Source organism: Triticum urartu, chromosome 3A (genome assembly GCF_056163025.1).
Source record: "Triticum urartu cultivar PI428250 chromosome 3A, HENAU_Tu73, whole genome shotgun sequence".
In the NCBI taxonomy this organism is placed as follows: Eukaryota; Viridiplantae; Streptophyta; class Magnoliopsida; order Poales; family Poaceae; genus Triticum; species Triticum urartu.
In genome coordinates this window covers 250,032,492-250,176,670 of record NC_141875.1, presented here as the reverse complement: position 1 = coordinate 250,176,670, position 144,179 = coordinate 250,032,492, and positions in this window count along the sequence as shown.

Sequence of the window (144,179 nt, the reverse complement as noted above, 5' to 3'; positions counted from 1 at the left end):
AATGCTTAGTGATATTGCTCCAAAACCCTCAGCCACTTTCTCCATCCAAATATGTCAAAACCCTAAACTCCAACTCGGCCCCACCGATATTTCATACTCGGAGCCACCAAGTTCATACGACATAGCCACAACCGGAAACCCTAACAGCTCGGTCTCACCGATATGGGTCTCGGACTCAATGAGATGGCCTTTCTAACTCTCTGTTATCTATTGCAATTATTTTGGTCTCACCGAGATGGCTTGACCAACTCTCCGTTGCCTTATTATGTCACTTCAGTCTCACCGATTTGATGCAGTCGGTGCCATCGAGATACGGTTTCCCCTAAGTGCTACCACATCGGTCCCACTGAGTTGTTCCAGTCGACCACACCAAGATTCCTAACATTCACATTTTTGAACCAATCGGTGCCACCGAGTTTAACCTTTCAGTCCCACCGAGATGATTCAAATGTACGCAACGGTTGTATTTTGTGTAGGGGCTATATATACCCATCCACCCCCTTCTCCATTTGTGAGAGAGCCATCAGAACGTGCCTACACTTCCACCATACATTTTTTGAGAGAGAACCACCTACTCATGTGTTGAGATCAAGACATTCCAATCCTACCACAAGAATCTTGATTTCTAGCCTTCCCCAAGTTGTTTTCCACTCAAATCATCTTTCCACCATAGCCAAATCTGAGAGATAGAGAGAGAGTTGAGTGTTGGGGAGACTATCATTTGAAGCACAAGAGCAAGGAGTTCATCATCAACACACCATCTATTACCTTTTGGAGAGTTGTGTCTCCTAGAGTGGTTAGGTGTCGCTTGGGAGCCTCCGTCAAGATGTGGAGTTGAACCAAGAAGTTTGTAAGGGGAAGGAGATCACCTACTTCATGAAGATCTACCCGAGTCAGGCAAGTCCTTCATGGGCGATGGGCATGATGGGATAGACAAGGTTGCTTCTTAATGGACCATTTCTGGGTAGAGCCCTCCGTGGACTCGCGTAGCCGTTAACCTTCGTGGGTTGAAGTCTCCATCAACGTGGACGTACGATAGCACCACCTATCGAAACCATGGAAAAATCCATGTGTCTCCATTGTGTTTGCCTTCTCCAAACCCTTCCCTTTACCTTCATATGCAATGTTTTACTTTCCGCTGCTATTCTCTTAGAATTGCATGTGTAGGTTGATTGCTTGATTTGTGCTAATTGCTAAAATTTGCCTATAACAAAAATTGGGAAAAGGATAGATTTTTATTTGGTCAACTAGTCTGATCACGCCCCCCTAGACATACTTTCGATCCTACAACAATTCATCAGATCCCAATAAACACACCACAAAAAGTCATTACGTCAAGTAGATCTCCAAGAATATCAAGGAGAACATTGTATAGTAGATCAAAAAGAGAGAAGAAGCCATCTAGCTACTAAGTACAAACCCGCAGGTCTATGGTATACTACTCACGCATCATCGGAGGGGCAACAAGGATGATGAAGAACCCCCTCCGTGATCGTTTCCCCCTTCGGCAAAGTGCCGGAAAAGGCCTCTAGATTGGATCTCGTGGTTCTAGAACTTGCGGTGGCAAAAAAAGTATTTCATGGACTCCCCTAGTGTTTTGGGGATTTTAGAGTATTTATAAAGGCGGGGGTAGGTCAAGACGGTGCCCATGGGCCCCACTACCCTCCAGAGCGCGCTAGAGGCCCCTGGCATGCTCTGGTGCCTAGTGCGCCCCACATTCATCTTCTCGTGGCCTCCAGAGGCTTCAAGTGTCTCTTATCACCAAAAAAACTCCAAAAAGTTTCGTGCCATTTGGACTTCGTTTGGTATTGATATTCTGCAAAGTAAAAAACAAGCAAAAATGGCTACTGGCACTAGGAACTAAGTTAATAAGTTAGTCCCAAAAAATGATATAAAGTTTCTTTTAAATGTATTTAAAACATCCAAGATTAATAATATAATAGCATGGAACAAAAATTATAGATACGTTGGAGACGTATGAGGTGACCATGTTTTCTAGATTGCATGCTTGATATAGACTCTAGACATTTATGGGAGTAGTTGCTATCAATTTTGTTGAGTTTGGTTAACTTTTATTTTGAGTCATTAAAAATTTCAGAAAAAGAAAATGCTCAAGTGGAGGTTGAGAGGATCTTAGAGGCGGAGTCCAGAGGAGTCTCCGAAGCCCAAATACCATCTTCCTCGCGCAGCTGAGGTTTGCCGTGTGAATGGTCGTGCGACACTTTCTTAAGGGATGTGTGAATTCTCGACGACTTTTATCACTTGGCGAACAATGCCGGCATCATCCGCTTCCTCGAAGATAAGTATGATCAGTACCTTCTCCTCACAAATACTTACATGCAAAGTTTTCCTTTCCACTATAGGGCAGAGCAAACCACTGTTACATTCAACTTATATGATATCCCTAGAGCGATGACAATTGGTGAGTCTTGTGAGGTTTGCTTGACTCCATATGAGGGTAGCCCCATAGAACCACATCCTCATGATGTTGCGGATTTTATATCCGTAGTTACTGTGGGGGATAAAGTGATGGTTATCGACTAGAGGTGGGTGAATAGGCGATTTTATGGAAGTCTTCAAAAACACGTGGTCTTTGAAGACAAACAATATAAATGAACCTATTGATATGCAGTGGAAGGTAGACTAGACTAGACAAGCCATAGTCAAGTTTGCAATGAAGTGAAAGCACGAAGACTATGAGTAACTAGGTAGTAAGGATCAGGACGGGAGACAATATGAAGCCAAATAGTAAACAGTCTTCACACAATGAAGTCAATCAGATCATACAGGCAAACAATGACTTCATGAAGACAAACTTTAAAGTAAAGGAAAGTGAAGGATAGAACCAGTTGCTTGGTGAAGACAGGGATTTGGTAGACCAGCTCCAGTTGCTGTGACAACTATACGTTTGGTAAGGGAGGCTGAGATTCAACTCAAAAGACCGTGTCTTCACCTTATTCCCCTTGAGCTAAGGGCACCCTGTCCTCGCTTAACCACTCTGGTAAGTCTTCAGGTAGACTTCCAAACCTTCACAGACTTCGTTCGCCGGCAATCCACAATGACTCTTGGATGCTCAGAACACGACGCCTAACCGGCTGGAGAATTCATAGTCGTCAAGTGTAACAAGTCTTCAAGTCACGCAGACAGAAAGATTTCAGTGATGCCTAGCACTCTTTGGCTCTGGGTGTTTAGGGCTTTGTCCTCGCAAGGATCTCTCCCAAATGCTTCGGAGGTGGGTTGCTCTCAAACGACAAAAGCCGTGCAGTAACTCTGAGCAGCCACCAATTTATGGTGTAGGGGTGGGCTATTTATAGCCAGGAGGCAACCCGACCTAATTTTTCCGAAATGACCCTGGGTCACTAAGGAACTGACACGTGTCCAACAGTCAGATTTCAAACACATGCAGCGGCTTGACTTGGGCTACAAGTAAAGCTGACTCATCCAGCTCTGGATAAGATTTGCTCTCATTGTCTTCGCTCGAAGACATAGGATTTGGCTGAGCATCACATCAGTCACTCTTACTTTGTTCACTTGGATCCCACTTAACAGTACGATGGTTCCTATGACTCAACAAAGAAGAAACAGAAACTACGAAACAACTATGTCTTCGCACTCCATAGTATTCACGTGAATGTCTTCTCATGTCATAATCTTCATTGTGAATATCTTAACTGACCACCATTGTCTTCAATGTCCTCACGCATTTTAGGGGTCATATCTGGTAGGTAAACCGAATTAATATGGGACTACTACCCATGTTATCCTGCAATTCTCACAAACACATTAGTCCCTCAACCAAGTTTGTCGTCAATACTCCAAAACCAACTAGGGGTGGCACTAGATGCACTTACAATCTCCCCCTTTCTGGTGATTGATGACAAACCTGTTGAATTTCTCAACGGGGATAAAAGTATGTGAAAGTTAATGATTAAGGCTATGTCTTCATAAGCAGTAAAAGGCTCCCCCTGAAGATGTGCATATAAGTAGTTTGCTTTCGAATGCAAATGCACATGGCAGGTTTTACTTTGTGGAGATCCTCTTCAACTTATGAAGACAGTTCATCATGCATATAAAGAGATAACGAAGATAATGCCATGCATAATGAAAAATGGACGTCTGCAGAATGACTTCATGCAGAATTTATCATCACATCACAACGTAGCGGAAAAAGTAGCAGACGACCATCGAGTTTAAGTGTTACAACTCAAAGTACCAAATGTTTCAAAAGACGAGAGTTGTAAAGACTTAGCAAAAATAATGCAACCACCCATAAGGACCCGCTTGAAGACTATCAACTCATAAGCTTCTCCCCCTTTAGTTAGTAATGACCAAAAAGGTTTGAAGACATGGAGTATCTAATCGTTCCCAGATGGAGTAGACGATGGAGCAAGGTCGACGTTGGAGTTAGGTGGTGCAGACGGGCCTGACGCAGTGTCGAGATGAAGTCCAGCCATGGTTGGTGAAGTGGTGTCGTCTTGTTCATCGATGACTCTCGCAACAACAGTTGTAGCCGAAGACAAATGTTCAGAGTCTTCAATAGACAAAGTGCGACGCCAACTTGCATTCTGAGGAGGCCTGGAGTCAAACTTGAAGCGTTCGGTGAAGCCATCTTCGCGAAGATCGTCTTCAGAGCAGAGCATTGTGAGGCTCTTCCAGGACCGCCTACAGGATTCATGGGCAACAAACGAGTTCTTGGTGGCCAAGTTTCGAATGTGATTGACATCCACCAAGATACTATGCATCTGACACTTTAGCCAGTCATGATGCTTATCCTGCTTCTGATGCAAGGCCACAAGAATATCTCAGTCATTGAGTACATGAGAACGCTTCCGAGGCCTTTGGGCAATCATACTTGCAGTGGCTTCGGTGTTGCCACGATGTGGCACTCTCATATTTCCAGCCAGAGGATATGCGGGGGTTGCAGCATTGGGGACTAGAATTCCTTCAACTGGCTGCGAGAAACTATGATGTTCAGCATTGTGAAGATGGAGTGGCTCCTTGGCAGGCTCAGGGTCGATGGCTTCAACTGACATATCAACCTTAGGCAGAAAAATGACATGGTTGTGTGCTGAAGGCTGATAGTCAATGGTAGAGTGGAGCTTAATCAAGCGCATCACCCATGGAGCATAGAACATCAGGCCAAACAGATCAATCCTAGAAGCAACAAGTTGTCTGATGAAGAAATCCTGGGTGTTGAATCTAATGCCATTGATGATATAGAATACCAAAGTCTTCATGGCTCCTTCAAGTTTGGCTTCAGAAGAGTGTCCCTTGATCGGCCATAGAGTACGCCTCAGAATGTGGTATACTGTGGGTGGCAAGTACTCGAGGTCCTTTATGAAAAATTCCTTTGGGTACTCAACATCTTGTGGCAATGGCTTCATCATACTGAGCATCTGACTCGTATTTGGTTTGTTCCTCTGAAAGATACTCTGCTTTTCCTCTCTGTGACACTGACAACCAGGATCGTATAACTCAACTGGAGTGGGCAGGGAAGTAAGCTCGATAATGTCTTGAGCTTTGGCTTCATGATGCACATCGCCTGACATCCACTCAAGGACCCAAGTCTTTGGATCCCTGTTGTAGCCACGAATATGAAGTGTGGCATAGAACTGCAGTAGAAGCTCTTCATTCTAGTGCTCTTTGTCTATCAAAAATGGTAAAAGACCAACATCCCTAAAGCAGTCAAGCGCTTCTTCAAGACAGGGCATCCCAACAATAGCTTCACAATCAAGATACATGTGTGGAAAGATTCGCTCTTGATTGTACAGAATGCAGGAGTAGTAGCTTCGCTGCTGATGGCTCCAAAATCGATCGGAGGAGATTTTTGGCTGCGTGTAGGGATTCTTCGCACTATCAAAGAAGGTGTTATGTGCTCTAAAGTTGTGCACGATGAAAGAACCGGTGTAGTTGCAGCACCTGGAAGCCTTGGCAGTCGTGGCTTGGGCTTCTGAACATGAGGCCTCTGCTCCACATGATAGTCATACTGTGGTCTAGGAGCAGTGGGAGGAACCATAATGGGACATTTTACTATGGCAAGCTGTCCTCGATCAAAGGCCCGTGCCATGATGTGAGGCCTTGGAGGTGGAACGGTGACTTCAGCATCCACATGAGCTTCAGGCTCCACATTGTCTTTAGCCATGACTGTGTCACTAGATTCAATAGTGTTGTTTGTGGCAGCCTCATTGTTTTCAACCTCCGTTTCTTCAATAACAAGAGGGTTGGGCACAATCAAATTCTTCTCGAGAATGACTTGATTAGTAGAAGGGGGTGTGGCAACTCTTTCTTCTTCTCTTTCTTCTTTATCTTCATCGGATGATGTAGCCGAAATGTCTTCAGCGACTTTAGCTTCAGACTCAGAGACATTCACAGTAGGAGTGGCTTCAGGAAACACTTGACGTGCGACCGAGCTTTGTTGCACTTCCCCTTATGGAATGCTCGAGATGGTGAGGGGGTGGTCTGAGCCATGTTGTTGTCGTCATCAAATACCAGAGTGGTGACTTGAGGAGTGGGTGTTCTTGGTGTCCCGTCATGTACTGGGGTGTCTTGCTAAGGGCGCTCAGCCCATGAGTCATCCTGAGCAATTGGCATCAAAGGATGACCAATGCTGATAAGTTCACTATTCATAAGAACAGGTGATGATACCGACTGGGGATGGAGCTGAGGAAGGACTACATCATCATCAACATTGTCTTCACGACCAATGTCTTCAGCTGCGTTGGGGTCAGCAGCTGGAACTTCTTCACTTGCATGAGCCTTTGTGGAAGCAGGCTCATGGATCACAAGACGACACTCTTGGATCACAAGAGATGGGTTCAACATTGAGGGGTTCTTGGGTTGCAACACACTCTTTTTTTGAAGACTTTGAAGCCTTTGTCTTCAATTTCTTCTAGGAGGGAGCATCATCAGATGTATCTTTGTGCTTTCGCTTCCTGGCTTCGACTTCAGCTGCCCTTGTTTTCTTCAGCTTTGAAGCTGCTGAGGTGACCTTAGGCTTTGAGCCTGTCATGCTGGCAGGGAAAACAATGTGAGGTTCTTCCTGCCTTGGTGCTTTAGATTGGGCTTCGGCAGACTTCTTCTTTGGCTTGGCAGCCATTCTAGGATTGATGCCAAGATGCCCAAGAGCATTGCGCTTTTCAGCTTCATTGTGTGCTTGAAGACAATTCTGCACATAGTACTTCATGCACTCTCGAGAGCCTTTGGCTTATTCCCTCTTCTTGTGAAACTCGGCCTTGAGGCATGTAGCATCTTCTTGAAGATCTGCACATCAGCCACACTGAGCTTGGCCATATTCTTCTTGAAATGATCCTTCACATAATCAATCTTGTTCTTGAGTCCAACAATTTTCTAAGCCAGGGCCAGTTCATTGGCAATAGCTCCGTGGAACGTGACACTTATGTCCACTGGTAGCTGTAGGTCATCAATGTTGATGCTCTGGTCGTCGGACCATTCATCGATGAAGTTGTTTAGAATGTCAACATCAAAGAGGGGCAGATCATTGAAGATGTCCGCCTCTTGCTTGCTCTTGATAAGTATCTCTAGAGCATTATCACCAAGATCTTCATCACTTGATAGATCAATGGTGTCTTCCTCGTTGCACAGAACGACAGCAGGAGTCATTTCATGCCCAGAAATTTTCTTGGGCTTCTTGGGCTTCTTGGTCTTCTCAGTCTTCTTGGAGACACGAGACAAATCTTTAGACTACACACTGGGTTCAGGAGGTGCAGTGGTCAACGGCTTCACAGTCGAAGCTTTTGGTGTGCCAGAGGGCTTCAAAGCTTTTGACTTCTTTTTCTTTTGCTTCGATGGAGCATGAGCATCTTCCAAGTTTGCGTCATCAGCTAATTGCTCCACAGTGGACCTCTGAGCAGCAATGTGGGAGAGAAGCCCATCGAAGCTGGTGAAGGGGTTGGTGACATTCAGATTGGCATCACGAGTGCCATCATGTCTTGGAGCAGATGGACCAGGGTTGAAGTTGAGTCCAAGATCTTTCTTGTCATTCACAGCTGACTCCTTTGAAAATTGGTAGTTGCATTTGAACAGATTGTCATCACAACACCATAATAATGATGACGGGTTGGCATTCTGAGGCTTTGGTCCATGGACCATGCATGGGTAGAATCCTTGAGCAATGGCTTCACTTTTCGACTTTAGCTGCAGATTCCTGTACAGAATATCTCCCCATGGGCGCTTGATAACATTCTTCTCTGCATATTCAGGGGTTGCGAAGTTATACTTGAACCACTGTTCAACCCAATATCTTCGAATCCATTGGATTCGGGTCTTGCGCTGACCGTAACTTTCCTCAGGATCTGACTTTTACAATTCATACAGATCCAGAGGTAGATCTAGAGCTGTGTTGCCTCTGTGTTGCCTGCCACCTTTCCTAGCGGACTTTTCTGTGGCCATGATATTCAAGCAGATAGGCTTCACAATAGTGAAAGTCTTCCGTCTACTGGTCAGACAAGAACTAGCTTCAAGGGAGTGAATGTGATGCTGTAAGAACTCTGCAAATGAATGCAGACTATGAGAACCAAGGGATTCTCCCACGGACATGTACCTGTGATAGCATTAGAGGTGCGATGGAAGGGGATGGGGTCATATGCATTCTTAGAAGATTTTGAATATAAATAAGTTTGAAGACATTGACCTCATAGAGCAAAGACATTCACTTATTTGAAGAGAGTTGGTTCCAGATTTGTACGAATCCATGAATATGTACAAGTGAGGAATCTAAATAGATATGAAGCATAAGTGAATACCCTAGGATAATATGAGATGCAGATAAAGACATATCCAGATTTGGAAGTGTAGAAACAACTTTTGGTCAAAGTGGATGGATTTGACGGATCAAAGGACAGTAAAAGGTGAGGTTTATTTACCGCTGACGAACTGCTAGACGAGGCAGAGTTCGAAGCCGAGCAGTTCAATCTCCCATGCCCTAACTTGGCGGCGGAAGACACCTACGGTGGCAGCGGATGGGGTGAGGTCCGCGGTCAGCATGAGGACGGTGTCGAAGAAGTTGCGGCAGCTAAGCGCTTCGTCTCCGGCGTCAACGCGAGCTAGTAGAGGCGCTAGGGTTTGAGCGAGGTGGTGAGGTGGAAGAAGAGATAATGACTGCACGGGGTGTGTATTTATGAGGAAAGGGACTACACAGCGTAATTACGCATGTGCCCCTAATGGTTCACATCTGAAGGACACGTGGCCTGCATGCAACTTATTGGAAGTTGTTCCATGTTCCCATGCACGCCTGGATTGTCGGGTGATCATTCGGGCTTCTCCGGTATTCATGCAAATGGGATATTGCATTAAAACAGATGTAAATGTTTGTCTCTATTTCTTTTGCTGACAAGGACTCAGAGAAGACATTCGACATGTTTCAACAGAGTGCATATGACTTGGATAGATAGAGTTTGAGGTAGAAGCACAAAGGGGGGGGTCAGGGTACGATCACATTCACTTAGATGAGGAAAAATGGCAAGTTTGAAGACATAGCTATAAGTGAATGCTGTAGAGGACAGAACACGCATATATATATATCAGTATAATACCAACTCAACATTGCGAAGATAAATCAAATAAATGTTGAAGAAAAACAAATGCGAAGACCATGCAATCATGACGGTAAATTGAAAAGCTTCAAGAAGGTTTTGGTGGTGGCGTTACCCACTGTATACGAAGTATTAGATCCAGACACAGCACACAATTGTCGTGGCGCTCCAAAGTCAAATTCCGCGTTAATGTATTCACATTTAGAGTGTATGTCTTTATTGATTAAAGATATATGTTACTTCATGTGTTGCACATCTAAGTCATCAACATGCATAAGCGTTAGGATGTGTGTCCAGTTACAGGACATTTGAGGATTCTAGGATATTTAGCTCACACGGCAACTTGCAAAACCTTTTCTCATCCAATGGCTTTGTGAAGATATCTGCGAATTGCTCTTCAGTGTTGATGTGAATGATATCAATATCTTCCTTCATGACATGATCCCTGAGAAAGCGATGACGGATTTGAATGTGCTTTGTCTTTGAGTGCTGAACTGGGTTCTTGGCAATCTTGATGGCGCTTTCATTGTCGCAGTAGAGTGGCACTTGCTTCAGGTGGATGCCATAGTCCTTGAGAGTTTGCTTCATCCATAGAAGCTAAGCGCAGCAACATCCAGCAGCAATGCATTCAAATTCAACAGTGGAGAGGGATACACAGTTCTGCTTCTTTGAAGACTAACAGACAAGAGATCATCCAAGAAAGTGACATGTGCCTGATATGGACTTGTGATAAACCTTTTCACCAGCATAATCACCATCTGAGAGTCCAACTAGATCAAACTCTAAGCCATTTGGATACCATAATCCTAGTGTTGGGGTGTAAGCCAAATATCGAAGAATTCACTTCATAGCTAAGTGATGCGATTCCTTTGGTGGCGCTTGGAATTGGGAACACATGCAAACACTAAGCATTATATCTGGCCTAGATGCACATAAATAGAGTAAAGAACCAATCATGGAGCGGTATACCTTTTGATCAAATTCTTTACCATTGTCGTCGGGGCCCAGATGACTTTTGGTTGGCATTGGCGTCATGTATCCTTTGCAGTCTTGCATTCCAAACTTCTTCAGGCAATCTTTGAGGTATTTTTCTTGTGATATGAAGATGTCGTTGCTTTGCTGACGGATTTGAAGACCGAGGAAGAACTTCATCTCACCCATCATGGACATTTTATATTTCTCTTGCATGATATGTCCAAACTCATCATTGTATTTCTTGTCAGCGCAGCCGAAAATAATATCATCCACATAGATTTGGAACACAAACAGTTCACCATCATATGTCTTCGTGAAGAGTGTGGGATCAAGGGAACCAGGTTTGAAGCCTTTCCTCTTCAGGATGTCTTTGAGTGTGTCATACCAAGCGCGAGGGGCTTGTTTGAGGCCATATAGTGCCTTGTTGAGCTTGTATACCATGTCAGGATGCTTTGGGTGTTCAAAACCAGGTGGTTGTGCAACATATACTTGTTCTTCAGTTTTGCCGTTGAGAAAGGCACTCTTTACATCCATTTGATACATAAGGATGTTGTGATGGTTGGCATAAGCTAGCAGTATGCGAATGGCTTCAAGCCTAGCCACCGGAGCAACTGTTTCATCGAAGTCAATCCCTTGAGTGTAACCTTAGCAACTAGACGAGCCTTGTTTCTGACGACTTGACCATGCTCATCTTGTTTGTTGCGATAGATCCATTTGGTACCTATGATGTTGTGCTTGTGAGGATCAGGACACTTACTAGTCCCAAACATTGTTCAGCTCGAACGGTTGAAGCTCTACTTTCATAGCTTGAATCCATTTAGGTTCCATGAAGGCTTCAACAACTTTCTTGGGTTTAGATATAGAGACAAATGCAAAGTGTCCACAGAAATTTGCTAGCTGTGTTGCTCTTGAACGAGTGAGTGGACCAGGTGCATTGATGCTATCGATTATCTTCTCAATTTGTACTTCATTTGCAACACGAGAATGAACTGGACAAAGATTTTGCTCTTACTGGTCATTGTCTTCATCTTCAGCATTAACTTCAGCCTATGCCTCTGAAGGTATGATCTCTCTAGTACCCACAAGCTTGATAGATTCACTTGGTGAGACTTCATCTAGCACATTTGGCAGGTGCTCTCTTTGCGAGACGTTAGTCTCATTGAACCACACATCCACAGTTTCAACCACTTTATAGTGAAAGAGGTTGAAGACTCTATAGGAGTGCGAATCCTTTTTGTAGCCAAGCATAAAACCTTCATCTGCTTTCGGTGCAAATTCTGAAGTGTGATGTGGATCCTTGATCCAGCACCTAGCACCAAATACTCTGAAGTAACTGACGTTTGGCTTCTTACCAGTTAGTAGCTCATATGATGACTTCTTTAGAATCTTGTGAAGATAAACACAGTTGATGATGTGGCATGCAGTATCAATGGCTTCAGGCCAGAATTTTCACGGAGTCTTGTACTCATCAAGCATGTCCGCGCCATCTCAATGAGGGTTCTGTTCTTGTGCTCAACGATGCCATTCTGCTGAGGTGTGTATGGAGGTGAGAACTCATGAGTGATGCCCATTGTATCAAGATAAATGTCGAGGCTGGTGTTCTTGAATTTTGTGTCGTTGTCACTTCTGATGTGCTTGATCTTGATGCCAAAGTTCGTCATGGCACGATTGGCGAATCATCTGAAGACATCCCACACTTCATTCTTATAGAGGATTATGTGCACCCATGTATATCTTGAGTAATAATCAACAACGACGAAGCCATAGAGGCAAGCAGTGGTTGTAAGTGTAGAGTAGTGAGTAGGGCCAAATAAGTCCATGTGAAGCAGATCGAAGGGACAAGATGTCGTCATGATTGTCTTCGAGGGATGCTTGGCCCTAGTCATCTTTCTAGCTTTACAGGCACCACATAGATGATCCTTCTTGAAATTGACGCCCTCGATTCCTATTACATGCTTCTTCTTCGCGAGAGTGTAAAAGTTCCTCATGCCGGCTTGCCCTAGCCTTCGATGCCATAGCCAGCACTCTGAAGCTTTTGCTAGAAGACATACGGCTAACTGTGATCCTGGTGATAAATCTACCATATATAGATCGTCTTTTCGATACCATTGAAAGACTAGAGATTTGTCAAATTCCATAAGCACAAGGCAACGATATTTTCCAAATATCACAATCAAGTTCAGATCACAAAGCATTGAGACAGACATTAAGTTGAAACCAAGGGATTCAACAAGCATCACTTTATCCATGTGTTGATCCCTTGAGGTTGCAACTCTACCTAGACCCAATACCTTGCTTTTACCAATGTCAGCAAATGTGATGTGAATCTTGTCAGATGGACGTAGGGTTGAATCCATAAGAAGACTTCGATCACCAGTCATGTGGTTTGTGCATCCACTATCAATGACCCATTCAGAAGCCTTCGATGTCGTACCCTACAGTGCAGTTGTGGGGATAGGCTTCACCAAGAGAAGTGTGAAGCATAAACATTTGATGAACAAGCATATTATGAAAGTTCAGATCCTGGTTAGAATAAATAGGATGTTTGTCAAGGAATCCTGGGACGAAATACATAGTAGGACCAATTTGGCATTTTATCTTGCGTCCCACAACATGTTTTAGGTCCCTAGCATAAGCATCAGAAGCTTTTCATTTTCGGGTGGAGACCATTCCCTGCAAAAGAGAGTTACTTCTTCTTAACCACCCACATCTTAAGGGGTGGCTTAGAACCAATGAGTCTAAGTGCAGAATCTAAGAATTTACGCTTTGGAGCCCTAGCATATAGCCTTGCAGGAGGCGAATAATACTCATAAGAATAAGTAGAATAGTTCTTGGTCTTATGAACATAGCGTTTTGATGAAACACGCTCATATTCATATGTCTGAGTATGGTTTCCCTGCAAAACATTGGTGTTAGGGTGACTCTGGTGAGTCCTCTGTCAGTATGAAGCCTTTGGTCTAGGGTTTGTCTTCTTCCTAGGTGGAGTCATGATGACATTCACAGGAAGCTTCTCGAGACAACTCTTGGGCACCGAGATCTTCTTCAAAGGTGGTCCGTTCCTGCAGTTAGTACCAATATACCTGGCAAACACTTCACCATTCTGATTCTTAAACAGTTTATAGTTTGCATCAAAGGATTCATCAGTGATAATCGGGTTAGCACAAGTGAAGCCAGATAAACTAGATGGATCCATTGAAGGTCCCTTTGCAGCAAGCTATGTGGTTTTGGGGTACTGCTTAGGCTTCCAGTAAGAACGATCAACATTCATTTTTCTCTCGAACCAACACCCTCTTTCCTAGGGTTTCGGTTCATAATCTGTTTCTTGAGAACATCACATAGTGTCTGATGCCCTTTAAGACTCTTTTACATCCCTGTTTCAACCAATGTCTTCAACCTAGCATTCTCATCAGCAATAGTAGTGGTATCCTCGGAAGAGGGGTTAGTTTCCACATCAGCAGTTGAAGACATAGCAATAGTAGTAGTGGTAGAAGATTCAGCAACGGAGACAACATTATCATGCTCAAGACATTATAAACATGGTGGATGAAAGTCTTCCTGAGCGGAACTGATCTATTGAGCGGGGAGTGACTCGTTCTTCTTTTGAAGATCTTCATGAGCCGTTCTCAAGTTCTCAAGCTCTTGCTTCCTTTGAAGATAATCATAGGAGAGCTTTTCATGAGTAGTTGAGAGCGTTTCATGACGACTTTCAAGTTCCTCGTACTTAACATGAAGATTTTTAATGTCTTCAATTGAGGACTGAGTTCGAGTCATTTCTGCGTCCAACAGGTCATCGCTTTTGTCTAGCAACTTTTGAATGTGCTCCATAGCATTTTGTTGTTCTGTTACAAGTTTAGCAAGTGTTTTGTAGCTAGGTTTCGATTTGCATTCAGAGTCATCTTCATTTGATGTTTGAAAGTAAGAATCGCGTGAATTTACCTTGGCACCTCGTGCCATGAAGCAGCAGGTGGGATCAGAGTCATCGTCATCATCAGCATCGGTGTTGGTGACAAGGCCATTGTCTTTAGTGTTGAAGATGGACTTGGCGACATAGTATGAAGCTAGAGACAGGCTTGCCATGCCTGAATCGGACACCTCCTCAGACTCCACCTCCGCCTCCTCGGAAGCAGACTCCTCCTAGGAATCCATCTCCTTGCCAACAAACGCATGAGCCTTCCTTGATGGGCTCTTCTTGTATGATGAAGACTTGGATGAACATTTTGAGGAAGGCTTTGAGGATTTCTTCTTCTCCTTATCATCAGAATCATAATCTTTGCTCTTCTTCTTCTTCTTCTTGGTCTCATTGTGCCACTGAGGACACTCAGAGATGTCGTGACCAGGTTTCTTGCATTTGTGGCATGTTCTCTTCTTGTAGTCACGAGAGCAAGCTTCATCATTTCTTGAGCTGGATCTTGAATACTTTCTGAAGCCTTTCTTCTAGGAGAACTTTTGTAACTTCTTCATGAGCATAGCTAGCTCCCTTCCAATGTCTTCAGGATCACCAGAACTGCAGTCAAATTCTTCTTCAGATGAGGAAACATCCTTTGCCTTCAAAGCACGAGTTTGTCCATAGTTGGGACCATAGATATCTCTTTTCTCAGATAACTGGAACTCATGTGTATTGAGCCTCTCAAGTATGTCAGACGGATCGAGTGTCTTCAAGTCAGGACGTTCTTGAATCATCAGGCCAAGGTGTCGAATGAGCTGTCAATTGATCTCAGAAGCTTCTTGACGATTTCGTGCTTGGTGATCTCAGTGGTGCCAAGTGCACGAAGCTCATTTGTGATATGAGTGAGGCAATCAAACGTGAGCTGTACATTCTCCTTGTCGTTTCTCTTGAAGAGGTTGCGAAGAACATCAATCCTTGAGTCTCCTGAGTTGAGATGCCTTCGTTGACCTTGGAGAGCCAGTCCCAGACTAGCTTCTCAGTTTCCAGTGCACTCACAAGGCCGTACTATCCTTTGGTCATGTGACCACAGATGATGTTCTTGGCAGTCAAGTCCAGTTGAATGAACCTCTTGACATCAGCAGCGACGACACCTTCACCAATCTTGGGAACGCCATTCTTGACGACATACCAGAGGTCGACGTCAATGGCTTCAAGATGCATACACATCTTATTCTTCCAGTAGGGGTAATCAGTGCCATCGAAGACAGGGCACGGAGCGGAGACCTTGATTATCCCTGCAGTCGACATAGCTAAAACTCCAGGTGGTTAAACCAAATCACACAGAACAAGGGAGCACCTTGCTCTAATACCAATTGAAATTGATAGTTATCAACTAGAGGGGGGTGAATAGGCGATTTTTATGAAAGTCTTCAAAAACACGTGGTCTTTGAAGACAAACAATAGAAATGAACCTATTGATATGCAGCAGAAGGTGGACTACACTAGACAAGCCATACTCAAGATTGCAATGAAGTGAAAGCATGAAGACTATGAGCAACTAGGTAGTAAGGATCAGGATGGAAGACAATATGAAGACAAATAGTAAACAGTCTTCACACAGTGAAGTCAATCAGATCATACAGGCAAACAATGACTTCATGAAGATAAACTGTAAAGTAAAGGAAAGTGAAGGATAGAACCAGTTGCTTGGTGAAGACAGGAATTTGGTAGACCAGTTCCAGTTGCTGTAACAACTATACATCTGGTTAGGGAGGTGTCGGTGTAAAAAAGTAGGGGCTCTTCTTTTGCACTCCTTTACTTGTGCACGGGCAGTCAGAGCCACGCCCACTGCCACACTAAGTAGGGCAGAGGAGGGACGCCGGAGCACAAGAAGACCAAAGCAACACCAATAGCAGAGACGCAAGAGAAAGAGGGAGAGGTGGAATCCCCCAGCAAGACCCTTGCCGGGGTGGCTTGCACAGCCTCGGCAAGATCCTTGCCGGGGCAACTTGCCTGACGCCAGCAGAGCGCGCCACCCTTGAGCCCAAGGGTGTAACGCCCTCGATGCGGCTATATCTCCCACGTGTCGAAGCACGACTTAGAGGCATAACCGCATTGAAAGCAATGTCGCAAGTGAGGTAATCTTTACACAACCCAAGTAATACATAAGGGAAAGAGATACATAGTTGGCTTACAATCGCCACTTCACACAATTACATAAATAAAACATTACATCATCCAAATACAATCAAGGTCCGACTACGGAACCAAAATAAAAGAAGAACCCCAAATGCGACAAGGTCCCCGATCGACCCCAACTGGGCTCCACTACTGATCAACTAGAACGGAATCAACACAAAGGACAAGATCTTCAACGAGCTCCTCCCGAGCTTGGTTGCGTCATCTGCACGGACTCATCGGCACCTGCAAGCTGTTTTTGGAAGTATCTGTGAGCCATGGGGACTCAGCAATCTCGCACCCTCGCGATCAAGACTATTTAAGCTTATGGGTAAGGTAAAGGTATGAGGTGGAGCTGCAGCAAGTGACTAGCATATATGGTGGCTAACATACTCAAATGAGAGCGAGAAGAGAAGGCAAAGCACGGTCGATAAAAGTATGATCAAGAAGTGATGCTAGAACAACCTACGTCAAGCATAACTCCAACACCGTGTTCACTTCCCGGACTCCGCCGGAAAGAGACCATCACGGTAACACACGCTGTTGATTCATTTTAATTAAGGTCAAGTTCAGGTTTTCTACAATCGGACATTAACAAATTCCCATCTGCCCATAACCGCGGGCATGGCTTTCGAAAGTTCAAATCCCTGCAAGGGTGTCCCAACTTAGCCCATCACAAGCTCTCACGGTCAACGAAGGAATAGACCTCCTCCCGAGACGTTCCGATCAGACTCGGTATCCAGGTACAACAAGACATTTCGACAGGGTAAAACTAAACCAGCAACACCGCCCGAATGTGCCGACAAATCCCGATAGGAGCTGCACATATCTCTTTCTTAGGGCACACTTAGATTGTCCTAAGTACGGGTAGGCCAGCCCAGAGTTGCCCCTGGTGGTCACCGGTAGCTGACAGTTGGACCAACACTCAGAGGAGCACTGGCCCGGGGGGGGGGGGTAAAATAATGATGACCCTTGAGTCCGCGAAACCCAAGGAAAAAAGAGGCTAGGTGGCGAATGGTAAAACCAATGTTGGGCATTGCTGGAAGAGCTTTACTTAAGGCGAACTATCAAGGGGTTCTCATAATAGCCCAATCGCGTAAGGAACGCAAAATCCGGGAACATAACACCGATATGACGGAAACTAGGGCGGCAAGAGTGGAACAAAACACCAGGCATAAGGCCGAGCCTTCCACCCTTTACCAAGTATATAGATGCATTAATTAAATAAGATTGTAGGATCGAAAGTATGTCTAGAGGGGGGTGATTAGACTACTTGACCAAATAAAAACTTAACCTTTTCCCAATTTTAGTTCTTGGCAGATTTTAGCTAATTTAGGACAAGTCAAGCAATCATCACATAATTCAAGCAAGCATGCAAAGAGTATATAGGCAGCGGAAAGTAAAGCATGCAACTTGCAAGAATGTAAAGGGAAGGGTTTGGAGAATTCAAACGCAATTGGAGACACGGATGTTTTTCCCGTGGTTCGGATAGGTGGTGCTATCCTACATCCACGTTGATGGAGACTTCAACCCACGAAGGGTAACGGTTGCGCGAGTCCACACAGGGCTCCACCCAAGGGTAACGGTTGCGCGAGTCCACACAGGGCTCCACCCACGAAGGGTCCACGAAGAAGCAACCACCCACAAAGGGTCCACGAAGAAGCAACCTTGTCTATCCCACCATGGCCATCGCCCACACAGGACTTGCCTCACTAGCGGTAGATCTTCACGAAGTAGGCGATCTCCTTGCCCTTACAAACTCCTTGGTTCAACTCCACAATCTTGTCGGAGGCTCCCAAGTGACACCTAGCCAATCTAGGAGACACCACTCTCCAAGAAGTAACAAATGGTGTGTAGGTAATGAACTCCTTGCTCTTGTGCTTCAAATGATAGTCTCCCCAACACTCAACTCTCTCTCATAGGATTTGGATTTAGTGGAAAGAAGATTTGAGTGGAAAGCAACTTGGGAAGGCTAGAGATCAAGATTCATATGGTAGGAATGGAATGTCTTGGTCTCAACACATGAGTAGGTGGTTCTCTCTCAGAACATATGAGTTGGAATGGTGTGTGTGTTCTGATGGCTCTCTCATCGAATGAGAAGGAGGTGGAGGGGTATATATAGCCTCCACACAAAATCCAACCGTTACACAGTTTTCCAATCTCGGTTGGACCGAATCAATAAACTCGGTCGGACCGGAAATGTAAACCTAGTGACCGTTAGAGATTTTCGGTGGGACTGACATGCAACTCGGTAGGACCGATATGGTTAGGGTTTGGGCATAACGTAATCTCGGTGAGACCGATTACACAAACTCGGTGAGACCGAATTTGGTAATTAGCTAACCAGAGAGTTGGTCAGGCAAACTCGGTGGGACCGATTTGCTCTTTCGGTGAGACCTAGTGGAACTCGGTGAGACCGAAAAGTTACAAAGGGGAAACACTAAGTTTACATTGCAATCTCGGTGGGACCGGTTCGCTCTTTCGATGAGACCGAAAAGTTACGAAAGGGAAACAGAGAGTTTGCAATCCCATCTCGGTGAGACCGAGATCCTTATCGATAGGACCGAATTGCTAGGGTTTGGCAGTGGCTAATGACAAGTGAAACTCGGTGGCGCCGGATAGGAAGAATTGGCAGGACCGAGTTTGGCTTAGGGTTTAGGTCATATGTGGATATGGGAAAGTAGTTGAGGGTTTTGGAGCATATCACTAAGCACATGAAGCAAGAGGCTCATTAAGCAACACCTCATCCCTCCTTGATAGTATTGGCTTTTCCTAAAGACTCAATGTGATCTTGGATCACTAAAATATAAAATGAAGAGTCTTGATCTTTTGAGCTTGAGCCAATCCTTTGTCCTTAGCATTTTGAGGGTTCCACTTTCACATCCATGCCATGCTAATCATTGAGCTTTCCTAAAATAATCATCTTGGAATAGCATTAGCTCAATGAGCTATATGTTGTTATGAATTACCAAAACCACCTAGGGATAGTTGCACTTTCAATCTCCCCCTTTTTGGTAATTGATGACAACATATAGATCAAAGCTTCGACAAATGATAATAAGCATGAAATATATCGTCGCTTTGAGAAGTATGTGATAAGTAAGAGCTCCCCCTAAATTTGTGCATATTTAAAATTTGCTTTGGACTGCAAATGCACAAAGAGTTAGAGTCATGGGTTACTCTTCCATGTCACATACATCTTGGTGGAGCGCTTAAAATGATAAGAATGAAATACATGCACTCATCACCAAGAAAAGTGAAAGATCACATAAGATGGATAAGATAATAGCATTCATCAAGCATTAAGTGTAGCTTATGATCAAACACATGATCATCAATGTCTCACAAATAATGACGTAGTATCTCAAGCACTCAAAAGCAAACAAGTTCGAAAAACCACCAAATAAAGCAAGAGAGAAAAGCAACACTCTCTCTCTCGAAGCCTATGATCTATACATCTTCTCCCCCTTTGGCAACAAGTTACCAAAAAGTTCCTAGAAAATGCATAGCACTAGATCGACGCTCAGGCTTGATCTTCAGGTGGTGGTGGAGTCCGGATCACTCCAAGGACGAAGGCTTCGGTAGATGCTCAAGTAGACGCTGGAGTTGGAGCTGAAGTAGATGATGGAGCTGGTGGAACTGAGGCTGTGGCTGGTGCTGAGGTGGTGGCTCTTGTGTCAGCAACTGGCACGGAAGATGACCTCGGGCCTCATGGCACTCTGGCAAAGGCATGAGTGGTAGTCCTGCCTCTCCTCTCCTGCATGTCCTCCTGGAGCTGCTCCACTGCAGACTGAACTTCCGTTACTTTGACGTCCAAGTCATAGAACTTCTGTTCCATGATTCTCTCTAGGCTCTGCTGATTCTGAGTGAGGGTGGCCAGACTTTGCTCAATCCTCAGCGTGGATGCAATCAAGTAACCAAGCTGCTCTTGTTTAGTCTTCAAGAAATACTCAGATGCCTCCTCTTGAGTAGGCATCTTGGCAGCTTTCTCCTTCCTCGCCTTCTCCTTCTTTGCGTATGCTTGGGCAGATGATGGCTCGTTCTCAGTCATGACAACTTGATTGTCCTCGAAATCTGGACGGATGGGCAGGTGTTCCTTGTCCAATAGATATATGCCCGTGCCCATCTTGGAGTTGATGAGCTCCTGAATTTGAGGGGCATATCCGCAACTCCTCTTCTGATCTGCTGCAGTCCTCTTGATTGTTTCCACTATGAGGCTCATCACCTTGAACTTCTGAGGCACATCAAACACATGTAGCAAGTTGATAGCATGGCCTCTGATCATCTTGTGATCTCCAGACTTGGGCAATAAGGTGTGCCTCAAGATCCAATTGATAGTCGGGAGCCCTGACAGAAGGTAATGTACTGAGCCAAACTTGAAGGTATCAAGTGCTTCATTTGGGATCTCCTTGTACATATTGGACATTGAGTTGTGGTCCATCTTCTTGGCATATATGTCCATGTCATCATCATGCTCCTCTGGGGCATTAATGATTTGTGCCCACTCAGCCACTGTAGATTGGTACCTTGTACCCTCAGACATCCATGTGATCCTCCCATCTGGATAAAAGTGTGCCGTGGAGTAGAACTGCATGATAAGCTCCTCGTTCCACTTTGTGAGCTTCTGCCCAACAAAGTCAGCTACTCCACAAGCTATGAAGCTATCTTGCACTCCAGGATAGTGCTCCTCATTGTCCTTAATGTATTGCCAATCAACCCATCGCATATCACAAACAATGGGCTTCTTATCTAGTAGCACTGTCTCATAAAAATCCTGCTGCTCCTTGGTGTGAAACCTGTAGTCAACTGCTGTCTTTCTCCTTGAAGCATACGGGTCTGCTTCTCTCCACTTCCTCAGCCCTGAATCTCTCCTGAGCTTCATATCCTCAGCCACAGGATGAGCATCGTTGTGGTCTGGGATCTTGGGCTTTAGCTTTCTCAGGACATTCTCTTCCTCTTCTTCTGCAGCAGTCTCAGGCAGTGGGGCCTTGTTCTTCTCAGCTGCAGGAATGCTTCTTGTATTCCTCTTTGGCTTTGGCTTTGGAGCTGGCTTGGCCTTGGAAGCAGCTCCCCCTGATTTTATGGCATCTCCCATTAGCTTGGGTGCCTTGGGCGCTGGTGCAGCTACCTCTTCTTCTTCTTCCTCTTCCATGATGGAAGCTTTGCCAAGTACTCTAGCCACAGTCTTCTTCACCCTTTCCTTTCTTTTCTTGCCCTCAGCTGCAACTGGCTCTATGGGCTTCTCATTTGATATTCTGGCCTTTGACATTGGCTGCCTGCCTGCTGGCCTTTTGATTTTCAGACCTGGCTTAGTGCCTTGAGCTGGCTCAACTCTCTTGGAAGTGGCCTCTTCCTCTGCCACATAGTCCTCATCTTCGAAATCTGAAGTCCTCTTCTTCCTCTGTCTCGTGGAAGCCTTTGGCAAATTGCTAGGAGTGCTCCTGCTGCCTTCATCAGAAGAGCTGGAGGGACTAGTGCCCTCACTCATGTGCACCTGCTGCTCTGACATGTTTTGGCTATCACTTTGAACATGCTGCAAACTGACTGCTGACCTTGTGAATAGATTATAGATGAGGTAGAAAGGATGAGCATCACAAAATGCAGAGATTTTTGCAAAAGAATGATCCAAAAAACTTAGTTTTAGTTTCCCACTGAAATCATCTCGGATCTACCGATTTTCAAACTCAGTGATACTGAAGCAGTTTTGGAACCTAAACTTGAGAACTCGGTAGGACCGAGTCACAGTTCGGTGGCACCGAGACTGCTAGGGTTTCACAGAGTTCCAAAATCAGTCACACTGATAAGTAATTCTTGGTCATACCGAGTCTCACTTGTGCAATGGCATAAGCCAAATCGGTGGGACCGAGTTTTTCAACTCGGTGGGTCCGAGATGGTTTCGGCGGAAACCTAATCCTAAAATTTTCGAATCAAAGCTATTCTACGGGCGTTTTGACTAGATAGGAGTGTTTCAATTGTGGCAAGAATCATGAAGAACGCAATGTGCTAGGAATTGGACGGGGAATAGCACTGTGATCAAGTCCATACCCTAGTTCGGCGGAGACTTGCTACGGCGGCAACGGTGGGGCAGAATTCCCGTTGACGGCGACGGAGACCAGCGACTGGAGGCGGCTGGCTCCGAGAAGACGATACGGAGACCACGAGGGCAGAGCAGGCTATCGCGCGGGCGAAGGGGTTCGGAGAAATTTCCAAAATTTTGCCCGTGACTATATATAGCCTGACCCTGTCGGTGTGACCGAGTGGAACAACTCGGTGGCACCGAGATTCATAACTGCAAGCAGTTATTGAAACTCTGTGTGACCAAAATGTTCAAATCGGTTGCACCGAGATCGAAAACCTAGATCAACTTAATGATCTCGGTAGGACCGAAAGTGGGGTATCGGTCAGACCGAGAATCATAAAGAGGTTTTGGAAGTTTAAGTCTATGACGAATCGGGGACTCCGAGCGCTCCTCACACAGAGTGGTTCGAATCTGACTTGATCAAATTTTGTGATGCAGCATGAATAGAGTTTGAGACGAGAACATCATAGATAGCTAGAGGATGTTCTTAGGCATTCTTGTCCATCCACTTGGCAAAAGAAGATAAAACCGAACAATCAAAACAACAAGTGGATGTCCTCGAATGAGTAAAATGTGCAACCAGCATGCTCACACAATAAGATGGCAAATGAAATATGTGACAAGGCATGCACAACCAATTCTAGCATCTATCAAGCAATTTGCGATGACTAGGTCATATATATATGAGTATATTGACTTAGGAGTCAAGTGAGAACACTTGATCATAGGTCATACTCATCGTTTAAGCTCAAGTGGGGTCACCACTTTTATATAAAGCATTGTTTTGTTCACATCTTTAGAGTTGCTTTAGCTCAAGTCTTAGAGTAAAGCTCCCCCTATATGTGATATCCCCCCTAAGAGGGATGAACTAACCTTGGGTTTTGTCGATGATGACTTCATGTAGATATTGAAGATGTGGATGCTCAAAGTTGATGTAGATCTCTTGGAGCTATCCATTTGAGTGAATTGCACTTTCAACACCTACATGGGTTAGTCCCACAAGGAACAAACAAGGATATCCATAGACATAGAGTGATGCACACAAAAGATGATGTCCATGAAAACTTTTAGGTTACCTTGTCCCTTGTCTTACCAACAAGAGGGTTTGTGACTCCTTGAACTAGTGCAAGATGTGGAAGTTGATTGCACTTGTTCTTGCCAAAATGATAAGAGTGAAGTATGTTGGTGGAGTCACCCTCAAGGACTCTCTAGTTCTTCTTCTTTTGGATCCACATCATCTTGATGGGAATCCTTGGAGTTGTAGTCGTACTTGATGAAGTGGAACTTGAAGTAGTCTTGGGAATCCACTTGACTAAGGTCTTTGGAGCTTCTTCAAATGCATCAATTTCCTCTTGAAGCTTGTCCTTGCCTTTTTGCTTGTAGTCTTGTGGTGGAAGATCACCTTGAGCTTGTGTCCCCTTGAGCTTCTCTTGTTGAGGGACAAACTTTGTCTTGGGGTATTGATCTTCTTCCCACTCAACTCCATTGGCATTGAACTTTCATTCGAAACCAATACCTTGATTCTTCCGGTGCATTCCTTGCTTGCGCACAATTTCCTCGAATTGCTTACTCCCGGCAAGGCTTTTGTACACTCCTTTCTCTATAATTCCCTTCAATAAGCTATTTTCTTGCTCAAGTGTAACTTGGCTAAGAGAATCATTAGTGGAATCAAGAGAACTACTAGAAGCAACAATATTGGATTTAGCATGATCATTGTTACTTCTAGAGGAAGAATCTTTCTTGTTACTAGACTTGACTTGAGGCATGTAAGTGGATAAGAGTAAACGCTTGGCAATGTAAGAAGAACTTTTCTTGCGGAGATCATCATTGATTGCTTTTAAGAACTCATGCTCTTGCTCAAGATTGAGCTTTTCAAAGCGTAATTTCTCATGAGCTCTTAAAAGTTCTCGATGATCTTCGAAGATGGTTTCATGAGCTAACTTAAGAGTGTTTAGTTCTTTAGTTAGGGCCTCAATCTTCTCCTTATCATTGTCATTCATTTTATCTTGATTAGCATGTTTAATTGACATTTCATCATAGTATTCATCACTAGAGTTGTCACCAAGCAAATCATCACCTAACAAGTCATCTTCATCACTATTGAAATCAACATACTCGGGGTATGTTACCTTAGGACCTTTGGCCATGAAGCATCTTCCAATTCCTTCATTTGGTGAGTCAAATATGTCATAGGAGTTGGTTGACACAAGTGCTAGACCGGCAACACCTTCATCTTGAGTATCTTCGGAGTGGCTGTCGGAGTCGGAGCCGGATACCCATTCACCAACATGAGCTTGATGTCTTCGTCTTGTGTAGCTCCTTGATGATTTTTCCTTCCTTTCCGTATCCTTGCTTCTCCATGAGTATCTTCGTTCATAACAATCATCTCTACTCCTTCTCTCTCTTGGTGGTGATCCTTTGCTTCTTCTTTTTGGAGAATCTTCTCTTCTCTTGTAGGGAGCCATACACTCATTGGAATAGTGTCCGGGTCTTCCACAATTGTAGATCTTTTGTCATTGTAGGACCTTGACTTGGAGCTTCTATCTTTGCTTCTACTCTTGTAGAACTTGTTGAAGTTCTTCACCATTAAGCTCAATTCTTCATTGAAGTCTTGTTTCTCACTTGATGATGTAGGGGCTTCACATGAGGCTTTATAGGCACCACTTGATTTGTTGTGAAGTTCCTCTTTATCCTTAAGTGACATCTCATGAGCAACAATTCTTCCAATCACCTCCGTTGGATTGAGATCTTTGTAATTGGGCATCATTTGGATCAATGTGCACACGGTATCATATTTTCCATCCAAGGCTCTTAGAATCTTCTTGATGATGAATTTATCGGTCATCTCTTCACTTCCTAAGCCGGCAATCTCATTTGTGATGAGAGCAAGCCTAGAGTACATTTCAGCGACACCTTCACCATCCTTCATCTTGAACTTGTCAAGTTGGCTTTCAAGCACATCCAACTTGGATTCCTTGACAGAGTCGGTACCTTTGTGCATATCAATCAAGGTGTCCCAGATTTCCTTTGCATTCTCAAGACGGCTGATTTTGTTGAATTCTTCGGGGCACAATCCATTGAAGAGAATATCACAAGCTTGAGCATTGTATTGCAACATCTTCAACTCATCCGCGGTAGCTTCACGGTTTGGTTCTCTCCCATCAAAGAAGTCACTTTGCAAGCCAACACACACAATAGCCCAAACGGCGGGGTTATGTCCAAGAATATGCATTTTCATTTTATGCTTCCAACTAGCAAAATTAGTACCATCAAAGTAAGGACCTCTACGGTGATAATTTCCCTCGCTAGACGCCATACTCTCCTAGGTTGTGAAACCAAGGCTATGACCACCAAAGCTATGGAGATCAAAGCAAATGGAGACCAAAGCTCTGATACCACTTGTAGGATCGAAAGTATGTCTAGAGGAGGGTGATTAGACTACTTGACCAAATAAAAACTTAACATTTTCCCAATTTTAGTTCTTAGCAGATTTTAGCTAATTTAGGACAAGTCAAGCAATCATCACAAAATTCAAGCAAGCATGCAAAGAGTATATAGGCAGCGAAAAGTAAAGCATGCAACTTGCAAGAATGTAAAGGAAGGGGTTTGGAGAATTCAAACGCAATTGGAGACACGGATGTTTTTCCCGTGGTTCGGATAGGTGGTGCTATCCAACATCCACGTTGATGGAGACTTCAACCCACGAAGGGTAACGGTTGCGCGAGTCCACACAGGGCTCCACCCAAGGGTAACGGTTGCGCGAGTCCACACAGGGCTCCACCCACGAAGGGTCCACGAAGAAGCAACCACCCACAAAGGGTCCACGAAGAAGCAACCTTGTCTATCCCACCATGGCCATCGCCCACACAGGACTTGCCTCAATAGCTGTAGATCTTCACGAAGTAGGCGATCTCCTTGCCCTTACAAACTCCTTGGTTCAACTCCACAATCTTGTCGGAGGCTCCCAAGTGACACCTAGCCAATCTAGGAGACACCACTCTCCAAGAAGTAACAAATGGTGTGTAGGTAATGAACTCCTTGCTCTTGTGCTTCAAATGATAGTCTCCCCAACACTCAACTCTCTCTCATAGGATTTGGATTTAGTGGAAATAAGATTTGAGTGGAAAGCAACTTGGGAAGGCTAGAGATCAAGATTCATATGGTAGGAATGGAATGTCTTGGTCTCAACACATGAGTAGGTGGTTCTCTCTCAGAACATATGAGTTGGAATGGTGTGTGTGTTCTGATGGCTCTCTCATCGAATGAGAAGGAGGTGGAGGGGTATATATAGCCTCCACACAAAATCCAACCATTACACAGTTTTCCAATCTCGGTTGGACCGAATAAATAAACTCGGTCGGACCGAAAATGTAAACCTAGTGACCGTTAGAGATTTTCGGTGGGACTGACATGCAACTCGGTAGGACCGATATGGTTAGGGTTTGGGCATAACGTAATCTTGGTGAGACCGATTACACAAACTTGGTGAGACCGAATTTGGTAATTAGCTAACCAGAGAGTTGGTCAGGAAAACTCGGTGGGACCGATTTGCTCTTTCGGTGAGACCTAGTGGAACTCGGTGAGACCGAAAAGTTACAAAGGGGAAACACTGAGTTTACATTGCAATCTCGGTGGGACCGATTCGCTCTTTCGGTGAGACCAAAAAGTTACAAAAGGGAAACAGAGAGTTTGCAATCCCATCTCGGTGAGACCGAGATCCTTATCGGTAGGACCGAATTGCTAGGGTTTGGCAGTGGCTAATGACAAGTGAAACTCGGTGGCGCCGGATAGGAAGAATCGGTAGGACCGAGTTTGGCTTAGGGTTTAGGTCATATGTGGATATGGGAAAGTAGTTGAGGGTTTTGGAGCATATCAATAAGCACATGAAGCAAGAGGCTCATTAAGCAACACCTCATCCCTCCTTGATAGTATTGGCTTTTCCTAAAGACTCAATGTGATCTTGGATCACTAAAATATAAAATGAAGAGTCTTGAGCTTTTGAGCTTGAGCCAATCCTTTGTCCTTAGCATTTTGAGGGTTCCACTTTCACATCCATGCCATGCCAATCATTGAGCTTTCTTGAAATAATCATCTTGGAATAGCATTAGCTCAATGAGCTATATGTTGTTATGAATTACCAAAACCACCTAGGGATAGTTGCACTTTCAAAGATATATTGTGATATCCCAACAAGTAAACCATGTTCCAACAAGGAACAACATCTCCATGTCCCAACAAGGAACAAACTTCAATCTTCACCTGCAACTAACAACGCTATAAGAGGGGCTGAGCAAAGCGGTAACATAGCCAATCAATGGTTTGCTAGGACAAGGTGGGTTAGAGGCTTGGTTCAACAATATGGGAGGCATGATAAGAAAGTGGTAGGCATTGCAGCATAGGCATAGCAAAAGAGCGAGCATCTAGCAAGCAAAGATAGAAGTGATTTCGAGGGTATGGTCATCTTGCCTGAAATCCCGCAAGGAAGAAGAATGAGTCCATGAAGAAGATAAATGGACGTAGTCGAACGGGTCCTCACAAACATGACGTTACCGGAACCAACCCGAAGAAGCAAACACCGGAAAAAGCACACAGCATAGTAAACAACCACCACATAGTCATGGCATGATGAGAAAACAAGTATGATGCATGTCCGGTTTAATGAGGCATGGCATGGCAAAGTGCACAAGCAATCCTACAAATTAAGTGGAGCTCAATATGCAACGAGTTGCATATTGGCGAAACACCACGACAAGTTATTTAGTTCGATCTCGTCTATGTACCCAACAAGATTAAATGTTGTTAGCATGGCAAGAGGGTGAAGCAAAGTAAAACTACCTATCTAGTCAAGTTTAAATGAGGCCGGAAGCAACGAACAACAAATCCGGAAACTCCTCATGTGCATATATTAGGTTAGGTCCTGTTCTGTCCTAAAACATATTTTAGAGTTGTTTAACATGCAAAGTAAAGCCACCATGTTAAACTAGACAAAATTCCACCCCAATTACATATAAAGTTTATTAAATTCGGAGTTACGGTTATTTAGTTATGAAATAAATCATTTTAACATGGCATAGGAGAAAAATAATCAATCATCATTTTAGACATTTTAAACATGGATGAAAGTGACATATTATTAATCTACACATAATTTTAAGCAAGTTTCATATATAAATTATTCTAAACCGATGCACGGTTGAGGAGTTATTAAATGCATGAAGTAAGAGGGTTTTTCTGCAAAATAGGTCTTCTCTGGAATAATAACTAAATTGCAGAACTGAAAAAAAAACAGATATCGGGCCGAATCCGGCTAGCCCAATAGAGGAAAAGCCAGGGTGCTTCTCACATTGGGCCTTGAGGCCTGTGTGTGGCTGGGGCGAAGAGGGAGCTGGGCCTTGGCCTGCTCTAGCGGCGCGCTGGGCTGGAGCAGAGGAGGTCCAAGCGACGATGCAGCGGAGAGGAATCCGACCCACGCGGGAGTCAACGCGCGGCTGGACGGATCGATGCAGGCGCTCGTTCTACTCGCACTACACAGGGGCGCTGGCGGCTGGGAGCAGAGCTCCGGCGAGCGTGGCAAACGGCGGCGAGGCGAGGGACTTCGCGCTCGAGACGGAGAGGAGGGCGCCGTCCTTGTCAGGAACCCTCGAAGACGACGACAGAGACTGCGGCAGGCGACGGCGCATCTTGGGTGGCGGAGCTGGAGCGAGGGAGGCGGCTGAGGGAGCGTTGTTGCCGGAGACGCGATCCAGGGCGGCGGGACTTGGGGCTCCATGGCCACGGCGAGGAGTTCCATGGGCGGCGGCGCTGTTCGTTCCTGCGATAAGAAGCAGAGGAGGGGATTTGAGAGCTCCGGAGAGAGGAAGATGAGCAGAGGAGTGAGATGAAGGAGAGGGGCGCAGGATTGGCCTGGTGCTGCTCCGGCGAGCTGCGGCTCGTGGTCGCCGGCTGGAGCGAGCACTCTCACTCGGGAAGAGCTCCTGCTCTCGATCCGGAGGCGGCTGAGGGTGGCGATGAGTTGGTGGGTCGGGAGGTGGCTGGATTCGTGGATCGAGGGAAGGAGATGGTTGGCCCTAGCTGAAAACGAGGGAGTTGGTCGGCTCAGCTGGATCGGGAGGGATCCCGAGGAAAACAAAGTGGCAGCGGCGTGAGGGAAGGGAGGATGGGACAGGCTAGGACTAGGGTTTCATCTGCTATAAATAGCAACTAGGAATTGGGTAGGGGCTATCACGTCCCTACGATCGCAATTGAACGGACGCGGATAAAATAGCTAGGAAGCCCAAATAAGAAAACGGTGACGTTTTGTAGACGTTAGGGGATGTTCCGGACCCATCGGTGACGACTGCCCGGGTCGGGTCCGGGACAATTTCGGACGCACACGTGAGGGGTTCGATGCACTGTGCAGAGAGGGTTTCGGACCGTGCGGTCGCATCGGACAACTCCGGAAGTGAAGAGGGGAAGGAGGATGGCCTAGGTGGGCTGTGGCGAGGCTGAGAGGAGAGAGAGAGAGAGGCCCGACGACTGTTTCCGGAGACCGAAAACGTCCGACGTTAGACCGGCTATACTGCCGCTATAGTTATCCGTTGGGGCGTCAAACGGACTCCGAATGCGATGAAACTTGGCAGGCGACCTACTAACAACATAACAACACCGCACGCCAACTTTCATCCCATTCCGAGAACATTTTCTGGCCACTTATAAAATACTATTTCGGACATGCCGCGGGCGCGTGCAAGTGTGGTTGGGCTCAGAACGGACAACAGAAGGGACGGGGAGACCCGGACGGACGCAAGTTTTGAAAACATGATGATGCAATGCACATGATGACATGATAAGATGCAACATGCAAGCAAATGACATGGCAACGACAGCGAATAACTGGAGGACAACTGGCACATCAGTCTCGGGGCGTTACAAAGGGGTTCCAACACCATCAACCATATTAGAACCAAGGCTTGAGAGGCACCTCCGTGGTGGCATGCAGATCTTTGTAGAGATCATAGATACACAAGATCAGATGAGAACAAGAAGACGACGATCCTTGGCGAGATCCTTGCCATGGAAATCCACGAGACCCTCGAAAAGATCCTTGCCGGGGACGACCACGGTGCTGCAGCGAGACCCTTGCCAGGCCCTTGGAAAGACCCTTGCCGAGGACGCCTGCGGGGCCGCAGCCAGGCCCGCATCTGCCAAGACTCTACCACCGCTCCCATACAGCTGCCAGCTTGACCAGCTGGGCAGGCATCTGCGTGGCGCACGGCCTCTACACCAACTCAGCAAGCACCTGTGTGGTGGCATGCAGATCTTCGTAAAGGATCCACCCCCGCACCAGCCCAGAAGCCAACCAACGTGGCGCTACAATGCCTCGTCGGCTTGGACGCGCGTCGGAGCCAGGCGAGGTGACGACAGCTAGGACGAGCTTCTTTGTCGTCCCCAATAAAGCAAGAGGGGCACGTCGGCAGCGCATTAAATGCGTTTGTCTGATGATGCCATGGGATAGACTCAGCCCCTGTACACCTTTTCACCTCCTGTGTTCCACTGTGGCGACCCCTTTTGTCTATAAAAGGAGGCCTGAGGCGTACTGGAGGTGGATTCGGATCTTTTTGACTAGAGAGCCACCGCAGCTAGTTCAAGAACACAAGAACACCCAAATATACATCAAAGCAGGACTAGGGTTTTACGTGTCTCCGCGGCCCGAACTTGGGTAAACGATTTGTGTGCTGAACGCCAGACCCGCTCTTTGCACAACCCGCACCCGCCAACCATAGAAGGGATCCCAGTGACCCCATAGGTGTCGTTTCCCACCGACATCTCTGGCGCGCCAGGTAGGGGGTGCGCAGTTGTGAGAATCCGGTCTAGCAGTTAGTTTCGCAGTTCTTCATCGCCATGGCTCCCAAGAAGAAGACGATCACAGTGATCAGTTCGTGGGGGCCGAATGGCCCGTACCAGTACGGGCGAGTGGTGGGGCCGTCGCGGACGGAAGCCGAGACGCGGCTCGCGAACACCCGCATCGCTCTGGCAGCCAAAGCCTGGCGAGCGGCATCGTTCGGGCGCAAGACGACGGGCCACACGCCACCAAATCCAAAGACGCCACCCCCCGCAGGCAGTGCGGGGCCCTCCAGGGGAGGTGTCGTGCCACCCACGGGCGGCCCAGCGACTTCCAAGGCGCCTACGCCAGCCCCCGACGCGCTCTTCCCAGGTTGTGCGCGACAAGCAGCGTCACCACGCCGGTGACCCTGGTCACCGTCGTGGGAAGAGTCATGTGCATCATTCGCGGGACGTAGAAGGCCAGCATGTGCGCCGAGGTGCTGGTGAAAACGGCGTACAGCTGCCAGGTCATGATAGAGCTCCTTCTAACGTGGTTAGAAGTCGGAGTGCATCACGGTCCATGCAGCTTTCGCCACCACCCATGCCAGCAGAAGCTTTGGCATGCGCGCAATTGCTCCTCGACTTTCCTCCTACTGCAGAAAAACTCAATGAGTGGAGAGCCACCATCCGAAGCCTCGTCGGCATTTCCAACAAAGATGAGCCACGATAGGTGGGGTCCTCTGGCCGGCGCTCCATCGAGCCACCGCATACCAGTGGTGGAAGGAACGGGGGCGCTGTGGCCACAATGCACTCTCCTCCTCCATGCCAGCCACCGCGGGTGTCGATCCGTCGTGACGACGCTTGTGATAACATTTCCATAGCATCGTCCGACCCGCGGACCCACCACATTCAGCGCCAAGTTCTTCGAGAGCGAGCCTGTGAAGACGCTCGAACCACCATCAAGTGTTGGCGCGAAGCACGCCACCAGTCAGATAGGCGGGCGGGGCTCACTATGCACCACCCAGCACCAGGGGGCTTTGGCGACCTACCCTACGAGGTGGGTTGCCCGGCCTTTACCCATGAGCTGCGGCAGTTCCAGTGGCCCTCCCACCGCATGTTCAAGCCAAATGTTGGCAAGAAGTACAATGGCAAGACCCACCCGTCAGAGTTCCTCAACATCTACACCATCGCGATGCAAGCTGTTGGAGCCCGTAACGACAAGGTTCTTGCCGATTACTTCCCGTTGGCACTCAAACCCAATGTCATCTCATGGCTGATGCACTTGCCGCAGGATTCCATTTCCTCTTGGTCAGACTTGTGCCATGAGTTCATTGGCGCCTTTACCGGAGGCCGGCAAGCTCATGGCCAGGCGAGCGATTTACATATCATCCCCCAGAAGGAAGGTGAAACCCTGCGCAAGTACACACAGAGGTTCAGCCGTGTGCAGTACAACATCCTAGATGTTCATCCCGCCGCCGTGATCAGCGCATTCCATCAGAATGTGCGCAACCGCAAGATGCGTGAAGAGCTGGCGATGAACAAGGTCAAAGATGTGGCCGAACTTTATGTTCTGTCCGATAGGTACACTCGAGCAGAAAAGGGGAGGAAGTACCCCGGCGAGGACGCTGGCACGGAAACCAACTCCACAGACGAAGACTTGGCCACCCGACGAAGAAGGGCCGACGCCGCAACAGGAAGCACAAGGGCAAGACCGTGCTTGCCATCGAGGGATCCGAGGACACTGGCGCCACGAAGAAGGCCAAGACAGACGACCCCGGCAAGGAAATTGCCGGGTGTGCTGCTTGCCGGGCCTTGGCGGCTGCCGGCAAGCTGGGATGCTCCGACAAGCAATATTGCAAGATCCACCGCACCAAGGGCCACGACCTCCAGAACTGCCGTCAAGTCGAGCCGCTTGCTGAGAAGCAAAAAGCTGAGTATGAGAGGCGGGACAAGGAGAAGGGCCAAGATGGTGCCGAGGGGTCTGGCATGAAGCGTGGCGCCAAGGAGGCCGCTGCGGAAAGGATAATCAGCAAGAGAGGCCCACTCGGGGCCACGACAAGAAGCAAGGAGATGATGATCATGACGAAGATGACGAGTCCGGCGAGCACGAGTTCCAGAAGGCTACGGAGGCCATGTGCGTCGATGGTGGCGCCTCGCTGCACACTTCTCACCGCCAGCTCAAGCAGTGGGCGCGTGAGATCACATCAACGGAACCATCACTCGATGCTCAGAGGCCACTAAAATGGTCCAACATGCCTATCATTTTCGACGCCGAGGACCACCCTGATGGCACAACTGCGGTCGGGTGTGTGCTGTTGTTGGTCTCCCCAACAATACGCAACCTAAAGGTGACGAAGATGCTAGTTGATGGCGGGGCCGGTCTGAACTTGATCTCTCCCGTCGTGATCAAAAGGATACAGATTCCTGATGGAGACCTCGAAGAGACGCGCACATTTCAAGGGGTCAACCCAGGAGGAGTCTGCCGAAGGGTAAGGTCTCGCTACCCGCGACGTTTGGAGGCGAGTTAAACTATAGGACAGAGAGGATTGTTTTCGATGTAGCCGAGATCCCCTTGCCCTACAATGGGATTCTCAGCCGCTCGGCACTAGCCAAGTTCATGGCGGTGTTGCATTACGCCTACAACATGCTGAAGATGCCGGGGCCAATGACCATCATCACCGTCCCCTCCGACAAGAAGGATGCACTGATCTGCGCTGACCAACTCTAGTAGGAAGCAGTTGTGGCGACTGCCGCCAAGGCACTTGCTCCGGCCGCTGGAGCCCCGGTAGGGAAGAAGACCGGCAAGACCTCTCGCACCCACTCTGGCAAGCGCACCTCTTCGGAGTGTTGTGCTCCCATCGAGGACGTGCCAGAGGGCTCTACCGGCAAGAGCAAGATATCCAGAGCTGCGCCACCAGAGACCAAGACGGTGTCCGCCGAGGAGGATGGCACGGGAGGGGCTTTTACCATAAGCTCCACCCTAGATAGCAAATAGGAAAGCACGCTTGTCACCTTCATGCGGGCGAATGTCAACGTGTTTGCATGGCAAGCATCCGACATCCCCGACGTTCCCAGGGAGGTGATTGAGTACCATCTTGCTGTCTGTCCTCGTGCACGACCCATCAAGCAGAAGGTCAAGAAGCAAGCTTTGGAACGACAGGAGTTCATTACGGAGGAGATCAGGAAGTTGGAAGCGGCAGGCTTGGTGAGAGGAGTACTCCATCCAATGTGGTTGGCCAATCCGTTGGTGGTGCGCAAGGCGAATGGGAAGTGGAGGCTGTGTATTGACTACATAGATATTAATAAGGCTTGTCCCAAGGACCCTTTCCCGTTGCCGCACATTCACCAGATTGTTGACTCCACGGCCGGATGTGATCTGTTATCATTCCTTGACGCCTACTTGGGGTACCACCAAATCTTCATGGCGAGAGAAGACGAAGAGAAGACAACGTTCATCACCCCATGTGGCACGTATTGCTACACAGAAATATGGAAGCTTATATGGATGACATAGTGGTCAAAACCAAGGACAGGGCGACACTTGTACAAGATTTGGAAGATACGTTTGCGAATCTATGCAAGATCAACCTCAAGTTGAACCCTGAGAAGTGTGTCTTCGGCGTTCCATCCGGCAAACTTTTCGGGTTCTTTGTGTCACATCATGGGATCGAGGCGAATCCAGACAAGATCAAGCCTATTGAGCAGATTAGGGCACCCAAGCGGATCAAGGACGTGTGTCGGCTCACTGGTTGCGTTGCCGCCATGAGAAGATTCATCTCTAGGTCTGCTGAGTGTGCCCTTCCCTTTTTCAAAATCTTGAAAAAGGCAGGCCCAATGGAATGGACCCTAGAGGCCGAAGCAGCGCTGCAGGATTTGAAGAAATACCTCTCCTCTACACCGACACTGGTTGCGCCCAAACCACAAGAACTGTTGTTGCTATACCAGGCGGCAACGAGCCAAGTGGTTAGTGCCGCACTAGTGGCGCAGAGGGAGGTCGACGAAGAGGCAAAGCTCCCGGCAGGGTCCGATGCTGGCGGGGCAGGGCCTGCACAACCGGACAAAGTGCTGCAAAAGAAGAAAATGATGCAGCACCCGGTTTACTTTGTCAGCTCCCCCTTGCAGGGGGCTAGCTCAAGGTACTCCGATGTGTAGAAATTGCTCTTCGGCCTCCTTATGGCCTCGAGGAAGCTGCGTCATTACTTCCAAGCACACGAGATCACCATCGTCACCCGCCTCTCATTGCAACGGATATTGCATAACCCAGACGCAACCGGGAGGATTGTGGAGTGGGACGTGGAGCTGTCGAGCTTGGGTTTGAAGTTTGAAAGAACTTCAACAATCCAGAGCAGAGTCTTGGAAGAGTTCATTGCCGAGTGGACCTCAACGCCAGACGAAGAGATCCAGGAGACCACCCTCCCTGGCAAGGAGGCAAGTCGCAAATAGATTATGTACTTTGACGGGGCTTTCTTGCTGCAAGATGTTGGTGTGCTGCTCGTCACACATACCGGAGAGCACCTCAAGTATGTAATCCAGATGCACTTTCTCGGGGAGATGTCCACAAACAACGCTGCGGAATACGAGGGGTTGTGTGCCTGTCTCAGGATCGCGGCAGACCTCGGGATCAAGAAGCTCATCGTCAGGGGTGATTCGCAGCTTGTTGACAGGCAAGTCAACAAAGATTATCAAAGCCCGTTGATGGAGGCCTACGTGGATGAGGTGAGGAAGCTGGAGGAGCGCTTTGATGGTAGACAGGTGTGGCACCCCGGCTCAGAGAAACCGGAACGCCCCGTATTCCAGCCCAGAGATCGAGGAGAAGTCTTTAGAATACGGCACTGCTTGACATAGAACAAATCAGCTCTTATTACAAGAATAATAATACAAGTGTCTGATGTTGAAAAGAAGCACATCAACACGGCGATACTACGCTTGCGATACTACACCTGCTCTATGCTAGTAGGGGAACAACTCAAAGCAGCGGAATACTTCTAGCAGCGGAACAATGACGAAGGTGGTGAACTCCACTCCGCAGGGACTCTGGCTGGGACACGATCTATCTCACATGCACGGAAATCTCAACAAGCAATGCAGCAATCATGGCATCACCTGCAAGCTGGCATGACACGCCAGGTCAGTACATTGAATGTACTTGCAAGCTCACAACAACCATAAACATCAAGGCAAGACAATAACATAGCATTAAACTGATTAATTAAATTAACAACTACTATGATGAAGCATCTACTAAGCATGGTATGAAACTACTATCATACTGCTAAACCAACATCTCATATCTCCATAACCATATCACTCTTGGCTAACCGGCCAAGTAATATACCATCTCGATCACCTCGTGATCAAAACCAAACTGTGATCACTCACGGATCACAAACGGAACATCCACATGATCACCTTGTGACCACATCACAAACTGAATGATCATCCTCAAGATCATCCCAACATCATCCTGATCATCCTGCCAAACTATTACAGCTCACAATATCAACATATACATCACCTATAAGTCATTTCGTCATGTGAGTGTTGATCGAAGAGTGTGACATAGTACTAACTCATGCTCATGATTGAGGATGCGGCTATCGATAGATTCAACACACACACACTCTGCAGAGGTAGCGCACTTTACCCACACCACGTAATCCATGGCCTCGCACTCCCATTCGGGTGGACCAATGACATTCTGACAAAACCGATCTACTGCCATGACACTCTCCCGGCCACTCTCGACCAACTCCCCTCTGGGCCAGGTCATGGGTAGCCCCATGCCTACCAAAGGCACCTACAACCACCATCGTGGCAAAACGGCCACCATCATGGCAAAACGGTCCCGAACGGGGACAATCCGGATATAACAACAACGGGCACACAAGGTTATGTCTGCTTACCGGGCCAGATACCGCACACCCATAACCTTCCCTCATTGGAGGCACCGACGAGAGGCATGACAATAGACCGCATTAGGGCCTTCCCATAAAAGGCAAATGTGGTTGCACTGGAAAAAGCCCGGTTCGGTGGCACCTGATCAACTTAATGACGGAATTTATCCAGAAAATATAATGGTAATGATTGCTACTTAGATATCATCTATCAACCCATAATCCAAGAACGATAATACTACTACTCAAATATCAAGAACTAACTATCCAGCTATGATCCACATGCAAACATCATCTCCAACATCATACTCCAAAACATAATATCATCTAGCCTCATGATGAAAATAACACTAGCCACTAATAATCCAAAGGCAACATGATATCCAAAGTAATACTCCAAAGCATAATATCATCATGAAAATAATCATAATAGCCACTAAGAATCCAAAGGCACATGTCATCCACATAATCATCAAAATATAAGTCATAGAACTCCAAGCAATATCATGGCAATATCAAGATCAAAACAATACTCCGAGAAATGCCATAAACAAATCATCCATAGCTAATGTAATATTTTAAGCAAGTTCAAATAAATAAACCCTGTCACTGCATTGCAATCATGCAAATGGAGGGTGTGGCCTGCCTGGGGTGGAAGAAATCACGGGGAGAAAGTGCGAGAAACTCGCGGAAGGGATCACCAGAAAACGTACTCTCTCGGAGGGGTTGAATAAGGGCAGGGGCAAAATGGTCATTTTCAGGATGTCAAAACATGGTGAAAATGGTTCCATCAGAACGGGCTCGACGAAACAAAGACGTGGGCTTTGGAATCACCTGATTTGGAGCTATGGGTAAAAAGATATAGCCCAGCGAAGTTTAGGGACCAATCTGTAAAAAGATTTCTACAAACAGGCCCCTGGAGGACAAAACAGAAAACATATTTCAGCGCATGTAATTTCAGAACTAAGGAAATGCATTTTAAGCCGAAGAAGATGAAAATGTGCTTTCCTAAAAGGAAAACGTATCCGAAGGAATACGTGTCCACTTACTCCACGTCAGCAGAGTGTGGGGCTGGCCTTTGGGTCGCTGACGGGTGGGGGCCACGACATCTCTTATCTCTCCTCCTGCCTCCATCGTCCTCCTTGCGACGACACGACAGAAAGGCGAGGACGGGCGCAGAACAGAGGGAGGGGACGCCGGCGTCGACGCCCGTCCCGGTGTCTCTGTCCGCCTCAGGCGGAGCTCCGACCACCGAGATGAAGGGCGCGGAGTGGCGCACCCGACTGGAGGAGTCACGCTCACCGGAGAGCACTGGACGGAATGGGATGTTGAACATGGCGGACGGCAGGTTCAGCCACCGATGGGTTTGGCGCTGAGGTTGCTCCGGCAGCGAGGTAAGTGTATGGGGGAACTCGTCGGAGCTAAGTGAGTTGAAGGGTGGTGTTAGGACAGAGGGAGAGGCTCGACGTTGCCTAAATTTAGGCGGAGACCAGAGGCAGCCATGGTGGTGATGATCGGCAAGAAGAGCTTCTAGAACTCAGGCTAGAGGTAGGGAGATCCTAGAGGAGCGCCGTGAGGAGGCTGATGAGCTCGGAGTGGCTCGGGGGAGGCCTATATATAGCTGGGGCGACGAGGGGAGGCCAGGGACGCGTGGCCATGGCTCGGGTGCCGCCGCTCGCATCTGGCCTTGCTCTGGAGACGGTAGCGATCACGGGAGGGCGCAGGATCATGACGAGGGAGGTATGGACGAGCTACGAAGGCACACAGGGCAGGAGGTCCAAGGGGCACAGAGGAGAAGCGGCCGAATGCTATTAAAGTCTTGTCGGCTACAACTCGCTCATGGGCGCGCGGCGACGAGCACCGACAGAGAAGCGAACGGAGGGGCAAAAGGCTCTAGGAGGACGGCGATGACGCGGGGAACATGGTAGACAGGCCCGTGCTTGCTGAGGCACCGAGTAGAGAAGGGGGCCCAAGCAAGAAGACGTTCTGGGCGCGGCCAGTGTGTGTCAAAGCGGTGGTCACCGCGTGCACTGGTGCACACAGTGCCACACTGTCACCCAAATGGTGTCTGGCGTTTAGTCCTTCCTGGGTAGGTTGCAACTGAGGTGGTAGCTCGGTTAAAGACGCTATGGTTAAATGGTAAGTGAGCTCTGAAATTTACTGTAGTAAACTTGATCATGAAACAATGATCAACTGAGGTGAGATTAGAGGCAAACGAGTTGTCTAGTAGATTTAGGTTACGAAGGACTGTAGGCCTGGTAATTATGGAGGGGTTTGGCTCAAGGATTATTACAGTTGCTTAACACCTGCATAAATTGATCCAGAAACAAGACCAGGAAGAAGCACTCACATAGAGTGATGGGTTGAGCTGAAAATGAACATGGCAGAATTATTTGGTTATATGAGAGTGCCATAAAAATTTCATGCCATTTGGCCAAGCCAAAATGGTACTTCCTTCATACAACACTTCTCTAGACAGAAACTTAGGAACATTCCTGAGGAAATATGGCTAGATGAAATGAGCCCATATTTTGTGGAGATAGGTTATATAGGTAGGAGGAAGCCCTGAAAAAGTTTCAGCAATAATGGAGCAAGATAAAATATACTTGCTTCACTAACTAAAAATTTGGACAAAATCAAAGATTTGGTCCTGTGCTCACATAGATGGTTGGATAGGGCTACAAATTGGAGGAGGGCATTGATATGAGCACATTAAGGAGTGTGCAAACTTTCAACTTATTTGGATAACCCTAGCTAGCACTTCCTTCACAAAGGCTCCCCTCAGACAGGAACTTTGAAAAATCACTAAGGAATACTAGCTAGGAAAATAAAGTTGAATTTTGGCACATGTCAATTATATGGACATGAAAATATGTCCACAAAGTTTGGGGTCAAATGGGAAAAGATAAATAGCACTTGCTTCACAATGTGCCATTTAGGACAGAATAGGAAATGAATTATTTGAGCATGATGGAGAACATGGCCAATAAAATATTTTTCTAGATTTGATGATTATATGACCCAAACAATTTATGAGAATTATTTGGGAATTTTAGGAGTGATAGAAATATAGGTTGCTTCCCAACCTAGGGCAAATTGGGTTATTCCTTTAATAGAAAAAGGAATATTCCCAATAAAAAGAATACTGGGATTGGTCCAAGATGGAAATGGCAAGGTCTTGGTATGGGGATGGGGATGACAACCACTCTGGAAAGAAAGAAGAGGTCATCTTCTTTAGTTCGAGACCACACAGCCACGGAAAAAGAAAACTCAAGCAAAAACCTAGGAAAATCAAAAGAAAAAGAAAGGGCCAAAAATCAGGCTGTAACAACTCTTCCCCCTTAAAGAAATCTCGTCCTCGAGATTTGATTGCTCAGGGGAGAGGTATGCATATACTGACTTAATGAGACCGTTTCCATCTCGGGTATCCTTTTTTCCTTTATTGACTGTTCCCATTAAATTCTTCATCTGACTTACCTGACTGGCTCTGGGGTGGTTTGCTTCACCATATCCTGACAGATCTTACCTCACATTTCCATGCTTATACTGGCTCCAATTATTTTCATATCAGCTAACTTAGCTGAGTGTGATTTGTTATCATGACTGGAATATATGCCCGTCTCACAAATCTGAGAGTGATTCCCGATTGTTGTGGTTGTACTGACAAGCTCCCATGAATTGGTGATCAGATGTCCTAAGGAACACACAAGCTATTACTCCTTGCATTGTGTTTCTCTGCTAAGTGCAGGTACTTCGGGTTCCAAACAGCGAGTTGGGGCATAACCATTTTTGTGACAAATCCTGACTTATCGCAGGAATTTCTGCATCTTGACCGACTCCACTGTCTTGAGTGTCAGATCCGTACCAAGTATTTCATTGTCGCTTGACGGGGCTAGCATAAGGGGTATGACCTTATATGATAATATCTGCAGACTTGACGGACGGGGGTTCTGGCAGGAGAATCTTGTTTATGACAAACTGCCTCTTGATGTTTCATGTAAGTGAAGACACATGCCTCAAGACTGTTATTCATCATCATGATTATTTATTCTGCCGGCATATCCAGGGGAGAGTAGGGGTGTGAGGCTTTACCATAGTCACTGAGGTCAACTGTTGAATTGACCTTTGGTCTAACTTGATAGTCCCAGATATTCGACACCGACAAATCTAAGCACATACTGCTAACTGAGCGGGTCTTCCCTTGATATGGGGTCTTTACCAAAATTAAGTAGACCCCTTTATGAATATTCATGGTGATCAATACTGATTCAGACTTCCCGGGGTATCTGCACCAGGTGGACCATGCAACAATTATCAGTCTTGATTGTTCATTATTGTTTTCTTTGCCTGGATCCTTGCTGAAAGAGCTTCATCATATTGCTTCTTCGTGTAACCATAGGTACTGTCAGGGAACATATTTCGAAAGACATACTTTTATCCTCATCTCCTGTCATGGTAACATAATTCAAATTGTAGGCTCACCACCTCTCAAGTTTTAACAGTAGGAAAAGGATCATCCGAACCCTTACAAGAAATCGGCAAATAAATCAGTATCCACCAGAACGGTCTTTACAGCTCAGATCTGAGACATCACTGAAATAGCTCAACCATGGCTCAAGACGGTCGAAAATCAGCTCAGGGCATGAGACCGTGTTGATAAGAAGAAAGTGGCAGTTCCCTAAGACAACCGAAAAGCAGCTCAGAGCAAAGGGCCACTGTCACAAAAAGAAACTCAGCAACTGTATGAGACGGCTGGAAAGCATCTTAGAACTCATGACAGTTGTTGAATAGAGAAATATAAAGTCGGCATCCACCCCGGTCGGCCAAAAACAGCTTAGAACACAGCCGCGGTTCCGTCACTGAAGAAGAGAAGACAAGGGCTCATCAGGATCATATTCCAGGTTCACAGGTACTTGTACTGAGCTCATTGTTGTCGTCATTCTTCATAATCCTTTGCTAGACTGTGGTGTATATCTGGCTTCGTTCACCTATATATGAGAATCTGATTCCCGAGGAAGACTTGTGTTCTGACTGATTCTTGCTTCTGACCAAACTGTTTGCAGATCTGATTCTTGGGATGTACTGCCATAAGCCATCAATTCACAATTTAATATATTGCACCAATGCCGTACTAAGGAAGATTGGATGGCTTATGTTGGAGACCATCGTGAGTATCTTGCTGAGGAAGACTGGATATCGTGCTTTAGAAGCTTCCCCCCTTAAATACTTGCTAGGGGGAAAACTCGATACCCTATACCGGAAGCTTTTTTTGTGGTCGCTACTACAGAAGACAAAGTACCTTGCACGGGAGGTCATACTGTGGAAGATAGAGGAATCTTGCATTGGAAGCTTCTCTGGTAGCTTGCGAGGAAAGACTGGGTTGCTTATGCCAGAAGCTTCTCATTGTGATATGCGGACCGGTTACCATATACACACACCATCTTAATATTTCTGTTGTGGATTACTTGTGTGAAAAGGGGTTTGCTGAACAATCCTCCTTTCTTTTGACTGAGAACATACCGTCGATCTTGCATACAATTTATCTTCCTGCTGATTTGATTATTTCTGCTATGAAGGGTGCACACTGGGGGTGGACTTGATTATCCATACTGTTGTGAGGAGTGCAAATTAATGCAAACTTGATTATCATCATCATAATTGGATATTTCTCATTTCACTGTGGTCGGCTGAGAATTTCATTCTATTTAGCAGAGTTTCCAACTACATGCATCCCTTGCTGACTCTTTGGGTCCAATGTCAGTTGACAAGCAACTTTAATGAGGGGAAAATATGGCAGCACCGAAGGCCCAAAGAAAGAAGAAAAAGAAACAACGAAAACAATAGCACACAAAGCATAAAAATAAAATAAATAATCAAGCAGCATTACATATTACTGCTACTCACAACAATAATATGCATGCATGCCTAAGCACACAAATCTCGCGGAAATATTGGGACTACGGTCTGACATGCTGTGGCGGTGTGCATGAAAGTGAATTTACGTGTGGAAGGAGTTGGCATAACCAATGCTACACCAAGCGCTGGCTGAACACCGGTCGCAACCAGATGGCAAGGATGGACTTGGGGATAAAGTAGCGAGACACAAGGTCATGACTACCTCATCATCAAGCATACGAAGGGAATCGTACCCATCCAAAGAATGAAATGACAGGGCAAGATAACAGTGGAAGACTTGGTTTAATGGCATTGCCCTTTTCACATAACAAAGATCAGCAAGGGTTGCCAAGGGGACAAGATGGAGGGCCTGGATGATGATGTGGTCGCTTAACACCAAGGGGCAGGCATGCTAAGTAAGAGGGTCCAGGTAGTGGATCGAGACCGATGCCACCTACACTCACAAGATTAACTCTTAGCGATTAAATAATAGTCTATATGCATGCTATGCAACAAACCAACTAGACTCGATACTACCGCATTCTAGCGTTCATGCGGGCTAGGGCATCCTATAGCCAGACCTTCTCTGATACCAAGCATTGTGGCACCCCGGCTCAGAGAAACCGGAACGCCCCGTATTCCAGCCCAGAGATCGAGGGGAAGTCTCTAGAATAGGGCACTGCTTGACATAGAACAAATCAGCTCTTATTACAAGAATAATAATACAAGGATCTGATGTTGCAAAGAAGCACATCAACACGGTGATACTACGCCTGCGATACTACACTTGCTCTATGCTAGCAGCGGAATACTTCTAGCAGCAGAACAATGATGAAGGTGGTGAACTCCACTCTGCAGGGACTCTGGCTAGGACACAATCTAGCTTGCAGGAATGGAAATCTCAACAAGCAATCAAGCAATCATGGCATCACCTCCAAGCTGGCATGACATGCTAGGTCAGTACATTGAATGTACTTGCTGTTGGGAAACGTAGTAATTTCAAAAATATTCCTATGCACACGCAAGATCATGGAGATGCATAGCAACGAGAGGGGAGAGTGTGACCACGTACCCTCGTAGACTGAAAGCGGAAGAGTAAGCACAACGCGGTTGATGTAGTCGTACGTCTTCACGATCCGACTGATCAAGTACCAAACGCACGGCACCTCCGAGTTCTGCACACGTTCAACTCGATGACGTCCCTCGAACTCCGATCTAGCCGAGCTTTGAGGGAGAGTTCCGTCAGCACGATGGCATGGTGATGATGTTGATGTTCTACCGTCGCAAGGCTTCGCCTAAGCACCGCTACGATATTATCGAGGTGGACTATGGTGGAGAGGGGCACCACACACAGCTAAAAGATCCAAGAGATGAATTGTTGTGTCTACAAGGGCTGCCTCTCTCCCCGTATATAAAGGAGTGGAGGAGGAGGAGGGCGCCGGCCACCCTAGGCGCGCCCCATGAGGAGTCGTACTACCACCGGGAGTAGGACTCCCCCTTTCCATGTGGGAGTAGGAGAGGACAGGGAAGGAGAGAGAGGGGGAAAGGAAAGGGGGGCGCCGCCCAACCCCCCTCCTTGTCCAATTCTGACGGGGGGAGGGGGTGCGCAGTTGCCCTTTGGCCGCCCCTCCTCTTCTCCATTACGGCCCAATAGGCCCATTAGTCTCCTCGGGGGTTCCGGTAACCCCCCGGTACTCCGGTATATGCCCAAAACTCCCCGAAACCATTCCGGTGTCCGAACATAGTCGTCAAATATATCAATCTTTACGTCTTGCCCATTTCGAGACTCATCATCATATCCGTGATCATATCCGGGACTCCGAACTACCTTCGGTACATCAAAAACCATAAACTCATAATATAACCGTCATCGAACTTTAAGCGTGCGGACCCTACGGGTTCGAGAACTATGTAGACATGACCGAGACACGTCTCCGGTCAATAACCAATAGCGGAACCTGGATTCTCATATTGGCTCCTGCATATTGTATGAAGATATTTATCGGTCAAACCGCATAACAACATACGTTGTTCCTTTTGACATCGGTATGTTACTTGCCCGAGATTCAATCGTTGGTATCTCAATACCTAGTTCAATCTCGTTACCGGCAAGTCTCTTTACTCGTTCCATAACACATCATCCCGCAACTAACTCATTAGTTGCAATGCTTGCAAGGCTTAAGTGATGTGTATTACCAAGTGGGCCCAGAGATACCTCTTCGACAATCGGAGTGACAAATTCTAATCTCAAAATACGCCAACCCAACAAGTACCTTCGGAGACACCTGTAGAGCACTTTTATAATCACCCAGTTACGTTGTGACATTTGGTAGCACACAAAGTGTTCCTCCGGTAAATGAGAGTTGCATAATCTCATTGTCATAGGAACATGTATAAGTCATGAAGAAAGCAATAGCAACAAACTAAACGATCAAGTAATAAGCTAACGGAATGGGTCAAGTCAATCACATCATTCTGCTAATGATGTGATCCCTTTAATCAAATGACAACTCATTGTCTATGGCTAGGAAACATAACCATCTTTGATCAATGAGCTATTAAAGTAGAGGCATACTAGTGACACTCTGTTTGTCTATGTATTTACACATGTATCATGTTTCCGGTTAATACAATTCTAGAATGAATAATAAACATTTATCATGATATAAGGAAATAAATAATAACTTTATTACTGCCTCTAGGGCATATTTCCTTCAGTCTCCCACTTGCACTAGATTCAATAATCTAGTTCACACAGTAATGATTCTAACACCCATGGAGCCTTGGTGTTGATCATGTTTTGCTCGTGGAAGAGGCTTAGTCAACGGGTCTAAAACATTCAGATCCGTATGTATCTTGCAAATCTCTATGTCTCCCACCTGGACTTGATCCCGGATGGAGTTGAAGTGTCTCTTGATGTGCTTGGTTCTCTTGTGAAATCTGGATTCCTTTGCCAAAGCAATTGCACTAGTATTGTCACAAAAGATTTTCATTGGACCCGATGCACTAGGTATGACATCTAGATCGGATATGAACTCCTTCATTTGCTGCTTCCGAAGCAGCTATGTACTATGTACTCCGCTTCACATGTAGATCCCGCTACGACGCTTTGTTTAGAACTGCACCAACCGACAGCTCCACTATTTAATAAAAACACGTATCCGGTTTGCGATTTAGAATCGTCCGGATCAGTGTCAAAGCTTGCATCGACATAACCATTTACGACGAGCTCTTTGTCACCTCCATAAACAAGAAACATATCCTTCGTCCTTTTTAGGTATTTCAGGATGTTCTTGACCGCTGTCCAGTGATCCACTCCTGGATTACTTTGGTACCTCCCTGCTAAACTAATAGCAAGGCACACATCAGGTCTGGTACACAACATTGCATACATGATAGAGACTATGGCTGAAGCATAGGGAACATCTTTCATTTTCTCTCTATCTTCTGCAGTGGTCGGGCATTGAGTCTTACTCAACTTCACACCTTGTAACACAGGCAAGAACTCCTTCTTTGCTTGATCCATTTTGAACTTCTTCAAAACTTTGTCAAGGTATGTTCTTTGTGAAAGTCCAATTAAGCATCTCGATCTATCTCTATAGATCTTGATGCCCAATATATAAGCAGCTTCACCGAGGTCTTTCATTGAAAAACTCTTATTCAAATATCCTTTTATGCTATCTAGAAATTCTATATCATTTCCAATCAACTATATGTCATCCACATATAATATCAGAAATGCTACAGAGCTGCCACTCACTTTCTTGTAAATACAGCCTTCTCCAAAAGTCTGTATAAAACCATATTCTTTGATCACACTAGCAAAACGTTTATTCCAACTCCGAGAGGCTTGCACCAGTCCATAAATGGATTGCTGGAGCTTGCACACTTTGTTAGCTCCCTTTGGATCGACAAAACCTTCCGGTTGCATCATATACAACTCTTCTTCCAGAAATCCATTCCGGAATGCAGTTTTGACATCCATTTGCCAAATTTCATAATCATAAAATGTGGCAATTGCTAACATGATTCAGACAGACTTAAGCATCGCTACGGGTGAGAAGGTCTCATCATAGTCAATCCCTTGAACTTGTAAAAAACCTTTTGCAACAAGTCAAGCTATATAGACGGTAACATTACCATCAACATCAGTCTTCTTCTTGAAGATCCATTTATTCTCGATGGCTTGCCGATCATTGGGCAAGTCAACAAAAGTCCACACTTTGTTCTCATACATGGATCTCATCTCAGATTTCATGGCCTCAAGCCATTTTGCAGAATCTGGGCTCACCATCGCTTCTTCATAGTTCGTAGGTTCATCATGGTCTAGCAACATAACCTCCAGAACAGGATTACCGTACCACTCTGGTGCGGATCTTACTCTGGTTGACCTACGAGGTTTAGTAACAACTTGAGCTGAAGTTTCATGATCATCATCATTAACTTCCTCACTAATTGGTGTAGACGTCACAGGAACCGGTTTCTGTGATGAACTACTTTCCAATAAGGGAGCAGGTATTATTACCTCATCAAGTTCTATTTTCCTCCCACTCACTTCTTTCGAGAGAAACACCTTCTCTAGAAAGGATCCATTCTTAGCAATGAATGTCTTGCCCTCGGATCTATGATAGAAGGTGTACCCAACTGTTTCTTTTGGGTATCCTATGAAGACACATTTCTCCGATTTGGGTTCGATCTTATCAGGTTGAAGCTTTTTCACATAAGCATCGCAGCCCCAAACTTTAAGAAACGACAACTTTGGTTTCTTGCCAAACCATAGTTCATAAGGTGTCGTCTCAATGGATTTTGATGGTGCCCTATTTAACGTGAATGCGGCCGTCTCTAAAGCATAACCCCAAAATGATAGCGGTAAACCAGTAAGAGATATCATAGATCGCACCATATCTAGTAAAGTACGATTACGACGTTCGGACACACCATTACGTTGTGGTGTTCTGGGTGGCATGAGTTGCAAAACTATTCCGCATTGTTTCAAATGTAGACCAAACTCGTAACTCAAATGTTCTCCTCCACGATCAGATCGTAGAAACTTTATTTTCTTGTTACGATGATTTTGAACTTCACTCAGAAACTCTTTGAACTTTTCAAATTTTTTAGAATTATGTTTCATTAAGTAGATATACCCATATCTGCTTAAATCATCTGTGAAGGTGAGAAAATAACGATACCCGCCGTGAGCCTCAACATTCATTGGACCACATACATTAGTATGTATGATCTCCAACAAATCAGTTGCTCGCTCCATAGTTCCAGACAACGGTATTTTAGTCATCTTGCCCATGAGGCATGGTTCGCAAGTACCAAGTGATTCATAATCAAGTGATTCCAAAACTCCATCAGTATGGAGTTTCTTCATGCGCTTTATACCAATATGACCCAAACGGCAGTGCCACAAATAAGTTGCACTATCATTATCAACTCTGCATCTTTTGGCTTCAACATTATGAATATGTGTATCACTACTATTGAGATTCATCAAAAATAGACCACTCTTTAAGGGTGCATGACCATAAAAGATATTACTCATATAAATAGAACAACCATTATTCTCAGATTTAAATGAATAACCGTCTCGCATTAAACAAGATCCAGATATAATGTTCATGCTCAACACTGGCACCAAATAACAATTATTTAGGTCTAAAACTAATCCCGAAGGTAGATGTAGAGGTAGCGTGCCGACGGCGATCACACCGACTTTGGAACCATTTCCCACGCGCATCGTTACCTCATCCTTAGCCTGTCACACCCTAGCTAGTTCATGCATTAGAGTGATTGCATCATGTTTAAATTTCCCAGAAAGATGAAATGGGGATGTCAGAACCCCTAGCACCCCCTGGAACAACTAGGGTTTACTAAAAACTTTTTCAATGAACCTGAAATGCCCTTCTAAAAAGTCCACCCTTTTTGTTTTGGGTTAAAACCTTTGACAAAAATGGTGCACATCTTTCTAGGACATCCTAAGGTCATTGGATTAATTCATATAGTATTTGCATTTGGGCATTTAAATGCTATAAAATATTTTAAATGCTCAAATAATCATAAACTAAAATGTTTACTGTTGGATATATTCTAAGCAGTAGCCATGATTAATGTTATGATTTTTGGAAATGCCCTGGCATTTTTAATAAAGCTCAGAAGTTACAGAAAATAGAAAATAGAATTTAATTAGAAGAGAAATAGAACAGCACCTGGGCCTCTTACCTGGCACCCACCAAAGCCCACCTGGCTCGCCCAGCTGGCCAGCCCAGCCCACTGGCCTCCCCCCAGTCGCCTTCCACGCGACAGAAGGACGCCGGGCATGTGCCCCATGCGCGCGGCCACGCGCCCCGGCCACCTCCTGCTTGCCGCTCCCCCTCGACGCCTGGACGCCTCTAGGAGACGCCACGCACCCCCGTGGATCTCTCTCACTCTCTCCCGATCTTTCTCCCTCCTCTGCTCTCTCTCCTGCGCAGCCCGAGCGGAGCTCGTCGCCGCCGACGCCGTTTGCCACGGCCACCATGCTCCCCTCGCCTCCCCGAGCTATCCACGGCCTCCGCCATCGTCCGACGCTCCGCCCCACCCTGGCCCCGAGCGCTGGGACGGCCTGAATCACTGGCTGCCTCGTCTTCTTCCTCCGTGGCCACCGAGGACCGTCGCCGTCGATTCATCGCCATCAGGTCTTCCCCGAGCCCGCTGAGCAGCTCGTCGCACCGCCGTGAGCCCCTCTTCCTCTCCCGTTCTCTCTCAAGCTCGCACCCGTCCCGTAGCTCCATTTCCCACCGCGGCCGAGAGCTTCTCGCTGCCGGCCATGGCGCAGCCGCGCAAGCTCACAACGGAGCGCCTCACCGTGCTCAGGAAACCCCCAGGAGTCTAACGCACACACCCACTCGCCCTCCCGTGCACCGTAGCACCGACCCCGACCTCACCCGAGCCCCGGCGACCGCCAAGGTCGACGCCGGCGACGACTCCGGCCACCCCAGGCCCAACCACCTACACCACTCGACGCGGGCGAGTGCCCGCGTCACGTAGATGCCCTCCGTCAACCAAATGGTCGCCGAAGGAGGAAACTCGCACCCCTCCGCCGTCCCTGGCCTTGCCGGCGATGATCCCCGGGTCAACTCCGGCGAGTTTGCCCCCGCCTGAGTCAATGACATGTGGGGCGGCTCCTAACTAAAATAGTTTAGTTTTTAATTAGTGATAATCACACTATTAGGGATAATGACCTCGTTAACTAACTCTGTGTCACTGACATGTGGCCCCAGGGATTTAACTAACCTAGGTTAGGATTAGATTAATGTAAATTAACTTGGTTAGTTAGGATAGTCACTGACAGATGGGGCCCACCAGTCAGGTTTGACCTAGGCTGCCTCCTTTGACCCGCTGACGTCACAGTGATGCAGTGCTGACGCAGTTAATTATTTTCTGGATTTATTCTTATATAGGAAATTCCAGAAAATAGCCAAAACTTCTAAAAATCATAGGAAATCAACCATAGCTCCAAATCAAACAAATTATATATGAAAAATGATCAGAAAAATCCAATCTATCCATCTGTACTAGTTTCATGCATGACAAAACACTTTAACCTTACTGTTTAGGTGAAACAAGCTAATACACTTATAATGCATAAGAACTTAAGCTTCCATTTGAATCTTTGATTCAAATGGACCCATTTCAACTTGTTTCACATTGCATTAGGCAGGAAACCTCATATCGCCATGTCATAGCATGCATCATATTGTTGCATATTGCCATGTGATGATTGTGTTTTGTGGTGTCTTTCGTGGTAGGTTCTGCCTCCGAGGATATTTACGAGTATCCAGCTGAAGGGCAGTACCCTACTACCACTCCATTAGGCAAGCAGGCCCATTGATCATATCGATACAATCCCATGTTCTCGCCTCTGCTCTCATTTACTGCATTAAGACAACAACGTTTCAAACTACTGTCTGCTACGGTAGTTGAACCCTTATCCTCTGCATGACCTGTCTTTGCCGCAGTAACTAGATGAAACCCACTACCATGTGTATGAGTTTATTGAGCCATGTATGTGTTTCCTACCTTGCTATGCCTGCTATGCTTAGAGTTGAGTCAGGTCTGGTTCATCTGGGTGATGGGAAAGAGTGAAATGATTATGTCGGTAATGTGAGGGATGGGTTGAACATGTTTTTGTAAAGGTATCGATGAGAGACCATGTAGGAGTACATGGTGGGTTGTTTCATTGAGGCCGCCCCTAAGAACTGAGATCTGTATGTGTGATTCAAGAATCAGTTACTACCATACATTGGGCCCGAAACCAATGGACCCTCTCGGCTTCTTAATCACCCTAGTACTCTGTCCAGGAGTTGCAACTAGTTTCTGGTGTTTGTAGGTTATGTGTTGGCGGCCGTGCGTAGCGCTGACCCTAGGGGTGGGCTATGATGCGGTAGATACACCGTGGCACGGTGTACCGAGTCACCCGTTTGGTGTCTCGGGAACCCTGTTCACATCGTTCAGGGCCGTATATGGAAACCTCGGCCGAACTCCCCGCGGATGGAACCTGGATAGGCGATAAACCTAGACTAGGGACTTGAGTGTTTAGGTAGGCCGTGGCCGACACCCTCGTTGAGCTTCCGCTTGAAGGTTGCCGAGTACATGTCGTGTAAACGACGATAAGTGGTGAGAGCGTGTATGGAGAAGTACACCCCTGCAGGGTTAACATCATCTATTCAAATAGCCGCGTCCGCGGTAAAGGACGACTTGGTTGCCTATACAGTTCATAAACAAGTTAATGGTTACTACTAAAAGACTCAAGATAAGTGTGAGTACCGAGGATGGCCCTCTCGTAGGATGACGAGGGAGGATCCCCGGTGGAGTATTGTGTTGGTGATTAGTGGACTTGTGTGTGAAAACTATTTTACTAGTGGTGTCTCGTAGGATAGCTTTGCCAAGAGTCAAAGCTGGCTTGCTGCAATAACTCCACCACCTTCCTGAGAATGAGCTTGTATAGTAGGATCTGTTGTAAGACTTGCTGAGTACCTTTGTACTCATGTTGCTTTAATTACTATTTTCAGACGACAACACTGCCCCCTCCGATGGGTTTTATGTATACCTCGACGTCGATGAGTAACTTGCCACTCAGGTGGTGATCCTGGCCATGGAGGGCCCTATGTAGATAGTCAGGCTTCGACAAGCCTTCTTTCTTTCTAGTGTCTGTACTCAGACTATTTGCTTTTGCATGTGCTTGTATGCTTGTATGCTTGTATGACTTGAGTGTCAGGTCATGTGACCCCTACCTGTATCAACATGTTATGTATGGCTCTCTGGAGCCTTTAAATAAAGTACTTGAGCTGTAGAGTTTTGTTGTGATGCCATGTTGTATTTACACATATCGAGCATATTGTGTGTATGATTGAAATGCTTGGTATGTGTGGGATCCGACAATCTAGTTGTTTATCCTTGGCAGCCTCTCTTATGGGGAAATGTAGTCTAGTGCTCCTTGAGCCATAGTAGTCCCCTACAGCCCGGTTCACCAGAGTCCTGCTAGCCCAGCACTACTGCGCAGGACACTTGACTGGCCGGCATGTGTTTCACTTCATTCCTATGTGTGTTCCTTCTGGAAAATGTCACGCGGTGACATCCGGAGTCCTGCCTAGCCTGCTACAGCCTGGGTTCCCCAGAGTCCTGTTAGCCAGTGCTACAGTTCGGATTCACACGCTGATGACCGACATGCTCGATGTGATTCATGTATGCCTGTCCCCATAGGTCTGTGCCGCTTTGGGTTCATGACTAGCAATGTCGGCCCGGGTTCTCTGTCATATGTATGTTAGCAACACTATCATATATGTGAGCCAAAAGGCGCAAACGGTCCCGGGCCATGGTAAGGCGACACCCGTGGGGATACCATGCGTGAGGCTGCAAAGTGATATGAAGTGTTACCGGCTAGATCGATGTGACTTGGAATCGGGGTCCTGACAGCGTTGGCATCAGAGCCGGACTGCCTGTAGGTTCGTTGAGCCAAACTGGTCGATGTCGAGTCTAGAAATGCTTTAGTTATATGTAGGGGAATTGATTGTGGGAGGGAACGGAAGGCTCTTTTACTGCTTTACCTTATGCCCTCTGATCTGAGTCATTCTCTTCTCATTCTACGTGGGTTAAGGACTAGGCTCTCTTCTCTCTATCAGGTTCACGTGTTACTAATCCGTAGTAGCTTATAGGATTGTTGTTACAAGCCTCAGTAGAGTTTCTACTACTTTAGTATGTTGTCAGTTGAACCAGAACCTTGATATGATGTTGTTGAGTGGTTTTGCAAACTGTTGTGAATGTTTCAAATCTTTTTCTGAGCATTTACAGCCGTTATGCTGTCCGATTTCTCCTAGCAAATTCTAATTCCTTTGCATTATTCTGTGCTTTCAGATGGCCACCCGTTCCCAGAACCAAGTGGTTCATCTGACCTGGTGCCTTGATGTACCCGGTCACACGGCCATGTTGGTTCGAGTGATGGTTGAGTCAGGCTATCGGTGGTATCCAGAATATACCGTCGATGAGCAGTTCTGAGACTTCAACTAGAGCCAGTACCTTTGTACCGTCAGGATATATCCCTCTTATCCTGGAGCCACCGAACCCCTTCACTATTCCTATGGACTTGGGGTCACTATTGAGATGTCTGTGCAGGATGCAGCTTACTCAATGATGACTATCATTCGAGCCAGGACTGCCTTGCTTCAGAACACTGATTTCCGCTACATGCCAGCCTCACTCCCTGGAGCACAGGGGTACTATCAGGCTTCGTACTATGACTCTACACATGAGGAGTCACTACTCCACACCACTGCCGAGATGCTCGAGGATAAGGACCACGAAAATCGGGCCTTGCATATGGAGCTTTTCCACACTCGTTCGGATCATTGGGCCACTTTGACTCGGGTTGCACCTGCGGTGTAGGCAGGATACATGGACATGAAGGACCTGTACCCTGTGCGGTCTGGATTGCCAGATTGTATGGAGTGGCGCGATGTAGGAGGCATCACCCCTCCTCGTGGTCCCCGTCTGCCACTGCCTATGGGACCAAGGCCACATCCGAGTCCCTATGGTCCACAGGCTCCGCAGGACCGTCTATTCCCAGATGATCATGTTCCACTTCCAAGCTATGGTGGTGACTTTTATGAGGATTACTACGGAGCCGTCTGAGCTAGTAGTAGTTTCACTAGTATTGTAATAGTTGTATTCTTCACAGTCCTGTGTGACCCGTAGGATACGACTTGGTGTGTATCATGCTCCGAAGGTGTAGAAAAATAATGTATAGGAGCTTAGAATGCCTTCGATGAGATGTAATGTCTTTCACCATAGTTGTACTCTAGCCTGGGCTTGTACTAAACTATGTACGGTGTGTATGACCAATGGTATATATATGGCAGTTTCTATATTACCATGTCGTGTAATGAACATCTTAGCATTCCATGTTATGCATTACATTCTGCACTTCCTTGCCAAGTTTGTGCCATCCTTGTCTAAACCGTTGTCTTGTTTTTCCTAGGATGGTCAACACCTGCAGCAACCCTGCTGCCCTAGAGCGGGGAGAAGCCAACACAGCTAGGGGTGAAAATCTGCCTCACCCGCCTTCTCTGGCCGAAGTTATGCTGGAGGCAGAAAGAAACAAGCGTGAGACTAACCGCTTGCTGGAGCGGATTGAGCAGAACACTGCACGCCATCAGCGAAACGACTTGGTGTCAATCAATGACTTTATCAAGTTGTACCCACCAAAGTTTAACCATTTTGTCGAGCCCCTCGACGCGGATGACTGGCTTTGCAGCATCACCCACAAGCTACGTTCTGCCAACGTAGCCGAAGCTGATAAGGTTACCTATGCTACCTATCACCTCGAAGGCCCTGCTAGCCTTTGGTGGGAAAACTTTGAGGCTATGCGCCCAGTCGGCCAAATCACTACTTGGGCTGAATTCAGTGAGGCTTTCCTTGAGCATCACATCCCGGAAGGTCTCATAGATCGCAAGAGGGAAGAGTTCTGCAATTTCACCCAAGGCAGACTGACTATGGATGCTTATAGCCGTGAATTTGGGAATCTGGCACGATATGCTCCTGAAGAGGTATCCACCGACGCTAAGAAGCAGGCAAGGTTCTGCAAGGGACTTAGCCTCGAGCTTCGCCGCGATCTTCGTCTGCACGAGTGCACATCCTTCCAGAAGATGGTCAATAAGGCCATCAGTGCTGAGACAGGCCAGACTGACTATGACACTTCACGCAAGCACTCTCATGATTTTGGTTCTTCATTCGGCTCTGGATCTCAGAAGCGCCGGATGTGGATTCCAAGCACGGCACTGCCACCCAAGTTCATTCCGAGGCCATCCTTTGAGGCGCCTCACCCCAACCAGCAGTTTACACCGCCCAAGACCTATGGTGGCCCCGCTGCTAATGTTGCTCCACGCCCGAATGTTGTGACATGTTTCAAGTGTGCAGAGCCGGGTCACTACAATCGAGAGTGTCCCCAGAACAACAACCCCAACCAGTCTGGAAAGTCCGTTGGCCGTGGTAAGCCAGCGGGAAAGACATTCTACGCCAAGTCAGCCACCACTACACGTGGCCATGTCAACTATGTCTCAGCTAAGGAGGCTCATGAGGATCCTAACGTTGTCCTTGGTACGCTCCTTGTTAATTGCCATCCGGCATCTGTTCTTTTCGATACTGGAGCATCTCATTCATTCATATCTGAGAACTATGCTTGATTGCATGACACGACATTCTGTGACATGCCCACTTCCATGGTAATTCAAACTCCGGGTTCCAAATGGCAAACTTCTAGAGTAAGCCATGGGAATGAAATTCTTGTCGATAGACTTGTCTTCCTTGCATATTTAATAGCTCTCAAGTCCTCGGATATAAACATCATCTTGGGTATGCACTGGATGTCAGCTCATTATGCTAAGATTGATTGTGCCACTAGAACCGTTCAACTTACTCACCCATTGGGCAAGACAGTTAATGTCTTAACTCGAGTGGCCAAGCGCCAGCTTTACTCCCTAAATGCCAACCCCCTTCCAGACCTTGAAGATATTCCGGTAGTCCGAGACTTCCTGGATGTCTTTCCAGAAGAACTGCCAGGTGTTCCACCTGACATGGATGTCGAGTTTGTGATAGACCTTGTTCCAGGAACCGTCCCAATTTCTAGAAGACCCTATAAGATGGCACCCTTAGAACTAGCCGAACTTAAGAACCAACTCGATGAGTCCTTGAAAAAGGGTTTCATCCATCCTAGTTCCTCCCTTTGGGCTTGCCCCATCCTCTTCGCCAAGAAGAAGGATGGAACGGATCAGATGGTTGTAGATTATCGACCTGTCAATTTGGTCACTATCAAGAACAAGTATCCGCTTCCCAGGATCAACGATCTGTATGATCAGCTCGCTGAATCCTCAGTCTTCTCCAAGATGGATTTTAGGTTGGGCTACCATCAAATCAAAATCAGAAACGGGGACATTCCCAAAACGGCCTTTGTTACTCGCTATGGCCAATACGAGTACACCGTTATGTCCTTCGGGTTAACTAATTTTAACGCCCTCGATGCGACTATATCTCCCACGTGTCGAAGCACGACTTAGAGGCATAACCGCATTGAAAGCAATGTCGCAAGTGAGGTAATCTTCACACAACCCATGTAATACAATAAGGGAAAAGATACATAGTTGTCTTACACTCGCCACTTCACACAATTACATGAATAAAGCATTACATCATCCAAATACAATCAAGGTCAGACTACGAAACCAAAATAAAAGAAGACTACCCCAAATGCTACACAGATCCTCGATCGTCCCGACTGGGCTCCACCACTGATCAACTAGCACAAAACAACACAAAGGACAAGATCTTCATCGAGCTCCTCCTGAGCTTGGTTGCGTCAGCCGCTCGGTAACATCGGCACCTGCAAACTGGTTTTGGAAGTATCTGTGAGTCACGGGGACTCAGCAATCTCACACCCTCGCGATCAAGACTATTTAATCTTATAGGAAGGGTAAAAGGTATAAGGTGGAGCTGCAGCAAGCGACTAGCATATATGGTGGCTAACATACGCAAATGAGAGCGAGAAGAGAAGGCAAAGCACGTTCGAGAAATCTATGATCAAGAAGTGATCCTAAAACAACCTACGCCAAACATAACTCCAACACCGTGTTCACTTCCCGGACTCCGCTGAGAAGAGACCATCACGGTAACACATGCGGTTGATGTATTTTAATTAAGATAAACTTCAGGTTTTCTACAACCAGACATTAACAAATTCCCATCTGCCCATAACCGCAGGCACGACTTTCAAAAGTTCATAACCCTGCAGGGGTGTCCCAACTTAGCCCATCACATGCTCTCACGGTCAATGAAGGATATTCCTTCTAGCGGGAAGACCCGATCAGACTCGGAATCCCGGTTACAAGACATTTCAACAATGGTAAAACAAGACCAGCAAAGCCACCCGAATGTGCCGACAAATCCCGATAGGAGCTGGACATATCTCTTTCTCAGGGCACACTGGATTGTCCAAACTTCTAGTAGGCCAGCCCAGAGTTGCCCCTGGTGGCCATCGACGGCTGACAAGGTGGACCAACACTCAGAGGAGCACTGGCCCGGGGGTTTAAATAAAGATGACCCTTGAGCCGGCCGACTCAAGGGAGAGAAAAGGCTAGGTGGCGAATGGTAAAACCAATGTTGGGCCTTGCTGGAGGAGTTTTATTCAAGGTGAACTGTCAAGGGCTTCCCATTATAACCCAGCCACGTAAGTTACGCAAAATCCGGGAACATAACACCGATATGACGGAAACTAGGGCGGCAAGAGTGGAACAAAACACCATGCATAAGGCCGAGCCTTCCACCCTTTACCAAGTATATAGATGCATTAGTTAAATAAGAGATATCGTGATAACCCAACAAAATATCCATGTCCCAAACATGGAACAAGCTCCAATCTTCACCTGCAACTAACAACGCTATAAGAGGGGCTGAGCAAAGCGGTAACATAGCCAAACAACGGTTTGCTAGGACAAGGTGGGTTAGAGGCTTGGTTCAACAATATGGGAGGCATGATAAGCAAGTGGTAGGTATCGCAGCATAGGCATAGCAAAAGAGCGAGCAACTAGCACGCAAAGATAGAAGTGATTTCAAGGGTATGGTCATCTTGCCTGAAATCCCGCGAGGAAGAAGAACGAGTCCATGAAGAAGACAAACGGACATAGCCGAACAGGTCCTCACAATCACGACATTATCGGAACCAACCCAAAGAAGCAACACCGGAAAAGAAGCACACAACATAGTAAACAAGCAACACATGAACATGGTATGATATGCGGGATGCGGTATGCGGTGCATATGCATGATTTACAAATGAAGGATTGAACCTGGCCTCAACTTGGAAATCCAAGACTGCCACTGGAAAGGTGAGGTGATTTTGGTTGAAATTGATATAAAGATCACCGGAATCGGATGCATGGTTTGGAAAAATGGCAAGCAAAACAAATAAGGCACCGGTCTGTGATAATCAGCAAGTGACCATCTAAATGCATCAAAATAAATATGCTACAGCACTCAAACATGACAACAAAATACATGGCAGGGATCCACTCAAGATGCTTGACAAAATATGAACACTGAGCTACGGCTAATTCACTCATTAACAGGTTCAAACAAGCATGGCAAAAGTGCAAATGATAACAGGTTTCAGACTTAGTGAAATTAACACAAGTCTATAATTTATCATCAGGAAGCACACTTTGGAGCATGAAAACTACATGCTAAAGGAACTTAACATGGCAAAGCAAGGCATGGCATGAAGCTACTCAAAGCACTTAACAAAAGTCCCTTAGTGACCTTGAGCCAAAAGGGATCAGAAAATACAATTGCAAGCATGTGAACATGGCAAAAACATAAATAGATCTCAGACTTAGTGAAAAACTGGAGAATGCAAATCAGTTAACGAGTAGGCATGATTACGAGCTCATGCACTCACTACAAGGCATGGCATGACAAACTAAGCATACACCCATCAAGAATACATGGCATAGAAGCTAGACATGGCAAGAACAACAACATAGCATGCACGGATCAACATCAACATCCTCGGCAAAATCGCAAAACAAGTTAACAATCTGCCAGGATTCACGATATAGCAAAAGTAGAGCTCGATTTACTCAAGCTAGGGTTCTCCATAAATGCAAACAAAGACATGGATGGATAGAGCACCACAATATTAACAAAAAAACCTTACTGATCATCCTCAAAAGAGGCACGGATCACAAAGAAACAACATGAACATATGGCATACCGACAAAAACAGAACAAGGACTTAGTGAAAAACTAGGTCCCTGAAATCAGCATTACCGATTACGCTACTTTGCAAGCTTGTGCTAGTCACAACAAAGATCACAAAAATACATGGCATACACCCCCGTAAAGATGGCATGGCATATAACAAAACACATGTAGAGCTCAGGGTCATAGCATGCACACATTAAACATGGCAAAAATGACAAAAGTCTATTTGCTGAAACAGATCTGACAATTACATCACATAGCCCTATTCCAACAGCATTTCAGGCATCAAGATGAGCTCAAATGAAAATGATGCAACGAGATGAAACGATGTACTCATTGAGACGAACATTTTGATATGCTACACGCACGAATCGGAGCTACGGATGCGGAGTTATGATGCGATGAATATGACTGAAAAAGAAGCAGATCTGGGGACTTAGTCAAAAATTTAGACCTCTCGGGGAAAAGTCAACGCGGGACCAGATGAAGCGGGACAGCCGGTGCGGTTGCGGGCAACATGTTTGGATCGGGGACGGGTGGATCTCATCCACCCGCCTAGATCCGGCGAGGGACGGCTTCCGGCGAGGTCTTCGCCGGCGGGGCGGCGGATGACGGCAGGGCGCGGCGGCCGGCGAGGAGCGCGCGGCTGCCGGAGCACCGGGCGGCGCTCCGGGCGAAGCAGCAAGGCAGTGGAGCAAATGGGGCGGCGCCGGCGAAAGAGGACGACGGCGGTCGCCGGCCGGAGTGGATCTGGGCGGCGCCGGCAGGCTTGGGAAATGGCGGCGGCGCGGGGCGGATTCCGGCAATGGCGCTGCGGCGGCGTCGGCGACTGGAGGTGGAGAAGACGCCGGGTGCGAGGCGCGGGTTCGATTGGCGGCGGCGGGCGACCGACCGGGCCGGGAGTGCCGCGGCTGGGCCAGGCGGGCCTGGCGGGCGGCGCGGCGAAGTGGGGAGGGCAGGAGGCCAGGTGGCGCGTGCGGGTTGGCCCAGAGCGGCGGTGGAGCTGAGGTGGCACGACGCTATTGGGCGAACCGAGGTGGCGGTGGCGGTGGACATGTCCGGCCGGTGGTGGGGAGTTATGTCCGGCGGCGCGAGGAGCGGGGCTAGGGTTTCATCTGCACGAAGAAATCCGGGAGGCTCACATATTTATAGGTAGAGGGAGCTAGGAGAGTCCAAAAGAGGTGCGGTTTGCGGCCACGCAATCGTGATCGAACGACCGAGATGATGGAGAGGTCTTAGGTGGGTTTTGGGCCAAATTGGAAGGGTGTTGGGATGCAACACACACGAGGCCTTTTTGGTCCCTCGGTTAACCGTTGGAGTATCAAACAAAGTCCAAATGGCACGAAACTTGACAGGCGGTCTACCGGTAGTAAACCAAGGCCGCATGACAAGTCTCGGTCCAATCCGGAAACGTTTAGCACCCTCACACAAAAAGAGGTAGAAAGGGACACCGGGTGACATAGGAGCGCCGGATTGCAAAACGGACAACGGGGAAAATGCTCGGATGCATGAGACGAACATGCATGCAAATGAAATGCACATGATGACATGATATGCAATACATGACACGCAAGCAATGACAACGCAACAACAGTGAATAACTGGAGGACACCTGGCACATCGGTCTCGGTGCGTCACACTAATGCCCCAGCCACCTTCTCTCGATAATGAACTCGGTCTTCATGGAGTATTTGGATAAATTCGTCGTAGTATACCTCAATGATATACTCATCTACTCCAAGAATGAAGAGGAACATGCCGAACATCTAAGGATGGTATTGATGAAACTTCGAGAGCATTGCCTTTATGCCAAATTCTCCAAGTGTGAATTTTGGTTGCCAGAAGTGACCTATCTAGGCCATGTAATCTCTGGTAAGGGTATTGCTGTCAATCCCGAGCGAGTTCAAGCCGTCCTTGATTGGACTCCACCTGAAACGGTCAAGCAAGATCGGAGCTTCCTTGGCTTAGCGAGCTATTGCCGCTGCTTCGTCGAGAATTTCTCCAAGGTTGCTAAACCTCTAACTAAACTCCTCAAGAAAGATAAAAAGTTCGAGTGGACCCCATAGTGCGAGTTCAGCTTTCAGAACTGAAAAGACGCTTGGCATCTGCTCCCGTACTGGTACCACCAGATTTCTCCAAGGACTTTATTATCTATTGTGACGCCTCGCGACAAGGACTAGGTTGCATACTAATGCAAGATCGTCAGGTAATTGCCTATGCTTCATGGCAATTACACCCACATGAGGAAAATTGTCCCACACATGATCTAGAGCTTGCAGTTGTAGTCCATGCACTTAAAACATGGCGACATTACCTTCTCGATAATCGTTGCGGGATCTTCACCGATCACCAAAGTTTGAAATATATCTTCACCCAACCAGATTTGAATCTCAGGCAAAGACGTTGGGTCGAGTTGATCTCAGATTACGACTTAGGAATAACTTACACCCCGGGCAAAGCCAATGTCATGGCTGATGCGCTAAGTCGTAAATCTTATTGTAACAACCTGATGTTACAACAAAGTCAACCACTTCTCCACGAGGAATTTCGTAAGCTTAACCTTCACATTGTTCCTCAAGGATTCCTATCCACCCTGGTGGCGAAACCTACCCTTGCGGATTAGATCATCAAGGCACAGAAGGTAGATCTGGGAATCTCCCGTATTAAGAGAAACATTAAGAAAGGAGTCGCGAATTGTTTCTCCGTTGATGACCAAGGTGTCGTATACTTTGGAAACCGCTTAGTAGTTCCCAAAGCACGAAACCTGAGGCGGCTGATCCTTAAGGAAGCTCATGAATCCCCTCTCACTATTCATCCCGGTGGTACTAAAATGTATCAAGACCTACGCAAGAGGTTTTGGTGGACTAGGATGAAGAGATAAATTGCTCAATACATTGCTAGTTGCGACGTCTATCGCCGCGTTAAAGCAGAGCATCAACGGCCTACTGGCACCCTTCAACCTTTGGCTATTCCTGAATGGAAATGGGATAAAATCAGTATGGATTTCATTACTGGGTTTCCCAGGACCAAGAGAGGGAATAATACCATCTTCGTCGTGATCGATCGTCTTTCCAAGGTGGCCCACTTTCTACCTATTCGTGAGAGTATCACCGCTAGCCAGCTAGCTGACTTATACATCTCCCGAATAGTGTCTCTTCATGGTGTCCCATTGGAAATTAACTCAAACTGTGGGAGTCTCTTCACTTCTCGATTTTGGCAAAGTTTCCAAAATGCTATGGGAACTCGTCTTTGTTTTACCACCGCCTTCCACCCCCAATCAAGTGGTCAAGTAGAGCGAGTATATCAAATTCTGGAAGATATGCTCCGAGCTTCTGTCATCTCATTCGGAATGGATTGGGAGAAATGCCTTCCATTCGCGGAGTTTGCTTATAACAATAGTTATCAAGCTAGCTTGGGAAAAGCTCCTTTCGAAGTTCTCTATGGACGAAAATGTCGAATGCCTCTTAACTGGTCAGAAACCGGGGAAAGACAACTCTTTGGCCCGGATATGATTCAGGAAGTAGAAGAGCAGGTTCGCGTTATTAGTGAGAAATTGAAAACAACCCAATCTCGTCAAAAGAGCCAATATGATCGTAAACATAAGCTCATGACTTATGAAGTCGGTGAGAAGGCTTACCTTCGGGTTACTCCATTAAAGGGAACCCATCGTTTCGGTATCAAAGGCAAATTGGCTCCTCGTTACATTGGACCCTTTCGCATTCTTGCCAAACAAGGAGAAGTTGCCTACCAATTGGAACTACCTCCGCATCTTTCCAGAGTCCATGATGTCTTCCACATTTCTCAACTCAGGCGTTGCTTCGCGGATCCTATCCGTGGAGTGGACCACGAAACGCTTGATCTACAAGATAATCTCTCATACCGGGAATATCCCGTTCGTATCCTTGATCAAGCCGAGCGTACGACTCGACGCCATAACATCAAGTTTCTCAAGGTTCAATGGTCACACCATTCCGAGAAAGAAGCCACTTGGGAAAGGGAGGATCATCTTCGACTTGAGTACCCCACCTTCTTCCCAACAGATCCTAAATCTCGGGACGAGATTCTTTTGAGTGGGGGTGAGTTGTCACACCCTTGCTAGTTCATGCATTAGAGTGATTGCATCATGTTTAAATTTCCCAGAAAGATGAAATGGGGATGTCAGAACCCCCAGCATCCCCCTGGAACAACTAGGGTTTACTAAAAACTTTTTCAATGAACCTGAAATGCCCTTCTACAAAGTCCACCCTTTTTGTTTTGGGTTAAAACCTTTGACAAAAATGGTGCACATCTTTCTAGGACATCCTAAGGTCATTGGATTAATTCATATAGTATTTGCATTTGGGCATTTAAATGCTATAAAATATTTTAAATGCTCAAATAATCATAAACTAAAATGTTTACTATTGGATATATTCTAAGCAGTAGCCATGATTAATGTTATGATTTTTGGAAATTCCCTGGCATTTTTAATAAAGCTCAGAAGTTATAGAAAAATAGAAAACATAATTTAATTAGAAGAGAAAGAGAACAGCACCTGGGCCTCTTACCTGGCACCCACCAAAGCCCAGCTGGCCAGCCCAGCCCACTGGCCTCCCCCCCTGTCGTCTTCCTCGCGACAGAAGGACGCCGGGCGTGTGCCCCATGCGCGTGGCCACGCGCCCCGGCCACCTCCTGCTTGCCGCTCCACCTCGACGCCTGGACGCCTCTGGGAGACACCACGTACCCCCGTGGATCTCTCTCACTCTCTCCCGACCTTTCCCCCTCCTCTGCTCTCTCTCCTGCGCAGCCCGAGCGGAGCTCATCGCCGCCGACGCCGTTTGCCACGGCCACCATGCTCCCCTCGCCTCCCCGCGCTGTCCACGGCCTCCGCCATCGTCCGACACTCCGCCCCACCCTGGCCCCGACCGCTGGGACGGCCTGCATCGCCGGCTGCCTTGTCTTCTTCCTCCGCGGCCACCGAGGACCGCCGCGGTCGATTCATTGCCGTCAGGTCTTCCCCGAGCCCGCTGAGCAGCTCGTCGCACCGCCGTGAGCCCCTCTTCCTCTCCCCTCCTCTCTCAAGCTCGCACCCGTCCCGTAGCTCCATTTCCCACAGCGGCCGAGAGCTTCTCGCCGTCGGCCATGGCGCAGCCGTGGCCACAGCCGTGCAAGCTCACAACGGAGCGCCTCACCGTGCTCAGCAAACCCCCAGGAGTCTAACGCACACACCCACTAGCCCTCCCGTGCACCGTAGCACCGACCCTGACCTCACCCGAGCCCCGGCGACCGCCAAGGTCGACGCCGGCGACGATTCCGGCCACCCAGGCCCAACCACCTACACCACTCGACGCGGACGAGTGCCCGCGTAACGTAGATGCCCTCCGCCGGCCAAATGGTCGCCGGAGGAGGAAACCCGCACCCCTCCGCCGTCCCTGGCCTTGCCGGCGACGAGCCCCGGGTCAACTCCGGCGAGTTTGACCCGGGTTGACCCCAGTTTGACCCCGCCTGAGTCAATGACATGTGGGGCCGGCTCCTAACTAAAATAGTTTAGTTTTTAATTAGTGCTAATCACACTGTTAGGGGTTAATGACCTCGTTAACTAACTCTGTGTCATTAACATGTGGCCCCAGGGCTTTAACTAACCTAGGTTAGGATTAGATTAATATAAATTAACTTGGTTAGTTAGGATAGTCACTGACAGATGGGGCCCACCAGTCAGGTTTGACCTGGGCTGGCGCTTTTGACCCGCTGACGTCACAGTGACGCAGTGCTGACGCAGTTAATTATTTTCTAGATTTATTCTTATATAGGAAATTCTAGAAAATAGCCAAAACTTCTAAAAATCATAGGAAATCAACCATAGCTCCAAATCAAACAAATTATATATGAAAAATGGACAGAAAAATCCAATCTATCCATCTGTACTAGTTTCATGCATGACAAAACACTTTAACCTTGCTGTTTAGGTGAAACAAGCTAATACACTTATAATGCATAAGAACTTAAGCTTCCATTTGAATCTTTGATTCAAATGGACCCATTTCAACTTGTTTCACATTGCATTAGGTAGGACACCTCATATTGGCATGTCATATCATGCATCATATTATTGCATATTGCCATGTGATGATTGTGTTCTGTGGTGTCTTTCGTGGTAGGTTCTGCCTCCGAGGATATTTCTGAGTATCCAGCTGAAGGGCAGTACCCTACTACCACTCCATCAGGCAAGCAGGCCCATTGATCATATCGATACAATCCCCTGTTCTCACCTCTGCTCTCATTTACTGCATTAAGACAACAACGTTTCGAACTGCTGTGTGCTACGATAGTTGAACCCTTATCCTCTGCATGACCTGTCTTTGCCACAGTAACTAGATGAAACCCACTAGCATGTGTAGGAGTTTATTGAGCCATGTATGTGGCTCCTACCTTGCTATGCCTCCTATGCTTAGAGTTGAGTCAGGACTGGTTCATCTGGGTGATGGGCTAGAGTGAAATGATTATGTCGGTAATGTGAGGGATGGGTTGAACATGTTTTGGTAAAGGTATCGAGTAGAGACCATGTAGGAGTACATGGTGGGTTGTTTCATTGAGGCCGTCCCTAAGAACTGAGATCTGTATGTGTGATTCAAGAATCAGTTACTACCATACATTGGGCCCGAAACCAATGGACCCTCTCGGCTTCTTAATCACCCTAGTACTCTGTCCAGGAGTTGCAACTAGTTTCTGGTGTTTGTAGGTTATGTGTTGGCGGCTGTGCGTAGCGCTGACCCTAGGGGTGGGCTATGATGCGGTAGATACACCGTGGCACGGTGTACCGAGTCACCCGTTTGGTGTCTCGGGAACACTGCTCACATTGTTCGGGGCCGTATATGGAAACCTCGGCTGGACTCCCTGCGGATGGAACCTGGATAGGCGATAAACCTGGACTAGAGACTTGAGTGTTTAGGTAGGCCGTGGCCGACACCCTCGTTGGGCTTCCGCTTGAAGGTTGCCGAGTACATGTCATGTAAACGACGATAAGTCGTGAGAGCGTGTATGAAGAAGTACACCCCTACAGGGTTAACATCATCTATTCGAATAGCCGCGTCCGCGGTAAAGGACTACTTGGTTGCCTATACAGTTCATAGACAAGTTAATGGTTACTACTAAAAGACTCAAGATAAGTGTGAGTACCGAGGATGGCCCTCTCGTAGGATGACGAGGGAGGATCCCAGGTGGAGTATTGTGTTGGTGATTAGTGGACTCGTGTGCGAAAACTATTTTACTAGTGGTGTCTCGTAGGATAGCTTAGCCAAGAGTCAAAGCTGGCTTGCTGCAATAACTCCACCACCTTCTTGAGAATGAGCATGTATAGTAGGATCTGTTGTAAGACTTGCTGAGTACCTTTGTACTCATGTTGCTTTAATTACTATTTTCAGATGACAACACCGCCCCCTCTGATGGGTTTTATGTAGACCTCGACGTCGATGAGTAACTTGCCACCCAGGTGGTGATCCTGGCCATGGAGGGCCCTATGTAGATAGTCAGGCTTTGACAAGCCTTCTTTGTTTCTAGTGTTTGTACTCAGACTATTTGCTTCCGCATGTGCTTGTATGCTTGTATGACTTGAGTGTCGGGTCATGTGATCCCTACCTGTATGAACATGTTATGTATGGCTGTCTAGAGCCTTTAAATAAAGTACTTGAGTTGTAGAGTTTTGTTGTGATGCCATGTTGTATTTACACATATCGAGCATATTGTATGTATGATTGAAATGCTTGGTATGTGTGGGATCCGACAATCTAGTTGTTTATCCTTGGCAGCCTCTCTTATGGGGAAATGTAGTCTAGTGCTCCTTGAGCCATAGTAGTCCGCTACAGCCCGGTTCACCGGAGTCCTACTAGCCCAGCACTACTGCTCAGGACACTTGACTAGCTGGCATGTGTTTCACTTCATTCCTATGTCTGTCCCTTTGGGGAAATATCACGCGGTGACATCCGGAGTCCTGCCTAGCCTGCTACAGCCCGGGTTCCCCGGAGTCCTGTTAGCCTAGTGCTATAGCCCGGATTCACACGCTGATGACCGACATGCTAGATGTGATTCATGTATGCCTATCCCCATAGGTCTGTGCCGTTTTGGGTTCACCACTAGCCATGTCGGCCCGGGTTCTCTGTCATAGGGATGCTAGCGACACTATCATATACGTGAGCCAAAAGGCACAAACGGTCCCGGGCCATGGTAAGGCGACACCCGTGGGGATACCGTGCGTGAGGCCGCAAAGTGATATGAGGTGTTACCGGCTAGATCGATGTGACTTGGAATCGGGGTCCTGACATAGCCAGTGTTCTCTTAATCCGTAGTCCCTATTTCGAGTTGCAAATATTAGCAACAGAACAAGTATCAAATACCCAGGTGCTACTGCGAGCTCTGGTAAGGTACACATCAAACATGTATATCACATATACCTTTGTTCACATTGCCATCCTTTTTATCTGCCAAATACTTGGGGCAGTTCCACTTCCAGTGACCAGTCTGTTTGCAGTAGAAGCACTCAGTCTTAGGCTTAGGTCCAGACTTGGGTTTCTTCTCCTAAGCAGCAACTTGTTTGTTGTTCTTCTTGAAGTTCCCCTTCTTATTCCCTTTGCCCTTTTTCTTGAAACTGGCGGTCTTATTGACCATCAACACTTGATGCTCCTTTTTGATTTCTACCTCCACAGCCTTTAGCATTGCGAAGAGCTCGGGAATTGTCTTATTCATCCCTTAAATATTATAGTTCATCAGGAAGCTTTGTAGCTTGGTGGCAGTGATTGAAGAACTCTGTCAATGACACTATCAACAAGAATATTAACTCCCAGTTGAGTCAAGTGATTATGATACCCAGACATTTTGAGTATATGCTCACTGACAGAACTATTCTCCTCCATATGGCAGCTGTAGAACTTATTGGAGACTTCATATCTCTCAATCCGGGCATTTGCTTGAAATATTAACTTCAACTCCTAGAACATCTCATATGCTCCATGACGTTCAAAGCATCGTTGAAGTCCCAGTTCTAAGCCGTAAAGCATGGCACACTGAACTATCGAGTAGTCATCAGCTTTGCCCTCCCAGGTGTTCATAACATCTGGTGTTGCTCCTGCAGCAGGTTTGGCACTTAGTGGTGCTTCCAGGGCATAATTCTTTTGTGTAGCAATGAGGATAATCCTCAAGTTACGGACCCAATCCGTGTAATTGCTACCATCATATTTCAACTTTGCTTTGTCAAGGAATGCATTAAAATTCAATGGAACAACAACATGAGCCATCTATCTACAACAAACATAGACATGCAAAATACTATCAGGTACTAAGTTCATGATAAATTTAAGTTCAATTAATCATATTACTTAAGAAATCCCACTTAGATAAACATCTCTCTAATCATCTAAGTGATCACGTGATCCAAATCAACTAAACCATAACCGATCATCACGTGAAATGGAGTAGTTTTCAATGGTGAACATCATTATGTTGATCATATCTACTATATGATTCACGCTCGACCTTTCGGTCTCAATGTTCCAAGGCCATATCTGCATATGCTAGGCTCGTCAATTTTAACCTGAGTATTCTGCGTGTGCAATACTGGCTTGCACCCATTGTAGATGGACGTAGAGCTTATCACACCCGATCATCACGTGGTGTCTGGGCACGACGAACTTTGGCAACGGTGCATACTCAGGGAGAACACTTTTATCTTGAAATTTAGTGAGAGATCATCCTATAATGCTACCATCAATCAAAGCAAAATACGATGCATAAAAGATAAACATCACATGCAATCAATATAAGTGATATGATATGGCCATCATCATCTTGTGCTTGTGATCTCTATCTCAGAAGCACCATCATGATCACCATCGTCACCAGCGCGACACCTTGATCTCCATCGTAGCATCGTTGTCGTCTCGCCAACTATTGCTTCTACGATTATCGCTACCGCTTAGTGATAAAGTAAAGCAATTACAGGGCGATTGCATTGCATACAATAAAGCGACAACCATATGGCTCCTGCCAGTTGCCGATAACTCAGTTACAAAACATGATCATCTCATACAATAAAATATAGCATCATGTATTGACCATATCACATCACAACATGCCCTGCAAAAACAAGTTAGACGTCCTCTACTTTGTTGTTGCAAGTTTTACGTGGCTGCTACGGGCTGACCAAGAACCATTCTTACCTACGCATCAAAACCACAATGATAGTTCATCAAGTTAGTGTTGTTTTAACCTTCTCAAGGACCGGGCGTAGCCACACTCGGTTTAACTAAAGTTGGAGAAACTAACACCCACCAGCCACCTGTGTGCAAAGCATGTCGGTAGAACCAGTCTCGCGTAAGCGTACGCGTAATGTCAGTCCGGGCCGCTTCATCCAACAATACCGCGGAACCAAAGTATGACATGCTGATAAGCAGTATGACTTGTATCACCCACAACTCACTTGTGTTCTACTCGTGCATATAACATCAACGCATAAAACCAGGCTCGGATGCCACTGTTGGGAAACGTAGTAATTTAAAAAATATTCCTACGCACACGCAAGATCATGGTGATGCATAGCAACGAGAGGGGAGAGTGTGTCCACGTACCCTCGTAGACTGAAAGCGGAAGAGTTAGCACAACGCGGTTGATGTAGTCGTACGTCTTCACGATCCGACCGATCAAGTACCAAACGCACGGCACCTCCGAGTTCTGCACACGTTCAACTCGATGACGTCCCTCGAACTCCGATCTAGCCGAGCTTTGAGGGAGAGTTCCGTCAGCACGATGGCATGGTGATGATGTTGATGTTCTACCGTCGCAAGGCTTCGCCTAAGCACCGCTACGATATTATCGAGGTGGACTATGGTGGAGAGGGGCACCACACATAGCTAAAAGATCCAAGAGATCAATTGTTGTGTCTCCAAGGGCTGCCTCTCTCCCCGTATATAAAGGAGTGGAGGAGGAGGAGGGCGCCAGCCACCCTAGGCGCGCCCCATGAGGAGTCGTACTACCACCGGGAGTAGGACTCCCCCTTTCCATGTGGGAGTAGGAGAGGAGAGGGAAGGAGAGAGAGGGGGAAAGGAAAGGGGGGCGCCGCCCCCTCCTTGTCCAATTCAGACTTGGGGGGAGGGGGGCGCGGATGCCCTTTGGCCGCCCCTCCTCTTCTCCATTAGGGCCCAATAGGCCGATTAGTCTCCCTGGGGGGTTCCGGTAACCCCCCGGTACTCCGGTATATGCCCAAAACTCCCCGAATCCATTACGGTGTCCGAACATAGTCGTCCAATATATCGATCTTTACATCCCGACCATTTAGAGACTCCTCGTCATGTCCTTGATCATATCCGGGACTCCAAACTACCTTCGGTACATCAAAAACCATAAACTCATAATATAACCGTCATCGAACTTTAAGCGTGTGGACCCTACAGGTTCGAGAACTATGTAGACATGACCGAGACACGTCTCTGGTCAATAACCAATAGCGGAACCTGGATGCTCATATTGGCTCCTACATATTCTACGAAGATCTTTATCAGTCAAGCCGCATAACAACATATGTTGTTCCTTTTGTTATCGGTATGTTACTTGCCCGAGATTTGAAAGTGTGTTATATCGACTAGAGGGGGGTGAATAGGCAATTTTTATGAAATTCTTCACTGAGGAATTTGCCGGTGAGGAAATTCCTTAGAGAAGAACTACTAGCAGCGGAATAAGTACTCAAAAGTAAACATGACATAATACAAGCATAGTCATCATGATGAAATGAAGACAGGTGCAGAGTACAGGAAGCGTAAGCACAGGATAACACAGGATGAAGACAAACAGACTGAAGAAATTGAACTGAGGAAATTGAGAAAGTCTTCAGTCAAAGTCTTCAAACACAGATATGAACAAGCTCACAACACAGTTATGAGGAAATGAAAGAGTTGAGGAAATAGAACCAGTAAGCTTGGTGAAGACAATGATTTGGTAGACCAGTTCCAACTGCTGTCTTAGTTGTACGTCTGGTTGGAGTGGCTGAGTATTTAAACTCGAAGACACATAGTCCCAGACACCCAGTCCTGAACATGCAGCTCAGGACACCCAGTCCTCACCGTATTCTCCTTGAGCTAAGGTCACACAGACCTCACCCAATCACTCATGGTAAATCTTCAGGCGACTTCCAAACCTTCACAAACTTGGTCACTCGGCGATCCACAATTCCTCTTGGATGCTCTAGACCATGACGCCTGACCGTCTGGAAGAAGCACAGTCTTCAAAGGTAACAAGCGTCGGATCCACGCAGGATCAATCTCTTCAGTGATGCTCAATCACTTGGGGTTTGTAGGTGTTTGGGTTTGGGTTTTTAGTTTTTCCTCACTTGATGATTTTCGCTCAAAGTCCTCGGAGGATGGGTTGCTCTCAAACAACAAGTGTCAGTTTCTCTCGGAGCAGCCAACCAGCTAGTGGTTGTAGGGGGCGGCTATTTCTAGCCTAGGGAGCAGCCCGACATGATAAGACATAAATTCCCTTCAATGATATGACCGTTAGGTGGATGGATATTTTGGGACAGCTGGGGCATAGCACAACAACGGTCAGAATTTTGAGTAGCAAAAATCCTCAGGGCTATCATGTTCCTCACTGTGTAGGCAATCCACACTGGCGAATTCCTAACTCCTCAGTCAGAACAAATTCCTCGGAGACCAGAAGAACTTCGTCTCTGTCACTGAAGAAATTGACTGAACTGTATGAGATTTCCAATGGCTTCACTCGAAGGAATTGGTAGGTGTAGGATTTTGAGTTGAGCATCACATGGAAATTTTTCCTTAGTATTTCCTCGACCCCCTTTAACAGTACGGTGTTTCCTATGACTCAAGAAAGAGAAAATGAAACTACGAAAACAAAAGTCTTCACGCTTCATGTTCCTCGAATGAATACCAAGTCTTCAAGGTCACACCAATTTTTCACTTTCAAAGTCTTCAGAAATCCAAAGTCTTCAGTCGAAGAACTTCATTTTTAGGGGTCGACTTTCTCTGTAAATATCAAACTCCTCATAGACTTATAGACCTGTGTACACTCACAAACGCATTAGTCCCTTAACCTATAAGTCTTCAGTACACCAAAATCACTAAGGGGCACTAGATGCACTTACAATCTCCCCCTTTTTGGTGATTGATGACAATATAGGTTAGGTTTTCAACCGGGATAAACATATGAAGTGTAAATACTGATATTGAGGAATTTGATTGTAAGATATAGAAGAACTCCCCCTGAAGATGTGCATAGTGAGGAATTTGCTTTTGAAGCAATGCACACTTGAAGAGTTGAATCATGGAGATCTCCCCCTATATCTTGTAATTCATACACGCATTTGACATATCACAATGAAGAATTTGAAATGCATGATGAAATATGGTGACTGATGTAATTCAGCATGCGTGCATTAGAATATATGAGGAATAAGCATGCAGAAAAACATATCAAAAGTATGAGCGTACCATCGGGTTTAAGTTTACAACTCGATCCAATAAAGTCTCAGAAGAACGAGAGTTGTAACTTAACAAAAAAACGCCCATATAGAAAGACCCGCTTGAAGACTAACTCAAAATTCTCCCCCTTTGTCATCAAATGACCAAAAGGATCGAATATGAGGACTAACGCCCCTGAAGAATATCAAGTTGATGAAGGAGCGCCAGCGTTGTTGGGGTCGTTTGTTGTAGTAGGGCCTGCCGCAGTGTCATCCAAGTCTTCATTTTCATCAGTGTCACGCGATGAAGAATATGACTTGGCCACCAGAGAAGGAACCTTGACCTTCTTGAATTTGTTCGGTGGAGGTGCACACCAGTCAAAATCTTCCTTGAGACCCATTTTCTTCAGATCGTCTTCACCATACAGATGTGACAGGATTGCCCAGGTGCGACCGAAGACTTGATGGAGGTAGTAATGGTTTTTCTTCACTGCATTGTGTGTAGCAGTCATGTTGTGAAGAAATAAACTAAACTGATGCTTAACCCATTTGTGATTTCGATCCACCTTCTGGTGAAGACTAAGCAGAAGTTCACAGTCAGTCATCACGCGCGAAGCAGTGGCTTGAGGAGTGGACTTGGGTGCATTGGCAAAGTCATGTGTGGCAGAGTCATCATTGGTGGAATACGAAGCAGCTGTTCGAAATTGACCATCCAATGGATGAATGCCTTCATCTATAACAGCAGGTGCCTTGCCCTTTCCATCAACTGAGGAATAGGTTTGCTTGAGGACTTCAAGTGGGGGCAAGTAGCTGAGGTGATTCTGAAAATCAGCTTTGTAGTTGAGTAAAGACCTTGTCCTAAGGAATCTCATAATCCAAGGTGCATAAGGCTTCAGCTCAAACGGAGACAGTGCAACATTTGCCAGAGTCCTCATGAAGAAATTGTGATAATTGACAGGAATGCCATGAACAATGTGGAATACCAGATACTTCATGATGCCAACAATTTCCTCATCAGATGAGTCATGGCCTTTGATAGGACTCATTGTCCTCGTAAGAATACGATAGACAGTTCTGGGCACGTAAAGCAATTCCTTCACGAGGAATTTGGTTCTTGGTGCTTGACCTGGCTTCAAAGGTTTCATCAGCACCTGCATGTAGTGATTTGTAAGCTCAGGTTCACTGTAGATGCAACGAGCTTCTTCAAGGGGAGGACTGAGTGGTAAGGCATGAAGCAATTCAGAGGCTGGTGCAGTGTAGTGAGTGTTTTCAGACATCCAGTCCAGCACCCATGAATTCACATCTTCAGCATCTCCTGTGATGTGCAACGTTGCATAAAATTGAAGAATCAGTTCTTCATTCCAATCGCAGATGTCAGAGCAAAAGTTTAACAGTCCAGCGTCGTGAAGAACACTGAGGACTGGTGTGAAGCACGACAGAGATTCCATATCCACGTGAGGAATGTGCTCATGGTAGAAGATTTTCTCTTTGTTGAACAGCACTGAGGAATAGAAATTGGCTTGACTAGCAGTCCAGAAATGCCTCTTCCTAATGCGAGCAGAGTTATAAGGGTTGTAGTCTTCGAAGAATAGATGCTCGCCGAAGAAATCATCAGCCCTGAACTTTTGCTTGCGTGAGAATGGATCCTTGGGCTTGGGCAGTGGAGTGTCAGTGAGTTGCATCACGACCTCAGGAATCACAATCTCAGGTTCTTCAGGCTGAGGAATTTCTGGTTCCTCTTCAATGGCAGTCTGCGTCTTCAGATGTTCAGCAGCAGCAGTTTCTTCAGTGCTAGTGGCTGGAATTTCCTCATGTACAGATGAAGTGGGGTGAGTTTCTTCAGAGCCCATTTGAACAGTTTGTGCAGGCCACTGAGGTATTTGCTGCAACGGTGTGAACATTGGAGAGTTTGGATGCTGACTTTCCCAGAATTCATCACTAAATACGGGTGTGGAGCAGCCAACGTCCACATCTTCATCTTCCATTTCTTCAACGCCAGCCTCTTCAGCTGTGAACTGAGACATGGGCGAGGAGATGACAGGTGTTGAAGGGATCGCATCCACTTCAATTTCTTCATCCAACTGCTCAGACGAAGCAGCAGAAGGAGTTTCTTCATCAGATCCGCTGGGGATCACATATTCTTCATCAAAAGGAACAAGGTCCTTTGATGGCCTGGTTGAGATGGGAACAGCATCAATGGGATTAGCAAATGAACTTGTCACAGGCTTCATCTTCTTTGGAGCTGAAGAATCTGAAGCATTTGATGCTTTCCTTTTCTTCACTGCTGCATGCTCCGCAGCTTTGGTCTTCTTCACATCTGATGTAGATGGAAGGATTGGAGTTGGTGTAGGCGCAGGAGGAGCAGAGGAATCTGGTTGATTTTCTTCATTTTCTTCAGGCGCACCACTAGTGGGTGCCCTGGCAATTTCTTCAGCGGCTGGAATGCAGTCATCAGCCCTGGAACTCACATTTTCTTCAGCAGCCTAATTTTCATCAGCGGTGCTGGCATGTTGTTTAGTCGGCTGAGCAGATGCTTCAGCCTGAGGAACTTCCTATTGCGCTGGGGCTGCAACATTTGAGGTGAAGTTATCCGCAAGTTTCACAAAATGAACCTTGGCTCCAAGCCAATCAGCGCGATATGCGTCAAAGTCATCACTGAGTTTCTTGATCGCAGTTTGAATAGTGACAAGTTCTTCAGTTGTCATAGAGACACCGTTTTTCTTCAGATAGCGCTCTTTCTTGTACTGAGCTTTCTTGATCTGCCTGGCCTTCTCAAATTTCCACTTTTCTTCTTGAATGAAGTGGGTCAGCATGTGACTTTGGCCAGGAGTCAGCTTGAAGTTAGGCATGGGAGTGTTGGGGTCCTTGTGCCAAACATTAATGTATTCGAGGATCAACTTGGGATCCAAAAGCAGTGGCACCTCTGTTCCCTTGGCTCTAGCGGCCCGGACTTGCCTATCTCTGATGGTTTCTGCAAGTTCATCATCATCAGCTTCGTCTTCATCAGACGACACTTGGAAAGCGACCTGCTTCTTCTAAGGACTTGGTCGAGGACCGCATCCAGCAATTGACTTTGTCTTCAGCAGTGAGGGGCCAGCTGAGGAACTTGGTGCAGCTGAGGAACTAGATGAGACACCTGAGGCAATGGAGATGCATGCAGTCCTTTGGCACGAGGCGAGATGCACAGGTGCTGAGGACTTTGTTGGAATAGCTGAGGACTTTGGAGGAGCTGAGGATTTTGAGGGAGCAGGAGCAGCATGAGGAATTTGCCGTGAGGGCTTTGAGGATTCTGGCCGTGAGGGCATTGCTGAGGAACTTGGCCTTGAGGGCATTGTTGGTGAAGCACTTGGCTTGCGCACAGGCTTCTTTGACATAGCCTTCTTCGACATGACAGCAGAGGCCTCAGCAGAGGCAGCAGCAGCAGTAGAGTCTTCATTGAATTTCCTGACTGCTTCTCTGGCTTGCTTAGCCAACTTGGCTTGGCGCTTGGCCCATTCGTCAGGATAGTCCTCACCGCGCTTGAGGCTGGTGGGATCAGCTATTTGGCCAGGTGCCAATGGAGGTCATGGGCATGGAGGATTGAGTGCGAATTTCTTCATATACTTGGGAGTGACATATATATACTCCCTCCACTCTCTAGCCCATCTCCTCTCTATCTTCTGAATGTGCACCTTGCGCTCATTTTTGGTTTCCTCAGTAGGTGTGCAGTACCCAGCGTATGTTTCATCAGGGATCTCAAATGCTGTATTGACCTCATGCCTCTTTCCTCCTTTCTGTGGCTTTTTACCATCAGCCATTTTCTTCAGTTGAGGAATTTGAACAATCGAATTCTCTGAAGAAGTATGCAACTTTTCTTCGAGGAACGCTGCAAATGAGTTAAGTTAATGAGAACCTCGTAATTCAGCAACTGACATGTGTACCTGTGAACAGAGTATAGTTGCGACGAATTTGGAGAGGTCATATGCGTTCTCAGAGGGTTTTTCAAAAAGAACAAGTTTGAGGACTTTGACCAGATGAGTCTTGAAGAATTTCACTACGAGTTCTTTGTCTTAGGTTCCAGAGTTGTATAGATCGAAGATCCACACAACTGAGGAATCTTGAAGAAAAATGATGCTTAGAGAAACGAATCAAGAACATATGACTTGTGAGGTGTTTAGTGTGTGACGATATGAAGAAAAACATCTTTGAAGATTTTGTAGATAATCATTCGAATCAACGAGGGCAGTAAAAGTAACTTTTAGTTACCCTGGACGAAGAACACGATGAACAGTGAGGTGTAGAGATGAAGTTCATCTATTTAGATCTTCCACGCCCTAACTCGGCGAAGGAAGACGGCTACGGCGGCGGCGGAGTGAAGATTTCCGCGGTCGACGCGAGTACGTCGGCGACGAGGTCGAGGTAGTGAAGCTCTTCCTCACCGTCGGCGATGAAGTAGCGGCGGCGCTAGGGTTTGAGAAGCTTGAGCTAGAGAGAGGTCGAGCGGAGTAAAAGAAGTGAGGAAGGGAAGGAGGGGTATTTATAGCCACGGTGAAAAACTACTCGCCCGAAGAAATTGGACGAACGTGCCCCTGACCCTTCTCATTCGCATGACATGTGTCACCCACATAGTGAGAAGTGGAGATCGTGTTAGATCGTGGGTGAGTGGATAAGTATATCGTGGGATGCGGAACGGTTTGAGCGGCAAAGCCGAAAATTTGGATTAAGATAGGTTTTAAAGTTCCGTTCGCAATTTCTTTAGCTGACAAGGACACAGTGAAGATTTTGAACGAGTTTCAAATAGAACGCACATGAAGAATTTGTGAATAGATTGGGTTGAGTATAGCATAGAGGGGAAGGGTCCGATCACATTCACTTAGCAGAAAAACCAACTTGAAGAATTAACAATAAGTGAATGCTATAGAGGACATAAACTCATATATATATATAGCCAATGAAGAAAAATGACGGAAGCAGTGAAGACAATGCAAAGTTGAAGAATATGAACAATTAAGGGATTTCAACTTTTGGTGGTGGCGTGACCCACCGTATAAGAATGATGATTTCAGACACCGCGTACAATTATCGTAGGGTTCTGAGAATCAAATTCTTCGTTAATTTCTTCACACTAAGAGTGTTATTCTTCATTGAGTGAACAAAAACATTTCTTCATGTGTTGCACATCTAAGTCATCAATTTTGCATAAGTGTTAGGATGAGTTTCCTTTTCAAAGAACATTCGAAGATTCTAGAATATTTAGCTCACACCGCAACTTGCTAAATCTCTTCTCATCCAAGGGATTTGTGAAGATATCGGCTAGCTGTTCTTCAGTCTTCACATGCTCAATAGAAATGTCGCCCTTCAACACATGATCACGAAGAAAATGATGACGAATCTGAATGTGCTTTGTCTTCGAGTGCTGAACTGGGTTGTGAGAAATCTTGATGGCACTCTCATTGCCACAGAAGAGAGGCACATTCTTCATGTTGATGCCGTAGTCCTTGAGAGTTTGCTTCATCCATAGCAATTGAGCACAGTAGGAACCAGCGGCAATATACTCAGCTTCAGCAGTAGATAGTGATACATAGTTCTTTTTCTTCGAGGACCAACAGACCAAAGATCGTTCGGAAATGACATGTACCAGATGTTGACTTGCGGTCCACACGATCACCAGCATAGTCAGAGTCAGAATATCCAATGAGATCAAAAGCCGAGCCCTTGGGGTACCATAATCCAAGTGTTGGTATGTGAGCTAGATATCGAAGAATATGCTTCACAGCCTTATTGTGTGATTCCTTTGGTGTAGCTTGAAATCGGGCACACATGAAAACACTAAGCATTATATCTGGCCTAGATGCACATAAGTACAATAAAGAACCAATCATGGAGCGGTATACCTTATGATCGAAGTCAATACCATTTTCATCAGTGCACAGATGGCCATTTGTGGGCATAGGAATTTTGACACCTTTGCAATCTTGCATGCCGAATTTCCTCAGTACATCCTTGAGGAATTTCTCCTGAGATATGAATAAGCCATTGCCTTGTTGATGAATTTGAAGACCTAAAAGAATTTGAACTCTCCCATCATAGACATTTGATATTCTTCACTCATCATATAGGCAAATTCATCACTATAACGTTGGTCAGTACAGCCAAAGATAATATCATCAACATATATTTGGCACACAAATAATTCACCATCATAAGATTTAGTGAAAAGAGTAGGGTCGAGTGAACCAAATTTGAAGCCTTTCTTCATGAGGAATTCCTTCAAGGTATCATACCACGCCCGTGGGGCCTGCTTGAGGCCATAGAGGGCCTTGTTGAGTCTGAAGACTTTGTCAGGATTCTTTGGATCTTCAAAACCTGGGGGTTGAGCAACATATACTTCTTCCTCAAGCTTACCATTGAGGAATGCACTTTTCACATCCATTTGATATAAAGTGATATCATGATGGTTAGCATAAGTAAGTAATATGCGAATAGCCTCAAGTCTAGCAACATGTGCAAAAGTTTCATCAAAATCAATTCCTTCAACCTGTGTGTAGCCTTGAGCTATGAGTCGTGCCTTATTCCTCACCACAAGGCCATTTTCATCTTGCTTGTTGCGGTAGATCCACTTTGTGCCAATGATATTGTGCTTGTGTGGATCTGGGCGTTTCACCAGTTCCCAGACATTGTTGAGCTCGAACTGATGTAATTCTTCTTGCATGGCCCGAATCCACTCAGGATCCAGAAATGCTTCATCTACCTTAGTGGGATCTATAATAGAGACAAAAGCAAAATGCCCACAAAAGTTAGATAAATGTGAAGCTTTTGAGCGTTTGAGAGGACCTGGTGCTTTGATGTCATTGATGATCTTTTCAACTTGCACTTCTTTTGCAATGCGAGGATGAGCTGGTTGCCGTTGAAGAATTTGATCAGCATTCTCTTCAGCACCATTTTCTTCAGTATTTTCTTCAGGTGCATTAGCTCGACTTTCTTCATGTTCTGGAATGAATTCTTCAGCAGATTCTTCAGTAGGAATGACATCCTCAGTAGCCTTGAACTTGATAGTTTCCTCAGGTGCTGGTTCATCTATCACAGTAGGTAGGTGCTCTCTTTGCGAGCCATTAGTTTCATCGAACTGCACATCTACAATTTCAACAACCTTTTGAAGAACGTTGTTAAAGACTCTATAGGTGTGCGAGTCCTTTCCATAACCAAGCCTAAAACCTTCATGTGCTTTCGGTGCAAATTTTGAGTTGTGATGAGGATCTCTAATCCAACATTTAGCACCGAAGACTTTGAAATAACTTACATTGGGTTTCTTATCAGTGAGGAATTCATAGGCAGTCTTCTTGAAGAATTTTTGAAGATATACTCTGTTGATGATGTGGCACGCAGTATCAATTGCCTCATTCCAGAAACGACGAGGCATTTTGTATTCATCAAGCATAGTGTGAGCCATCTCAGCAAGAGTCCTGTTCTTGAGCTCCACGACGCCGTTCTGCTGAGGAGTGTAAGGAGCAGATAACTCATGAGTAATACCAAGTTCATCAAGATAGTCATCGAGACCAGAATTCTTGAAATCAGTGCCATTGTCACTTCTGATGTGCTTGATCTTCACACCAAAGTTGGTTGAAGCCCTCGAGGAAAATCGTTTGAAGACTTCCTGCACTTCATGTTTGTAAGTAACAAGGTGTACCATGTATAACGAGAGTAATCATCAACAATAACAAAGCCATATTGAGATGCTTCATTTGAAATAGCAGAATAATTATTAGGACCAAAGAGATCCATGTGAAGCAATTCAAATGGGCGAGTAGTGGTCATGATAGTCTTCGCTGGATGCTTGGCCTTTGTCATCTTCCCAGCTTCACAGGCTCCGCATAGGAGATCCTTGAGGAATTTGACATTCTCGATGTCAATGACATGCTTCTTCTTTGCAAGCGTGTGCAAATTCCTCATGCCCGCATGACCAAGTCGTCGATGCCAGAGCCAGCCTTCTGAAGCTTTTGCAAGTAGGCACACGGCTAGTTGTGGTCCTATAGAGAAATCAACAATATATAGGTCACCTCTCCTAAAGCCTTCGAAGACTTTGGAATTGTCAGCTTCCATAACCACAACACAACGGTATTTGCCAAAGACAACAACCATATCAAGATCACAAAGCATTGAGACAGACATAAGGTTGTATCCTAAGGACTCAACAAGCATGACTTTGTCCATGTGTCGATCCTTTGTGATCGCAACCTTACCTAGACCCAATACCTGACTCTTGCCTTTGTCAGCAAAGATGATATGCTTCAGATGCGACGGAGATAATGGAGCATCCATCAATATATTATTGTCACCAGTCATGTGGTTTGTACATCCACTATCGAGGACCCACTCAGTGGCTTTGGGTTGATCATCCTGCAGATGAATTAGTGCAGCTTACAAACTCATATACTTCATCAGTGAAGAATATGACATCAATTCATCAGATCAATTTCATCAAGCAACAGAACAAATAAAGCAGTGTGAGGACGTGAGAAATGAAAGTTCATTTCTTCATGATTAGCTTGCGTCCTATCAGGCATACTCAGGTCTCCAGCAAATTCTTCAGATGATTACGTACGTCTGGAGACCTGACCCTGTAGAAGAGATTAGTTCTTTTTCTTCACCACCCACATCTGATGGGGTGGCAAAGAGTTCATCATTCTGCGAGCTCCATACGAGAAGGATGGCATAGAAGCCAGTCCATTTCGTTTCACATAAGAGGGGTTAGAGTAAGCATAAGAGTATGCAGAGAAATTCTTCGAGGACTTATGGACATAATGATTTGAAGAATAATGCACATATCCATAATCCTTAGATCTTCCCTGCGAAACAGACGGGTTAGCATGATGATGTTCATATGAGGACTTTGATCCTTTTGAGGAATATGATCCATGTGAGGAGTTTGGTCCGTATGAGGACTTGGATCCATATGAAGAATTTGATCTGGAGTTCCTATTCTTCACAAGTGGCGTCATTATGACATTCACCTGAAGATTTTCAAGGCATCTTTTGGGAACCCAGATTTTCTTCATAGGAGGACCGTTCCTGCAGTTAGTGCCGACATATCTAGCAAATACTTCACCATTCTGATTTTTGAACAGTTTATAGTTGGAGTCAAATGACTCATCATCAGAATGAGGAGATTCACATGCAAATCCAGATAAGTTAGATGGATCAACTGGAGCTCCCTTTGCAGCAACCCATGTAGTTTTGGGGTACTGCTCAGGCTTCCAATATGTACCATCAGCATTGAGTTTCCTCTCAAAGGCGATACCCTCTTTCCTAGGGTTCCTATTGAGGATCTGCTTTTTAAGCACATCACAAAGAGTCTTATGCCCTTTGAGGCTTTTGTACATGCCTGTCATGTACAATTCCTTCAGCCCTGCATCATCAGTGATACTAGCAATGTCCTCAGATGAGGAATTAGTGATAGCAGAGGCATGTGAAGAATTTGAAACATTAGCAGCATTTGAACATTCAGGTGAAGAATTAGCAGATTCACGTTCAATCCACTTCAAGCATGGAGGAACAAATTCTTCCTGAGAAGCGCTGATTTGTTGAGCAAGTAATGAATCGCGCTCTTTCTGAAGATCTTCATAACTCACTCTTAGCTTCTCAAGATCTTGCTTTCTTTGAAGAAATTCATAAGAAAGCTTCTCATGATCGGATAAGAGAGTGTTATGATGACTTTGAAGATTGTCAAACCTAGTCTGAAATCTCTGAAGATTTTCAGTCAAGGCTTTAGTGTGATCCATTTCTTCACCCAACATATCATCACTTTTGTCTAGCATGTTTTGAACCTTTTCTAAAGCCCTTTGTTGTTTTACAGCAATCTTAGCAAGTTTAGAATAGCTGAGCTTAAGGTTTTCATCAGATTCATTCTCACTTGATTCAGATGAGGTATATTTAAGTACCTTGGCACCCTTTGCCATGAAGCCATAGGTGGGAGCGTAGTCATCATCCCCTTCATCAGCCTTGTTGGTGAGGCCATTTTCTTCAGTGTTGAAGATAGACTTGCTGACGAATGCAGTAGCGAGATCTAGGCTCGCCACTCCGGATTCGGACTCCTTAGATGACTCCTCTTCCTCATTTTCTTCAGACTCAGCCTCAGAGTCCATTTCCTTGCCAATGAATGCCCTGGCCTTCTTGGAGCTGCTCTTCTTGTGATATGAAGGCTTTGAGGATTTTGATGATGAAGATTTTGTGGACTTCTTCTTTTTCTTCGCATCATCAGAACTGTAATCCTTGTATTTCTTCTTCTTTGATTCCTTTTCCCACTAAGGACAATCTTGAATGTAATGTCCACGTTTCTTGCATTTGTGGCAGAGCCTCCTCTTGTAGTCACTAGATGAGGAATCACTGCTCCTTGAGGGTCTTCCAAGGCGACCACGTCTTGAGAACTTTTGGAACTTCTTCACAAGCAGAGCCAGATCATGGCTTAGTTCTTCAGGATCACCAAGGCTGCTACCATACTCTACATCTTCAGACTCAGATATTGCCTTGGCCTTCAGTGCACGTGATCTTTTTCAGCAAGTTGGAACTCATGAGTATTTAGCCTCTCGAGAATATCAGCGGGATCAAGTGACTTGTAATCAGCACGTTCTTATATCATCAATGCTAGAGTGTCAAATGAGGAATTAAGCGATCTCAGAAATTTCTTCACCACCTCATGGTCGGTGATGTCAGTGGCACCAAGTGCTTGAAGCTCATTTGAGATGTCAGTGAGGCTATCGAAGGTTTGTTGAACATTTTCATTGTCGAGTCTTTTGAAGCGATTGAAGAGATTGCGAAGAACATCAACTCGAGAGTCATGCTGTGTTGAGACTCCTTCATTCACTTTGGACAACCTGTCCTAGATAAGCTTCGCTGTCTCCAAAGTACTCACTCTGCCATACTGTCCTTTGCTCAGATGGCCTCATATGATATTCTTCGCTTGAGAGTCGAGTTTCTTGAATCTCTTCACACCAGCAGCATTCAGAGAAGGTGTGACTGAGGGAACACCATTTTCCACAACATACCAGAGATCGTTATCAATTGCTTCAAGATGCATTCACATCTTATTCTTCCAGTAGGGGTAGTCCGTCCCATTGAAGGTAGGACACCCAGCAGAGACCTTGATCATACCTGCGGTTGACATAACTAAAACTCCAGGCGGTTAAACCAAAATCACATAGAAGAAGGGAGTACCTTGCTCTGATACCAATTGAAAGTGCGTTATATCGACTAGAGGGGGGTGAATAGGCGATTTTGATGAAATTCTTCACTGAGGAATTTGCCGGTGAGGAAATTCCTTAGCGAAGAACTACTAGTAGTGGAATAAGTACTCAAAAGTAAACATGGCAGAATACAAGCATAGTCATCATGATGAAATGAAGACAGGTGCAGAGTACAGGAAGCGTAAGCACAGGATAACACAGGATGAAGACAAACAGACTGAAGAAATTGAATTGGGGAAATTGAGAAAGTCTTCAGTCAAAGTCTTCAAACACAGATATGAACAAGCTCACCACACAGTTATGAGGAAATGAAAGACTTGAGGAAATAGAACCAGTAAGCTTGGTGAAGACAATGATTTGGTAGACCAGTTCCAACTGATGTCTTAGTTGTACGTCTGGTAGGAGCGGCTGAGTATTTAAACTCAAGGACACCCAGTCCCAGACACCCAGTCCTGAACACGCAGCTCAGGACACCCAGTCCTTACCGTATTCTCCTTGAGCTAAGGTCACACAGACCTCGCCCAATCACTCGTGGTAAGTCTTCAGGCGACTTCCAAGCCTTCACAAACTTGGTTACTCGGCGATCCACAATTCCTCTTGGATGCTCTAGACCATGACGCCTAACCGTCTGGAAGAATCACAGTCTTCAAAGGTAACAAGCGTCGGATCCACGCAGGACCAATCTCTTCAGTGATGCTCAATCACTTGGGGTTTGTAGGTGTTTGGGTTTGGGTTTTTAGTTTTTCTTCACTTGATGATTTTTGCTCAAAGTCCTCGGAGGATGAGTTGCTCTCAAACAACAAGTGTCAGTTTCTCTCGGAGCAGCCAACCAGCTAGTGGTTGTAGGGGGCGGCTATTTATAGCCTAGGGAGCAGTCCGACATGATAAGACATAAATTCCCTTCAATGATATGACCGTTAGGTGGATGGATATTTTGGGACAGCTGGCGCATAGCACAACAACGGTCGGAATTTTGAGTAGCAAAAATCCTCAGGGCTATCATGTTCCTCACTATGTAGGCAATCCGCACTGGCGAATTCCTAACTCCTCAGTCAGAACAAATTCCTCAGAGACCAGAAGCACTTTGTCTCTGTCACTGAAGAAATTGACTGAACTGTATGTGATTTCCAATGGCTTCACTCAAAGGAATTGGTAGGTGTAGGATTTTGAGTTGAGCATCACATGGAAATTTTTCCTTAGTATTTCCTTGACCCCCTTTAACAGTACGGTGTTTCCTATGACTCAAGAAAGAGAAAATGAAACTACGAAAACAAAAGTCTTCATGCTTAATGTTCCTCGAATGAATACCAAGTCTTCAAGGTCACACCAATTTCATCACTTTCAAAGTCTTCAGAAAATCTTCAGATATCCAAAGTCTTCAGTCGAAGAACTTCATTTTTAGGGTCGACTTTCTCTGTAAATATCAAACTCCTCATAGACTTATAGACCTGTGTACACTCACAAACGCATTAGTCCCTTAACCTATAAGTCTTCAATACACCAAAATCACTAAGGGGCACTAGATGCACTTACAAGATTCAGTCGTCGGTATGTCAATACCTAGTTCAATCTCGTTACCGGCAAGTCTCTTTACTCGTTTCGTAACACATCATCTCGGAACTAACTCATTAGTTGCAATGCTTGCAAGGCTTAAGTGATGTGTATTACCGAGTGGGCCCAGAGATACCTCTCCGACAATCGGAGTGACAAATCCTAATCTCGAAATATGCCAACCCAACAAGTACCTTCGGAGACAACTGTAGAGCACCTTTATAATCACCGAGTTATGTTGCGATGTTTGGTAGCACACAAAGTGTTCCTCCGGTAAACGGGAGTAGCATAATCTCATAGTCATAGGAACATGTATAAGTCATGAAAAAGCAATAGCAACAAACTAAACGATCAAGTGCTAAGCTAACGGAATGGGTCAAGTCAATCACATCATTCTCCTAATGATGTGATCCCGTTAATCAAATGACAACTCTTTGTCTATGGCTAGGAAACATAACCATCTTTGATCAACGAGCTAGTCAAGTAGAGGCATACTAGTGACACTCTGTTTGTCTATGTATTCACACATGTATCATGTTTCCGGTTAATAAAATTCTAGCATGAATAATAAACATCTATCATGATATAAGGAAATAAATAATAACTTTATTATTGCCTCTAGGGAATATTTCCTTCACTTGCAATCTCACAACAACCATAAACATCAAGGCAAGAAAATAACATAGCATTAAACTGATTAATAAATTAAAAAGTACTATGATGAAGCATCTACTAAGAATGGTATGAAACTACTATCATACTTATAAACCAACATCTCATATCTCCATAACCATATCACTCTTGGCTAACTGGCTAAGTAATATACCATCTCGATCACCTCGTGATCAAAACCAAACGGTGATCACTCATAGATCACAAACGGCACCACACTTGGTTCAACGGGTTACCTCGTAACGAAACGGTGATCACTCATGGATCACAAACGGAACATCCACATGATCACCTCGTGACCACATCACAAACTGAATGATCATCCTCAAGATCATCCCAACATCATCATCATCCTGCGAAACTGTTACAGCTCACAATATCAACATATACATCACCTATAAGTCATTCCATCATGTGAGTGTTGATCGAACGATGTGACCTAGTACGAACTCATGCCCATGACCGAGGACGCGGCTGTCGATAGATTCAACACACACACTCTGCAGAGGTAGCACACTTTACCCACACCACGGAATCCATGGCCTCGCACTCCCATTCGGGTGGACCAATGACATTCCGACGAAACCGATCTACTGCCACGACACTCTCCTGGCCACTCCGACCAACTCCCCTCTGGGCCAGGTCATGGGTGGCCCTGTGCCTGCCAATGGCACCAACGGCCACCATCGTGGCAAAACGGTCCCAAACGGGGACAATCCGGATACAACAACAACGGGCACACAAGTTATGTCTGCTTACCGTGCCAGGGTACCGCACGCCCATAACCTTCCCTCGTTGGAGGCACCAGCGAGAGGCATGACAATAGATCGCATTAGGGCCTTCCCATAAAAGGAAAATGTGGTTGCACTGGAAAAAGCCCGGTTCCGTGGCACCTGACCAACTTAATGACGGAATTTATCCCCAAAATATAACGGTAGTGACTGATACTCAGATATCATCTATCAACCTATAATCCAAGAACGATAATACTACTACTCAAATATCAAGAACTAGCTATCCAGCTATGGTCCACATGCAAACATCATCTCTAACATCATACTCCAAAACATAATATCATCTAGCCTCATGATGAAAATAACACTAGCCACTAATAATTCAAAGGCAACATGATATCCAAAGTAATACTCCAAAGCATAATAGCATCATGAAAATAATCATAATAGCCACTAAGAATCCAAAGGCACATGTCATCCACATAATCATCAAAATATAAGTCCTAGAACTCCAAGCAATATCATGGCAATATCAAGATCAAAACACTACTCCGAGAAATGCTGTGAACAAATCATACATAGCTAATGCAATATTTTAAGCAAGTTCAAATAAATAAACCCTGTCACTACATTGCAATCATGCAAATGGAGGGTGTGCTTTGCCTAGGGTGGAAGAAATCACCGGGAGAAAGTGCAAGAAACTCGCGGAAGGGATCGCCGGAAAACGTACTCTCTCAGAGGGGCTAAATAAGGGTAGGGGAAAATGGTCATTTTCAGAATGCCAAAACATGTTGAAAATGGTTCCATCAGAACGGGCTCGACAAAACGAAGACGTGGGCTTTGGAATCACCTGATTTGGAGCTATGGGTAAAAAGATATAGCCCAGCAAAGTTCAGGGACCAATCTATAAAAAGATTTCTACAAACAGGCCCCTGGAGGACAAAACAGAAAATGTATTTTAGCGCATGCGCTTTCGGGACTGAGGAAACGCATTTTAAGCCGAAGAAGATGAAAATGCGCTTTGCTAAAAGGAAAACGTATCTGAAGGAATACGTGTCCACTTACTCCACGTCAGCAGAGTGCGGGGCCGGCCTCTGGGTCGCTGACGGGAGGGGAGCACGACATCTCTTCTTTCTCCTCCCGCCTCCATCGTCCTCCTTGCGATGGCACGACAGAAAGGTGAGGTCGGGCGCAAAACAGAGGGAGGGGATGCCGGCGCCCGTCCCGGTGGCTTCGTCCACCTCAGGCGGAGCTTCGACTACCGAGATGAACGGCGCCGAGTGGCACACCCGACTGGAGGAGTCACGCTTGCCAGAGAGCACTGGACAGAGCGGGATGTTGAACGTGGCGGACGGTAGGTTTGGCCACCAATGGGTTTGGCACTGAGGTTGCTCCGGCAATGAGGTAAGTGGATGGGGGTCTCGCCGGAGCTAAGTGAGTTGAAGGGTGGTGTTAGGAGAGAGGAAGGGGCTCGACGTTGCCTGAATTTAGGCAGAGAGCAGAGGCAGCCATGGTGGTGATGAGCGGCAAGAAGAGCTTCTGGAACTCAAGCTAGAGGTAGGGAGAGCCTAGAGGAGCGCTGTGAGGAGGCTGATGAGCTCGGAGTGGCTCGGGGGAGGCCTATATATAGCCGGGTGTCACACCCACAATGCGGCTATATCTCCCACGTGTCGGGGCACGACTTAGAGGCATAGCCGCATGGTAGGCTTGTCGCAAGAGGGGTAATCTTTACACATCCCATGTACTGAATAACAAAGGGATAAAGAGTTGGCTTACAATCGCCACTTCACACAATACATAAATGATCCATACATCATCCAAAGTACAATCAAAGGTCCAACAACGGAACCAAAATAAAGAAAGACAACCCCAAATGATAGATCCCCGATCGTCCCAACTGGGCTCCACTACTGATCATCCGGAAAAGAAACATAGTAACGGCCTGAATCCTCTGTGAAATCCCACTTGAGTTCGGTAGTGTCCCCTGCACTGGCATCATCGGCACCTGCATCTGTTTGGAAGTAACCGTGAGTCACGAGGACTCAGCAATCTCACACCCGCGAGATCAAGACTATTTAAGCTGAAGGGTAGGAAAGGGTCGTGAGGTGGAGCTGCAGCAAGCACTAAGCATATATGGTGGCTAACATTCGCAAATGAGAGTGAGAAGAGAAGCAACGCATGGTCGAGAAGCTATAAGTGATCAAGAAGTGATCCTGAAGCTACTTACGTTCAAGCATAACACGAGACCGTGTTCTCTTCCCGGACTCCGCCGAAAAGAGACCATCACGGCAACACACGCGGTTGATTCATTTTAATTAAGTTAAGTGTTAAGTTGTCTACAACCGGATATTAACAAATTCCCATCTACCACATAACCGCGGGCACGGCTCTCGAAAGTTTATACCCTGCAGGGGTGTCCCAACTTAGACCATCACAAGCTCTCACGGTCAACGAAGGATATTCCTTCTCCCGAGAAAACCCGATCAGTCTCGGAATCCCGGTTACAAGACATTTCGACAATGGTAAAACAAGACCAGGAAAGCCGCCCGATGTGCCAACAAATCGCAATAGGAGTCGCACATATCTCGTTCTCAGGGCACACCGGATAGGTCAAGCTATGAGTAAAACCAACCCTCAAGTTGCCCCGAGGTGGCCCCACATGTTGCCCGTTTTAGACCAACACTCAGAGGAGCACTGGCCCGGGGGGTTTAAAATAAAGATGACCCTCGAGTCTGCAGAATCCAAGGGAAAGGTATATGGTGGTAGGTAGGAAAATGGTAAAACCAAGGTTGGGCCTTGCTGGAGGAGTTTTATTCAAGGCGAACTGTCAAGGGGTTCCCATAACACCCAACCGCGTAAGGAACGCAAAATCAAGGAACATAACAACGGTATGACAGAAACTAGGGCGGCAAGAGTGGAACAAAACACCAGGCATAAGGCCGAGCCTTCCACCCTTTACCAAGTATATAGATGAATTAAAGTAAATAAGAGATAATAATGATATCCCAACAAATATCCATGTTCCAACATGGAACAAACTTCAACTTCACCTGCAACTAGCAACGCTATAAGAGGGGCTGAGCAAAAGTGGTAACATAGCCAAACAACGGTTTGCTAAGAAAGGTGGGTTAGAGGCTTGACATGGCAATATGGGAGGCATAATAACAAGTGGTAGTTAGAGCGACATAGCAATAGAGCGAACAACTAGCAAGCAAAGATAGATGTGATATCAAGGGTATGGTCATCTTGTCTGCAAAGTTCTCAGAGTTGTCGAAAGCTTGATCCTCGTAAGCATACTCAACAAGTTCCTCGGTCACGTACTCGTCTCCCGGCTCTACCCAAAGCAAGAACACAAGCAAAGGAACAACAATCAACCACGATGCACTGCACAAGCAACATGATGAAAAACATGGCATGATATGCAAGACATGATATGCAATGCATATGCGTGCTCCGGAAGGGAAAGAATGAACAAGGCATGAACTTGGCAAACCAAGTGTGCCGCTGGAAACATGAGATGATTTTGGTCGAAATCAATATAAAGATCACCGGAAACGGAGGCACGGTTTGCAAGTGGGAAGCAAAACAAGAATCGTGCTATTCTATGATTAACAACGCGATGCCACTTAGAATGCAACAAGAAACTAAGCTATTGCACCCCAACATAATAACAAAGCATATGGCAGTGATGACAAGCCATGCTTGACATAACATGAACACTGAGCTATGGCTAAATCACAATAGAACAGGTTCAAACAAGCATGGCAAAAGTGCAACAAATATTAGCTTCACAGACTTGGTGAAAAATACTAACATGTCAAAAACAACATCAGGAAGCACTATTTAGAGCAAGTAAACAACATTCTACAAGAACATGTCATAGAAAAGAAAGCCATAGAATGATTTTACTAAAAGCATAGAACAAAAGTCGCTTACTAATCATGAGACAAAGAGGCACAAAAGATATGATGGCACCCATGTAAACATAGCAAGTTTTATTAATAGTTTCAGACTCAGCAGAAAAACAGAGCATGTCATAAACAAATTTATGATAGCAACTTTGCGAGCTCATGCCACTCACCACAAAGCATTGCATGACATAACAAGCATATCAACAGCGAGATGACATGATCATGAAGCTAACCATGGCAATACCAAGTTCATGGGATGCATGTATCACTAGCAACAACCATGGCAAAATTGATTAACATGTTAACATTCTGCCAGGAACATTTTATAGCAAAAGTAGAGCAACAACAAGGCATGCTAAGGCACTCCATAATTGCAAACTGGGGCATGGATATATAGAGCATAACCACATGTTCAAATCATCCTTACTAAAGCAACTCAAAACAAGCATGGATCTCACTGTAGCATCATGTTTACATGGCATCAAAATAACAGCAGGAAAAGGACTTAGCAAAATCCTACGTCCCTGAAAATAGCAACATTGCAGAGGCTATTTTGCATGCTTGTGCTAGTCACCACATAGATCACAAAAATACAAGACAATAACCCCTCTAAAGATGGCATGATGTAATTCAAAATACATGTAGACCTCAAGCTCATACGATGCACACATCAATTGCAACAAAAATGACAAAACCTCATGATCTGATAAGTACCAGCTCCTAACATTTTATATCACTATTGCATCAATGAAAATGGCGTCATAATGAACATGAACATGCATGGAAATGCTTCTATCACGGAGAGCTCAACGATACGAACAATTTGACATATCATATGCATGAATCGGAGTCACGTTCACTGAGATACGAGGCGATGAACAGGTGCACAAAATATTTCAGAAAAGGACTTAGAGGAATTTCTCACCCTCCGGATCTAGGGTTAGCTTGGCACAGTTTTCGAGGCACGCCAGAGTATTCGCCGGAGAACTTGTCGGAGATGGACGGAGAGGACGCCGGTGAGTCGGGGGCGGCGAGATCTGGCCGGATCCGGCGCGGTGCGGCGGTGGGCGACGAGGTGGCGGCATTGGTGGCGAAGCGAGCGGGGCGGCGGCGCTGGTGGCGGAGCGAGCGGGGAGTGGTGGCGGTGGTCGGTGGCGAGAGGCGCTAGGGCAAGGAGGCGGCGGCGCGGTGGCGGGGAGGAAACCTGGCGGAGCCGCGCCGCGGCTCGGGCCTCCTGGGTCCGCTGCGGGCTCGTGGGCCGGTGGAACGGAGCAGCGGCAAAGTGGGCGTGGGGACATGTGGCGGCGCGGTACTAGTCGGGCGGTGGCGGCGGACGCGTTCGGCTTCGCCCGGACGTGTCCGGCGGCGCGAGGAAAGGGAGAGCTAGTGTCTAGACCGGGACTTTGGAAGGGGATCACATATTTATATGTAGAGGGAGGTAGGAATGCCAAATGAGGTGTAGTTTTCGCGCAGACGACCGTGATCGGACAACGGAGGACATGGAGATGGTTTGGATGGGTTATTGGGCCGTTTTGGAGGGGTGTTGGGCTGCAACACACAAAAGGCCTTCACGGTTACCAGGTTACCCGCTGGAGCATTAAATGGACTCCAAATGGAACGAAATTTGACAGGCGGTCTGCCGGTAGTGTACCAAGTCCACTTGGCAAATCTCGGTCCATTCTGAGAACATATAACAGCCGCTCGCGGAAAGAGACAAGAGGGGTACGTCGGTGCACGTGGGAGTGTCGGATTGCAAAACAGACAACGGGGAAAATGCTCGGATGCATGAGATGAACACGAATACAAATGCGATGCACATGATGACGTGCTATGAAATGCATGACATGAAAAAAATGCAAAACAAAGACAAAAACCCAACCACGAAGCGAATCTCATAACTTAAAGCCCAAAGTGGCAAGAGTCGGAGTTACAAATATGGCAAGTAACATCCGGGGTGTTACACCGGGGCGACGGGGGGGAGGCCACGGATGCGTGGCCGTGACTCGGGTGCTGCCGCTCGGATCCGGCCATGCTTTGGAGATGACAGTGATCACGGGAGGGTGCGGGATCACGACGAGGGAGGTGCGGACCAGCTACAGAGGTGCACAGGGGCAGGAGCAGCCGAGAGGCACAGAGGAGAAGCGGCTGAACGCCATTAAAGCCTTCTCGGCTATAGCTCGCTCGTGGGCACGCGGGGACAAGCACCGACGGAGAAACGGACGGAGGGGAAAAGGCTCCAGGAGGACGGCAACGACGTGGGGAACACGGTAGACAGGCTCGTGCTTGCTGAGGCGCCGAGCAGAGAAGGGGGCCCAAGCAAGAAGACGTTCTGGGCGCGGCCAGTGTGTGCCAAAGCGGTGGTCACCGCGCACTGGCGCACACAGTGCCACACTGTTACCCAAATGGTGTCTAGGGTTTAGTCCTTCCTGGGTAGGTTGCAACTGAGGTGGTAGCTCGGTTAAAGACGTTGTGGTTAAATGATAAGTGAGCTCTGAAATTTACTGCAGTAAACTTGCTCATGAAACAGTGATCAACTGAGGTGAGATTAGAGGCAAACAAGTTGTTTGGTAGATTTAGGTTAGGAAGGACTATAGTCCTGGTAATTATGGAGGGGTTTGGCTCAAGGATTATTACAGTTGCTTAACAACTGCATAAATTCATCAAGAAACTAGATCAGGAAGAAGCACTCACATGGCAGACTTATTTGGTCATAAGAGGGTGCCATAAAAATTTCATGCCATTTGGCCAAGCCAAAATGGTACATCCTTCATATAGCACTTCTCTCAACAAGAAACTTAGGAACATTCCTGAGGAAATATGGCTAGATTGAATGAGCCCATATTTTGTGTCGATAGGTTATATAGGTAGGAGGAGGCCCTGACAAAGTTTCAGCAATAATGGAGCAAGATAAAATATACTTGCTTCACTAACTGAAAATTTAGACATAATCAAAGATTTGGTCTTCTGCTCACATAGATGATTGGATAGGGCTGCAAATTGGAGGAGGGCATTTATATGAGCACATTAAGGAGTGTGCAAATTTTGAACTTATTTGGATAACCCTAGCTAGCACTTCCTTCACAAAGGATTCCCTTAGACAGGAACTTTGAAAAATCGCTGAGGAATATTGGCTAGGCAAATAAAGTTGAATTTTAGCACCGGTAAATTATATAGACATGAAAAGATGTCCACAAAGTTTGCGGTCAAATGGGAAAAGATAAATAGCACTTGCTTCACAATGTGCCATTTAGGAGAGAATAGCAAATGAATTATTTGAGCATGATGGAGAACATGGACAATGAAATATTTTTCCATATTTGAGGAATATATGACCCAAACAATTTTTGAGAATTATTTGGGAATTTTAGGAGTGATAGAAATATAGGTTGCTTCACAACCTAGGGTAAATTGGGTTATTCCTTTAATAGAAAAAGGAATATTCCCAATAAAAAGAATATTGGATTGGTCCAATATGGAAATGTCAAGGTCTTGGGATGGAGATGGGGATGACTAGTCACTCTGGAAAGAAAGAAGAGGTCATCTTCTTCAGTTTCCAGACCACACAGCCACGGAAAAAGAAAACTCAAGCAAAAACCTAGGAAAATCAAAAGAAAAAGTAAGGGCCAAAAATCAGGCTGTGACAATAGGCGGAGCATGTTCCCCGAGTGGAGAACGACATCGTCGACTACCTATCGAAGCGCGCTGCCTTCAAACTACCTGTGGAACCATGAACTTTTGTGCTTCAGCTGACTCAACCATCCGTTGAGCCATCAACAGAGCAGAACAAGTGAAGGAAATTAGGCCCCGGCAAGTACTTTCCCGCTGAGCTCCCAGGGCTGCCGGCAAGGATGTTGCCATGGACACTGAGCCGGCCATGGGGCAACCGACTCCGGCGGGGCGTCAAGTCCTAGCTGTAGAGACAGCTGCTCCCATGGTAGAGGAAGTGCCTTTAGTCCTTGCTGTCGAGCCTCAAGCTCCGGCATGGGCACAACATACCGTCTGATTCCTCCGAACAGGGGAACTCCTTGAGGAGCAGGGAGAAGCAGAGAAAGTAGCCCGTCGGTCTACCATGTATCAGTTTGTCGACGACGTCCTATACGTAAAAAGACCAAACAATGTGAAATTGAAGTGCATTCCCGGGGAGGAAGGACTGGAGTTGTTGGTAGAGATACACAAAGGCATATGTGGCTCCCACATAGGGTCAAGGGCCATTGCTGGCAAGGCATTCAGGTAAGGTTTCTTGTGGCCCACTGCCCTCCAGGATGCAACGGCACTAGTAACCAAGTGTGAAGAGTGTCAGTTCCATTCGAAGAAGCTTCATCAACCAGCTCAAGCGCTCCAAACAATCCCTCTCTCCTGGCCATTCTTGGTCTGGGGGCTCGACATACTGGGCCCCTTTCCCCGTGTTGTCAGGGGCATTGAGTACTTGTACGTTGCAGTCGACAAGTTCACAAAGTATCCGGAGGTGGAGACAGTGCGAAAGGTGACAGCATAGTCAGCCGTCAAATTCTTCAAGGGGCTAGTCTATCGTTTTGGTGTGCCAAACAGAATCATCACCGACAACAGCACATAGTTCACAAGCCACGCCTTCATGCGGTACATCTAGGACCTCGGCAGCAAGGTCTGTTTTGCTTCTGTTGCACATCCACGGAGCAACGGCCAGGCTGGGAGGGCAAATGCTGAAGTATTGCGAGGCCTCCGGACGAGGACTTTTGACAGGCTACGCAGGTGTGGACGATGCTGGATTGATGAATTGCCGGCGGTTCTTTGGTCAATCAGAACGATGCCAAATCGAGCCACCGGTCACACACCCTTCTCAATCGTTTACGGGGCAGAAGCAGTTCTCCCCACGGAACTCACATATGGGTCACCTGGAGTGCTTATTATGATGAGCTTGAGCAAGAGCAGTTGTGGCAAGATGACGCAACGCTCCTTGAGGAAGATCGTCTTCGGGTGGCTGTATGAGCAGCACGCTACCAGCAAGCCTTGCGCCGCTACCATAGCCTCAAGGTTCATGCCCGAAGCTTTGAGGAAGGCGACCTTGTTCTTTGGCACGTTCAGTCGGCCAAGAATTCCAACAAGTTGACGCCGATGTGGGAAGTCCCTTATCGGGTAATACGAGTCACCAGGCCTGGCGTAGTCCGCCTGGAGACCGAAGATGGCATTCCAGTGACCAACTCCTGGAAAATTGAACATCTTCGCAAGTTCTACCCATAAGGCGAGGTTGTTGGGCCCCCCCAGCAAACCACCTTTTGTACAAGCCTTGCCGGCAAGGCATGTAACCCTTTGTACAAAGCCAGGTGCAGACCCTGAGCATAAATAAATGAAGCGTTGGCGCCCTAAGTTTTAGCATGCATGCTAGGTTGAGTCTCTCCCTTGGTTAGGGTTGATAGTGCTTAGCAGCGGCTAACCCCTAGCATAGAGGTCGAGTGTGCGTCACTCTGTTCCTTTCCATCTTCGTTGATTCACAGTGTACATGGACATTTTTGCTGAGCTATTGGGAAGAAAAGAATGAGCCGACACTCCGGCCCCGGCAAACCAAGGTTGTCGGGGGCTGCAGACACAAGTATGTAACCGCGGCAAGCCAAGTTTGCCGTGGGCTGCAACGCAGATAAGTTTTTCTCCCCCACTCCGTGCGCCCGTATGAACGTGTAAGGATTCACTCGCTCTCGTACCATCTTGCTACCTCCATCCCGTGTCCGAAAATTCTACTTTGGACCGGAACTTGTTTGTAGTATGGTGGGAAGAGAGTGAGCGAAAGGCCTAATCCTACTCGGCCTCCACCTCCACCAAGAGTGTGAGCATAGTCGGGACATAGAGCAGGAGGACGTCAAGGCCTGTTGCCGGGATACCATGTTTATCTTAAGATAACGAGGACGCATTCCATAGTGTGGCCCTCGCCCACACGCAAACAAAACCCAGCAAACACCCTTCCTTTCATTCATACGTTGCAAACAAGTACAATTCATATGGAATGGGTACACGAGAAAGGTGATTACAAATTTTGAAATCTAACGAGTGCCCGCATGCTTACAAACTAGAAAAGATAAATGCCCCGTGATCCCCGTTCTTGTCCTTTTCCTCCTAGGTGCGGCAGGTGAAGGCAAAAAGGAGGAGACGGGGAATGCACCGATGGAGAGCTTGACGAGGAAGGCCCTCGGCAGAGCGCACGATGAAGGGAGGGGCGATGCGGTCAGTCGGAGACGAGGTTAACGTGCCCTCGCTCGACGCTCTCGTCGTCGTTGTCGCTGTCCTCCTCATCACTCCCGCTTGAAGAGGAGTCTTCATCATCAGAGGAGCTCTCCACGCAGCACATCAGGGAGTTCCAGAGTCTCCAAAGACCTTGACAGAGAGCATGCCATTCTCCATTAATTTGAAATAGAGAACGAGCCCCGCCGTCAGGCTATGGATGCAAGCAAAGGTCTTCCATCCACGGTGAAGATACATGATCTGAGGGGCGGGAAAGTCAATGCTGACCCGCGTGCCGCCGTTCCCGCAAACCCTCATATGCAACCTCATGGTCTGGGATGGATCGAGCTCCATCTCCCGAGCGAATAGTGCAGCAAGACGAAGGAGACGAAGCGGTGGCCGACGCAGCCTAATGAAGAACTCACGAGGCTGGTCCCCTACATGGCCCTCCATTGAGGGAGGCATCGCTGGCGGAGGCAAGGCCGGTGCGCCACCCCATCCCCCTCTTCCCCGAGCGCCATGCCGGCCTCGGCCTCGCCCCCTCCCCCTTCCTATCGTGGCTGGCTCCGTGCCGCGGGCTCTTGGTAAGGAGGGACGGGCTGTCGAGCAGAGACCCTCGCCGCCACCATCAAAGGACCGGTGCCCCCTCTCGCCATGGCAGATGAAAGAGCGGAGCCGAGGTGGAAGGAGAGGGATGATGAAAGATTGTGGGGTGCCATCCCCCTCCCCCTTCTTATAAAGGGGCGGGGTCAGGACTTGGCCGCCCCACTTAGCCAATCCGACCATCAGGAGCGTAGAGAATCGAGGCCGACCTGCTACCCCAATCAGCAGCGGCCTGTTTCCCCGCCTCACCATTCAAGGCTCGCACCCACCGCCTACCATCTTCAGAGCACGGAGGACACGTGACGGGCGAGAAGAAATCAAGGGGACGGATGAGGCGGCCGTTCTCCGTCACGTGGTCGTGGGGCGCCTTGAAGACCACGACCCGAGCCCACTCAGTAAATGAGCCGTGCCTCTGCATTTTCCTCTCTTTATGGGGAAGGCGTGAGACGCCTCTTTACCATGATGTGATGCATGCGTGCGGAAACCGCCCCACGCATGACCCCCATGTCACGCATGACCCTCCACATCGCGCGTTCAATGCGGGTCATGGGGAAGCGCAGTGGACATAGAAGTTACTGCGGTAGACATCCGCCCCACCTGCCCTCGCACCGTTCTGGGCCTAGCCCATCAACGCGTCGCGCTTATGTGTGGCCTAGGCTCGGGGGCTCCTGTCAGTGTACAAAAGTAGGAGCTCTTCTTTTGCACCCCTTTACTTGTGCATGGGCAGTCAGAGCCGCGTCCACGGCCACACTAAGCAGGGCAGAGGAGGGACGCCGGAGCACAAGACGACCAAAGCAACGCCAAGAGCAGAGACACAAAGAGCAAGAGGGCGAGGTGGACTCCCCCAGCTAGACCCTTGCCGGGGTGGCTTCCGCAGCCTCGGCAAGATCCTTGCCGAGGCAACTTGCCTGACGCCAGCAGAGTGCAACACCCTTTACCCCAAGGGGTTCTAACACCATCAACCATATTGGAACCAAGGCTCAGGAGGCACCTCCGTGGTGGCATGCAGATCTTTGTAGAGATCATAGATACACAACATCAGATGAGAACCAGAAGATGACGATCCTTGGCAAGATCCTTGCCAAGGAAATCCACGAGACCCCAGGCAAGATCCTTGCCGGGGATGACCATGGTGCCGCAGCGAGACCCTTGCCGGGCCCTCGGCAAGACCCTTGTCGAGGACGCTTGCGGGGCCGCAGCTAGGCCCGCGTCTGCCAAGACTCCACCGCTGCTCCCATATAGCTGCCAGCTCGACCAGCTGGGCAGGCATCTGCATGGTAGCGTGCGGCCTCTACACCAACTCAGCAAGCACCTGCGTGGTGGCATGCAGATCTTCGTGAAGGCTCCACCACCGCGCCATCCCAGCAGCCAGCCAACGTGGTGCTACAACACCTCGTCAACTTGAACGCACGTCTGAGCCAGGCAAGGCGAGGACAGCTTGGACGAGCTTCTTTGCCGTCCCCAATAAAGCAAGAGGGGCACGTCGGCAGCGCATTAAATGCGTTTGTCCGATGATGCCAGGGGATAGACTCAGCCCCTGTACACCTTACCACCTCCTGTGTGCCACTGTGGTGACCCCTTTTTGTCTATAAAAGGAGGCCCGAGGCATACTGGAGAGGGATTCTGATCTTTTTTACTAGAGAGCCACCGCAGCTAGTTCAAGACCACAAGAACACCCAAATATACATTAAAATAGGACTAGGGTTTTACACGTCTCCGCGGCCCGAACCTGGGTAAACGATTTGTGTGCTGACTGCCAGACCCGCTCTTTGCACAACCCCGCACACACCAACCGTAGAAGGGATCCCAGTGACCCCATAGGTGTCGTTTCCCACCGATAGGAGGCTGAGATTCAACTCAGAAGCCCACGTCTTCACCTTATTCCCCTTGATCTAAGGACACCCAGTCCTCGCTCAATCACTCTGGTAAGTCTTCAAGGTAGAGTTCCAAACCTTCACAGACTTTGTTCACCGGCAATCCACAATGACTCTTGGATGCTCAGACCGCGACGCCTAACCGGCTGGAGGATTCACAGTCCTCAAGTGTAACAACTCTTCAGGTCACACACACAAGAAGACTTCAGTGATGCCTAACACTCCTTGGCTCTGGGTGTTTAGGGCTTTGTCCTTGCAAGGATCTCTCTCTCAAATGCTTTGGAGGTGGGTTGATCTCAAGCGACAAAAGCCGTGCACTAACTCTGAGCAACCACCAATTTATGGTGTAGGGCATGGGCTATTTATAGCCAGGAGGCAACCCGACCTAATTTGTCCAAAATGACCCTGGGTCACTAAGGAACTGACACGTGTCCAACGGTTAGATTTCAAACACACGCGGCAGCTTGACTTGGGCTACAAGTAAAGCTGACTTATCCACCTCTGGATAAGATTTGCTCTCATTGCCTTTGCTCGAAGACATAGGATTTAGTTGAGCATCACATCAGTCACTCTGACTTTGTTCACTTGGACCCCACTTAACAGTACGGTGGTTCCTATGACTCAACAAAGAAGAAATAGAAACTACGAAACAACTATGTCTTCGCACTACATAGTCTTTACGTGAATGTCTTCTCATGTCATAATCTTCACTATGAATATCTTCACAGACCACCATTGTCTTCAATGTCTTCACACATTTTAGGGGTCATCTCTGGTAGGTAAACCAAATCCATATGGGACTACTACCTGTGTTATCCTACAATTCTCACAAAACATTAGTCCCTCAACCAAGTTCACCGTCAATACTCCAAAACCAACTAGGGGTGGCACTAGATGCACTTACAGGGGAGCATAGAGGGTTTCTGAGGCTAGGATCACTAGCTTACATTTTTCCTGTGTTACGTCACTAGTCATTATTTGCCAGGACGTGTTTCACTGGACGGTGGGAGAGTGGATCACTCAGCTCGCCTGACCTTGCTATCTTGCGCAATGCTCTTTACATCGGTAAAACTTTTAGTTTGGGCACCATGATTGCTCAATGGTTACACACTAACCGCTCGAAGGGTGTTATTTACGGTGGCATTTATGCTTCTCACCTCGCTAGGCATTTTGAGATTCCTATTAGGCAAGATGAGGTTGAGGAGAAGCTATTACCTGTTAGGTACATTGATTAGACTAGCATGGTTGGTAATGACTTTAATGATAGTGGAATGCCATGATTTCGGTGTAACCTGGTGTTCAGTCAGGATACTCGTAAGACTATTAAATTACCTGCACCTTCTTTGTTCGATCTCTTTTCAGGCAGGTAGACTATTATGTCAGAGGATATTTATGCCTATTGGGGCCACCAACAGCCCCCAGCACCTTAGCTGGCACCTGAGTCCGAGGCGGCCACAGAGCCAATTTACCAGTGGGATCCTCAAGATCCCATTTATCAGTGGGACCCGCAGGAGCCTCAGCACTATCCTGGAGAGGGATACTTCGACCCGTGGTTGTAGACCAACTAAGGCCAAAACCCTAAGCTTGGGGGAGTACGTATTCCTCACCGACATTACATTCATGTACTACACATTCATTCCAATTGTCAGTGTTCATCCTTTTTCATTGTATATCTATGTGAGATTTATTTCCACTTTCTTCTTGTGTGTTTCAAAAACTTTGAAAATCGAAAAATATTTCTCATTTCTTTTTGAGTTTTCTTTCTTGTTTAGTAGTAAAAAGAAAACCCAAAAAGATTTCTCTTTCTTCTTTTGTTTGTTGGGAGCTTCCCCATGTAAATAGTTTCTCTCATTTTTGTTTTCTTCCCTTTGTTAATTTGCTTTCTTCAGAAAAACCAAAAACTCCACAAACATTTCAGTGTGTTTCTCTGAAATTCTTTCATTTTCTTTGAGTTTCGTAAGGAGAAGACCACGATGAAATTGTTGAGTGCCTGCCATATGCATTATTGTTGATCTAACAAAGAGCCCATATACCTTGTCTTCTCCTTTGAATAAAATGTTTGTAGATTCCGGCTTAGTCCATGGCACACTTGCACTATTTTTATCTTCATATCATTCGGTCATGCCAGTGAAAGTCAATAATGAAAATGATTTGATGAAGTGGTTGAGGTGAAGGAAAGCCGGTATGAACTCTAATAACGCACAAGTATAGGGGATCGCAACAGTTTTCGAGGGTAGAATATTCAACCCAAATTTATAGATTCGACACAAGGGGAGCCAAAGAATATTTGAAGGTATTAGCAGCTGAGTTGTCAATTAAACCACAATAGAGATTAATTGTCTGCAGAAAAGTGATCAGTAGCAAAGTAGTTTGATAGTTTTGATAGTAGTGACAACAGCAATAGTAACAGTAACAGTGATAGCAGTAATTTTGTAGCAAGTGTAACAATGATGATAGCAGTAGTAACTTAGCAGAAACAATATGGAAAAGTTCGTAGGCATTGGATCAGTGACTTGTTGGATGTTATTCATCATGAGACAGTTACAACCTAGGGCGATACGGCACTAGCTCCAGTTCATCGATATAATGTAGGCATGTATTCCATAAATAGTCATCATGCTTTATTAAAAGAACTTGCATGACATCTTTTATCCTATCCTCCCGTGGAAGCGGGGTCCATATTGGAAACTAAGAGATATTAAGGCCTCCTTTTAATAGAGAACCAGAACAAAGCATTAACACATAGTGAATACATGAACTCCTCAAACTACGGTCATCACCGGGAGTGGGCCCGGTTGTTGAGACTCCGGGGTTGCCGGATCATAACACGTAGTAGGTGACTATAAATTGCAAGATCAGATCTTGAACATGGATATAATGATGATAACATAAACGGGTCAGATCTGAAATCATGGCACCCAGGCCCAAAGTGACAACCATTAAGCATAGCAAAGTCATAGCAACATCAATCTAAGAACATAATGGATACTAGGGATCAGGCCCTAACAAAACTAAATCGATTATGTCGGCGTTCTGGGAAATGGGGGTCCCCAGACTTGCCTGATGGGGCCCACGGTGTGGCTTTGCTGGCAGGCCCGTACGGCCCATCTTCATCAACAAGGAATCTAGACCCTCGCGAGGGGCCAAGCCTCGTGAGGCGGACGACACAAGACCTCCTCAGGAGCGGCCACACCAGGCTGGCTCATGAGGGGCAGAGAGTTCAAGGCCGGGCAAACCTCGCGAGGTTCTCGTGACGTAAGCCATGACGATCGAGACCAGGCGGGCGCCATGCGGGCGCCAGCGTGCGCAGCGTCCTTGTTTCCTCTTTGGTGCTAAGCGGGCAAGCGCAGGAGCGGAGTACCGCAGCGTCAAGCAAAGGTTTACATATTGGTGCAACGAGACCAAGACCAGAAGGACGGCAAGACGGAGGTCACCATGGAGCCCAAGACGGCGTCACCACCACAGCCTTTGGCAGGCGAAGACTACTTTTGTCAGGATAGCTTGTACTAGTTGTCCCCTTTCAAATTGTTCGTTGTTGGCTCCCTTCCCACTCAATATTTGGGGAGAGGAGAAAGGCCACTATAAATAGAACTAGCCACCACCATAGTAGGGGGACGGGTCGAGAACAGAACCTTGGACCAGATCCTCACACACACAAGTTCACCAAGCACAAGAACACCTCAACCTCAGGAGGCTGTTCTTCCCCTTGTATTGTTCATCCTCAACCCAAGAGGCAATCCACCACCACCACACTGGAGTAGGATATTACACCACAACGGTGGACCGAACCAGTATAAATCTTGTGTCCTTTGTGTTGCGAGTTCGTCGAGTTAGTTCGTGAGATCTTAGCTAAGTTAGGACGTGGATCGATAGGGGGGAGATCTTCACGTGCACCCCGGTGTTCGAACTTTAAGGATTTTCTCAGAACCCGTGATCCGACATGTGGCACGCCAGGTAGGGGTGCGCCGAAGCTTCCTTCCCGTCACTTCGGGTCACATCACTTCATCGTCTCCATGGCGGACGCACGTCGCACGTCACACCCGTGCCGAGCGCCGGGCTACCCTCTCCACCCGCGTCGCTCAGCCGACCCCTGTCGGTGGGCCACCCCGTCGCTCTCCATTGCCTTCCGCCAACGCCACCACCGGCCCGGCGGGGAACAAGCAGCAAGCCTCCTTGCTGCACCCCTCGGTGTGACAGGACGGCCGCACTGCCACTCCATCGCTGACTCCCGCTGGTTCGTTGTCCCATGCTCGTCGCGTTCCCGCGTACGCACGGGCCGCGCTCCTCTTGGCGCACGAGCTCCTGCGCTACCGCCCAGTCGACGACCTCTACGAGGAATGGCTTGACTGCATCGCCAAGCTTGTCCGCGCCGTAGGGGGCTCCCCTGCGCCATCCCACTCTCTCCCTCGCCCTCCGCCAGCCACGGGCGACGCAGCTCATGAAGCACCTCCACCACCTCTGCACCAAGACGGCGTCCTAGCACTAAGGCGCACGGCTCCACGGCGCGACCCACCGCGTCCGGCGCCCGCGCATGAAGAAAGAAGCTATCAAGAAGTCCCTCGACCGCAAGCGAACTCTCCGCCACTCCTCGCTCCGCCGCGCCAGGATCGTTTGCTGCGGCAAGGCCCCGCACCGCTAGACGTAGCGGGGCACGGGCGCCAAGACCAAGCTCCACCTCCAAGGCAGGTCCCAGTGACCACGGCCGGCTGTCGCGCCTTCCCCCCTAGTTGCATAGCGTCGCCTGGCCGGGCAAGTTCAAGCCAGATCTACCTCCTCGCTACAACGGCACCCCCGACCCCGCGGAGTTCCTGCAGCTCTATGAGCTGAGCATAGAGGCGGCCAACAGCGACGAGAAAGTCATGGCAAACTGGTTTCCCATGTCTCTCAAGGATAGCCCCGCTCCTAGCTCCTGAACCTGCCTCCAGGCTGAATTTCCTCCTGGGATGAGATGCTCAACCGCTTCATCGCCAACTTCCAGGGCACTCGTGACCGCCCCCTGGTCACGGGTAACGTGCGCTGTATCAAGCAACAACCAGGAGAGACCCTGCAGAAGTACATCCAGTGCTTCAACAGCTCATGAATTAAGACCCCAAAGGTAACCGACGAGGCCATCATCTCAGCGTTCTCCGATGGCGCCCGCGACGTCAAGATGAAGGAGGAGCTCGCCATCCATGATGAGCTATGCATGACCTTGGAGCTGTTCAACATCGTGACCAAGTGTGCAAGAGCTGAGGAGGGGCGCCTCTCCCTCCTCGAGCTCCCTGCTGCGGACCCGGAGGAGAAGAAGACCAAGGCCAAGGACGTGAAGCACAAGGGAGCAGCCTTGCTCGTGGCGGAGCCAGACACCAAACGCGGCAGAGACCAGCCTGAGTCATCCAAGGGCAGCCGAACGTTCTGCGCCTTCCATAACCTGCATACCCACAACACCAGCGACTGTCAAGAGCTCAGAGCCATTCGAGAAGGATGCTTCGGTCGACGCCCTGAGCGCAACGACTGGGGCTACCGCCAAGGAGGAGGACGTGGTGGTGGACGCTGGGACGACCGTGGCCCACGCCAGGAGTGGCACGACCGGCCTTGTGAGGACCGCTGGCAGGACCAGCCTCGCGAGGGCGCCTGGAGGGACCAGCCTCGTGAGGCTCGTCCTCAAGGCAACACTGGCCTTCCTCCATTACCGCCACCACCCAGAAGGAATGACGACCATCAACAAGACGAGGGGGCTGGGGGTTTCCAGGAGCCACGTGCCATCGCCATCTTGGGTAGTGCTCAAGCCCCAGCCTCGCAGCGTATCTTCAAACAATTTTCCCGTGAAGTGAATGCAGTTCTCCCCAAGCTCGAGGCCACGCGTCCACTCAGATGGTCCAGGTGCCCCATCATGTTCAGTTCGGCAGATCAGCTCAAGTGCGCGGCTACTGCACACATCCTCCCAATGCTTTGTTCACCAGTCATCAGCAACGTGCAAGTTACCAAGACGCTCATCGACGGTGGCGCAGGGCTCAATGTCCTGTCTGTCGACACGTTCGACAACCTCCAAGTGCCATATGACCAACTTCAGCCTAACAAGTCTTTCTCAGGAGTGACCGACGGCTCTACTACCCCGATCGGGCAGGTCCGCCTCCCTGTTACCTTCGGAGAACGCAACAACTACTGCACCGAACTCATCAACTTCGACGTCGCCTACATCCACCTGTCGTACAACGCCATCCTTGGGTATCCAGCCCTGGCCAAGTTCATGGCGGTGACCCATCACGGTTACAATGTCCTGAAGATGCCGGGAAGCGACGGAATCATCATAGTCCCGTGCGAAGAAAGAGACGCGGTGTGCTCCCTCGAGCGTGCCTTCCAAGCTACAACAATCAATGACCCCGACAGTCAGGGCGAGCGCCCTCCTGAGGCCACCCCCAAGAAGAAGAAGCAGCTGCGCCAAGCACGACCTTAAGCAAGCGGCGCCTCATCAGGATCGATGCCCGCGCCTGGGGCGCCTCCCTCCATCGCATAGGAAAGTGCGCCCAGCGCCCCTCTCGTGCAGGGCTCGGGGGCTCTCTTCTGGAGGGCCTCAGACTTTGCCAACATCATGAGGGAGGTGCTTGGGCACCACTTGGAGGTGTGCTTCGCGACACGTTTCCCTCAAGAGAACATAGGTCAAGGAATGCCCACCGCTCAGGAGTTCATTGTCACATCCCTAGTCTGGTATGCTCTAGACTAGCTAATGGTGTTTGCATGATGTTTAAATTCTCAAATGAACTTGAAATGGGGATGACAAACCCTAGCACCAAATGGAATGCAATTAGGATCAAAATAAAAATATTTTCAATGAATCCAAAATGCCCTTAAAAATGTTCATTATTTATGGAAAGAGGTTAAAACCTTTACCACAGGTCATGCACATTATTCCAAGGCATTTATGGTCTTTGAATTAAATCATATTGTATTTGAAGTGGAGCTATAAATTCCTATAAAATATTTGGTAGCTCCAAATATTCTGAAACTTGGTGAGGGCCTCTGGTTTAAATCAGATAGTGGCCACAAAAGTTTTCAGGATTTTATAAAGTGATTTAGTATTTTTACTAAATCAGAAACAAGTTACAGAAAATAGAAAAGAGAAATAAAAGACAGAAAGCATAGAGAGAGAGAGAAACCCACCTGGACCTTACCTGGCGGCCCGGCCCACCTGACCAGCCCCTCCAGTCATCTTCCTCCTTGCCAAGAGGATGAGCGCGCGTGCCCGGCGCGTGGTCGCCGCATGCCGGCCACCTCCTGCTTGCCTAGCTGCCCCTCGACGCCCTAGAGGCTCTGGACGTTGCCACGCAGCCCCCTGGTCGTATCCCTTGCTCCACTCATCCTTCCCCTCCCCTGGATCCCTCTCTCTCTCACCACCGAGCGGGGCTGGTCGCCACCGACGCCGTTCACTATAACCACCGTGCCCCTCTGACCATCTCATCTTGCCCAGAGCTCCACCTCGCCGCCTGCTACGTCCTCAACGAGCCAAGTGACCCGGGAATCTCTGCATCGACGCCACCTCCATCTTCTTCATCGTCGGCCACTGAAGCTCGCCGGCATGGATTCACGAGCTCCAGACCCTCCCAGGCCTCGCTGTCGACTCTGCTAGATTCGCCGTGAGCCCCTGCCATTTTCCCCTCTCTCCCCGTGCTCGTCCGCGTCCTTTAACCACCATATCCATCGGAGCCGATTGCTCCTCGCCGCCGGCCATGTCACTATCAGGGCTACGGTCGTGCAAGCACGCGTCCGAGCTTATCACTAAGCTCACTGCACCCCCATGAGTCCAACACGCCCACCCGCGGCTCCTGCCATGCCCTGCACCGTCGATTAGTCCGACGTCCGAATGGCGGCCACCGCACTTGCCACCACCACCGTCGTTCTGGGTCTTCTCCGGTGAAGCGGAGAGCACCACTCGATGCGCGCGAGCTCCAGCTACTCATAGATGGGCTCCACCGTTGTTTTGGTCACCGGAGGGAGATTTCCGAGCCTCGCCGCCGTGTCTGGCCTCGCCGGCGTCGAGTCGCCGGCAGGTTTGACCCGAGTTGACTAGGGTTTGACCCCCTCGGTCATTAACATGTGGGCCCAGCCCTACTAACTTTGGGTTATGTTTATAACTAAACTTAAGTAACCTACTGACTCACTGACTAGTGGCCCCAGGCCCCACCGACAGTTTAGATAGGATTAACTGAATGCAAATTAACCCTGTTATTTAGTGTTGACACTGACTAGTGGGTCCCACTGGTCAGGTTTGACCTGGACCATCCTGTTGACCTACTGACGCAATGCTGATGCAGTAACTCATTTTGTGGATCTATTTATACTCTAGAAATTCCAGAAAATGTTTAAAACTTCTAAAATTCATAGTAATTCAACCGTAACCACGAATGAAATAATTTATATATGAAGAATTATCACACAAATCCAATCTATCCATCTGTACTGTTTTCATGCATGTTGGAACAACTTATGGCTGCTGTTGAGGACAAATCATATAAATGGCATTTGAATTTCACATATGGAGTTTGAATTTGAACCTTGCGTTCAAACAACTCCATTTAACTTGTTGCTAGCTACATTAGCTCAAATCACAACATATTAGCATGTCACATTCATGCATGATATTGTCGCATTGCATTGATCGTGTTCCTTCTCTGTTGCCGGTATTTGCTCCCTTTCGATAGATGTGGTTCCGACGATGAGTTCGATGACACCGATGAAGAACAATATTATCTTCAGAAGTGCCAGTCAAGCAAAACCCCTTGTTCATTCCAATACAATCCCAGTCTCTCGCTCCTGCTCTCTTTTACTACATTAGGACAACAACGATTCAACTGTTACATGCTGCGATAGTTGAACGCCTTTCCTCTGCATGACCTGTCATTGCCACAGTAAATAGATGAAACCCACTAGCATGAGTAGGAGTTGTTTGAGCCCTGATGTGCCTACTCATTCATGCTTGTTTTTCATGCCTGCTACTGCTTAGAGTTGAGTCAGGTCTGATTCATCAGGGATGAATTGGAATGGTGATAACATGTCCTACTGTGTGGGAGCTAATTGTGTGAACACGATTTGGTAAAGGTAGCGGTGAGAGGCCATGTAGGAGTACATGGTGGGTTGTCTCATTGAAACCATCCACAGGAACTAAGTTCTGTGTTTCTGATCCATGAACAGCTACTACCACACATTGGGATCCTTAATTGACTCTCTCGACTTATTAACCGCCCTTGTTCTTTGTCCAGGAGTTGCAACTAGTTTCTGGTGTTTGTAGGATATGTGTTTTAGGCCGTGCATAGAGCTGACTCTAGGGGTGGGCAATGATGCGGTAGATACATCGTGGCATGGTGTACCGAGCGCACGTTTGGTGTCTCGGGAACCCTGCACACATCGTTTGGGGCTGTGAGTGAAACCCCGGCCAGATCTCCTCGCGGATGGAACCCGAATAGGCGATAAACCTGGACTAGAGACTTGTGTGGTTAGTCAGGTTGTGGCCGACTCCCTTGCCAGGCTTTCACTTGAAGGTCGCCGAGATACACGACGTGTACATGGTGGTAAGTGGCGAGAGCGTGTGTGAGGAATTACACCCCTACAGGGTTATAAATGATCTATTCGAATAGTCGTGTCTGCGGTAAAGGACTTCTAGGTTGCCTGTACAGTTCATAGACAAGTGAAAGTGGATACTCTAAAATGCGCAAGATAAGCATGAGTGCTATGGATGGCCTTATCGTAGGGAGACGGTAGAGGATCCATATTGGTGTATTGATATGGTGAATATGTGGACTCATGTGCGCCACCTCGAAGAGTTACTTGCAGTCATAGTTCAGGGTAGCCACTGAGTCAAAGCTGGCTTGCTGCAGTTAAACTCCACCACCCCCTTTGTTGATGTCGATGCATATGTAGTTAGTTCTGATGTAAGTCTTACTGGGTACAATTGTACTCATGTTTTCTTATTTTATGTTTTGCAGAGAGACTTCAGTCTCATTAGTAGTTCCACATGGACTTCGATGTTTAGCTTGTTACCTCAGCTACGATCTTGTGCCCTCAGCAGGATGTTGTAGATAGTTAGGCTTCTCAGCCTTTTTCATTTGTAGTTGTCTGTACTCAGACAAGTTAAGCTTCCGCATGTGCTTGTTGCTTGTATGCTCTGTATGTTGGGTCAAGAGACCCATGTTTGTAATATCTGGCTCGTCAGAGCCTAATGAATAAATACTTGAGTTGCAGAGTTTTGTTGTGATGCCATGTTGTATTTACACATATCGGGCATATTGTTTGTATGATTGAAATGCTTGGTATGTGTGGGATCCGACAACCTAGTTGTTTATCCTTGGTAGCCTCTCTTATGGGGAATTGTAGTCTAGTGCTTCCACTGAGCCATGGTAGTCTTATACAGCCCGGTTTACCGGAGTCCTGCTAACCTAGTTACTACTACTCTGGAACACCTAGACTGGCCAGCATGTGTCCCACTTCGTTCCTGTGTCTGTCCCTTCGGGGAAACGTCATGCGGTGACTTCCGGAGTCCTGCTAGCCTGCTACAGCCCGGGTTCCCGGAGTCCTGTTAGCCCAGTTGCTACAGCCTGGATTCACACGCTGATGACCGACACGTTCGATGCTGGTTCATGTATGCTTGTCCCTGTACGTTAGTGCCACTTTGGGTTCACGACTAGTCATGTCGGCTCGGGTCCTTTGTCATATGGAAGCTAGCGACACTATCATATACGTGAGCCAAAAGGCACAAACGGTCCCGGGCCAAGTAAAGTGGCACCCGTGGGAATACCGTGCATCAGGCCGCAAAGTAATACGATGTGTTACATGCTAGATCGGTGTGACTCAGGATCGGGGTCCTGACATTCATCACCAAGACCACTCAGGAACTGCAAGACGCGAGGGCCATGCGCGGCGGCCGCCGCTCACCAGGCGCAGCTCCCCATCCAGGCGAGGATGTCGGGCTGCGCGTTTGCATCGATGTCCCAGTGCTCAATCGGACAGCCGCTCAGGAGCTTCTCTAGCCTTCGCGTGTGGGACATTGCGAGGGCCCACCTCATAGCTACGTTTGCATGCCCTTTGGTCTGCCAAGCGTGGCAGCTGCCTATCAATGCAACCTGTGGAGCATCCTGGCGGCTCAGGAGGCCAGGCACCACGTTGTGCTGACGGAGATGAAGAAGGTCCTCAAGGAACCCCCTGGACCCCCAGAGCCCCCCGAGGCCCAGGGCCCCGGTGGCTCATGATGGGCAGCCCCTTCGCCGCATGCCTTCAGCTACCCCAACTCTCCTTCATTAACAGAACCATGTGGCATTTTCCAAAGTTCATTCAGCTGGGAGCGCCCCCAGTGCTGCATCACTCCCAGGACGTGTGGGTCCGTCCCTGTGGCATGTATCTTTCCTCTTATGTCTTTAGCTTACCCTGTTGGGGGCGCCCCTCGGTCTGCGTAATCCCCAAGCTGCTCGGGCCGGACCCAGTGGCATGTATCTTCCCTACATTTACCTGGGCTAGGTTGCTTTCCATGCTTAATCTATCTATGACTATCGCCTGCTTGATTGTCACCCACCATGGGAGCCGCGCGCCGGCCGTCTTTCTTCAGGACCCTTCGCGTGAGTAAGTTAAGCACGGCGTCTATGCTCAGGCCCGTCCCTGCAGCATCGATAAATCCAGCGGCTGAGCTCTGTTTGGCAGGTCCGCCCCGTTCACGTCACCTCCTGGGGCCATTGGTGCTTGGATTTTTCACGCGATGACCTCAGGAGATTCGTTCGGCGCAGGTTGTCTAACCACCTCGCAGGACCAAGACAACGAACAAGAATCAAGACTAGGTGCAACCCGCCTTGAGGTAGTGCCTCGTGAGTCCCGTGCAGGCTCATGAGTGCCCAGATACACCTCGTCTAGCCCCGCCGTGCAAGCCATGTGTCAGGGTGGGGTTGTACACGCCCCGGGGGCTCTCCACAGTAGGGAGTCCCCCTCCCACACCCAAGTGGAAGCACCATGCTCCGCGCTGGCCGTCGACACTACCGAGGAGCGGCTATGCCCGTGCACAAGTGGAAGCACTATGCTCTGCGCTGGTGATAAACAACTAAGGGCGGCCCCACGACCGTACCAACCTCAGGGAGCCCCAGAGCTCAATGTCCGGCCTCAACGCAACACCTCCCCTCGGGAGAGCCGCGTGAGGGGGCTAGGCACGCGGGCTGTGCTTGGGTCACGCCCAAGCGTATGCTGCCCAACTAGGGCCCCCGGACCTGTTCGTCGCACGCCCCTCCCGAGCCGAGCCTCGACGAGGGCAAAGGTATGGAGAATGCTTGCACGTCAAGGGGGACTCCTGAGCATCGAGACTCAGGAGCCTAACTGGCCACATAGCCCCTCACTCCTTGGTCCGTCCTGGTTTCAGGTCGGCCCAACGGCGGTTGAGGTATACGCGGGGCCGGGCTCGGCTGACGTAGAACATTAACCTATCCTCGCGTATCCTTCCTATAGGTTGTTTGCGCGTCAAGGGGGACTCCTGAGCATCGCGACTTAGGAGCCTAACTAGTCACGTAGCCCCTCACTCCTTGGTCCATCCTGGTTTCCGGTCGGCCCAACGTTGGTTGAGGTACGCGTGGGGCCGGGCTGTGCTGACACAGAACACAAAGAAAATAGGAAGAAAATCACAAAATCTGAAAGCAAATATTACAATACATATTGTTCTCACAATATCAAACGCAAGTTTAACGCCTCCACGAGGCATGGTGCATGTTGCAGGAATAAAGCAGAAAAGCAGCCGCCAGTCACCCCTGGACACTGCTGGCGCCTGCAAAAGGTGGACCCTCCTGGGTAGCGTCGCCTTCACCTGCATCGCCGGTTGAGGGCGCGGGGGCGAAGGCGTGGAACTTCTTCAACAAGGCTTCCACTTGAGCCTTCACAGCTGCGGCGGCAGCCGCGCAGTGTTCATCAGCTATAGGTTCCAGCAGCTCATCAAGACGAGCGCTGTGGTCACGAAGGTGCAGGTGGCTGAAGACCCGTGTCAGTGCGGCTGAGGAAAGGACGCGAGCCTCTGCCTCCGCCATAGGACCGATGCCCTCCATGACGTCCTCGAGCGCCTTCACCAGGAAGGGAAGCAGCTGAGCAGGGCCATCCTCGTTGGTGGTCAGCGGCTTCTCCAAGCCCTTCTCATACAGTTTCTTTAGCGCCATGTGGGGCCTCTCCTCGAAGGTCGAGAAGGCCATGCAGTCTTCGGCAAGGACCCTCGCATTGGCATTAAGGTCGGCCTCCATCGCCCTCACCTTCCGCTCCAACTCCTCCAGTCGGCTACGCTCCGCTGCCTGCGCCTTTGCCAGCTCTCCCAACTTGGCGTCGGGGCCCTTGATGGCGTCCTCTTGGGCTTTTGTCTCCTCCTCCTTCGCCTGGCGGCCACATGCTTCTTCCGCATGCTGGTCACGCAGGCCCTTCAGCTTGTCCTCCAGCTCTCGACAGCGGCCGCGAGCGGCCTCGGCGTCCTTCAATGCCGCCTCGTGATCGGTGGCAGCTTTGGCGGTGGCCTGCTTCTCCTTCTTGGAGGCCGCCGCAGCCTGGCTCAGCGAGGCTCGAACCGCCGACTCGGAGTGAAGCCAGCCAGAGACCAGCTCCAAGTGCCCGGCCACCAGGCGCGAGTCCGTGTCCTAGAGATCATCCCGCAGCTGGGCCATCTCCGAAAGGGCGCGCTCCAAGATGGCTGAGGAAGCAGAAGAACCTGGGGCTAGGGATGCAGCAGGAGAAGGGGGAGACGTTGTAACCAGAGCCTCGGAGATCAAGGGCTCCTGAGCCTTCAGAACCTCACCAGCCGTGCCGGACACTAGCACCTCCTGAGCCAGTGGCGCTTCGGGGGCTGACTCCCCCTGAGGATGCTCCACCGGGCCTCGCAAAGACGACCGGGATGGAGAAGCATGAGCGCCATCCCCACATTTGCTCATGGAGAGGGGCACGATCGTAGGAGGCGACATGGACTCAAGCGGCACCACCTCGCTCTCCCTTCTCCTCTTCACCGCAGACGATAGCCTGGTTGTGTAGCAAGCAAAGAGAGTCGGAAACGAGCATCGACAGCAGGAACAAGGCGAGGCAGGGCACTTACTGGTCCACAGCAACGTACAACACCTTCCGCTTGGTGAGCTTGAAGCCTGAGAGCGTCGTGACTCGAGGCGTGGGCGCACCAGCACCAGAAGCTGAAGCGGCCCCAGCCAACACCGGAGCAGCAGCAGATCCTCGGGGGATCAACGCCAACCTGCTCCTCGTCGGGATCACGGCCAGTGCCTCCTTCTCCTAGGAAGCGTCGGCCTTGTCAACGTCGGGGAAGGCACGGAGGATGTCAGCCATACTCAGGGGGGAGGTCTCCCCCGTTCCTTGAGGGGTTACCTCCGAGTCTTCCTCCTCCTCTTCTTCCTCCCCGCGGGACTCACCAGAAGACAGCTCCAATGGCATTGGCGCCGCTGGGGCCCCGGTGAGCACAAGCAGCACCAGTCTACGCCCGTCAAAGGTCGGCTTGGAGGCCACGATCAGCGCAATGTCCTTGTGGCGGAACAAGGGAGTAAAGACATTCGGAGGATACTCCTAATTGTTCCCAACCAGGAGGTGGAGAGTTGCGGTCATCTCCTCGTCAGACAAGGCCTCCGAGCTCAAGCGAACCTTGTCCTCTTCATCCCTGAGTTCCCACAAGGGGCGCGAGTAGGCCTGAAGCGGGGCCACGCGCAGCGCCAGGAACTCCCTCAGGAGCATGGCCCTTGTAATCCTCGCCACCTTCGTGTTGCCGGTCTTCAGGTCAGACTTCATCTGCTCCAGCACCAACGTCGCCCGCTCGTCGGTGAGCTTCACGCAGGACCACGCCTTGTCGGCCTGGGGCTTTTCCGTCGGCAGCGCCAAGCACGGGTGGACACGCTTGGCGCTCATCATGACCCATTTGGCCCTGAGGTTGTCAGACTTCTTCCCGGTGTTTGAGATCGAGTTGTCCTTGCTGGCCGCGATGAAATTGGCGCACCCCGAGATATGGCCCTCGCTGGCATGGAGGAAGAAGAAGTGGCGCAGCAGGGCCACGGACGACATCACGCCCAGATACGCCTCACAATAGTAGGCGGAGATGGACAAGAGAAGGATGGAGTTGGGATGGAGATGCAGCGCCTGCAGCCCGTAGTGGTCGAGGACCTCATTGAAGAAATCGGAGAAGGGAGGAACCAACCCGGCAGCAATACTGCTTGTGAAGAAGGGGAAGAACGCGCTCCCCTCGGGCTCCGGCACGTCGGAGGTAACCCGGAGCTCCGTCTTCCCCCTTTCATTACCCTCCCCCGCCGTCAGCGGGCGCGTGGAGGTGAGGCTTTTCTCCGAGATGTTGGGTGAGTCAAGGGCAGGTTCGTACAAAGACTTCGCCGTAGACGGCACCGGCGACGAGGCGGGCTTGACCCTCCGGGGCGCCGTTGGTCGCTGATGCAGGAAAGGTGTGGAGCGGATCTGAATATTTCAGAAGTGGGGAGAAAGAAAGGGTATCTGAGCAAGGCGAAAGGAAACAGTGAAGGCGAACACTGTCTACGCCAGCCTTTTGACAGTCGGGCAGTTGCCAAGGCAGCGTGGGGAAGCAGAGACGTCCACGTCCAATCAACCGCCACACGTCGACCGAGGCTGCAGGCTATTGGGGCCCGCGGCGCTCCGGACTTGACCCTTCTATTCGCCTCGAAGCCAAGCCCGAGCGCGCCTTGGGCCCGAGGGCTACTATCGGCGTTCTGGGAACAGGGGTCCCTAGACTTGCCTGCCTGCGGCCCATGGCGTGGCTTTGCTGGCAGGCCCGTACGGCCCATCTTCATCAACAAGGAATCAAGACCCTCGCGAGGGGCCAAGCCTCGTGAGGCGGACGACACAAGACCTCCTCAGGAGCGGCCTCACCAGGCTGGCTCATGAGGAGCGGAGAGTTCAAGGCCGGGCAAACCTTGTGAGGTTCTCATGACGTAAGCCATGACGATCGAGACGAGCGCATCCTTGTTTCCTCTTTGGTGCTAAGGGGGCAAGCGCAGGCGCGGAGTACCGAGGCGTCAAGCAAAGGTTTCCATATTGGTGCAACGAGACCAAGACCAGAAGGACGGCAAGACGGAGGTCACCATGGAGCCCAAGACGTCGTCACCACCAGAGCCTTTGGCAGGCGAAGACTGCTTTTGTCAGGATAGCTTGTACTAGCTGTCCCCTTTCAAATTGCCCGTTGTTGGCTCCCTTCCCGCTCAATATTTGGGGACAGGACCAAAGCCACTATAAATAGAACTAGCCACCACCATAGTAGGGGGACGGGTCGAGAACAGAGCCTTGGACCGGGTCCCCACACACACAATTTCACCAAGCACAAGAACACCTCAACATTAGGAGGTTGTTCTTCCCCTTGTACTATTCATCCTCAGCCCAAGAGGCAATCCACCACCACCACACTGGAGTAGGGTATTACACTACAACGGTGGCCCGAACCAGTATAAATCTTGTGTCCATTGTGTTGCGAGTTTGTCGAGTTAGTTCGTGAGATCTTAGCTATGTTAGGACGTGGATCGATAGGGGGGAGATCTTCACGCACACCCTAGTGTTCGAACCATAAGGGTTTTGCCAGAACCCGTGATCAGACAGATTACATGATGAATCTCATCCAACTCCTCACTGACCAGCGAGCCTACGAAGGAATTTCTCGCTCCTAGTGGGGAGCATCATGGAATTGGTGATGAAGAAGGGTTGGTGATGATGAAGGGCGAAGATCCCCCTTTCCGGAGCCTGAAACGCACTCCAGATCTACCCTCCCGAGGAAGAACAGGGCTTGGCGGTGGCTCTATCTCCTGGATCATGATAATTCTTTCTTCCTAATTTCTTTCTGGAAATATGTGCTTTTATAGTATCAAAGGGGTCATCAGTGGAGGCACCAGGTGGGTACAACCCACCAGGGCGCGCCAGGAGAGGGGGTGTGCCCTGGTGCGTTGTGCCCACCCAGGGGCCCCTCTCCGGTAGGTCTTGGCTCCAGAAATTCTTATTATTGATATAAAAATCCTCAAAAAGTTTTGTTCCATTCCGAGAACTTCTATTTCTGCACAAAAACAACACCATCGTAGTTCTGCTGAAAACAGCGTCAGTCTGGGGTTAGTTTCATTCAAATCATGCAAATTAGAGTCCAAAACAAGAGAAAAAGCATGAGAAAAAGTAGATACGTTGGAGACGTATCAACTCCCCCAAGCTTAAACCTTTTCTTGTCCTCAAGCAATTCAGTTGATAAACTAAAAGTGAGAAAGAAAAACTTTTACGAACTCTTTTGCTCTTGTTTGCATAAATAAGCTTAAACAGCACCCAGGCTTTCAGCCAACATTATAACTAACCATGTCAACAATAACACCTTAACATTATAATGATTCATATCAATGACATAATCATCTAGCGAGCAATAATAAGATATCTCAAATGGCAACACATTCTCAAAACAACCATGATATAATATGACAATAGTGGTATCTCGCTAGCCCTTTCTGAGACCGCAAAACATAAATGCTGAGCACCTCCAAAGTTCAAGCAGCGACTAAACATTGTAATTCATGGTAGAAAAGATCCAGTCATGATGCACCCAACATTAGCTACACACAATGCATAAATCATGATAGCTATGCTCTACTCAGTTTCTGGCGCTTGTTTGTTTGAAGGCGATGACACAACATAAAAATAAATAGAAAGTCCCTTCGTAGAGGGAAACAAGGATTTGCAGAGGTGCTAGAGCTCAGTTTTTAAAACAGAGATAAATGATATTTTGAGGCATGTGCCCTTCTTATTCACTTCACGGCCATTAGTTATCAACATCTTCCATGCTAAGCATGCTAGTGGCGGTTGCCAAGCGGTAAAAGTAAAGGTTTTGACTCCATTGGGAGTTTTTGTTTAGTTATTTCAAAGATGAACTCTTTTCAATTTTTGCAGTTTGGGACTGGGCATCCGTATTACTGCCCATTTTCTTGTGCGATGGCGAGTGAATAAACACTCGACCTAAGAATAACCCGCTTAGCACAGAAGATATCGACCACATCTTGTCGGTCCATGAACGATCCAGGCACACAAAACGGATATTTTTTTAGAAGTTTTTCAAGGTGGCACATGCAAATTTACTTAGGACGGCGGGGTAATACCTTATATAGGTAGGTATGGTGCACTCATCTATAATAACTTTGGGTTCAAGGTTTTTGATGTCAAGTAGAATCCCCACTTAGTACAGGTGAAGGCTAGCAATTAGATTGAGAAGCGGCCATCTAGAGAGCAACAACAATCATAACGATGCATTATGCGTAAGTAACATTGGACACTAGCATGAGTAGGATATGAACACCATGAACATAAACATTATAGAGGCTATGTTGGTTTTGATTCAACTAGATGCATGAACATGTACCAAGACAACCCATAATGGGCTATGTTGATATCCAAGATAAATCATTATTAGCTCCCAACTACTTATGCATGGCATGAGAAACTATAATCTCTAATTGTCATTGCAAACATGTTTAATCATAATGGGTTGAATCATGGACGTCAGGTTAAACATATTTACACAGACAAGACAAGTCAAGTTCATACCAGGTTCTCTTTGCCACGGCCAGTTCATCGAATGTTGTCATTATTGCCTTTCACTTGCTAGGTTAAACATATTTACACAGACAAGACAACCCCAAATGATAGATCTCCGATCGTCCCAACTGGGCTCCACTACTGATCAACCGGAAAAGACACAAAACAACGATCAAGATATTCATCAAGCTCCCACTTGAGCTCGGTTGTGTCAGCTGCACTGGTATCATCGGCACCTGCAACTGTTTGGAAGTATCCATGAGTCACGAGGACTCAGCAATCTCACTCCCGCGAGATCAAGAATATTTAAGCTTATGGGTAGGGTAAGGTAATGAGGTGGAGCTGCAGCAAGCACTAAGCATATATGGTGGCTAACATACGTTCAAGCATAACACAAGACCGTGTTCACTTCCCGGACTCCGCCGAAAAGAGACCATCATGGCTACACACATAGTTGATACATTTTAATTAAGTCAAGTGTCAAGTTCTCTACAACCGGATATTAACAAATTCCCATCTACCACATAACCGTGGGCACGGCTCTTGAAAGTTTATACCCTGCATGGGTGTCCCAACTTAGCCCATCACAAGATCTCACGGTCAACGAAGGATATTCCTTCTCCCGGAACAACCCGATTAGACCTGGAATCCCGGTTACAAGACATTTCGACAATGGTAAAACAAGACCAGCAAAGCCGCCAAATCTCGATAGGAGCTGCACATGTCTCGTCCTCAAGGCACACCAGATAGGTCAAGCTATGAGTAAAACCAGCCCTCGAGTTTCCCCAAGGTGGCCCCGCAAGCTGCCCGGTTCGGACCAACACTTAGAGAAGCACTGGCCCGGGGCGATTAAAATAAAGATGACCATCGGGTTTGCAGAACCCAAGGGAAGGTTATAGGTTTCTAGGCAAATGGTAAAACCAAGGTTGGGCCTTGCTGGAGGAGTTTTATTCAAAGAGAACTTTCAAGGGGTTCCCATAACACCCAACCGCGTAAGGAACGCAAAATCAAGGAACATAACACCGGTATGACGGAAACTAGGGCAGCAAGAGTGGAACAAAACACTAGGCAGAAGGCCGAGCCATGCACCCTTTACCAACTATATAGACGCATTAATTAAATAATAGATATAGTGATATCCCAACATATCCATGTTCCAACATGGAACAAACTTCAACTTCACCTGCAACTAGCAACGCTATAAGAGGGGCTGAGCAAAAGCGGTAACATAGCCAAACAACGGTTTGCTAGGAAGGTGGGTTAGAGGCTTGACATAGACATATGGGAGGCTTGATATAACAAGTGGTAGGTAGCGCGACATAGCGATAGATCAAACAACTAGCAAGCAAAGATAGAAGTGATTTTGAGGGTATGGTCATCTTGCCGGCAAAGTACTCAGAGTTGTCGAAAGCTTGATCCTCGATAGCGTACTCAACAGGTACCTCGATCACGTACTCTTCTCCCGACTCTACCCAAAGCAAGAACACAAGCAATGGAACAACAATCAATCACGGTGCAATGTGGAAGCAACCTGATGCAATACATGGCATGATATGCAAGATATGATATGCAATGCATATGCGTGCTCCGGAAGGAAAGAATGATCAAGGCATCAACTTGGAAAACCAAGTATGCCGCTGGAAAGATGAGATGATTTCGGTCGAAATCGATATAAGGATCGCCTGAAACGGATGCACGGTTTGCAAATGGCAAGCTAAACAAGAATGGTGCAAAACTGTGATTAACAGCACAATGGCACTTAGGATGCAACAAGAAACTAAGCTACTGCACTCCAACATAGCAGCAAAGCATGGGGAAGCGATGTACAAGAGATTCTTGACAAAACATGAACACTGAGCTACGGCTAAATCACACTAGAATAGGTTCAAACAAGCATGGCAAAAGTGCAAAAGATATCAGCTTCTCAAACTTCGTGAAAATACTAACATGGGAAAAACAACATCGGAAAGCACTGTTTAGAGCAAGCAAGCAACATGCTACAGGAACATATCATGGAAATTAAAGGCATGGCATGAATCTACTAAGTGCATAGAACAAAAGTCCATTACCGAACATGAGCGAAAAAGGCATAGAAGATATGATGGCACCCATTTAAACAGGTTTCAGACTTAGTCGGTCAGTAGCTTGGAGGGTAGTAGTCGGCGTGGTAGCTCACAGAGGCTCTCGGTGCGGATTCCTTAGCACGCCGTGCCACCACCACTTCTGTGTTATGAGCTCGGACCTTGCTCTCAAGAACAAAATATCTTCCCTTGCTGTTACAACGAAAAAGAGCAGGCGCAGGCAAATATGTGTCCACAATAGATTTTTGGTTAAACATTAGATTGTATGTGAAATTATCAACCTTTCCCTTAAGGATCTTGTGTTCTTTCAAAGTGTCAAAATCTAAATAACGCTTGGGTAGGATAGGATCAATGTCACATCCCTAGCTTCTGGTACTGCTTAGTGCTAGCATCTGATGTTGCATCATGTTTAAATTCCTCAGAAACATGAAATGGGGATGTCAGAACCCCCAGCACCCCCCCATAAACCAACTGGGGTTACTAAAATCATCTTCAATGAACCCAAAATGCCCTTCTAAAATGTTCATCATCTTTGTCGTGGCCTAGAACCTCTGACAAAAATGGTGCACAAATTTCTAGGTCATCCAAAGGTCACTGGATTAAATCATATGTTATTTGAATTTGGACATTTAAATGTTAGTAAATATTTTAAATGCCCAAGTAATCCTAAACTGAAATGTTCCATGTTGGATATATTCTATACAGTGGGAATGTGCAGTTTGGTGATTTTTGAAAGGGTCTAGGTATTTTTAGAAAAGCAACAAAGATTACAGAAAAATAGAAAACTGAAACGGAAAGAGCGAGAGAAGGAACCACACTTGGGCTTACCTGGCGGCCCAAGTGGCCGGCCCAGCCCACCACCACAGCCCTCTGTCGCCTTCCTCCTCGCACCAGTAGGCAGGGGCGCGTGCCCGGCGCGCGCAGCCACACGCCGGCCACCTCCTCCCTGCCTGGCTGCCTCCTCCTTCCCCTGGACGTCTCTCGCAGCGCCACGCACCCCCTGGAACCCTCTCACTCTCTCCCGACCTCTTCCCACTCCTCTGCTCTCTCTCCCACTCGCGCCCAAGCGCAGCCGCAGCCGCGCCGCCGTAACGCCGTAGCCCCCGTGCTCCCCTCGCCTCCCCGACATGTCCACGAGCATCGCCACGCCTCCCTCATCCTCTCCTTCCAGCCATGCCCCGCCGGAGGCCCTGCATTGACGCCATCTTCATCATCTTCGTCGCCGGCCACAGGAGATCCCTCTCTGAAAGTGCAACTATCCCTAGGTGGTTTTGGTAATTCATAACAACATATAGCTCATTGAGCTAATGCTATTCCAAGATGATTATTTCAGGAAAGCTCAATGATTGGCATGGCATGGATGTGAAAGTGGAACCCTCAAAATGCTAAGGACAAAGGATTGGCTCAAGCTCAAAAGCTCAAGACTCTTCATTTCATATTTTAATGATCCAAGATCACACTGAGTCTTTAGGAAAAGCCAATACTATCAAGGAGGGATGAGGTGTTGCTTAATGAGCCTCTTGCTTCATGTGCTTAGTGATATGCTCCAAAATCCTCAGCTACTTTCCCATATCCACATATGACCTAAACCCTAAGCCAAACTTGGTCCTACAGATTCTTTCCATCCGGCGCCACCGAGTTTCACTTGTCATAAGCCACTGCCAAACCCTAGCAATTCGGTTCTACCGATAGGGATCTCGGTCTCACCGAGATGGGATTGCAAACTCTCTGTTTCCCATTCGTAACTTTTCGGTCTCACCGAAAGAGCGGATCGGTCCCACCAAGATTGCAATGTAAATTCAGTGTTTCCTTTTTGTAACTTTTTGGTCTCACCGAAAGAGCAAATCGGTCCCACCGAGTTTGCCTGACCAACTCTCTGGTTAGCTAATTACCAAATTCGGTCTCACCGAGTTTGTGTAATCGGTCTCACTGAGATTACGTTATGCCCAAACCCTAACCATATCGGTCCTACCGAGTTGCATGTCAGTCCCACCGAAAATCTCTAACGGTCACTAGGTTTACATTTTCGGTCCGACCGAGTTTGTTGAGTCGGTCCCACCGAGATTGGAAAACTGTGTGTAACGGTTGGATTTTGTGTGGAGGCTATATATACCCCTCCACCTCCTCTTCATTCGTGGAGAGAGCCATCAGAACACATACACAATTCCAACTCATATGTTCTGAGAGAGAACCACCTACTCATGTGTTGAGACCAAGATATTCCATTCCTACCATATGAATCTTGATCTCTAGCCTTCCCCAAGTTGCTTTCCACTCAAATCTTCTTTCCACAAGATCCAAATCCTATGAGGGAGAGTTGAGTGTTGGGGAGACTATCATTTCAGGCACAAGAGCAAGGAGTTCATTACCTACACACCATTTGTTACTTCTTGGAGAGTGGTGTCTCCTAGATTGGCTAGGTGTCACTTGGGAGCCTCCGACAAGATTGTGGAGTTGAACCAAGGAGTTTGTAAGGGCAAGGAGATCGCCTACTTCGTGAAGATCTACCGCTAGTGAGGCAAGTCCTTTGTGGGCGATGGCCATGGTGGGATAGACAAGGTTGCTACTTCGTGGACCCTTGGTGGGTGGTTGCTTCTTCGTGGACCCTTTGTGGGTGGTTGCTTCTTCGTGGACCCTTCGTGGGTGGAGCCCTTCGTGGACTCGCGCAACCGTTACCCTTTGTGGGTGGAGCCCTTCGTGGACTCGCGCAACCATTACCCTTTGTGGGTGGAGCCCTCCGTGGACTCGCGCAACCGTTACCCTTTGTGGGTTGAAGTCTCCATCAATGTGGATGTAGGATAGCACCACCTATCCGAACCACGGGAAAAACATCCGTGTCTCCAATTGCGTTTGAATTCTCCAAACCCTTCCCTTTACATTCTTGCAAGTTGCTTGCTTTACTTTCCGCTGCCAATATACTCTTTGCATGCTTGCTTGAATTGTGTGATGATTGCTTGACTTGTCCTAAAATAGCTAAAATCTGCCAAGAACTAAAATTGGGAAAAGGTTAAGTTTTTATTTGGTGAAGTAGTATAATCACCCCCCCTCTAGACATACTTTCGATCCTACACACTCGCTGCCCCGCCTGCTCCGGTGCTTCCCCGAGCACGCTGAGGCCACCTCTGCACTCTCCGTGAGCTCCTGATTCTCCCCTTGTGCTCGCCCCCTCCGTTCCCGTCCGCTAGCTTCGTCTTCCACCACGGCCGAAGCTCGCCGCCGCCACCGCACGTCGTCGTCGTGGCCACAGGCACCGCAGCTCATGCCCAAGCACACCATCGTGCTCAGCATGATCCCATGAGCCCGTAGACACCCGCATCGCCTCCTCCCGTGCTCTGTAGCGCCACCCCGAGGATGCCCGAGCTGCTGCCGCCGCTGAACCTCGTGGCCGGCCACTTTTCCGGCCACCCTAGCACCTACCGCTGCCACCACTCGATGTGCGCCACTACGTGCATTCGAGCGCAACAGACCGCGGCCAAAATGATGCCTTGTGGCCCATTTCCGAGCCCCTCCGCCGCGTCTGTCGTCGCCGGCGTCGAGCCGTCGGCGAGTTGACCTCGTTTGACCTGGGGTTTGACTCCCCTGGGTCAATGGAAGGTGGGCCCAGGCCCCTGCTTAATTAGTGTAGGTTTAATTAGTGTTAAATTAACCTAGTTAATTAGATAAGCCACGGGCATGTGGGCCCAGGCCCCTGCTTAACCTAGGTTAGTGCTAACCTAACACTAACTAACTCTGTTAGTTAGTTGTTTCACAGACATGTGGGTCCCAGCCGTCGGGTTTGACCTAGGCTGGCGCCTGTTGACCTGCTAAGGTCAGCATGACGCAATGCTAACGCTGTAGCTATTTCTGGAATTTAAATGATTTATTTATTTTTAGAAATTTGCCTAAACTTATAAAATTCATAGAAAATCAACCGTAGCTCAGAATGAAATAATTTATATATGAAAAATTATCAGAAAAATCCAATCTATCCATCTATACTATTTTCATGCATGTTTGAACAACTTATACCTGCTGATCAGGTCAAATCAATTAAATGGCATTTGAATTTCACATATGGAGTTTGAATTTGAACCATTGGTTCAAACCAACTTCATTTAATCTGGTTGCTAGATGCATTAGCCCAAACACCAGCATTTTGCCATGTCTTGATCATGCATCATATTGTGCATTGCATTGATTGTATTTCCTTCTGTGTTGCCGGTATTTGTCCCCTCTCAATAGACGATGTTCCGACAATGAGTTCGATGACACCGATGACGAACTATACTGTCTTCAGAAGTGCCAGGCAAGCAAAACCCCTTTGTTCAATCCGACACAATCCCACTCTCTCGCTCCTGCTCTCTTTTACTGCATTAGGAGAACAATGTTTCAACTGTTACATGCTGCGGTAGCTGAACCCCTTTCCCATGCATGACATGTCATTGCCACAGTAAATAGATGAAACCCACTAGCATGAGTAGGAGTTGTTTGAGCCCTGATGTGCATACTCATTCATGCTTGTTTGTCATGCCTGCTACTGCTTACAGTTGAGTCAGGTCCAATTCATCGGGGATGAATTGGAATGTTGTGAACATGTCCTACCGTTGAGAGCTAAGTGTGTGAACATGATTTGGTAAAGGTAGCGGTGAGAGGCCATGTAGGAGTACATGGTGGGTTGTCTCATTGCAGCAGTTCTTTGGAACTGAGTTCTGTGTTTATGATCCATGAACAGTTACTACCACACATTGGGTTTCGGTAACTCGACCCCTCTTGACTTATTAATCAACTCGATCTCTGTCCAGGACCTGCAACTAGTTTCTGGTGTTTGTAGGTAGTGTTAGTAGTCTACCAAGTGGCACCCGGTACAGGTGGGCTTGGGACAGACTAGGCACAGTGGCCCGGTGTACCAAGTGGCATCCGGATGGTGGGCTGGGGATCCCTGTACACATCGTTTGGGGTCGTGAGCAACACCCCGGCCGGATCTCCTTGCGGATGGAACCCGAATAGGCGATAAACATGGATGAAAGACTTATGTGGTTAGTCAGGTCGTGGCCGACTCCCACGCCAGGCTTCCGCTTGAAGGTTGCCGAGGTACACGACGTGTACATGGTGGTTAGTGGCGAGAGCGTGTGTGAAGAAGTACACCCCTGCAGGGTTATGATTATCTATTCGAATAGCCGGATTCCTCGGATATGGAAACTTGGACCCCTTGCATAGTTCATAGACAAGTGAAAGTGGATACTCTAAAATGCGCAAGATAAGCGTGAGTGCTATGGATGGCGTTCTCGTAGGGAGACGGGAGCGGATCCATAGTGGTGTATTGATATGGTGAATATGTGGACTCGTGTGCGCCAGCTCAAAAGAGTTACTTGTAGTCATAGTTTAGGATAGCCACTGAGTCAAAGCTGGCTTGCTGCAGTCAAACTCCACCACCCCCTTTTGTTGATACTGATGCATATGTAGCTAGTTCTGATGTAAGTCTTGTTGGGTACATTTGTACTCACGTTTTCCTATTTTATGTTTTGCAGAGAGACGTCAGTCTCGCCAGTAGTTCCGTGTGGACTTCGACGTTTAGCTTGATACCTCAGCTACCATCTTGTGCCCTCGGCAGGATCTAGTAGATAGTTAGGCTTCTCAGCCTTCTTCATTTGTAGTTGTCTATACTCAGACAAGTTAAGCTTCCGCATGTGCTTGTTGTTTGTATGCTCTGTATGTTGGGGTCATGAGACCCATGTTTGTAATTTTTGGCTCTTTGGAGCCTAATGAATAAATACTTGAGTCGTAGAGTTATGTTGTGATGCCATGTTGTATTTACACATGTCGAGCATATTGTGTGTATGATTGAAATGCTTGGTATGTGTGGGATCCGACAACCTAGTTGTTTATCCTTGGTAGCCTCTCTTATGGGGAAATGTAGTCTTGTGCTTCCATCAGCCATAGTAGCCTGCTACAGCCCGGGTTCCCGGAGTCCTGTTAGCCCAGTGCTATAGTCCGGATTCGCACACTGCTGACCGACATGCTCAATGCTGATTCATGTATGCCTGTCCCCGTAAGTTAGTGCCACTTTGGGTTCACGACTAGTCATGTTGGCCCAGGTTCTCTGTCATATGGATGCTAGCGACACTATCATATACGTGAGACAAAAGGCGCAAACGGTCTCGGGCCATGGTAAGGCGACACCCGTGAGGATACCGTCCGTGAGGCCGCAAAGTGATATGAGGTGTTACAGGCTAGATCAGTGTGACTTGGGTTCTGACAGCTTTGGTATCAGAGCCTGACTGCCTGTAGGATTACCAAGCCAAACTGGTCGAAGTTGTGTCTAGAAATGCTTTAGTTATATAAGGGAATTGATTGTGGAAGGGAACGTAAGGCTCTTTTTACTCCTTATACCTTATGCCCTTCTAATCTGAGTCATCCTCTTCTTTTTCTACGGGGATTAAGAACTAGGACTTCTCATCTATCTATTAGGATGACGAGTTGCTATGGTAGAGACTGATAGGATTGTTGGTTCCAGGCCTCAATTCAGTTTCTACTACTTTAGTATGTTGTCAGCTGAACCAGAGCCTTGTTATGATGTTGTTAAGTGACTATGCAAATCCTTGTGAATGTCTCAAATCTTTTTCTGAGCATTTATAGCCGTTATGCTGTCCGAGTCATCCCAGGTTTCTAATTAGTCTGATGCATTTGCAAATCCCTTCTTCCCATCCAGTTGTTCCTTTGGGCCAGATTAAGCACAATAATCGATGTGTTGAGGTACTCCATTGCCTCGACGTATATGTTGGACCTATTATTATGATCATAGGCATCTTAGAGAACCACCTGGTACTCCATCCATGTTTGGTGTTCTAGTGTGATGATTCTGGCCATCATTCTTGAAAGCATCCCGTGATGCTACTTAATAGTAGGTAGTCTATTCCTGGGTTCTTGAACCCAAGGTTCACCCTACTTACTTCATGTAGATAGTGTTTGCTCGTTCCTTTAGGATATTAGTAACCTTTCTGATAGTCCTTGAGGTCTGTGGTATTTCTTTCTTCCAATACCATGAACTGCTTATGGCAGAAGTTCTTTTGAACCAAAAGATCATAACTAGAGTGCTCTTGATGAGTTCTCCATTCTACATCGTGAATCTGCTAGTTCTACCTTTCTGCATGGGTTATCCGGAAGAATTGTTGAGCTTTGCTCGACATACTAATCTATGCATCCACAACTCAGAAAGTTATATGTCTTTGCGTTGTCTCTCTTTAGTTGTATTCTGACCCCCGTCTATCAATTGATAGTCAGAAGTAGTCGTGCACTCGTGTTCATCGATGCCCATTATTCTTGTGGTCCGTCAAGCCATTCTGTTCTGGAATGACTAGGAGAAACAAACTCCAGTACCTTATCCATTTCTAGGATTGGGTCAAAGTAGTTGTATTCCGCGGATCAAATGCCAAACCAGCTTTTATTCTGTTCTACCTTGGAGTATTACCCTATTCATGTCAAGAATATCATAGGAATTGCACCATCTCTTATGAATTTTTGACGCAGTGATACTTCTTGCCATCATTGTTCATTCCTCGGCTTCCGTGTTATTGTAACCGGAATGCTGGCAAGTGAGTCGTGATGTGTGAAATCAATACTCCTAGCAACTCCGTTGCTTGGTAGTTAATGGACAATATTCTCATTCTTAGCGTGTTGGTTATTAAATCATCATCCTAAGATTGATCGTCCTGTCTAGTCCTTATTTCTGGTGCACTCCTCGATCAATGAGTTAGCATTATGTCAATCCCTCACTCTTTTGATCATATCATCTTGCCCTGAAAAGCAAGGTTGTTCTCGAGCTTAGTAACATATCGGTGGTTCGTGATTTTCCGAAGATCTTCTCAGAAGTATTACCTGGTTGTCACCTGACCGCTATGTTGAGTTCGTGATCAAGTTGGTTTTCTTATAAATCACCCCTTCTCCAAGAATCTGTGTTGGATATCTCTGAGCTAGTTGGTTGAGCTAGACCACAACATGGAGAGTTGGAAGGTAGAAGCTTTGCTTAACTTAGTTCATCTCTAAGGGATATCTTCTCTCTCTGTGTGTGTGTGTGTTGAAGAAAGATGATATCTCCATTGATTGGTCCTCGTGATTAGTTGTTGGATCTATTGCCTTGTGAAAACTTTAACTTGAGTATGGGCTATCGTCAAGTCAAATCAGAACCAACGATGTTCGTAATGTTGTCTTACTCATGGTTGATCCCTCGAGCATACACCATTACATATTTTGGTCTGACCAATGCTATCACCATGTTCACATGATGGTGGAAGTCCAATGATATGGAAATTCCGACAAGTCGCTGTTGAGCCCATCAACAGCATTTTGTCTCCTCCATGATTCATGTTGAACATCAACCTAGCGTTGGGAACTTTGTAAGCAATGCCTTCGTGTTCCGTTCATGAAGCTCATGCTTGGATGAAAGAAGTGACTTCCTCTAATTCACATGCATTTGGTGCAAGTTGCCGTCATGACTTTGAGAAAGTTTGTTTTGCTTCCTATGGAATCATCCCAAGTCAGTCATGTATGCGTGAAGTATTCTATGGTTTGATAGGTTTGGCCACCTCCATTCCATACGTAATTCCTAGCACACCAAGCCACTGATTGATTTGTTCAAGTTAAAGGAGTATGTTCTAAGGTCATTACTTTAGACTTCCGCGCGGAGACTTCGATATCATTAATGATGGTTCCCTACCAGAACTCGATAGTATTTTATTGTAAGACTACCATGTGATCATGCTTGTCTGGGACAACGTGTTCACAAGTTTGTAGCAGAACTAGCTCATGTTTTGGAGCTTGCTATCGTAGTTCATCTCCCGAGAATCTCGCAACATCATCTCGTCGATTTGTGTTGCAACTCTTCTTTTCAGACATGCCGAGTCTGAAGTATCCTGTTACCAACCAGATCTAAATCTCAAGCAGATATGATGGTTGGAAAATCCCCAACATTTGCATTTTGTTTCCAGCTTGCACCCCATTGTGCCAATCCTACCATGGGTTGCCCTCTCGGTAATTACTACTCAGGATTATCTTCAAAATGGGCTTACCATGGGTCCATCCATCTCCAATGATAAGCAAAAATCACTCATTGTGTTGTCTTCAACAAGGTAGTCCACATCATCCATTCTAGTCTGAGTATGCCATCCTTTTCCGACTCCTTCAAATGATCGATTGTGATTGCCTTAGGCTGGTATGAAGAGTTTCAATGATCTATGGATCAAAAGTAATTCTTTTTTGCCACTTAAGGGAATAATTCTACGAGTCAACTCCCCTAAGGTGCCCCATTATAGAATCATGGTGATTATTTCATCGCTATCTTGAGATCTTATCCCACCCTCTTCAGCGTGGGATTTTTGCCTACCAGTAGAACCTTGTCATCTACCTCTTTCCATCACTCCTGATGTGTGCTTCGCATCTCAGCTCGTGAGATGTATCTATGTCTCATTCCGTGAGTTAATCCTGAGTTGCTCGATCTTAGAGAAGATCGATCCTTCTAGAGTTTATTTTCCCTCTCGTTGTCATGTTGGTGGGAGTTCCTGGAGCAAGACTTCGAGACCATGATGGTGATCGAATCAACGTTCTTATGGAGTGCACCCTGGATCGTGAAGATTGTGTTAGTTTCCGTTCCCCCTTCATCTTACGTCACATCTTGAATCTCGGGACGAGATTCTTTTTTAGTGGGGGTGAGTTGTCACATCCCTAGCTTCTAGTACTGCTTAGTGCTAGCATCTGGTGTTACATCATGTTTAAATTCCTCAGAAACTTGAAATGGGGATGTCAGAACCCCCAGCACCCCCCTTAAACCAACTAGGGTTACTAAAATCATTTTCAATCAACCCAAAATGCCCTTCTAAAATGTTCATCATCTTTGTCATGGTCTAGAATCTCTGACAAAAATGGTGCGCAAATTTCTAGGTCATCAAAAGGTCACTGGATTAAATCATATGTTATTCAAATTTGGGCATTTAAATGTTAGTAAATATTTTAAATGCCCAAGTAATCCTAAACTGAAATGTTCCATGTTGGATATATTCTATACAGTGGGAATGTGCAGTTTGGTGATTTTTTAAAGGGTCTAGGTATTTTTAGAAAAGCCACAAAGATTACAGAAAAAGAGAAAACTGAAACAGAAAGAGAGAGAGAGAGAGAGAGAGAGAGAAGGAACCTCACCTGGGCTCACCTGGCGGCCCAAGCGGCCGGCCCAGCCCACCACCGTAGCCCTCTGTCGCCTTCCTCCTCACGCCAGTAGGCAGGGGCGCGTGCTCGGCGCGTGCAGCCACACGCTAGCCACCTCCTCCCTGCCTGTCTGCCTCCTCCTTCCCCTGGACCTCTCTCGCAGCGCCACTCACCCCCTGGAACCCTCTCACTCTCTCCCGACCTCTTCCCCCTCCTCTACTCTCTCTCCCACTCGCGCCCGAGCGCAGCCGTTGCCGCGCCACTGTAACGTTGCAGCCTCCGTGCTCCCCTCGCCTCTCCGACGTGTCCACGAGCGTCGCCAGGCCTCCCTCATCCTCTCCTTCCAGCCACGCCCCACCGAAGGCCCTGCTTCGACGCCATCTTCATCATCTTTGTCGCCGGCCACCGGAGATCCCTCTCGCCGCCCCGCCTGCTCCAGTGCTTCCCCGAGCACGCTGAGGCCACCTCTGCACTCTCCGTGAGCTCCTGATTCTCCCCCTGTGCTCGCCCCCTCCGTTCCCGTCCGCTAGCTCCTTCTTCCACCATGGTCGAAGCTCGCCGCCGCCACCGCACGTCGCCGTCGTGGCCACAGGCACCGCAGCTCGTGCCCGAGCACACCATCGTGCTCAGCACGATCCCATGAGCCTGTAGACACCCGCAGCACCTCGTCCCGTGCTCTGTAGCGCCACCCCGAGGATGCCCGAGCTGCTGCCGCCGCTGAACCTCGCCGTTGGCCACTTTTCCGGCCACACCAGCACCTACCGCTGCCACCACTCGATGCGCGCCACTACGTGCATTCGAACGCAATAGACCGCGGCCAAAATGATGCCCTGTGGCCCATTTCCGAGCCCCTCCGTCGCGTCTATCGTCGCCGGCGTCGAGCCGCCGGTGAGTTGACCTTGTTTGAACTGTGGTTTGACTCCCCTGGGTCAACGAAAGGTGGGCCCAGGCCCCTGCTTAATTAGTGTAGGTTTAATTAGTGTTAAATTAACCTAGTTAATTAGATGAGCCACTGGCATGTGGGCCTAGGCCCCTGCTTAACCTAGGTTAGTGCTAACCTAACACTAACTAACTCTGTTAGTTAGTTGTTTCACTGACATGTGGGTCCCATCCGTCAGGTTTGACCTGGGCTGGCGCGTGTTGACCTGCTGAGGTCAGCATGACGCAATGCTAACACTGTAGCTATTTCTGGAATTTAAATGATTTATTTATTTTCAGAAATTTTCCTAAATTTATAAAATTCATAGAAAATCAACCGTAGCTCGGAATGAAATAATTTATATATGAAAAATTATCAGAAAAATCCAATCTATCCATCTGTACTATTTTCATGCATGTTTGAACAACTTATACCTGCTGATCAGGTCAAATCAATTAAATGGAGTTTGAATATGAACCTTTGGTTCAAACCAACTTCATTTAATCTGGTTGCTAGATGCATTAGCCCAAATACCAGAATTTTGCCATGTCTTGATCATGCATCATATTGTGCATTGCATTGATTGTATTTCCTTCTGTGTTGCCGGTATTTGTCCCCTCTCAATAGACGACGTTCCGACGATGAGTTCGATGACACCGATGACGAACTATACTGTGTTCAGAAGCGCCAGGCAAGCAAAACCCCTTTGTTCATTCCGATACAATCCCACTCTCTCGCTCCTGCTCTCTTTTACTGCATTAGGACAACAACGTTTCAACTGTTACATGCTGCGGTAGCTGAACCCCTTTCCCCTGCATGACCTATCATTGCCACAGTAAATAGATGAAACCCACCAGCATCAGCAGGAGTTGTTTGGAATGTGGTAAACATGTCCTACCGTTGAGAGCTAAGTGTGTGAACACGATTTGGTAAAGGTAGCGGTTAGAGGCCATGTAGGAGTACATGGTGAGTTGTCTCATTGTAGCTGTTCTTAGGAACCGAGTTCTGTGTTTGTGATCCATGAACAGTTACTACCACACATTGGGTTCCGGTAACTCGACCCCTCTCGACTTATTAATCAACTCGATCTCTGTCCATGAGTTGCAACTAGTTTCTGGTGTTTGTAGGTAGTGTTAGTAGTCTACCAAGTGGCACCCGGTACAGGTAGGCTTGGGACAGACTAGGCACAGTGGCCCGGTGTACCAAGTGGCACCCGAATGGTGGGCTCGGGAACCCTGTACACATCGTTTGCGGCCATGAGCGACACCCCAGCCGGATCTCCTTGCGGATGGAACCCAAATAGGTGATAAACCTGGACGGAAGACTTGTGTGGTTAGTCAGGTCGTGGCCGACTCCCTCGCCAGGCTTCCGCTTGAAGGTTGCCGAGGTACACGACGTGTACATGGTGGTAAGTGGCGAGAGTGTGGGTGAAGAAGTACACCCCTGCAGGGTTATCATTATCTATTCGAATAGCCGGATTCCTCGGATACAGAAACTTGGACCCCTTGCATAGTTCATAGACAAGTGAAAGTGGATACTATAAAATGCGCAAGATAAGCGTGAGTGCTATGGATGGCGTTCTCGTCGGGAGACGGGAGCGGATCCATAGTGGTGTATTTATATGGTGAATATGTGGACTCGTGTGTGCCACCTTGAAAGAGTTACTTGCAGTCATAGTTTATGATAGCCACTGAGTCAAAGCAGGCTTGCTGCAGTCAAACTCCACCACCACCTTTGTTGATACTGATGCATATGTAGCTAGTTCTGCTGTAAGTCTTGCTGGGTACATTTGTACTCACGTTTGCCTATTTTATGTTTTGCAGAGAGACGTCAGTCTCTCTAGTAGTTCCGTGTGGACTTCGACGTTTAGCTTGATACATCAGCTACGATCATGTGCCCTCGGCAGGATCTGGTAGATAGTCAGGCTTCTCAGCCTTCTTCATTTGTAGTTGTCTCTACTCAGACAAGTTAAGCTTCCGCATGTGCTTGTTGTTTGTATGCTCTGTATGCTGGGGTCATGAGACCCATGTTTGTAATTTTTGGCTCTTCGGAGCCTAATGAATAAATACTTGAGTCGTAGAGTTATGTTGTGATGCCATGTTGTACTTACACATGTCGAGCATATTGTGTGTATGATTGAAATGCTTGGTATGTGTGGGATCCGACAACCTAGTTGTTTATCCTTGGTAGCCTCTCTTATGGGGAAATGTAGTCTTGTGCTTCCATGAGCCATAGTAGCCTGCTACAGCCTGGGTTCCCAGAGTCCTGTTAGCCCAGTGCTACAGCCTGGATTAGCACGCTGCTGACCGACATGCTTGATGTTGATTCATTTATGCATGTCCCCGTAAGTTAGTGCCACTTTGGGTTCACGACTAGTCATGTCGGCCCGGGTTATCTGTCATATGGATGCTAGCGACACTACCATATACGTGAGCCAAAAGGCGCAAACGTGTAGGATCTTGAAGTAGACGTGTCTAGAGGGGGGGTGATTAGACACAATGCTAAAGTTGCAATTTTTAAGATTTTTCGGTTTAAGTGGAGTTTAGGCACAATTTCAACATACAGAATACATATCAAGCAAGCATGCAAAGAGTATATGAGCTGAGGAATGTAAAGCATGCAACTTGCAAGAACGTAAAGGGAAGGGTTTGGAGAATTCAAACGCAATTGGAGACACGGATGTTTTTCCCGTGGTTCGGATAGGTGGTGCTATCCTACATTCACGTTGATGGAGACTTCAACCCACGAAGGGTAACGGTTGCGTGAGTCCACGAAGGGCTCCACCCACAAAGGGTAACGGTTGCGCGAGTCCATGAAGGGCTCCACCCACGAAGGGTCCACGAAGAAGCAACCACCCACAAAGGGTCCACGAAGAAGCATCCTTGTCTATCCCACCATGGCCATCGCCCACAAAGGACTTGCCTCACTAGTGGTAGATCTTCACGAAGTAGGCGATCTCCTTGCCCTTACAAACTCCTTGGTTCAACTCCACAATCTTGTCGGAGGCTCCCAAGTAACACCTAGCCAATCTAGGAGACACCACTCTCCAAGAAGTAACAAATGGTGTGTAGGTAATGAACTCCTTGCTCTTGTGCTTAAAATGATAGTCTCCCCAACACTCAACTCTCTCTCATAGGATTTGGATCTTGTGGAAAGAATATTTGAGTGGAAAGCAACTTGGGGAAGGCTAGAGATCAAGATTCATATGGTAGGAATGGAATATCTTGGTCTCAACACATAAGTAGGTGGTTCTCTCTCAGAACATATGAGTTGGAATTGTGTATGTGTTCTGATGGCTCTCTCCACGAATGAAGGGGAGGTGGAGGGGTATATATAGCCTCCACACAAAATCCAACCGTTACACACAGTTTTCCAATCTCGGTGGGACCGAGTCAACAAACTCAGTCGGACCGAAAATGTAAACCTAGTGACCGTTAGAGATTTTCGGTGGGACTGACATGCAACTCGGTAGGACCGAAATGGTTAGGGTTTGGGCATAACGTAATCTCCGTGAGACCGATTACACAAACTCGGTGAGACCGAATTTGGTAATTAGCTAACCAGAGAGTTGGTCAGGCAAACTCGGTGGGACCGATTTGCTCTTTCGGTGAGACCGAAAAGTTACAAAAAGGAAACACTGAATTTACATTGCCATCTTGGTGGGACCGATCCGCTCTTTCGGTGAGACCGAAAAGTTACGAATGGGAAACAGAGAGTTTGCAATCCCATCTCGGTGAGACCGAGATCCCTATCGGTAGAACCGAATTGCTAGGGTTTGGCAGTGGCTTATGACAAGTGAAACTCGGTGGCGCCGGATGGAAAGAATCGGTAGGACCGAGTTTGGCTTAGGGTTTAGGTCATATGTGGATATGGGAAAGTAGCTGAGGATTTTGGAGCATATCACTAAGAACATGAAGCAAGAGGCTCATTAAGCAACACCTCATCCCTCCTTGATAGTATTGGCTTTTCCTAAAGACTCAATGTGATCTTGGATCACTAAAATATGAAATGAAGAGTCTTGAGCTTTTGATCTTGAGCCAATCCTTTGTCCTTAGCATTTTGAGGGTTCCACTTTCACCATCCATGCCATGCCAATCATTGAGCTTTCCTAAAATAATCATCTTGGAATAGCATTAGCTCAATGAGCTATATGTTGTTATGAATTACCAAAACCACCTAGGGATAGTTGCACTTTCAATCTCCCCCTTTTTTGGTAATTGATGACAACATATAGATCAAAGCTTCGACAAATGATAATAAGCATGAAATATATCGTCGCTTTGAGAAGTATGTGACAAGTAAGAGCTCCCCCTAAATTTGTGCATATTTAAAATTTGCTTTGGACTACAAATGCACAAGGAGTTAGAGTCATGGGTTACTCTTCCATGTCACATACATCTTGGTGGAGCGCTTAAAATGATAAGAATGAAATACATGCACTCATCACCAAGAAAAGTGAATGATCACATAAGATAGATAAGATAATAGCATTAAGCAAACATTAAGTGTAGCTTATGATCAAACACATGATCATCAATGTCTCACAAGCAATGACATAGTATCTCAAGCACTCAAAAGCAAACAAAGTTCGAAAAACCACCAAATAAAGCAAGAGAGAAAAAAGCAACAATCTCTCTCTCAAAGCCTATGATCTATACATTTTTCTCCCCCTTTGGCAACAAGTTACCAAAAAGTTCCTAGAAAATGCATAGTGCTAGATCGACGCTCAGGCTTGATCTTCAGGTGGTGGTGGAGTCCGGATCACTCCAAGGACGAAGGCTTCTGTAGACGCTGAAGTAGACGCTGGAGTTGGAGCTGAAGTAGATGCTGGAGTTGGTGGAACTGAGGCTGTAGCAGGTGCAGAAGTGGTGGCTCTGGTGTCAGCAACTGGCACTGCAGACGACCTCGGACCTCGTGGCACTCTGGCAAAGGCATCAATTGTAGTCCTGCCTCTCCTCTCCTGCATGTCATCCTCTTGAGTTAGGGTGGCTAGTCCTTTCTCAATCCGCAGGATGGATACAATTAGGTAACCAAGCTACTCTTGTTTAGTTTTCAAGAAATACTCAGATGCCTCCTCTTGAGTTGGCATCTTGGCAGCTTTCTCCTTCCTTGCCTTCTCCTTCTTTGCTTGTGCTTGTGCAGACGATGGTTCATTTTCAGTCATCACAACTTGACTATCTTCAAAATCTGGACGGATGGGCAGGTGTTCCTTGTCCAATAAGTATATGCCCGTGCCCATCTTGGAGTTAATGAGCTCCTGAATTTGTGGGGCATACCCACAGCTCCTCTTCTGGTCTGCTGCAGTCCTCTTGATTGTCTCTACCATAAGGCTCATGACTTCGAATTTCTGAGGTACATCAAATACATGAAGCAAATTGATTGCATGGCCTCTGATCATCTTGTGATCACCTGACTTGGGCAACAAGGTGTGCCTCAGTATCCAATTAATGGTTGGCAGCCCTGACAGAAGATAGTGCACAGACCCAAACTTGAAAGTGTCAAGTGCCTCGTTTGGAATTTCCTTGTACATGTTGGACATAGAGTTGTGGTCCATCTTCTTCTTGGCATAGAGATCCAAGTCATCCTCATGCTCCTCTGGGGCATTTATCAACTTAGCCCATTCTTCAACAGTAGATTGGTACCTCGTACCTTCAGACATCCATGTGATCTTTCCATCTAGGTAGAAGTGGGCTGTGGAGTGGAACTGCATGATGAGTTCCTCGTTCCACTTTGTGAGCTTCTGCCCAACAAATTCCTCTACTCCACATGCCTTGAAGCTGTCCTGCACTCCAGGGTAGTACCCTTCGTTGTCCTTGATGTATTGCCAATCGACCCATCTCATGTCATAGACTATTGGCTTCTTGTCTAGCAGCACTGTCTCATAAAAATCTTGCTTCTCCTTGGTGTGAAACCTGTAATCCACATCAGTCCTTCTCCTTGAAGCATATGGATCTGCTTCTCTCCACTTCCTCAGCCCTGAGTCTCTCCTGAGCTTCATATCCTCAGCCACAGGATGAGCATCATTGTGGTCTGGGATCTTGGGCTTGAGTTTTCTGAGAACTTGCTCTTCATCCTCTTCTTCAGCAGCTTCAGGCACTGGGGCCTTGTTCTTCTCAGCAGCTGGGATGCTTCTTGTATTTCTCTTTGGTGCAGACTTGGGCTTGGAGGCAGCTTTGGGTGCTTCTTTGGGCTTAGATGCAGCAGCCCCTGTCCTGATAGCATCACCCATAAGCTTAGGTGCCTTAGGTGCTGGTGCAGCAACCTCTTCTTCCTCTTCTTCTTCCATGATGGAAGCCTTTCCAAGCACTCTGGCTACGGTCTTCTTGACCCTTTCCTTCCTCTTCTTGCCTTCAGCAGCAACTGGCTCTATGGGAGTGGACTTCTCAGGAATCTTGGTTGAAGCTCTGGCCTTTGGCATAGGTTGCCTGCCTGCTGGCCTTTTGATTTTCATCCCTGGCTTTGTGCCTTTAGCTGGCTCAACTCTCTTTGATGTGGCTTCCTCTTCTGCCACATAATCTTCATCCTCAGAATCTGAAGTTCTCTTCTTCCTCTGTCTGGTGGCAGCTTTTGGCAGATTGCTAGGGGTTCTCCTGCTGCCTTCATCTGAAGAGCTGGAGGGACTAGTGCCCTCACTCATGTGCACCTGCAGTTCTGACACATTCTGGCTATCACTCTGGTCTGACATGTTGCAAACTCTGACTGCTGACCCTATGAATAGTTTATAGATGAGGTAGAATAGATGAGCATCACAAAATGCAGATATTTTTGCAAAAGAATGATCCAAAAACTTATTTTTAGTTTCCCACTGAAATCATCTCGGATCTACCGATTTTTAAACTCGGTGATACTGAAGCAGTTTTGGAACCTAAACTAGTGAACTCAGTCAGACCGAGTCACAGTTCGGTGGCACCGAGACTGCTAGGGTTTCACAAAGTTCCAAAATCAGTCACACCGGTAAGTAATTCTCGGTCAGACCGAGTCTCACTTGTGCAATGGCATAAGCCAAATCGGTGGGACCGAGTTTTTCAACTCGGTGGGTCCGAGATGGTTTCGGCGGAAACCTAACCCTAAAATTTTCGAATCAAACCTAATCTACGAGCGCATTGAATGGATAGGAGTGTTTCAATCGTGGCAAGAATCATGATGATCAGAATGTGCTAAGAATCGGATTGGAGAATAGCACAAAGATCGAGTCCATACCCTAGTTCGGCGGAGACTCGCTACGGCGGCAACGGCGGGGTAGAATTCCGTTGACGGCGATGGAGACCAGTGACTGGAGGCGGCTGGCAGCGAGGAGACGATCTGGAGACCATGTTGGCAGAGCAGGCTATCGTGCGGGCGAAGGGGTTCGGAGAAATTTCCAAATTTTTGCCCGTGACTATATATAGCCCGACCCTGTCGGTGTGACCAAGTGGAACAACTCGGTGGCACCGAGATTCATAACTGCAAGCAGTTACTGAAACTCGGTGTGACCAAAAAGTTCAAATCGGTTGCACCGAGATCGAAAACCTAGATCAACTTAATGATCTTGGTAGGACCGAAAGTAGGGTATCGGTCAGACCGAGAATCATAAAGAGGTTTTGGAAGTTTAAGTCTATGACGAATCGGGGACTCCGAGCGCTCCTCACACAGAGTGGTTCGAATCTGACTTGATCAAATTTTGTGATGTAGCATGAATAGAGTTTGAGACGAGAAAAGCATAGATAGCTAGAGGAGGTTCTTAGTCATTCTTGTCCATCCACTTGGAAAAAGGAAATAAAACCAAACAATCAAAACAACAAGTGGATGTCCTCGAATGAGTAAAATATGCAACCAGCATGCTCACACAATAAGATGGCAAATGAAATATGTGACAAAGCATGCACAACCAATTCTAGCATCTATCAAGCAATTTGCGATGACAAGGTCATCTATATATGAGTATATTGACTTAGGAGTCAAGTGAGAACACTTGATCATAGGTCATACTCATCGTTTAAGATCAAGTGGGGTTACCACTTTTACATAAGCATTGTTGTGTTCACATCTTTAGAGTTGCTTTAGGTCATGTCTTAGAGTAAAGCTCCCCCTAGATGTGATATCCCCCCTAAGAGGGATGAACTAACCTTGGGTTTTGTCGATGATGACTTCATGTAGATGTTGAAGATGTGGACGCTCAATGTTGATGTAGATCACTTGGAGCTATCCATTTGAGTGAATTGCACTTTCAATACCTACATGGGTTAGTCCCACAAGGAACAAACAAGGATATCCATAGACATAGAGTGATGCGCACACAAGATGATGTCCATGAAAACTTTTAGGTTACCTTGTCCCTTGTCTTATCAACAAGAGGGTTTGTGACTCCTTGAACTAGTGCAAGATGTGGAAGTTGATTGCACTTGTTCTTGCCAAAATGATAAGAGTGAAGTATGTTGGCGGAGTCACCCTCAAGAACTCTCTAGTTCTTCTTCTTTTGGATCCACACCATCTTGATGGGAATCCTTGGAGTTGTAGTCGTACTTGATGAAGTAGAACTTGAAGTAGTCTTGGGAATCCACTTGACTAAGGTCTTAGGAGCTTCTTCAAATGCATCAATTTCCTCTTGAAGCTTGTCCTTGCCTTTTTGCTTGTAGTCTTGTGGTGGAAGATCATCTTGAGCTTGTGTCCCCATGAAAGAAGTATCATACTTCTCTTGTTGAGGAACAAACTTTGTCTTGGGGTATTGATCTTCTTCCCACTCAACTCCATTGGCATTGAACTTTCGTTCAAAACTAACACCTTGATTCTTCCGGTGCATTCCTTGCTTGCGCACAATTTCCTCGAATTGCTTACTCCCGGCAAGGCTTTTGTACACTCCTTTCTCTATAATTCCCTTCAATAAGCTATTTTCTTGCTCAAGTGTAACTTGTCTAAGAGAATCATTAGTGGAATCAAGAGAACTACTAGAAGCAACAATATTGGATTTAGCATGATCATTGTTACTACTAGAGGAAGAATCTTTCTTGTTCTTGTTACTAGAATTGACATGAGGCATGTAAGTGGATAAGAGTAAATGCTTGGCAATGTAAGAAGAACTTTTCTTGCGAAGATCATCATTGATTGCTTTTAAGAACTCATGCTCTTGCTCAAGATTGAGCTTTTCAAAGCGTAATTTCTCATGAGCTCTTAAAAGTTCTCGATGATCTTCGAAGATAGTTTCATGAGCTAACTTAAGAGTGTTTAGTTCTTTAGTTAGAGCCTCAATCTTCTCCTTATCATTGTCATTCATTTTATCTTGATTAGCATGATTAATTGACGTTTCATCATAGTATTCATCACTAGAGTTGTCAACAAGCAAATCATCACCTAACAAGTCATCTTCATCACTATTGAAATCAACATACTCGGGGTGTGTTACCTTAGGACCTTTGGCCATGAAGAATCTTCCAATTCCTTCATTTGGTGAGTCAAATATGTCGTAGGAGTTGGTTGACACAATTGCTAGACCGGCAACACCTTCATCTTGAGTATCTTCGGAGTCGGAGTGATAACTTCTCTCGGAGTGGCTATCGGAGTCGGAGCCGGATACCCATTCACCAACATGAGCTTGATGTCTTCGTTTTGTGTAGCTCCTTGATGATTTTTCCTTCCTTTCCGAATCCTTGCTTCTCCGTGAGTATCTTCATTCATAACGATCATCTCTACTCCTTCTCTCTCTTGGTGGTGATTCTTTGCTTCTTCTTTTTGGAGAATCTTCTCTTCTCTTGTAGGGAGCCGTACACTCATTGGAATAGTGTCCGGGTCTTCCAAAGCTGTAGCAGTTTCGCTCTCGACTAGAAGATCTTTTGTCATTGTAGGACCTTGACTTGAAGCTTCTATCTTTGCTTCTACTCTTGTAGAACTTGTTGAAGTTCTTCACCATTAAGCTTAATTCTTCATTGAAGTTTTGTTTCTCACTTGATGATGTAGGGGCTTCACATGAGGCTTTGTAGGCACCACTTGATTTGTTATGAAGTTCCTCTTTATCCTTAAGTGACATCTCATGAGCAACAATTCTTCCAATCACCTCCGTTGGCTTGAGATCTTTGTAATTGGGCATCATTTGGATCAATGTGCACACGGTATCATATTTTCCATCCAAGGCTCTTAGAATCTTCTTGATGATGAATCTATCGGTCATCTCTTCACTTCCTAAGCCAGCAATCTCATTTGTGATGAGAGCAAGCCTAGAGTACATTTCAGCGACACCTTCACCATCCTTCATTTTGAACTTGTCAAGTTGACTTTGAAGCACATCCAACTTGGATTCCTTGACGGAGTCGGTACCTTCGTGCATATCAATCAAAGTGTCCCAAATTTCCTTTGCATTCTCAAGACGGCTGATTTTGTTGAATTCTTCGGGGCACAATCCGTTGAAGAGAATATCACAAGCTTGAGCATTGTATTGCAACATCTTTAACTCATCCGCGGTAGCTTCACGGTTTGGTTCTTTCGCATCAAAGAAGTCACCTTGCAAACCAACACACACAATAGCCCAAACGGCGGGGTTATGTCCAAGAATATGCATTTTCATTTTATGCTTCCAACTAGCAAAATTTGTACCATCAAAGTAAGGACCTCTATGGTGATAATTTCCCTCGCTAGACGCCATACTCTCCTAGGTTGTGAAACCAGGGCTATGACCACCAAAAGCTATGGAGATCAAAGCAAATGGAGACCAAAGCTCTGATACCACTTGTAGGATCTTGAAGTAGATGTGTCTAGAGGAGGGGTGATTAGACACTTAATGCTAAAGTTGCAATTTTTAAGCTTTTTCGGTTTAAGTGGAGTTTAGGCACAATTTCAACATACACAATACATATCAAGCAAGCATGCAAAGAGTATATGAGCAGCGGAATGTAAAGCATGCAACTTGCAAGAATGTAAAGGGAAGGGTTTGGAGAATTCAAACGCAATTGGAGACACGGATGTTTTTCCCGTGGTTCGGATAGGTGGTGCTATCCTACATCCACGTTGATGGAGACTTCAACCCACGAAGGGTAACGGTTGCGTGAGTCCACGAAGGGCTCCACCCACAAAGGGCAATGGTTGCGCGAGTCCACGAAGGGCTCCACCCACGAAGGGTCCACGAAGAAGCAACCACCCACAAAGGGTCCACGAAGAAGCAACCTTGTCTATCCCACCATGGCCATCGCCCACAAAGGACTTGCCTCACTAGCGGTAGATCTTCACGAAGTAGGCGATCTCCTTGCCCTTACAAACTCCTTGGTTCAACTCCACAATCTTGTCGGAGGCTCCCAAGTAACACCTAGCCAATCTAGGAGACACCACTCTCCAAGAAGTAACAAATGGTGTGTAGGTAATGAACTCCTTGCTCTTGTGCTTCAAATGATAGTCTCCCCAACACTCAACTCTCTCTCATAGGATTTGGATCTTGTGGAAAGAAGATTTGAGTGGAAAGCAACTTGGGGAAGGCTAGAGATCAAGATTCATATGGTAGGAATGGAATATCTTGGTCTCAACACATGAGTAGGTGGTTCTCTCTCAGAACATATGAGTTGGAATTGTGTATGTGTTCTGATGGCTCTCTCCATGAATGAAGAGGAGGTGGAGGGGTATATATAGCCTCCACACAAAATCCGACTGTTACACACAGTTTTCCAATCTCGGTGGGACCGAATCAACAAACTCGGTCGGACCGAAAATGTAAACCTAGTGACCGCTAGAGATTTTCGGTGGGACTGACATGCAACTCGGTAGGACCGATATGGTTAGGGTTTGGGCATAACGTAATCTCGGTGAGACCAATTACACAAACTCGGTGAGACTGAATTTGGTAATTAGCTAACCAGAGAGTTGGTCAGGCAAACTCGGTGGGACCGATTTGCTCTTTCGGTGAGACCGAAAAGTTACGAAAAGGAAACACTGAATTTACATTGCAATCTCGGTGGGACCGATCCGCTCTTTCGGTGAGACCAAAAAGTTACGAAAGGGAAACAGAGAGTTTGCAATCCCATCTCAGTGAGACCGAGATCCCTATCGGTAGAACCGAATTGCTAGGGTTTGGCAGTGGCTAATGACAAGTGAAACTCGGTGGCGCCGGATAGAAAGAATCGGTAGGACCGAGTTTGGCTTAGGGTTTAGGTTATATGTGGATATGGGAAAGTAGTTGAGGGTTTTGGAGCATATCACTAAGCACATGAGGTAAGAGGCTCATTAAGCAACACCTCATCCCTCCTTGATAGTATTGGCTTTTCCTAAAGACTCAATGTGATCTTGGATCACTAAAATATGAAATGAAGAGTCTTGAGCTTTTGATCTTGAGCCAATCCTTTGTCCTTAGCAATTTGAGGGTTCCACTTTCACCATCCATGCCATGCCAATCATTGAGCTTTCCTGAAATAATCATCTTGGAATAGCATTAGCTCAATGAGCTATATGTTGTTATGAATTACCAAAACCACCTAGGGATAGTTGCACTTTCAAAACGGTCCCGGGCCATGGTAAGGCGACACCCGTGGGGATACCGTGCGTGAGGCCGCAAAGTGATATGAGGTGTTACAGGCTAGATCAATGTGACTTAGAATCGGGGTCCTCACAATCATAGGGAAAAGGCGAAACACCCAGCTGGAGTGCTAAACGCGTGGCATAAATTTCACCATAGAACCAACCACTATTGGCATGACCATGCCATAATTGCAACAAGAGACACGAATGTATAGAGCATAACCATATGTTCAAAACATCCTTAATGAAGTATCTCAAAA